At 41.2% G+C, this 121,896-nt stretch overlaps 2 protein-coding genes across 6 annotated transcripts; one reads left to right on the top strand and one right to left on the bottom strand.

Annotated features, from left to right (window-relative positions):
• The first annotated feature begins 10,483 nt into the window (after positions 1-10,483).
• On the top strand, positions 10,484-91,561 carry LOC115046209 (membrane-associated guanylate kinase, WW and PDZ domain-containing protein 1-like). Of its 5 annotated transcripts, none has more exons than XM_029506434.1 (23): positions 10,484-11,210; positions 36,863-36,979; positions 57,321-57,440; positions 59,680-59,868; positions 61,062-61,284; positions 61,924-62,006; positions 62,568-62,603; positions 64,350-64,407; positions 64,610-64,704; positions 65,815-65,937; positions 66,459-66,644; positions 66,880-67,491; positions 74,039-74,070; positions 76,932-77,187; positions 79,538-79,629; positions 80,385-80,580; positions 80,772-81,074; positions 83,889-84,092; positions 85,467-85,554; positions 85,675-85,735; positions 86,729-86,872; positions 87,237-87,375; positions 88,933-91,561. In XM_029506434.1, the coding sequence occupies exons 1-23, from the start codon at positions 10,913-10,915 to the stop codon at positions 90,024-90,026; spliced, it is 4,749 nt and encodes a 1,582-aa protein (XP_029362294.1). In that variant the 5' UTR covers positions 10,484-10,912; the 3' UTR covers positions 90,027-91,561. The 5 variants fall into 5 exon arrangements, with proteins under 5 accessions (XP_029362294.1, XP_029362292.1, XP_029362293.1 ...); XM_029506432.1 differs by having other exon boundaries at positions 64,610-64,722; positions 74,039-74,073; XM_029506433.1 differs by having other exon boundaries at positions 62,565-62,603; positions 74,039-74,073.
• Positions 91,562-95,060: 3,499 nt separating this feature from the next.
• LOC115045775 (rhodopsin) lies at positions 95,061-96,125 on the bottom strand. Its single transcript, XM_029505651.1, has one exon. It carries the CDS (start codon positions 96,123-96,125, stop codon positions 95,061-95,063), a length of 1,065 nt encoding a protein of 354 aa, XP_029361511.1.
• Between the last annotated feature and the right edge of the window lie 25,771 nt (positions 96,126-121,896).

The raw sequence follows: 121,896 nt of genomic DNA, 5'->3' as shown, positions 1-121,896 counted from the left end.
AGAGACCCGTGCGTCACTCCTGCCTGGCCTCCCACTTCTCCAGTAAGTCCACTGAACTGGTGAGCATGGGAAATGTAGAGCTGTCGCCTGAAAAATGACTCCTGTTTGTATTTTTTTTTTTGCGTAATTCATATTCCCTTAGAGGCCTGTGCATAAAGTTGGGTACTAGTTCATCTCCTGTACAGAAATCCTCAGACGTCTTCAAGGTCTCGGGTTCAGAGAAAAAAACGAAGTAAAACTTTGTCTGCAAAAATTGCGATCGTTGACAAAGACACAACCGGCTGTACCTTAAATGGTATTCTGCTGACTGACGCACATCAGAGGAAGAATTCACATGAGAGGATCTTGTAGTGTTGTGAACCATCTATCATGATAAGAGAGATATGAAGCAGAGCAGTGAGTATTTGCTGGAAATGACACTTAAGGGAAGTTATCACTCAAACAAACAACTCTGACTCCCAAAGCCTCAACACATCCAAAATTCCAATCAATGGTACTAAATGCTAAACATTTGTATGTTTGCGGCTCAATCCCTGTTTAAGTATTTATTCAAAGTAGTTGTATCATCCTTTTGCGATACACAAAAATCAGAGGGCAATAACTTGGTTTCTGTAATTTAAAGCTCGGCTTCATTTTGAAGACATTATTGGAGTCAATAAACATCAAATTAGAAAGGGAGAGACTTACGTTGCATCTGGAGACAATATGTTTGAAAACATGTGGGGCTTTCTTCAAACTAAGAGGTCAGAAATGTAGAATTTGAATCCAAGAGGTAGATAAAAGGAAAAGCTGTGTGTTCTAAAGTATGACATTCATTACCAATGAGCACTGGGAGTTTTATTTTTGTTGATTTATCCTGTTTCACACGTGTTCGTAGACTATTTGAGATTAAACCTACTGTATAACATCTGACCAGCAGAGAGCAGCATCACACTTAAAAATGGTCCAGAACAAAACATGCATCAAGACAATTGAGTGTGTGTATGTGTGCCCACCTAGCCTTGTATATTTTGAGGAACATACATATATCTATTATAGCTGCATTAAAAAAAAAAAAACAAAAAACAAAAAGGCCACAGCCACTTTATACTACTATGCTGTGGATGAATCCCCCACACTGTCAGTATGGTGCTCCTGATGAAAAATAAGATTATTATTTTTTTAATCTATAAACTGTGTGCAGAAAATAGGGTAGTGAATTGCAGAAAATCTCAAATCTTTTCCTGGTGACTCAGACTTATGACTCCTCCTCCAAGTGATATTACACAAAGTGGCAAGTATATGTGCAATCTGCATCTTATCTTTGAGAGATAACATTCAAAAATATCTGGTTTGTGTCCTATAAAAATGAAATGTGGTTCCCAGTTCGAGCTCCACGAGAAACCATGGCAACTGTGCTTGTTTTCCTGCTCAGTGTTTGCAGCACAACAAAGTGTGCCAATCCATCACCTGGACCTATGAATATTTAATAGCAGCTGCATGGAACATGGAAATGAACAAGTGGATCTCCTTATTACTTTTAAGTAGCTCTGATTGGTATTGATTTCCTTCATTCATCTTGTGGACAAGCCACTTCATTTCTTATTCATTTATACTATTCACTGTTGCAGTCACTAGGTAGCCTACTCTACAAGTACAGCTGATGCAAAAATACATTAACGCAAACAGGGATACCGTAAATAGACTGATGGCTCTGGCTCATCCTGCAAAGACGTGTCACATCAAGGTGGTAAAGATTGGCATACCGTGAGTCCTGTAAATTAAAAATCAAGATTAAGAATGAATCATAACTGTAAAACTGACCTCATCTTCTGAGCAGTCACTGTCCAGATCAGAATCGATCCTGTAATGCCAAAGAAAGAATTTGGGGTCAGGAGGACATATTTATTTATATTTAGTATTTCTTTTTATGTACATGACATATGATTTTCTGACGTACAGATGCTAATAATACAAGATTAGCAGGATGCTATTTCTTTATGACTAAACTCACAGCAGTCCATTTCCTCTGCCCCCTCCAATGAAAAGAGAATAACAGCATCTGTAAAAACCATTACAAAAAACAAAAAAAAAACAGTCATTACTCAATCAGTCACTTGGTCTGTACAAATTATTAATTCCGTATGAACCATAGCATTGTAATATTGTAACACTGGAATGAGGTGATGAAAGCTTTGGGGTTTCCTGTGGCTGTTTAAATTGGCTGAAAGCACAAAAGGAGACAAACTACATCTCTGTCACTGACTAAACTGACTGTGAAGGAAAGTCTCCTTTTACTCCACCATTGACTTTCTCTTAAAGGGCTTGAAGACATCACTGCATGCAGTGATTCATAATGTTTACAGCAAAACCTCCAATTTGCCATTGGCCAGTCCTGGCCCATTTTAGTAAAGACTCAGGTGTTTGCTGATTAGACTTGTTTTATCAAACTCTAAATGAAGGCTAAAAAACATCTTTGCTGAAGGACCATTTAAATAGAGAGGACCTTTAATTAGTTATTATACACTATCTAACTAACCTCAAACACATTTTTTACACCAATTAAACTTTTTTAATGGTATTGCTATTTTGAATGTAATGCTATTGATGAAACAGGTAGCACAAATCAAGCGATCTGATTGGCTAATAGTTGTTGCATACTGAGCACAATCTGCAGCCGTGACGTCAAAATACTTTTCACAGACACCTATCACTCCGCGAAGGCAGAGTGACGTTTACCAAGTGAAAGAAGAAACAAACACGCTAGCTGGCGGGGCTCTAACATTACAGAAACCTACACTTAAAAAAAAACCCACAACGGAAACAACTACCCAAGAGCATTTGCTAAAACATCTATATCGGTGAGAAACTAATCGTAGTGTGTCATTTAGCTTGTTGAAAAGTCATCATTTTCATAATGAAGCAATAGCTCAGGCCGAACAACGGCCCTTATCTGTGGTATAATGCCGCTGTAGTCGTGTGGTCTTTATACCGATATATATGTAGGAACTATGTAGAGCCTAATTAAGACTAATTATGATGTAACACAACTGACACTGAGTAAAAGCCCAAATCTACTCTTACACAAAGTGTGTTTGTTGTGCCTCCGTCATGACAGATAAAAAAAATCAGTCCTAGACCGCCAAAGCGAGCTAGCTTGAGCTAAAATCGCAGGCGTGTTAGCAAAACTATTAACAGCTGAATTAGTCCACATTTCTAACATTGGCTCGCACATCAAACTCCCCACAGGTAGGTAGGCGATTTTATTCATTTATTTATTGTGGAACAGCTCAGTTTTTTTTTTATGAAGTGATTGCCTACACTTTATGGTCGTCTGCAGAAGGACTTCGCAGAGTTGCAGGACGATCTTTAACCGAGACTCGCCTTCATCAAGAAAGATGTGAAAGAGTCTGCTGGTGGCGCATGCGCAGAGAGATGTCACTCTCAAAGAAAAAGTCCCGTAAAACGCCTCACTTTGGAAGAACAACAAGACGGGTTATATTTCAACATTTTTTGGAACCCTTTTAATTAATATTATCGATGATATATAGATATAGATATAAATCAAATACACTCAAATCAAAGTGGCAGCCTCCAGATTACCTTATGAGCCACCCGAAAGAAATAAAATGTAAACGATACAATAAATTGGTCTGTTTCCAAAAAATTCTTTGTGTTAACAAAGTTAACAAATTGGGGTTAGTAAATGTAAATGTTTATATTGTGTGAGCAAATTCTTTTTTAGTGTAGCATTGCATTAATTTGTTTAATCTAACCCCAGCCCCAACAACCAACGATGGCTTATTTGCCAGAAGCTTTATGGAGCATTCAGTGGTTTAACATTGAGTTACATGGTAAATCGAACTCCATGAACAGCATTGTCTCTTCATTCTATAGTATTTGATTCCCCAAAAGTTGAATAACTATCCACAAATTTTCCAAATTTTCTGATTTTCAAAATAAGATTGGAAGAGCCATAGCTCGTTTTTCTGTCTTCCCACCTTGAAATAAATACATTTTACACACTATTCACTAATCAAATAATGTTTATAATGGGTGTCAGTGAATATCAATCTGTCCACTCTATTAAATCTTTCAGAAGTTCTCTCTCTCTCACTGGGGTTACCTCAGACACATGTCAGGGTTGTTTTCAAAGGATATCCTCATTAAAGAAAAAAGGGCCTCCTCCTCTAATTGCCTTGCTTCGTGACTTCCCTGACAATAAGCTTCCACATCCTCACACCCACTAAACATCCTCTGTGTGGTGGTTTCAATAATGGGCTGATTCACCTCTGAAGGCAAACAATAGAAATGTCTTCTTTTATTAGTGCAGTTGTTGTGATCCCTAATGTCTGTAACACCTTAACTATTTTTTTATGTTATAAGCAATTTAATGTTTTGCGCATTTACCAGCAACTACCGGAAGAATGCTTTTGTATTTCCCAAAGTCTGAATAAGGTCAGGCAGCACCAGTAGTTCTGAGAGGCTGTGGTGATTTCTACACACTGGACTACAATATGACAACACTTTTGACATCCTGAAATTTTCGTTTATCATTTGGAAAATATCCTGAAATTCCCTTTATAGGTGAGAATATTAATGCCACTTTCTTAGCCCAAAATTTGAAGCATTGATTTAGTATAGACAGAGATAGACAGCTTACATTTTTAATGTCTCTTATAAAAGAAGTTACATTTAATTGGGGTCCTTAACATACATTTCTGTAATATATTTAAATAGGGTCTGTGTGTATATATAACTGTATCATCTTTCACTCCTCATCAGTCTAAATGATGGCCCAAAGGCAGAAATGTCCTTTATTTGTCCTCCACGTACAATTTAATAGATACAAAATGAAACATGGAAAATCTGTGAGTGTGGTTAATTTGACATACTACTCATTAAAATGCATTTCGAAGAGGGACTGAATGTGTCTGCAAGAATGTAGATAACGTTACCAGATCTCAAGAAATTGGGGAAATTTGTTGCACACTTGAATTTTGTACATATTAGTATTTAGACACTGAGCTACTTTCATTGTCAAGCAGGGCTTCACTGAGTGAGTCGTAAAAACAGATGTCATAGAACATCATGAATGTGTAGCCTTTTCTCTCCTTACATCTCACTGCTGAGTCCATGCAGGATCTGATGTTGCCCGTTTGCTTTCTTGTCTTGTAATTTCCTGCCCTCTTGTGGTGACATTAGCCCACTGTCTCTGGAAGCTTGTTTACCTATCAGCCGTATCATCCATAGTTCTATTTATTTCCTCAGCCGTGGCCTTGGCCCTTTTTGCACTCCGCTGTCAACAAAGGCTGGGAGTCATCAAGCATGGGGGAGCTACAGCATTTTTAGAGCATTTGTGCAACTTCATTGATTACAATCCCAGGATTTTAGAAAGGTGGCAAACTAACTACAGACTACAGACTGTCTGTAAAAGTCAGTGAACACCACTGAATCCTTCTTCATGCAATAAGTAAATTGGACTGTCTGTGAGCCAATAATATACAGAGGTCAGGGAAAGTTATATTACTTTTTTGAGGACAAAACTTTAAACCAGCATGTAGTTAGTTTGTGATGTGAATCTCGTGGCTGCAAATACAATACATCTGGGGCAATGCCTTTGTATATTCTAATTCATCCAGGCCATAGTCATATCTGGCCAACAAACTGAATCGAAAAGCAACTGGACTTAGATTTGTCTAAGAAGACATTTCACTTCTTATCCAAGGGGCTTCATCAGTTCTCAACCCATTTGTCTGACAAGTCGTCTCACTAGTCATCAGACTAGTGAGACGACTTGTCACCCTGTCAGGACATCTTCGCTCCACTTTTCTCTTTCCTGTCTGAAGAAGTTTTGGGTTAATTTTCCTAAATTGACAGTAAACATACCAAATGTGAAAATGTATTACATCAGTGGGGATTTTGCACTGGAGCCATCTGGCAATTAATAAATACAAATATGGACTTGATCCTTTATTAATGTTAAGATTTTGATTAGTGGAGCTTTGAGTAAGTACTTCGTATCTTTGGTGTGCTCACATACAACATACGACATTTTCACAACAAACAACGCCCAGGACTGGGCAATTGTATGAATGCTCAACTTTGCCTGTTTGAATCCTCAAAGCTTTGCTTTCCAGGCTGAAATCAACACAGCCCCTCTCCCTCCATTGCTGCAATGTTCTCTGCGCCTGAATAATTCAATATTGCTCACTGTCTGCTCCTGTTGTGTGCTGCATGGTTAAGAATCAGTGAAGGGGAAGGCTAAATGCATGGGAACAGGCCTTGTTTTCTACGCCTGCAGCCAGGCGTACGCTTTATGTAAGGGGGGAGGTTGGGTGGCCAGTGTACAACATCCTCTGCATGAAAACTGCTGTCGCTTTGTCATCACGTGTCTGTCCCATCCTTGCTCTCACTCTCTATCTGCTACAGCCTTGCTAATGCTTTATTTTTTAATGAGCAGTCAGAAATCATCATTATAAGCAGTTCTCTGTGATGATATGTCTTTTTCTGTAATTGCGTTGTTGTTCTGAGGATGTTCTTGAGTCACTGCGTGCTGTATATGCCTTCGGCTCGTCCACACCCCCACACTCTTTAACAAGCAGGTGTTTTTGACATCATGATTACCATATTCGACTTCTAAAGGAGCACTTCATTCAACAGCTATGTTTTTCCGTCATACAATTTGGCTACAGTAAGATTTTTAATGAGTAAATCTTGTTTGTATCACACAATAGATGCAAATGTTTATTAAAATGTAACTGCAACTTGGTGCATCTCTTAAAGGTTTGTCTAAAAGGCAAGAATTGAACCCTCTATCCTGTGAGAGATCTGGAATAGGAGAATTTGCCTGGCAACTTTTGCATTATTTAGCAAAACGTTTTCTCACAATTCAACTACACAAGAACAGTGTGCTCTTCAGATGTTTCTCTGAATTACAAACAACCACTTAATTCATCTTTGTGATCATCTGCTTTGTTTTCTACAGCTGGAAGTTGTTTCTTGTTTGCCTCAGGTTGTCTAGCAATGAAGTGTGAACATTGCAAAGTCAGAGGAGGTACAGATTTTTTGCACGAGAAACAGATAAAAAAAAATCTCTCTAAACTGCACTTGACCAGCTGTTCAACTGTGTGGAACTAATCACTCACCAAAAGGTAACCAGAGGCATCGGCATGCCCAGTAAACACATTATAGGCCAGCTGGACGTTACACTAACGTTTGATTTAAGCTTGATTAAATACAAGCACAGTTCTTATAATCAATTTGATTAATTAGGTAAAGAATCATTGTTTAAAAGGGAATTCACTTTTTGATGATATTCACTATATTCATGGTTATCACTTAAAAAAAAAACAGACTTGGCTTTCCCAAACCAATACCACTGCAGTACAACTCAGGCAATGGAAGAGAATAATATTTTCTGTAATGCTCGATAAGATTATCTGCATTTCCGAGAAAAGGTTTCAATGTCATTCCACAATGTAATAATACAAATTTTGAAAGGTGGAACATAATTTTAATTTTAATATCACAACTATCTGAAAGTTGAGTGTAGTGAAGAAGTATAAATAGCTGCCTATAGAAATAGTTCAATACTTCATTAATTGGATTAGTGGGTGAGTTGATCTGTTCTGGGACACCTGAGTGAAGCCTTCGCTGTAAGTGGAGCAAGAAACAGGAAACTACAAAATTAAAACTATATATCACGATATATCATTAAATTAAGAAAAGCAATTAATAAATCATTGTGTGTAAGCAAACATTTTATTAAGTGCGTTTTGAGATTCATTGAAACTAACCCTTATCCCCTGCACCACGGCCTGACCACCACCACTGATCAATACAATATTTGACTTTGTAGTTAATATATAACCACGCTCACTTGATTCATGGCATTCCCAGGCTTTGAAAAACCAATTACTGTCACTTACAAAAATAACATGGTTACCCAATAATGGAGGCTTTGTATTCTCTGAAAGCCTCACCTTTATGTGCCACTCGAAACCAAGCTTTTCTCCTTTGTCTTGACAATTAGGTGAATAATGTTTGCTGTCTATTCTTTTCTATTCTTTTTGTCCAGAAAGTTGTAAGTCATACGGATCAACAAAAAAATGTACCTTCAATCTCAATTGCTCATCCCTTCTGACAATTATCATACTTGGTTTGCATGTCTGATACTGCTGGTCATGCAAATATAGTGTAAACTACCATCTCTGCCTAATCTCTGCTTATTATCATTGCATTCAACACATCATGCCTGCTGGAGTTCATGTATAGTCTGTAATTATGTTGGAGGGTAAAGCACAGTGGGGAAAGTATAATATAATATAATATTAATTGTTTTTTTCCTGGAATTCCTGTTTTGGCTTTTTTTTTTATTGTCTGTGTGTGTGTGTGTGTGTGTGTGTATGTTGTCGATTGCTGTCTGTGTTGATAAATGATTGATTGTGTTGTGGGGTAACTTTATTGTGGTCTTATCTATATGATCATTTTTTTGAAATATTTTTTTCCCCTATCCGGAACAGCTCACATGTACACACATAACAAAGGTCCACTGTACATCCTGTGCAGGCATTTGTTCAGTGTTAATCTTGTTTTTTTTTTTTGTCCTGCTGGGGGAACTTGTGGGCTGTTTGTGATTTTACCAGTCACTTCAGTGATGGGCTGTGATTTTCATATCAAGTGTATAACATAAATCACCGTCAGTCATTTTCTCTCCTTCACATCCACTTCTCAAACAACGCTCACTTCACCAGTCAAAGTATGCCAGTGACCAGGCTGTGTTTCATGCTCAGAGGCCAGCAGCGATAACCGCTTCCCACTGAGAATATCACGTGACATGTGGAGAGTAAATGATAGTTTCATTTACGTTACATTCACCATGTTAGACTGCACAGTAAAAACAGAGAAAGGCAGCCTCATTCTTTAAGGTCGATGCTTTCTATATGACTCGGAGAAAGGGTGAAAGATGACACAGTTGAGTCAACATGAGCACTCTCAGCTCTCAATACTGAGACGAAACGGGATGGAAAGCTGCCTCTCATGCTCTGCTATCCAGGCCAGTGCCCTCACAGCCTGTGGTAGAGTGCCAGCTACTGTACTTTATCTGAACAGGCAGGAAACACAAAGAGCATGTTTTCCCCCTGCGTTGCCATGTGTTTTTCACCTGATCCCTCTTTGCTCTTTCCAAACTCTAGACCTCCCTTATATTTCCAGCATTGTAGATGATGATATTGGTGACCTTTGACAGGGACCACTTTTGTACTAGATTTTGTTTCCTTTTTACGGATATGAGTGGAAAATCTGTTTGTCCCATGAAGTGCAAACTTTTCAGGAAATAAAGCAGTGTTGTTTTTGACTAACTGTAAAGTTTGGTCACAGTAACTCTGACCTTTGCATAAATTGTCATCCGCATTAGTCGATAATTTGGTTGTCAAGGTTCTCATGAGATGATAATAAAATAAATAAAAAGAAAAAAGAAAATGTAATGGGGTTTTTTTGCTCTTTTTTTTATGCCTTTATCTAAGACGATAATTGGCAAAGAGGCCAGTACGACCTTTAGCACAGATTTTTCGGATAATATGAAAACATCTGAATAGCTCACTGTGTAACTGCACTGTGTACTTCAGGTTAGTTACTCCATAAAGTAATACGTCAAAATCTGGAAAACGAGACTTGAAAAAGCATGTCCACACCTTTTTTTTATTGCAGTCTACTGAAAATATAGTCTACATTTTTGGTCATCATAAACCTTTAGCTGAAATTGTGGCTTAGTTGATTTCCTTGCAACACTTGAGTCATTTTGGATTTATGGTGTGAAGTGTTCACTTCAGAACAGTCTCTTTTTTACATGATGTCTCCTCCTCCCCCCTCGTCATCTCTGCTTTTTTGGTGCGCATTGCAACACTTTTCCGTCATGATATAGACTACACATCCAACAAATGGTTCAAATATTTCCTTCAGTTCGTTCAGTGAATTTTATCCACCAGTTTCATCAAATGAAATAGCAGCATGCGTTCAGTCTATGGTACTGCCTGGTATTTACCTCATGGTGTGGCTGCTTTGACTGTATGTGCGTTTATGTTCTCATTCAAAATACACCAAATACTTTTAATAATGAAGTGTATTACTTTTGAATTAGTGTAAAACATCCATGTAGAAATACAAATAAAGTAACTGGATGCAGTTGAGTTAGAGACGCCTCAGAAATCACCTGCTGTGTGAAAACCACAAGAAACCTGCAGCTGAGTGCTTCTATTATTTATGAATAAAGAAGTGCTCCAGGCCTGAGCAGCGGGGGGATTAGATGTGGGATCCAATCTTTAATCCGTGAGGAAACCCGCGCAGGCCGGCCGGCCGGCGGGGCGGGGCGGGGCGGAGCTTTGGGACCCGGTAGGTGTGGACAGGGGCAGGGTTTTCCCTCCAGGAGGGGCAGCAGGACGCATGCGCCCCGCTCCCACCGTGTCCCCGTCCAGGGCGCAGGAGCTGATGGGAAAGACTGTCGGGTTACCTGCTTAAAGGCGCCGCCGGCTGTGTGTGACCGGCCCAACTTGCTCACGGGCTGCGGGGACCGGAACACACTCCTGCTCTTGGAAACATTGAATAAAGGAGGGAACGAGCCGAGAGCGGATGAGAGAGACGTAGAAGATTATTGAGGAGGAGTGTTTGGATGTATCAGAGAGCGGATTAGGTCCCACAGCGAGGAGCCACTCTGTCAAAGATGCGGAAACAACAACAATCTGGATTTTGATCCATCCGGATCTTCGGACGCGTCCGGGGCAGCATGTCTTGGCTCAGGAGGAGGATGAAAATATTCCCATCAAGAGAGGAGCCCTGAAGTTCACTGACTGCTGGGACTATCACCGTGCTATGCATTGGCTCGTTTCTACACCATTACCGCGGGGCTGACGGGTTTGGTCGGACCGGAGCCATCATGTCAAAAGTCATCCAAAAGAAGAACCACTGGATTACCAAAGTGAGCGAGTGCGCGCTTGTGCGGGACGCGTGCGGGGATCTGAACGTGGAGCTACGCGGCGGGGCGGAAAACGGAGAGTTTCCCTACATCGGCCAACTTCGTGAGGATGCTGTGGTTTACCAGGACGGCAAACCGAGCCCGGGGGAGCTGCTCCTGGAGGTGGAGGGGCTGGCTGTGTCCGGGCTACCCCTTTATGACATCCTAACTTTGATAAAGTGCTGCAAAGATCCCGTCAAGACGAAAACTGTGCGTCAAGGTAAGAAGCGAATGAGAGGCCACCAGCGTGCGTGCGTCCATGTGTGTTTGTACCTTCTCCTTTCTCTCATTTGCACCTACCAAAGAGTTAAAGGGTCCCCGTGGACGTTTTCTTATGATTGTCAGGTGGCACAGTGTCAAAATAATCACAATAATAAAAAAAAGAACACACAAGAATTTGTGTGATTGTATGAAGTAGCTGCTGCTGCTGCTCCAGCTCAGATTCTCCTCACAGCAGCCCGGAGTTTTCACAGAGTTTGACATGAAGCTGTCCTGACAGTCCTCCTCCTGCGCTTGTTTGTCTAACACTGCTAAGGCCACTCAGGCTCTGACCTGCAGGGTCAGGCAAGAGGCCGCTGCTGCACAGCTTCATCCTGAGCCCACACCTCCAAGCCAAGTTCCTCTTCTCAAACTGTTTAATGGAACAGCAATCATGAGTCGATTAGTCAGCTGTCAGGGAAAAAGAAGGTGAAAAAGTGTTTGATTTGTTATAAAGTTTCTCTGCGTTTCATCCTGAGATATCTAGCATCTTGAACCAGTGACCAACTTTCTTCTGACAGTAAAAGAATTTGCTGGTTATGAAGAAAGTCTTCAATTGATTCCCAATGTTTGATTCTTTACTTTCACATTTGAAGATTAAAAACAGCCTCTTAGTTTAAGCTGATTATTTTCTCAGCTGGTCGTCGCCCACCTGCGGTTCAAATCCCTGTTTCTTACTAATGATTTTCATCTTCCTTTATTCTGTTGGTATTTTTTTTTTTTTTACTTTAATGATAAATTCTTTGCCCTATGAAATGAGAGAAAAAAAAAAAAAAAAAAAAAAAAACAAACACACACCCCAGATTAATTAATGCCAAGAAACAGTTTGTCATGATCCAATGGGTTGTTCTTCGATGTCCTGTTTATAGAAAACCCGATCACTTGAGAAGATAATACCACAGCATTTATCACAGTTTTTGCATCCAAAAACAAGTGTTGAAAAAAATATTTATTACCTAACTAATCATTCCCACTCTAATCAGTTCTGTAAATGAATGTAGTTTTTTTATTTTAAACCAAAAAGGGTGAGGGTTCAATAACCGCTGACGGGCAGATGGGGCTATTACTGGAAATGCTCCCCGTGTGTTGGATCAGCTTGACCCATTGCCCACAGTCTGCTGCATCTGCATCTGTCTGAGAAAAGGCCAGAGGGAGCAGGACACAGTCACAGATTCAAACTTTTCTCTTCTCGTCTCTAGTGTATTCTGCATGGCTTCATCCCAGCCAGCTGGATGTTCTGCGCTCCGTGTGTGAATATTAAAATACACCGTCATATATTTATTTGTGTATTTCCTGTCACGTGTTTGTTTCATTGCTCACTCACACAATTACACAACATTTGACAGCGTCCACCTCTCTCCAGGGAAATCATTAACAGTGTTATATAACCGCAGTTTAGTTTCAGTCTAACATTGGTGCCTTTCTGGTGTACTGTATGTCCATTAATGGCTGTGCAATCAACGATTGACCTATGAAGCTGAAGTCTCGACCCCTGGGACAAGAGCTCAGCACTAACGCCGCGTTGCGTTTGCAGAACAGGCATTTGTTTGGCACAGTCAGATCAGGATTGCACCACAAGAGGCTTTTACAGTTCTGTAATTATTCTCAACTTTACAGAAACTGTCTGTTATGTACTTTTAAACTCTGCTGCGCTCTGACAGTATACATTACAGATATCCTCAGTCATGGCTTTGTCATTAGTTTCTTGCTTGAGTCAGCAGAATGTAAACAAAGGACAATATGCTTCAGCTATCTGAGGAGCTCACAAGACCTCCATTGTGTCTCGCAGTTTGGTGGACTTCCATGAAGAACTGGCCTGTGTAGGTGATCCAAGCTGTCCCAGACTGTACGACTGGCTGGCGGGACAGATTGGATCTCCTTGTTCTAAATAGCTCCAGGTCTTATTACAGGAGCCCACATCACCTTAGCACTCTGTGTGGAAACTCTATCAGGCAGGTTGCTGCTGTGGCGTACTGCAGTGCCCACAGGTGTGTTTCTCCCACTGAGGAATGCAGAAAGAAAAACCACCTGAATGGGGTCGAAGCATTCCTCTGAACAAAGTGGAATATTACACCCCTGTGAGTTTGACTCTTTTTTTTTTTTTTCTTTTTTTTTTCTCTTAATCTCAGCAAACACTTCAGATTGGAATGGATGAAAGCGGTTTATTTATACAACAGATGTATAGTAGAAATATTTCTATGTTATACGTACAGCATGTTTGTGTTTTAATCCCATACAAGCCAGTGGATGTTTATATATATTAAGTCATACACTGTGTATCTTTAGTTATGCTCTGTATTATTGTGATGTTTTTTTTTTTTTTTTTTAATTTTCATTTCATCGACAGTATGCTGCTTTAGTTGCAGTCCCTTCCTGTTTGACTTTGTTATTCAGGAAAAACATGCATATACAAATATACAGCCTTTGTTTTAATGAACAGAGTAGATAATCTTAAGAAAGTCTGCACTAATTTTGCGTTATTTTGCGGCAGCTGTGGTGCAGGAATTAGAGCAGGTTGTCGGCTCATCGGGTTTTTGGTTTTATACCTTTTTGTACAGCATCTTTGGGCAAGACGCTGAACCAAACTGCAGATGATGGCTGCTGTGGACAGGTGAATATGTTGTGTTGTAAAGTACTTCGATTGAAGTACTGTCTAATGAGGAGTAGCAGAGGAGTTTTGGAGGGTTTTAGAGTCCCTTAATTGCCTCCTTCAGGAGCGGCTGTTTGTATGCCTCACACAGTTCAGTGGCGTCACATGCATCTCAAACAGCAGAATAAATATCTTGATATAAAGGGGCAAAATTACAATGGCTGACTTCCTGTTGTTTTTTTTAGGACAATGCCATACACCTGTCCTTTTGACCTCATGCAACATCGCTGTTTAAAGCCTCTCTCTCTGTGACTCACATCAACTGTCTCAGGAATGCTTCACCTCTGGCAACATACTCACAAAGTACACATTAAGGACAAATACACGAAGTGACAGAGCAACATATTCGATCTTTTCATCTGATGGGCTGTGGTTACTTCATATTTAATAATGACAATCATGCTTTGTTTCCAGATTCCAGGGTTGGAGGATGACTAGGTTTATGGCCTGCTATGATATTGAGGTTAAAGTACAATGAGGTAATAATTTCAGACATATCGAGCTTTGATCCACCTGTGTGGCACTTATCTTGTCTGAACCCAGCCCCGAGGCGAAACGTTGTGTCATCGTTTATTAGTCTTGGCTGTAATTATTGTGCATGTGATAAGTGGTGCATCTGTGAAGGTTCAAAGGTCATACATTAAGTTTGGAAACACTTAGACTGACAGTTTATTTATTTATTTATTTTTTCACTCTTATAGTTATGCTGTAATTGATGATAGAAAAGGAAGAAACAGATTTGAGTAATGCTGTGTTTTGCTTACTTTGTTTTACAGCCTCATTCAGGACAGCCCTTACACCTTAGTTGTTCATCTTTGTGACTCAGTCTTCTTCAGCACTTAATGGGTTTAAAGGTTGACTCTGCTCTGATCACGGGTGTGTTTTGCCGGGCGTTTGCCTGAGCTCTGGGATAATGGCCTGGTGTGACAACCAGACTTTTATGACCAAAGTTAATTATTCTTTTTTTTTTTTCATTTCCAGTGCAGGCCAAGGTCAGTATAACTGTACCGATTTAGCGTAGACGTGAACAAGCAGTTCAAAGTGTCACATGACATTTTCGCTGTCATCCTTCAGAATAGGAAAGGGAAATAAAGATGAATATTGCTCTGGTCTTCAAACTCCCATAAGGATGCATTGTGCTTTTACGTTTAATCCAATTTGGGGATACTCCAAATGTACACTACGAATTTTGAAGCAGTGTAGGGAGAGAGAGAAAAAAAGAAAAATTCATGGCTTATTTTTTTCTATCTTAAACTGTTAAGTCTATATTGCGCTAATTAGTATTTTAAATTGTGTGCATGGCTGTGGACTGTGGTTAAGATGGCTAACCCCCATCGTAAGGATGTGAGGGCTTTGCCAGCACTCATCTCTTTGGTGATTTGCCTTTGTCAGTCTTCATTAAGTGTATCCGCCTGTATGAGAATATTCCTGGAAGGTTTGTTTTAGGCTTGTGACAGGAATCCTATGGCTCTGTCTCCTCCTCCTCTGCTCTGTACCCTTCACTTTCTCCTTTTCCTGCCTTAACTGCTTTATGAGCACTGTGCTTTGGGCGGCACAGAGGCCTCTCAGAGGTTTTGTATGTTATCTTTGCCCATCCTCATATCACCATAAAAAATGTAAATAGTTTTATACGTGGACATGGTTATTTAGTTTGGCCCTTACTGCTAACAATGGCAGTGTACCAGGGAAAAAGGACCCCCCCCCCCCACACACACCAAATACACAAGCAGCTTGGGCTGTTTAAGCTCGATCAAACGGCTGGTTAATTTAACCATTTTGCCTCAGGTATTGTAACAGTGAGGTTGGAATAGAGACAGAGTTACGTGGTTACAATTTCAGGTCAGTTAACTGTTAATTTAACTGCCATGCTTTTTTTTTTTTTTGCTTTTTTTCCTTTTTTTCCTGTTTGTACCAGGTCGCACATCGTGCTCTTTTTATAGTACTGTGTTTGGACGTAATGTGTAAACTCATGTTTATTTACTCTGTGATCACATAGTTTGATTCATTTCAAAAAGAAAGCTCTTTATAATGTGTTTTAGCTGGATCAAGTTCTTTTTAAAGTCATATTTTATTTCTTTATAAGACCATTATATATACATATACTATGTATATATAACGGGCTTAATGATATGTCGAGTATTATGACAAATATGATTAACTCTATCCTTAAACCCTTAAATGAGATTCAAAGATGGAAGCAAACCCAGAGCTAAAGGGGACGATTCCCTCTTCATTACGTTTATAGTCTGGACAATCAGGAAGAGGACTTCTCTTCCTCTTCCAGGCGCTCTTCTAAATGAATAAAAATTGGATGTTTCGTGTATATGTATTTGGCTAGAGACTCACATAAGTAGAAGTGACCGTTTTATTAAGAAAGTAATTCTGATGTGTTTCGGTACCTTCAGAGTGTTGTTAAGTTATGAACCTTTCATCAGCCCATCATTTAAGAAGAGCTTAAATTTCACTGACCTCAGCTTGAGAGGAATGCTCCAGCTGATAAAGGAGACTGAAGTCACTGCCCGTACAGTAGGTTCAGGACACTGCTCCGCTGCATGTCAGCGGGCAACATGGAGAGCCCTCAGGGTTTTTACGGTCCTGGTTGTTTGGATCTTGTGGGGTTGACACGCACCATTTTTCACAGAACCTTAACGGACATGTTTACCATGAAGCTCCGGTAGCACGCCACTGCCGAGACGTCACTTCCCGTTTATAATGCTGAAAAGACAGCGAAGCACAAAACTGCCCTGTGTTTCGTTCCGTATTGTTCTTGTTGCAACGCAATTGTACGAGTGCATAAATATTTGAAATTGTGGTTGTTATGTTACAGTTGAAAAATGCTGATGAACACCTTGCTAACCACCACATAGGTTGTGATTATAATCTGAACCCATCACTGACATGGGCCGATATTTGAAATCCAAAACGAGACGTGACACAGTCACATTTATAAATGGTGCTCTTGCCTTCAGTTTGGGTAACTTTGGCCTCCATCAAGCAGGATTTATGGGCTGTTGACATGCATGTGCCCCGGGCCCCATTGTGTCACCATCAATCCATGAGCATATAACACCCAACACAGCCTGTACTTTGAACTAACATGGAAGTTGTCTACTTGCCATCTTCCTGCTCACAAGCCTGGAAATGTCCACCTTTATGAGCTAATAAGGGCCGTGTGTGAGACTGGACGTTTCATTTCAACACAGGCTGCAGCCCTCTGGCCCTTCAGGTCATGTTTCCTATGGCACATTTTATCTTGGTCATCAATATACTTAAGTATTTTTGAATCCCTTATATAAGTCCTAGTATATTCACGTATATTGCTTATGCTAGAAAAATACTCCAATAAAAGTGTTTGAACACATCTTAAGCAATTCATCGGGCTGACAGATGGCCTCTGTGTTTGAGCATTAAGCTGTTTAAAAAAAACAAAAACAAATTTGAATGAAATGTTAACAGAAAAAACTTGGGACAATGCTTCCCATTTTGATGTTTCCGCATCTGTATATGCTTGTGTCAAAGACGAATGTGCACTGAAGTATTGGAGATGCTGCCGCTGGGTGAAAAGCCATTTTCTGTCGGTGGGCTGTTCGAAATGTAAGCTGACAGGTTAAATGCAGCGCTGTAGCAGAGGTGCAGTTCCCTTTTACATTGCACAGAGCTGTTCAGCATGAAAGCGGTTTTTAGTTTTGATCCTCTTCTCCTCCCAGCGTGCTTGACAGCTTCCTCCTTTTACTACAAGAATATGATGGTCTCAATCAGGTGATCCCGGAAAGCAAAGAAAACACTGTGATACCGCTTTAAGAGCTCATCATGGGCTTCTTGCACTCAGCCACTCTCTCTGCTGCTCTAATACGCACGTGCACTGACCCGCAAACTCATACATACTCCTACTAAGTTGATCAACCACATACAAACACACTCAGCTCACTGCAAGGGATTCTCATATAGTGGCGATAAATTGACATTTAAGCTGCACTCCTCCTAGAATCACACATCTGGAAAGGATTATGCACCATTACAGGCTCCTTTTTTTTTTTTTTTTTTTGTACACATCATAGCTCTACTTTTAGTCTGTCTCTCTGGTTTTGTTGTGGTTGCTCGGCTCAGTAATTACACTTTCCTTCAGATGCAAATAACATATAGTGTGAGAAACGTTCTCATTTTACCAAAGCTTCTCTGTCATCAAGATAGTTTTCACAATCTGGAGAAGGATCAGAAAAATGTCTAGCCTTTAAAATAATCAAGGTTTAATTGCAAAATAAAATGCTGCTGTGGTTGTGACATTATTTTTATTACATGAATATCGGTCTGTTGTTTGCAGGTTTGCAGATGATCCTCAGAGGATTTCTTGTGCCGCTGATCTCTCTGTCCTTTCCCTCCTCCTAGTCAGTCAATCTCCAGAGATTCAGGTTGCTCATAAGCTCTTGAGAGCGTGACCCGACCCTTCTCGGTTTACCCAGTGTGTAAAACTCTTTATGCGCTATCATCTGATATCCTGACACTAATGTTCACACTGCGGTTTAATCTGAAATATGTTATCCTACAACTCAGCTTCAGATAGCCAGTAATCTTTTTTTAAGGAAGTACAGAAGCCAAATAACTGCTAGAGAATAGCTAAATGTAGTTTAGAAGAAACCGTATCCATAACTTGACACTTGTGGTACTGCAGGGATAGCTACAGCAGTATTGTATTGTGAGGAATGTGCTTTCAATTGGCATGGTGCTACCACTACATCAGTGACTGGATGGATGACCTCCTCCCACTGTATGGAATTTAAGCCATGTTCTCCTGGATATGGCCATCTTGAACTGGTGTTGTCATTTGGATCAGGGGTATCCTTGTCAAAGTCACTAAGTCTTGGTTCTCGTAGTGAATTGTTGGAATTGTTGGATCTCTGTAAAGAGTTTTAGCATGCTAAATGAATTTAACTGACTTGTCCATCAGCATCCCACCCGTACATTGGCCCATGTCAGTCATGGCATCACACCAGCAAGTAAACAAGCAACCCTTTTTTTTTTTTTTGTTTGTTTGGCTTAATTACCATCCTCCAACACAGAAACCGCCAACCTGTCGTTTATAATCGACCGGTAGATCTTCTGTACTTTCCAAGAAGATCTTGAAAATAAAAGGCAAACAGAATATCCAATCACCTTTTGCCTGAATGATGCTGCGAACAATTTGTCAGCCTCTCCTTTACTCCTGACTGATTCAACCGAACAACGAAGAGTTAGATATAACCAGAATAAAAGAAATACGTTTTTGTTGTTTTGTTTTTGATGTTTACAAGCAAAATAATCAAGATTTTTTTTTTATCTGCTTGTCAATTTAATATTTCTGTTGGAAGTATAATCAATAATTTGTGTATAAATATAAACTTGTCCACTGTCCATAGATTTGATTTCCGTTGGACTCTAAAAGCTGATTCCGATTCATTCTTGAATCGACATGTTTTTGTTTAGTTTTTTTAGATTGAAGCAATATTATTGAAATATGGAAGCAGCTTTTGTCAGGAACATGGAAATAAGCAATCAGTGTTTACTGTTGGTCCGTGTTTATTGTAGTGGAAATTCCACTGTTTACTCCAAACAACGCACCATTGTTTCCTTAAAATGCATCGATTCCAGTGTTGCAGAGAGGATGTTTCCTGGGAAAGTTGGATGCCATCTGAAGGTGTACAGTACAGAAAATGCCAAAGCTTTTAATAACCCGTTGTGTGCTGGATCACAGTTATCTGATAATGGGCTACATGCTTGTGGTCCTAATGAGCCCTTGAGCAATGCTTCATGATTTATATGTATTGCAAGGAAGTCACCGGCTAATTTCCATGGGAATAACTAAATGTGAGATTTTAGGTGTAAAAATAAATTTGCTCTTTGTGAAGTTTCAAGGTATCGGTTGTTAAAGTTCAGCATTTAAATAGTTCAAGTCTTAACATATACTATACATATAATATACATAACATATGTTTGGATAAAAACATCATATAAAGGTTTTCCTTTTTTTGGGGTGGGGGTCATCATTTAGTCTTTAGCTGATGTGATTTAGAGACACGTAATACTAACAGAAGGGCTCCTCTTCTTGATATTTCGCCTAATCCCAAACAAACACAGAAACTAGAGCCAGCAAGCACAGGTAGCTTTTGATCTTTGAGCTCCAGAAGAATCTGGGTAGTTTTCCCACAATCTTGTTCCCAGATTGAAAAGGTTAAAAAGTTAAATCACACCAGAGAGCTGACAACTTGAAACAGGTGGAGAAACTCCAATGTTCCAATAACTTTACGGGCTGTGCTTTTTTTTTTTTTGTTTGTTTTTTGTTTTTTTTTTTTGTGCGTCTGAGGGCGTATGAGATGTGTCGCCGTATTAACGCAGTCTCATACGTTCTCGAACATATATCTCCTGCTTGCGGCAGGTGGAAGGATGTTGTATCTAAATCAAAGTAGCTCTGCAGTAACCGGCTCTCTCCATCTGATATTCTCATTACTGTCAAGAAGCTTGAAGACTTCTCTGGTTGCGGTGGCTTAAGTTAGTCACAGTAGCAAAGAAAAATTCCAACAATGACGGTGATTAGTGTCGTAAAGGATGTCTCTCCCTGTTAACCTGCAGCCTCTTCAAAGGGCGCAAATGAAACCATCGGAATGAGAGAAAAGCTTCTTTTGTTGAGCTAATTGACAACACTGTCGTTGAAGTGTAACAGGGGTGTAACAAATAACTGCTTTGAACAGGAGAATCTTATTTGTTGGCACACAAGCCCTGGATTGGTCTGAATGTAGCATGAACCGGCCGAGGACACCATTACAAAGTTATGAATCAGTTTCACGTTTACGTTTGCGGGGGGGAAGACAAAAAGCCCGACGCGAGTCACAATGCACCAATAAAGACTACTTGCAGTTTTCCACTTTCTTAGATTGCTGAATAATGAATAGTAAGCAATTATTTAATGGAAAGCGTTGAATGTAATGTAACGTAGGTAAAGTGTGAATGTCAGATGTGGTGCTGCGACCTTGTTACTGTGTGTGTGTTGTTGTGATACATGCTGGGAACTGCAAACAGAATTGCCCATCGCAGGGTAAATAAAGTTTTCTAATCCAATCCAATCTAATCAAATCAAATCAAATCAAGGGATGTCTCGAAATTTTGTTATAATGTTCTACCTCAGTAGCTCATTGTTCCCTGATCTGAGCCTACACAGACCTCTTCTGAGCTTTGGCTCTTATTTGTGCCAGCAGAGAAATCAAATTGCATGTTTTAATTGTCAAAGGGACTTCACAAAGTTCTTAAAATGCAGTTTATTACACTAATAAACATACCATGTTTCTGAATTCACAAAAAAAATAATAAACAAAAAGTTCTCTGGTCTTTGATGAATCTCTTTGATGGTAACCAATGCCACATTTATGGTATTGACTTGCATCAATTCATAATGTAACATGATTATATCGTATTATGTCAAATCCCACTGAATCAAAACAAATTGTTCCATTTAAAAAGGAGAGCACTTTCCCTGAATCGTATTGTACCCCATGTTCTTAGGTATGTATTGGACCGTCTCTTCGTGTTTTTTGGAGAGATGCACGCCCGTAAGGGATAATCCACATATGCAGTAACTTGAAAATGTGATCGATGGGCCGCATGCAACCAGATGTGTAAGCAGCTGCAACTCATTTGCATAACACAGACGAGACAAGTCTGTGGTGACCGATGCTACAGCCTGATCAATCCTTCCTTATTTCAAATTTAAATTCCACAAACTACAAATTGTCTTTTCTGAAATCAGGAGGCGTGCCGCTCTATAAAAAACCATACACCTAATTGTACATACAGTAAAATTGCTCAGTTGAAAAATGTTGACTTCGTAAGAAAATAACTAACTTGGTTTGTTCTTGACTTACTGACAAACTGTGCTGGTACACCATCACGCAGAAGAATTTTAGTTTATAAAAAAAATGACATTTTGTCCATAAATTTATGAAGTCATGTAGCTACTTTCCTTTATATTCTCTAAACCAAGCTGCATTTGTTCTATCTCAACACTCAGTTTACGATGCAATAAAAATAGGAAGAAAGACAAAAGTGATTAATCAGTTGAGGCAGTTAAGTGATTTGTCATTTCACCTCCACATGTTATTTACAGTTTTAATAAAACGAGATCCATGGTCAAAATCCAAACTGCACGGGGCAAAAATAGCCTGCTTTTTATTCTCTATTTTGAAAACGCTGAACTCTGAATTTCCTACAAAGCAGCTCAACCCTGAATTAACTCTGATTCACTGAGTTTTCCTTTTACAAGGTGAGAAAAACTCATCATGACAACTGAAAATTAATGAACGCCTTGTCCTGTAACTAATTAGACCTCTGCTACGATCCTTTCCCAGACATATCCCATAACTTATTCAATATCGCTGCCACCTAGCTCCAACAAAGTCACGTCTGACTTTCTGGTTGTAACCAGCGTGTAAACCTACCACGTGGCTCTTCTTAAAAACCAACATTTCCCTTCAGTCTTCTGGCCTACTTTTACATACACATCTACCACAATCTGACACATGCCTCAGCCTATCAAGTCACTGGCTGTTTTTCTTCCAGCTGTGGCTCTGAATCACTGAGTAAATTTAGACTCTTTGACAAAGTGAGATAATGATGGAAACATTTTCTTCAGCCAATGGTGTCAGCTAAATTTACTTTCAACTCTTAAGTTGTGTGACTTACTCTCCGTCTTATCTTGTGCTGTGCTGCCTTCTGTAAACTTGGCCTGAAACTGACTCAAATCTCATTCAACTCTCAAAGGGAAAACAATATTTTATTCTCTGATGATTTTCTTTGTTCTCAATATAGAGCTTCAGTGTGAGTTTATATATGGTAGCGAAGACTGTTTAATCAGTAAACCGTCACTGCAAAGTGCATTATTCTAATCGAAATGTCTTCAGATAACTGTTTTTTTTTTTTAATGATGAGACATATTTTTAAAACACTCATGAAGAAGATGATAAAAGGTAAATATGTGTTTCGGCTGGTCCTAGAAGATGAAAGAAACGTGCACGATATCATCCAACTCTGAGAAACTTATTTAAGGTTGCTTGCATTAATGTCTGAGGCTGTTTGCAAGCTTCTGTCTGTCCAATGGGAGGGAGTGACCTTAGGATGCAGCTGTTCATCAGAAGTTGGCAGCATCTTGCTGTGCTGAGTAGTGAGGCATGGGGGAGTGGAGAGGAGAAATACTTGGTGCCGAGAAGGTCAGGGAGGGTTAGATAGAGGTCGGGACTGCCTATAATCAGAAACTGCATGGCAGGGTAACTCACTGAGAAAACCTAAAGAAAATGTTGTGTTGATATTGATAATTTGATGGGTTTTTTTTTTTTTTTTTAGCCCACAAACAACAAACTGCATTTTACAGCATCTCCAACCATTTTGGAAAGATTATTTCCAGCAGAGGTGGAACGATGACGCAGAGCATTAAGTTGTCAGCACCCAGTGATGCATTTTCAGCCAGGGAGCACTCAGACTCCCTCAGACTCAAATCGCTGTGTTCAACGAAACTGTGTTCGGCAACTGCTTGTCTTTGATTTGAGATGCCGTATATAACGCCTGCAATGCACCTTGGCAAGCCAACTCTCAAATATTGACTTTGCGCTCTTGGCCTGACTTTACAAAAAAGTTCAACTTTTTAAATGAAGTTTAAAAATTCTGGAAGTACATCAGATGTAATATTCAATGTTATGAATTTAATAACCTTTCCTGTAACGTAGCTCAGTGGACCCCGGGGTTCAAGCCGCAATAAATGGGGAGGCTTGTGGCAGGAGGGGCATCCGGTGTAAAAACTGCAGCCAAATCAACCATGAAAATCACGGGACTGATTTGCTGTGGTGAGCCTGAACAGGGAAAAGCAGGGAAAAAACACAACAAAACAAAACACACAACAATTTAATAACCTTTTAAAAATTGGTTAATTAACATACAATCGAAAAGGAGAGGTTCTCAATAAAAAACCCCACTTAAACTCAAAATCTACTTACTTGGCTTTTCCCAGAGTTTTTGGCCACACCCAGTGGTCTTCAACAGTTCAAGGTTTGCCTATTTCTGATAGAGAGTGAAAAAGGCGTATTCATAAATACATGAGTACTACATTTATTCAAATTTTAATTACTGTAAAGAAATTATTCTATTTTATTATTCTATTAAAAAATAAAACTCGTATTATATTATTTTTCCACAAACAGTTGCTTCCCAGGAGGAGGCATATCATATGACAAATACATAAATAATACATCCAGGATGTTCACAGCTTTATTTTTGCAACCACAGTTTGCTTTAAATTATGGATTAGCTGTAAATAATCTTAAAATGTGACCTGTTTTGTCTGATCAGTAGTCCAAAAATTCAGAAATCATATGAGCGAAATGTTGACCTTTAACCAGCTGGCATCCAAAAAGCTTGCTGTATTATGTTGCTCTAGAGGCTCGTCAGTGTTTTCACGTTCAAGTAAGAAAACTTCCCCATCACCAAAATTAACCTGCAATACTTATTTATCAGGAAATGCTTCTGAAAATTACAAGGTCGATGCTATGTTTGGCTACAGTTAATACACATCCTTCCTTCTCGTAGACCTTGAACTCACTGGCTTGAATATCCCTGGCTAAGCACTGGAAATTGTCCAGTCCTATTGTCTCTCCAGCTCTGGTGGATTTCTTGTCAATTATATGAAGGACGCGGGAAGGAAGGAATTACTAATCGAGTTTCCCGATTCATTCATGACAATAGCCTTGAGGGGCCTGATGATACCACACACACCAGAGAAGGAGCTACTAAAGAAGATATACTGAATTAGAAAATGGCTTGAATCGGCCCAGATGATTATTTTTGTTAGGTTATTGGATTGGACTATACAGTATTTGGATGATATCTCACATCCTGATCTATGACTGCCTGTTCCGGATGACAAAAGACCCTCATTATAAGAAAGAATAGAGGACAAGGGCTTGGCATGTTATTTTACGTCGAGCACAATGAATGAGTACCTCAATAAAACACTCACAGCAGCTGCAATTAAGCACCACACAGTCGGATCTGCAGTGAGTGGGAGTCAGCGCTTGATCTCATTTTAATGATCTCAACATATTAATACGAACTGGTATTACGTAAGCATGTCATATTCAGACAACTGTTTGCCTGATTGTATTTATTTTTAAACTCAACACACTTCTGTCCATCCTCATATTCATCAAACAGTCAATAGGAATGGTCCCTCGTGTCTTTTCATATTTCAAAGGTAAAGCTTGTGTCTCTGGATCCCTTAAAGCAGGATTTTGTTCAAGCAGACGAAGGAACTGTTAAAGCGAGAGGTGTGGCGCGGTTTAGCATTGACCGAATTATAATAGATATGTGAAATCAATGTTTTAAAATCTCTTTTAAATTTAGATTAGGGCGACAAAAAACGCACAGTTTTCTTTATGAATTGAGAGCGCAACTGAAGTAAATGTTTGTCAATCTGATATTCGATGCCAGCGGATGTTTTTCCTGATTGAAAGTGCAAAATTGATGCAAGGAGCTGATAAAAATATCTGAACACTATTGGCTCAATCGGCAGCTCAACCTATTCATATGAATGATAATGTAGAAACAGGATGAGGGGCGTTAACTAAAATAAAATCCTGGGTTTGGTCTCTGCTCTGCAAACTGCGTTCACGAGCAAGTGGACCAACACGCTGTGTTTCAGGCGGTCTAAAACCGATCCACAGCAAAGTTCAGCTCACCGTGGGAGATAATAATGGATGATCATTTTCATCATCGAGTTTTTTTCCAAAACACAATGATATGTTTAGTTCGTTGTTCTCACGTTTTAGTAGCTAAAGTGCAATATTAGAAGAAACTTTAAAAAAAATAAAAAAAAAAATCTTTTTACGAGTCCATAATTACATTTATTTTGTCAAAAAAATATGAAATCGTTTTGGATGATACACACACATAGCACAGTGGCACAATGAAGATGAGGCAGAAAATTTCCGGTGAGGTTGAAATCTGTTCATTTGCACATTTTTGCTGATGCACAGCTCTGAACAAAGTTTGCTTTGCGGATCATATATTATATTGTGACCCATGGAGCTGCGTGGTAGATCTGCCTGACAAATCGATTGAATTGCCATAGTTTCTCTGTCCTTCTGTTGTCTCTTAAGTATGTAAAAAAAAAAAAAAAAAAAAAAAAAAAAAAAAAAAACAGGAAATAACTTGTGCATGGGCACTGAGGATTGTTAGGTTTGAGGAAGCAGGACCGATACACACCTATGAAGGTTGGTAGCATGATAACAACACAGCCGGCGACGGAGCTCTAAGGCCTGCCTTTAATCTTATTTCAGCTGTTGATCCCCAGCTGTCGGTCTGCGGGGGGGGTTATCTCTCAGACAGCTCTGATCAAGACTGAGGTTGAGTTGCACTGCTGTGAAAGTATCACGCTTGCGTTTTTGCTTTTGTTTTGATTTTTGCAGCTAACCATATTAGTTGAATCGTTCAACAGGCGTGCACAATTACCTTTGTTGAAATGCTGCTTGTTCTCTTCTTGCAGCAGCATCCCGTTAGTAACTAACTGAAAAGATTCCCAGCACAGCTGATTTTGAGAAAGGGGTTGTTTATTGTAATTAATATTAGCAGCGAAATCAGATATATAGGCCACAGGACGTCCCGTCTCCTGCTCTCCACCAGCTCTGCTGCTTTATTTTTTGTGCCACATCAACTGCATAAGAAGCCCCTTCAATTACAGCTCTCAAGGTACAAATTAGTGGTTATTTCATCCAATGGAAAGGCTTCTCCTTCTCCACTCTTTCATCCAGATGCATACAAACTATAATTCGAGCCTAATGTGGTAATTTCTCCTCTTGTGCTTTGTTGTGGCTTTCGTCATATCAGCTGAATGGTGATGACATGCTCGCCTCCATGGTGGGAGATGTTTCAGTCTACTACACCATTCAAGGGAGGAAGGGAAGAAGAGAGTAAGGACGGGGTACGTGTATCTCCGCTCCGTCTCATTGCCTGTGGTCATCGGCTCCTGTGAAAGAGGGGACTTTAATGACAGAGGGAGTCTTTGTGTGTAACTGCCAGGCAGGCAATGACATTTAACAGAATCAGCCAGTTAGAACTGATGGCATGCTCATATGCCGACTACAGCTTGATGCTTTCTATCAGCGATGTGCCCGCTCAGCCTTTGCTGTTTTAACACGTGTTGCCCATGGCGGGGGAAAAAAGATACAATAGACACATTAAATAGCAGCTTTTGTGTGCATTTTCGGCAAACATTTCTTTAAAACAGGATCCAGGAGATAAAAATAGAAATCCTGCAAGCTGGAGTATGTCAAGTTTTGTGTTCTTGTATTTGACAGGAACAGCAGTCAATGTTTAGTCTGTGTTGAAATGTTTTTGGGCGCAGGCAGATTGGCGGTATTGAGCCAACATCATTCAAGGCTGACTGACCGCCCTCCCAACTCTATTACCTTTTCTTTGAGTCCTCACACAGTCGTCGCTACCTTTGTTCCACTTCTTCCTCTTTCCTGCGTGGCTCACTTTTTCTTCCTTCATCCTTTGGCCTACTCAGCTCGTAACACAGAGCAGCGAGAGCGGTAGGCCTCGGTTCCTTTGGTTATATTTAGCAATGAACAGATGCAGTGCACTGGAGCGGAACGTACCGCCTATGCTTGCCTCTGTGTTTGTGTGCGTGTGTGTCTTTGTTTGTGACTCTTCCTTCAAACCAGTCTCCCCCATCATGCACTGCTGACTCTGACTCAGCAGCACGGCACTGGAGAACTGGGTCAGAATATAAACCATCCATAAATTTCTGTATGTTGAGGGTCTTGATTGTTTGGAATGACCAAAGAAAAGTCCTCCTTTTGAAAAATCCCTGTAACGTAATGTCTACATGTTAATAATCTCAAAAGGTCACTTCATTGACAAGTCAGTTGAAGTTAATGCCTCAATTGATCATAAATTAATAGTCTACTGACATTTTACAGCATATTAGTTGAGAAAAGAACAGGCAGATTAATCAATAATGAGACTAAGAGCCAGTACAAACCTTAAGGGTCGTTTCAGTGTAAATGCATGCTGCGGTCTTTTGAATGTGTCGCACATGGCAACAGCAGCGCTATCATCAGACTTAACAATCAAATAATCAACATAAAGAAAACTGCACTGGACTGCACTGGCTTTTTTTTTTTTTTATTGCAAATCGAAGACAACATTGTGTATCTTAAATAGCATGTGCTGGTTGCAGCTTCTCCGATGTGGGAATTTGCAGCTTCTTCTTGGTCATATGCAGCGCTGAACTATGATATAAGAGTGTTTTGCAGTGTAAGATAGTCATTCAGGGCTTCTGTCTACTCCCTGGGATCTCTGAGAGAGGGTTTAAAGTGGGAATGCCATGAAGCAGCTCTGGGTGTGGCTGGTTACGGCGGTAATTATAGAAAAAGACGACAGAGGACCAGTCCAGAGCTTTATGGTGGACCGCTCTGTGAATGTTGTTTTTTCCTCTCCACCCCTGCCGCTCCTGATTGCAGGGCTCATGGCAGGCAGCAATAAGACGGCTGCTGTTAAGTGATGGACATGCTCAGGGAAGCCTAAACATGCTCCCCTCATATCTGTTGCTGCTGTGACTGGCCATGCATGTGTGCCTGGTTGACATGAGAACAAACCGAGTGAGTCCCATGTTTAACGTCATTATTATCACTTCCTCTGTATCAGCTGTAATGAAGGCTCTCAGCCAGGATAATGGCTGGAGATTGCAGCTACTTTCTCACACCAAGAGAGCCAAGAGGAGCCCATCACTGAGAGCAGAAGCAGCTTTAGATTAGTTTTGTGCGTTGCACCCCTCCCGATGTTCACCTCTCTCAGACAGCCCCTCCTTATAATGCTGGATAATGTAGAGTTAAATGCTCTCATCTGTAACTGGAGAGTCCAGTGTTGACTGACGGGATGTCCTGAGACCCACAGGAAGCTGCTGAAACAATGGAATTTACTGTTTAAGAAGCAGCATTTCCAGTTCCTACTCTGGGGCCATTATTTGGAATGAGCCAGAGGAAATACAGTATTATTTGTCCTCTGGAGGAAATGCCATCTCTTTGTGTTTGGTTTGAGCTCTGTGTTATTGGCCTCTGATGGCATGGAAGGTAAAAGACACTATGAAACAGGGGTTAATGGGGCAATTCAAAAATTCAGAAGATGGCTCACAAGAAGCTAGAGCGTGATTTCGTGTCAGTTTTTGTGCTCTGATGCCCCTTTCTGTGCTTCGGCGCCACACCAGACGGGGGTGGGGGATGCAGAAATAATGGTGCCTTCTTAATCAAGATGTGATGACAGACAGGCGGCAAAATCCTCATCTGACTGCTGCTTCACAACAGTTTTGTCCCACAGTTTGTTAAGTATAGATGGATAGATTGTCTGCTACCCAAATTATAGATTTTCCAAGAAATACTTTTGGGAACAATACGCGATCATTTAGTGAGTGGAGGAAATAAATATAATTCTTGAGTTTGTCCATTCAATATGCCAGAAACCGAGAAGCTAACTGCGTTAGTTCATCATGAAGGCTAGAATAGGGGGAAAGCCAGCAGCTTAGCTAAGCATTCAGACAAATAATAGGAGGAAACTGTTGGTTTGTTTTGACAATGAGTCGTTATTTGGGGCTTTTGAGAGCTGGACAATTTTTTTTTATTTTTATTTTTTATTTTTTTTGGCCCGGACAAGTAACTTTTTCTAGTCAAGAAATGGACCACAGCAAAAGTTTTAGGATCTCTCTTTTTGTTCTGGTTAGACAAATTAGATCAATACTGTGCATTGTTTACTTGTACATACATAAGCATACATAATTTGTTTTGTCAGGTCAGCCGTTTCTCCCCATATTCAGTCTTAACGGATGGTATAGCATGGTGTATTCTAAGATAAGATAGTTAGCGCTTGGTTTCATATATAACCTTCTCCTTAACCTATAGCCCCTGCCTTGAAAAGCATCTTGTCTTAGGCCATTATCCTCTCTGTCATCACTACGTGTGGTGTTTCATTAGGAATACCAAAGTGTGTGCGTGTGCTTATGTCTTCCAGTTACTGCATAGTTTTGCTCCTCTACCCGAAGTAAGATCAATCTGGCTATCATTTCACTTTTAATCTGCAGTGGGAATCCACAGGGCCCTCTAAGGTTTCACTAGAGCCCGCACATGTCAGCGCTTTAATTGTTATATTTAATCTCTTTAAAAAATCATCCCTTATTAATCCTAATATTTAGCTAATCTTCTATCACATTTGTTTCAGACTTTGCTGAAACCTTGAAAATATAGTCATCTCCCTGTTGCCTATGCAGAGAAAAGATTCTGCCAAGGGAGAAGCAAGAAGATCAGTCACAACACAAATGTCAGAGCATTAAGACCAACGGTAGGCCAAAGGACTTCACAGGACAACAGCTTTCACAAGTTGGAATACTTGGAATATGCCTTTTTGATTGTTTCGTTTGGTGTACTACAGGAAGAATACAGGAATCTGACCTCAAAGTCCTTCATCTGGTTGAAGGACTAGCTCTCCACTCCAATTCAGCATCCACACAGACAAGTTTACAACGCCTTTTCTCCAAAAAACTGGGAGGAGTTGCTTGTTTAAAATGTTTTTTATTGAAAATAGTGAGGAAAATTTCCAATTTTTACCCTCTGTGTAACCAAGCTCATAATATGTATTGTGTGTAGCATTCTTCCAGAGAGCAGCTATAATTTGGGGATTTTTCTCTCTGCCGTGGCCAAAATGAACCTACATGTGTGGTCTGTGACTTGAAAGAAAGCACTTGTGTGGGTATTATACTAAACCCCTCAGACATATTTGTCACAGCTTAGTGCACATTGTTTGTGTCTACCATCAAAGTGATGTTGCCTGCCATAAAGTTTAAGATGCATTGCAGACACCTTTCAGCAGTGGAGGAATTATTAATAATCTGAAAAAAAAAAAAAAAATAGAATTCTCCCTTTTAGAGTGTTAACAACATCCTATTATTTTCATTACTCATGCTTTTGTTTTGTTCAACCTTAAAAATTTCAGCCACTCCAGCTGTAAGATAATTTATCGGAGTACAAAGTATAACATTGCATGAAATGGAAACTAAAAACAATAGCTGACTGAATGTTCTTTATTCATAGGTGTGTTCATTTCCGCCACGGTGACAGTGGAAAGAACATTTCCCCTCCCTCCTCACCCCGAGGATAGGTATTCCGGATCTAACTCCGGCTGCACCACTGGGGGGCAGCAGCCCATAATGACCATGCCTACCTCGTGTCATTTGCTGCGGTTGCTATGGTAACAGCTCTGCATAGAGCAGACTCATTGGTAGTGAGACTGAGAAACACAGAGGGCAGTGTTGAGCCAGAGGGCGGCAGATGAATCTCAATTAGCAGGAGAACAGAGACTCGCACACAACAAATACACAGTCCATACCCGACAAGCTGTGGATTTCGTTGGTCTGCACATACAGCGCATGATCAACAACACCAGTCACAAAATGCTGATGAAACAATAACCATCTAGTCTGTTTATTTCCCCCGCTATTGACTGACAGGCAGCAGTAGTGCCTGATGGTGATGACAGCTGGTATGCAGCGCTACAGGGCGCCGCTACTTGGCGCAGTCTTCCAGTGATGTCTAAAACTGCCACAACCGTATGTTTTTGCTCCATTGGCTGTCAGGCCAGCATGTTGTAACTGTTTCTGAATTTATCTCCAAATCTGAAACTGTTCACCATGCTGCCAAATTTTAAAATGATCCAAACCTTATCCACGGGCTCGTAATGCAACGTTACTGATCATAAGCAAAATGTGCAATGCAGATGTGTTGCATATCTGCTCTTTTCATGCCCACATGAATATAAATGAAAATGGGTGAATCACCATCTCCTAAGATGTTTGAGAACGTACCCCCACTCTCCTCCCAGTCCCAAAATGAGACAGGGATGCATAACTAGATTTAAGGTTATGTAATGCTGACTGGAGGCATAGAGGATGTTTATAATCCACTCTTATTTGGGTTAAACCCATCTCTCTCTCTTTCTCTCTCTCTATCTATCTATTTGTAAGAAGACAGGAGCCTCACGTCCACACACATCTCCACTCTGCCTCATGTAGGGCTGAGAAGCACCGATCTCTGTCACACAGTCTTCTAATGGTCGGCTCTACAGCAGCCCAGAAACCGCTCTGATCATGCTAATGTCTTTGCTGCCTCAGGTTTTCCCTGATAGAAACATTTCATTGTTAGAAGAATCAAGGATATTTTCTCTCCGAGCTCTCCAATGATCCATCTTATCCTCCAGAGACAGACTGATGTCACTTCGTTTCACTGACAGAGAGAATAGCGTAACTTTGAATAACTTTTTGATGCAGCCGGGTAATGAACATATCAAACAGTGTCTGGAGATCATTAAAGGGAAAACGTCTACTACAATTTCATTATGAGATCAACATTATAATTTGTCCATTTGGTTCATGACAAAATCAAAACCAGAAATGTGTTTTGCGCCGCAAATGCATAAACTATTTCTGAATCAGATTTTTACCATATAGCTTTTTTTTTTTTTTTTTTTTTTTTTAGAACAATGACATTGAAAGAAGCCAAATATAAAAAAGAAAAACTTTTTTATGTCATGAGCTTTCGGTCCTGGACTGGAACCTCGTGCCAACTGGGAATGACCCAACAGTTTATGTATAGGGTGAGAGGGGTCAATCTTAATCTTCCTGGCTCACCTGGAAGTGTGCAGGTCTTGGAGGGATGGCAGACTGCAGCCAATCACCTTCTCAGCAGAGCAAATGATTCCCTGCTGTCTGCTCTTGTCCTTGGCAGTGGCAGCAATGAGCCAGGTGGTGATGGACTCAATGAATGCGGTGTAGAGGTGCATCGTCATGGTGTCTCTTGGCTGAACCTCTTTATCTGACACAGGAAGCTCATCCTTAGCCCGGCTTTCTTGATGAATCCGCTTGAGTGACAGTGGCACCCAGGAAGCAGACACACTCAAATGTGTCCAAATGGGAGTCACGCAGGGTGACTTACTGGGCTCCTCTTAAGGTCTACTACTCCATCTCCATCTACTTTAGAATGGTGCTATGTTTTCACCAGATCATCAGACAACCTGTAAGCATGACGCTTCCTCCCCCAATGGGCCCCATGAGGGGGGGTGTCATCCGCAGATTTCAGGACCTTAGATTGATGGCTAGAATTGCACCTGATGGTTAAGAAGGAGAGGAGCAGAAATAACAGGATGCCTCAGCTGTGATCCACCTGCACCAGCCATGTTCAGCAAGGAAAGCTTATCCTGTAGCAGAGCCATGCTGGACACGCTGAAGGCAGAGCAGAGTCTATAGACCTGAAGAGGTTTAGGCTTAAGGTTATCCCTACCTAGCAACTGTTTTTATGGATTTTTTTTTTGGAACTACCATGGTATATGTATGTATTATTTATTTCTTTTTAAATAAAATGTTTTTTTTTATATATATATATATATCCACACTTTGTGGTACTTGCAACCACAAGTTGCTTTATTGTCAGAAAAAAATTCAAGCGTTAATTGAAGGACTTGTTAATGTTAATATGCTCATGATGCGATTGATGTCTGTCTGCTCTGGGGTGTACTCTCACTGTCACAGTAGCTCAGTAGCACAGTTGCTCTCCATGTATTCAAAGAAAATATGCGCCTGGTGAAAATTGTAAATCTGAAAATACCCGTTGTCCAGACTATGTTTGAAAAAGACACAGCTGTGGATTATCAGATACTGTATAAGAATGGCCAGCACATTCCCAGCAACAATAGCCTGTATCTTACCGAATGCAAAGATCTCCATTCTCTGTGCATGGTGAATTGAACAATCCACCATGCTTATTGTTTGAAAATCTGTGGAAAACCATAGAGCTGTTTTCTACCAGGAGATATCTCCTGTTTTCTCTTTATTTAGACCCAGTTTTTGTTACGTGCTGCAGAGAAACCCCACCAAATGTGACAAGGAAAAAACACTATTGTTTTACCCCTAAGAGGCTAAGATTTCATTAAAGAAATGCTAGTAAAAGTAACGTTTCTACTAAATTGAAAATACCACTTTACATTTTCTGTTGGCTCTCTTTTTCTGTAGTGAAAATCTATCAGACTGTGACATACCTAAATGCATCACATCAAATCACGAATTTGCTCTGACTGGAACGGGAATTTATTTTATCAAGCTATATAAATATCAGTATATACATATATATATATATATATGTATTGTGTGTAGCATCTGCTTATTTGTTTAGGGAAACAGTGTGATACAAAATCCAGGGAGAAGCAAAGTAAACAGTGTATGAACTGTACACACAGACACATACAGCCACAGCGGTGTGATTGTAATCTCTGATCCACCAGACTTTAATCCTCATAAATATTGGATGGATGATGACTTTCTTTCTGATTGGCCAGGACACCTGGGCAGCCCACCCTTTGCTAGCTCCAAATACCCTCAGGAGGGGGTTGTTCCTGACAACAGTCCTCATCTCAGGCGAAGAACTGGCACGGCAATAAAGGCAAACACTAATGTCCAATCATATTTTATTTCTGAGTAGGTACTGTTTATATAAATCAACCATCACAGACTTGGAAAATGAAAAGCGGAACATATACCAATTGAACATGTGTGGTTAAAAAAAACAAACAAACAAACAAACAAACAAAAACAAGAGTGTGTGTGTGTGTTGTGTGCTGTTGTATCTGTTTTCCCTTTTACAGTCTGACTGCTGCTTGCCTAGCAGGGACTGTAATGATGGTCGTCAGCACTGGCTGGTTGCTAGGTAACAATTACCTGACTGTGCTTTGCTTGCACAGAATTACATAGAGAGTGTGTGTGTGTGTGTGTGTGCGTGCGTGTGTTTGCGTTTGTGTAGAGGAGCGGAAAAATACAGAAAAGGAGTACCAACTAGCGTCTCCACTTCTGGCAAGAAAATACTCGGATTCGTGATAACGATAATATTAGCTCACCTGAGCACTGTGTTTCAAATTTCTGAGTGACAAATGTATCAATGGGACTAATTCTGAATAGATAGTTTCTCTGGATTTATGTTGAGACCAGTTGGTTTAAATGTCATGTGTCATTGTAGTTCTGGATGACGATATGACCAAAGGGCCACACCCTGAAACATTTTTACTTCCTCAGCTGCTACTCTGGTCTATCTGCGTTTCCTAGTCCCTTAGTAGCACTTCCTGCCCCTGTCCTGCCTTACTCATTAAGATTTGTACGCTAAAATCTCAACTCTAACCTTTAAGAAACGTGATTTCTTCATTTATCAAATTAGTTCATTTATTTCCTCTCTGAGTTACATGAGATGATTCATCCCACTCTTATGTCTCCACAGTAAATCTGAAACCAAAGCTAGCGACTGGATAATTTATCTTAACAAACATAGTCGCAACCTAGAAATTAGTTCATCTTAACTTGAATATTCGCAGCCAAGAAATAGTGCTGCATACAAATAGTTGGAACCCTCAGACAGAACCAGGACAGCTGGTTTTGAAGTTCACTGATTTCTGACAACTTATCAAAGCTTGCGATACATTATTATATTATATTATTTTACACACATTAAGATCGAATCAAAGATAAAAGGCATTGCCCCTCTTTCCTCTGCTTCTGAAATGTCAAAGCAGAACATGGGCCACTTCTAAAGAGTATAGTTGAAGTCTGCGTTATTCATTTCCCCTTCATCCTCCACCTCCTGATCTAAAAAAGCTGCTGAAGGAGGTGTGGGTGGAGGCCTGTATCACAGAGCTGGGCCCACTTTTAAACAAATCTGAACAATGAACAATTTGATCAAATCCCACCTGAAACTGTATCCTAACAAGGTGATCTTTTATTTGTCTAGCTTTACAATACATCGGAGCACAGGCGATAAAGATGCTCAACCTGCCCTTTTACTTTTAATAGGACCATCCCATAATTCCAATAAACACACTGTCCCTGTCATTATGGAGCACAGAGCCAGGAGAGCTTCTGCTGTGGCCTGGGGGGGGCAACAGGAGGCCATGGCACCTCCTCTAACAAGTGCTTGCCAGCTCTCCCAGACATGGATGATATATTTGGAGATCATTAAATGGTCCTAAATGAGACCCTGGCGTGAGAGCAAGCTCTGACCATCTGGCCCCTTTGTGAGTGCCTGAGCTCTCTTCAAATTCAGCCAGCAGCATCAGTACCTCTGATTGGGCAGATTCAGAGTAGGCCTGGGCGTTTTAGCCAATCAGACTCTTTTTATCAATTACCCAAACCAGCCTCAGTCTCCATATTTCTCTCTAAATGTACCAGCCTGGTACAGTACATATGCGTTTCTCCCCTCTCACAGGGTTTGATTTATTTCTTTGGAATTGGCATGTCACAAAATAGATGCATTTTTTTGAAATTAGATCCTGTGAGTGTTCTTTGTGTTTCATGTTTCAGATGGTGCTGTTTAGTAATGCTGGGCCACTGGTTCTAAAGATGGCCGTGCCACTCTATCAGGCTCTGAGTTCATTCCTGAATTTTGTCCAGACTGAAAAGTATCAAAAACGATTCATTGGCTTGCCATGAAACTTTGTGGAGAGGAGGTTTTTATTTTGAGGCCCCCCGAGTGGCAATTCTTTTAGCTTTGCTGACTCACTAATTTATCCCCTAGGCTGACCAACAGGCTGATGTTTCTGACTCTTAGTGAAATTAAGCTGACGTGTAGCCTCTAGCGTGGCTGGAGACTTGTTAGTAGTCAGACAGCTGCAGTATTTTTGAGTGTTGCCAATCACCAGTGTTTCCTGCATATCATTAGTTCTCGCTTGCCAGTAAATTAGCATTCGAACCACTACTATGAATGGAGCTGCTAGTATTGCTGACTTTTTTTTTTTTTTTTGTTGTTTGTTTGTTTTGTTTTTTTTTTAAACATTGAGATTTGTTTACCTGAGCTGCCTCTGTCTGTCTTCTGTTCCAGGTCACAAGCTCAACAAGGACCTGAGGCATTACCTGAGCTTGAGGTTTCAAAAATCTTCACCCGACCACGAGCTGCAGAAGACGATCCGAGCCAATCTGTATCGTCATGCTGTGCCTTGTGAGTAAAGATATTGTGATAGTGTTAGGCTGGATGCTGAAATGAGGACATCAGGCTTAAGAGTGCTGTCTTCAACTCTCTTTAGCATCATTTCCTCATCTTTGCCACGATGACCCACTTCTTTTTGGCTTCTTTCTTATTTTTTTCATCTCCTTTGAATCTCATTCTTACCTTTCACTCACTCGTAAATTATTCTGTTACACTTTATGTCCATCTCATTATGTCACCATCTCTGACTCTGACAAATGAGAAACAGAAACAAACATGCATTTTCCAAGCTGTCTCGCTGGTGTTTGTTATGTATCACTGCTCATTAAAGCTGCTCATGCCTTGACCGCACCAAAGCAATGTTATTGCAGCTGTCTCCCATAGCTGTGAAACATACGAAAAGACTGGCCAAGCACCCAACACAGTGCCAGACTCAACAGCTGGACTTGGTTACATCACAAATAGTTTGATGTGGGCTTTGGTGACACAGTCCAGCACTTTTTAGTTCATTTTCCTACTGTACTCATGTGATGTTTGTGGCCTTTTTTTTTTTTTTTCGTCTTTCTTTCTTAAACCTTTTGTGAGTTGTGATGACCAGATAGCTTGAGGCTTTGTGCGCTTTATCAAAACAGCAAAGTGGATCTACTGAGGAAGTGACAAGGGAGCAAAGGAAAGAGAATATGTGTGTCTGTGTGTGTGTCCATGCGTGTCTTTTGTGTGTCTGTGTGTGCATCTCCCCAAGGAATTGTTTTGATTATCACACATATGCATAGACATGATTTAATCAGCCAAGAAAGGGATCATCGTTCCCATTAAACACCACCTCCCCGTGTGTGGTTGCGTGCCTGCATGTGGTGGTTTGCATGTGTTTGCGTTGCAGTGCTCCTTAATAAAATGTGGCACTTTGACTAGATCGGCGTATAATATACCCCCCGTCTCTTTTTTTTCTCTGTTGTTCTTTGCTTTTTCATTCTCTGCCTCTCAGTCTCTGGCTGCCTGTCTTGCACTCAGCCATGTGACCGGTAAATCCGCTTCTGTGAGCCTCCCCCGGTGCCCTGCCTGGGATTATGATGTTCTGATATATTGAAAATAGATTCCCGCCTGATTATGTGATGAACATGTTGGGCTCTCGCAGACATCACAGGAGGATGAGGAGACCTCTGTGTGCAGAGGATAGACAGTAATGATATTAAAGTTGAACATTGACAAAAAAATTTAAAATAAAAAAAAATAAAAAAAATTATATATGGAGGTATCTACGGGCTTCTGATGATGATGATATCAAAATAATAAAGGAATTAATGGATATTTTCAAACCCCTTTGGGTCAAAAAATGTATTAAAATAATTGAAATACCTTTCAGATGCCAGAAACCTTGGAAAAGGGATGTTGAATTAGACATTATTGTCTGAAAGATAAAGTCGCATCCCTTTGAGTCGTCTTTAACTGAAACAGAATAATCCTTGAGCCAGCACGCATCTGTTGCTCAGTAATTGCTGGAAAAGGATAAACAGAAGTAGAAGATATTTGAAGACATCATCATCTGCAGACAGGTGTAAGTCATTAGATTGTAAATATGAAGACTTCAGTCTGCTTCAAATGATTTTTTGTACAGCAGGAATCAAAGTAGGACCATAAACATTTAGAGATCACAGAGACAAAGAACAATGTCCAGCTCCAGAAGTTTTACTCCAGTTTTCTTTCCGTTCATCTCAACAGAAACGCATCTCATTATTTTCAGATCTTTTCTGCTTCACTGTGCTTTGCTGTGGCTGCAATGAAGTGCAATGATTTTGAGTAATTCGCTGACAAGAAAGTAATGACAAACATCCTTGTGTGCAGGAAAAGCCGTAATAGAGCTACATTAGCTCTTGGTCATAAGCAAAAACTCAACTGTTAATGGTACGGGATTTCAAAAAAACAAAGCACGGCAGAAATGTTTGAGCCTCGTGAAATACCTGAACACAGCTGAAATGGAGACAAAACAAAAAGGTTCACAGAGTAATTTTCACTTTCTTTGCTGCATAAAGCAAGACAATGTGTGACACAGAACTCATCCTTGCAGGAAGAACTTCCCCAAATTATTCATTAGTTGAAACTATTTCTTATTTCTGGTTGGAATCTCGAGGGGGGGGGGGGGGGGGGGGAGGCTCCGATGTGTCTTGATAAGCTCATTAAATGGTGGCATAATGGACTCTGCACACACCGTGGTTGCAGTGATAAATCATTAAAAGTTATTCAAATTTTCTTATTTTCAACAAATCTTAACACAACAACAATGTTAATTAATCTCTCAGCACTTTACACGCAGTGTTCATGTCACTGAGTCTTTCAAAGGATTTAAATGTCACCAGTATCCAAGAATATAATTTAACCTGTTTCAGTAACCTGAGTCATTTTCTAAAACAGCACTTCAACTTTACTCAAACATGAGTCAGCAGTGAATCTGTTGAGAACTTTTTTTTTTCTTTTTTTTTTTTCCCTTCTTCTTCTTTTTCCAGAGTGAAGTTGACGCAAAAATGAGTGTTTACAGAAGCAGGAAGGTATATGTGGGACTGACTTAAAATAAACTACAGTGCCCACATTCATGGAGATGAAAGAACATGTCATTCAGCGATGTGCTTTTCCTAGGACATGGATATATATCCATCCTTGGCTCGGATAAAACATTAAGACAAATTCTTGGTTTTGGGCTTCGACCACAATAAAATACATCATGACTGACATTGTGTGACGCTTAATAGTCACTTTTACACAATGTTACCTATATGATGGGTGAATGATTTGATTGCGTTCTTTGCCCAATATTTTCTCTAGTAATGACTTTAAAAAGAAAACTGCATGGGCCTCAGCGCAGGTCAGTCTGACCCTGAAATGTTTATACGGTTTAACCCTCCTCTCCTTTTTCTTGCCGACCTACTATCGCTGACGCCTCTTTTCATTGTGTCTCTCCCTCTCACACACATGCAAATATTTTCTTGGCATGACATGGCAGAATGACAAAAGCAGGCAAATAGAAGCCACACTTCTCAACCCTCTGTTTCCTTTGTCTATGCGTCTCTTGTGTCTCCTCCCCCTCCCCTGAGCACATGTGTTTCCCTCTGTCCTCATGTTTGACTCGAACAGGTGCCTGTTCCTCCACCACTGGCTGAGGTGGGATTTTTTTTTTTTTTTTTTTTTTTCTTCTTTCGGGCATGTGTGTGAATGTGTGAATGCTTAAGCCCCCTCCTCTTCCAATCAGCCCACCCTACTCCCTTCTCCTTCGTAGCTCTGCTTCTACAGATGGCCATTGTTATCATGTGCGGCAAATGTCACAGTTGATAGAGAAGTCGCTCTCTCGTGGGATTCATTTCTCTCTCACATCTACAGCTGCTGCTTTGGGATGAGGGTTATCTCTGCGTTATCCCAGCGTTTGAGCCACAGAGCGGACCAATCCTCCCTCCCCCCACCTGATCTCCCCCTCCTGTGCCCTCTCCTTCTCCCTCTCCCTCTCCCCTCGTTCTCTCCTCACTTCAAATCCTCCAGTGAGTGTCAGCGTCCCTGTGGCTTGGCAGTGGCTGCTGCCTTCCTCTGTCTCTCTCTGTCACACTCTAGCTGCTCTCACTGTCTCCCTGCCGCTGCTGCTCTCAACCTCCATCTCCTCTTGCTCTTTCTCTCTCTCTCTCTCTCTCCCTCTCTCCGACTCCCTCCCCTTCTCACTGTCCTTCACTCCCTTGCTTCCTTGTTTTCCACTCCACTGCCGATCTCGGGGAAATCATTGTTGGAGACAAATTTCTCTGTTTGCCGCTCACACAAAGAAAGGGATTACAGCTTGATTTGCTGACTCCAGGCTTGCTCTGCATCCAGGCAAGTGGCAGCTCCTTATTCTGTCCTCATTCTCTCCTTTTTTTTTATCCACTCTCTCTGCCATCCGCCATCCAAAGCCTGTGATGTATGCATGGCAGTGTGTGTGTGTATGTGTGTGTTTGTGTGTGTGGTTGATGCTGTGTATATAGGCTAAGGGAATCAGGGAAGGTGGGGGTAGGGGTGGGAATTATGTGAGGGAAATAGGGGGGCAGGCACACACGGATCAGGCACGTCCAACCCAGAGGGACAGATGGCCAGTAGCCCTGGTGCTTTTTCCTCTTTGGTTTTCTAATTCACCCTGCAGGCTTTGTGTAAGGCCCACTAGTATACAGACCTTCTTCTCAAGAAGCAAGAGATGGCTGCCTTCAGTTAGGAGAGGAAGAGGGGTATCTATGTGTTAGGAGCACACAGGCTGTGGGAGAGGAGAGGAGAGGGGAGGAAGAAGGGGATGGGGTGTGGGAGAATGGGGAGGTTGCTGTAGAGGCAGGGCAGGTTTTTAAGAGGGGGTTAGGGTAGATATGAGAGGAGAAGAAGCGAGGAGCTGAGAAGGGAACGAGGGTGGGTGGAGCGGGCCGGGTGAGGCTGTTATGGGGAGGGGTGGTGGGGGGGGGGGTGGGGGGGTCATCAGCCTCGAATGCATGGAGGTCAGGTCCAGATGCTGCTCAAACAAAAGGGCCTCTCTGGGGGAACGGCAGGGGGAAGTGTGGCACTCGCCATTGTGTGTGTCGCTGCATTGCAGGGTGCTGCCAGGGAGCCTCATGCTAATGATGGCCATTCATTCTTGTAACGGATGAGTGGGCCCCAGCTTCTGTTTGCCTCCTTTTCAGATGCACATGGTTCAGATTTTGTTCATGTGACCAAATATCGGCTACGTTAACACACGATTTGTTCAGGAGACAAGAAGGAATGGGAAAACGACGGCCTCAGAGCTAATTGAGGAAGCTGGGCAAATATGGGTTTTTGCATAGTAATGATATACGAAGACAGGTGATGACCGTGTGTGTGTGTGTGAGAGAGAGAGAGAGAGAGAGAGAGAGACACAAATTTGCATTTAGTGCATGTTTTGATGTATTCAGGTGCTTCAGCCAGCATCATTTGTCATTAGTAAAATGAAACACATACTATATACAGGCCTTCCTGCTGTTATCATCAGCGCCATTGGCAGCTGGGTGAAAGGTGATGTCTGATGCCATTTTTGTTATTGACAATCCCCTTCTGGCCCTACTCAAAGGCATCTTGTTGTACCTTAGAAGAAACCAATACAACAACACAACCACTGTGTCTGTTTCTGCACCTGCAGTTTAGAACAAGCTGTACCCTGAGCCCATTCTTACATTAACTTAATCAGTCCCAATGAGCAGCCACTGTGATCATGAATGTCAAGTGTAGCTCGTCATAATGTTCTTGTTATTCAAGCTACTTATTCAGGTTACTTTGTTCATGCCCAAATTTGTGTAAGACACCGGGCCTTTGATCTTGTGAATACTCAAGTTATGATGTTAGGATTGTTGACATGATCCGCCCCGATTCACTTTTGCCTCTTTAAAGTAATCTTTGGGCAATGAGCTTCTGTCTTGTCCCACAGCTGCAGAGATTTTTCGTGTGAGTCTTTCTGTGTGGTTATTGGTGAGTGCTTAGACCACAGTGATGATTGTCCAAACTGACCGCCCTGTTTCCCCACATGGAACAAAAAGGGAGCTCAGCATTGTTGATGAATTTTCTTGTCACTGTTTTCAAGTGACAATTATATTTGAATGAGCTACAGTGTCTAAGTTTGTTGTTGTCAGTGGATTTAGATAATGGTAGTCCTTTTTTTTTTTTTTTTTTTAGGTCAGAGAAATGAAGTGCAGTAATTCCCTGACTGAACAATGGCTCTCTGTTATGATCACAAAGTCTCGTACAAGAGAGATCTGTGTGTGAGCGTCTTGTGATGATTTGGACATGGCTCCGCTGTGGTAGCCAGCTAGCATACATTACTGGAGTTCCTGCGCAAGCCTCGATGCCTCTAAGCGTTGAGTGTGATGACGCCGGATTAAGAATCAGATATGCTTTGACTTTTCTACTGATATCTGAGTCCACATGATGCTTTACTGTTCTGTATTGTCATGGTTAGATAATCTTTGCGCAAGCTCCTCCCGTCTAAGGTTGTCAGAATCGTTACAAATACTCAATTCACTAGAATTAGTGTGTGCACTATATTTGAAGTTGGAGCAGAGTAGCTTCACTTAGTCTAAGGTTTACTTTATTTTCGTATTTAGTGTAAATGCATAAGGGTGGTACTGATGTGCTCTATTGATCTCCAACAAAGTGTTTAATGTGAAATCTGAAAGAGGCCCCTCAAGAAGAAAAATTCAGCCATTTAATCTGCAGAATGACGAGTTATCAGATATAGATCGAGCTTTATTATATTTTACTGATAAGTGAGCATTTGAAAGGGAAACGCAAGCAAGTTTGAACCCAAATCGTTGCTGATCTAGCTTTGTCTAAATCCAACCAAACATGCCCAACCTGTTCCTTCAACTCTTCCTGACGAACAAATGCTAACTCACATTGTTATTGCTAACTAAAGTGGCCTGCCATCTGCTAGCAAAGGTGAACAGGATCACTACATTAGGGTAGAAAATATGGTATGACAAATTCTTGTTGATTCATTTCAGGACTCCATTCAAGCCACTTCATTCATTTGTTTCTAATGAGGACGTGTGGCTGAAATTGGAGTATCTGACTCCAAACTGAAAGCTGCAGTGCTCTCCCTTGAGGGCAGCTCCCGGTTTTTTGTGGTCAAGTTTCCAGGGCAGGAGTCCGTGTCCATGCAGGTATAGGCCTGCGCTGCCAGGTACAAGCTTCCCATTGGTCTGTCAGTGAGCTTTTAATCTTCCGCATTTCTAACCAAATCCAGGCCCACTTTTCTACTCCGCTCAAAGCACAACAACCAAATCTGTATCTGTATTAATCCCAGACAAAGAACAATGGTCGTGAATTGTCATATTTACACCTTTTATTTTTATTTTTTTTACCTTTTACACTAGATTATTTAGTATTTCTCGCCTATCTCCGTGTACATCTTGAATACTTAACCACGTTCTTGTCCTGCTTGCCCTCATACGTAGTTATTCAACCCAGCGTTGACCCCTGAAGAGGTTTTCTCAGCTACAAGAGCTGAACGAAGCTAACTGTTTATCAGGAGGGACCATGTGTTAGGTAATGTCAAGAGTATATTTATGGCTAAGATAGCAAGGGGCATTGAAGAAGAGAAAGACAGAGGAAAGAGAGAGAGGGAGGGAGGGAGGGAGGCAGGCAGTGGGCGGGAGCATGTGGGGGATGTGGGGCTGCAGCCATTGGCCTCAGACAGGAACTGTAGTGTGAATAGCTCACATTGGCTTAGCCCCTAAGCTGGGCTGGACCTCTAATTTGCTCTGCTTGTGAAGCTTTGAAGAAAAATAGCAGCTGCCTGCTAGCTGCCTGCCTGAATGAGCTCGAAATCTGTGAGGTTGCACTCACTCACTCACTCAGTCACTCACAGACAACTGGATGATCCATGGAGGGTTTGGATGGAAGAGGGAGACTGGAATTCAGCCTGCTTGGATTTATCCCTCTGAATATTTCTGTGGAATAACAGTGGGGAGAGGAAAGCGGCAGCGGCAGCGGCGGCGGCGGCGGCGGCGTCAGTAGTGGTGCTGGTGTAGAGGTAATTCTGTGACATTTGCTTCATCTCCTGGGAGTGATGCCTTGGCTTCCGGGATTAGATGGCGAGAGATGTGGGTGGGGAGAACAGGCGAATACAGACAGAGGCAGGTGGATTTTCTGTTTCAGAGAGTCTGTGGGAATCAGTGCTGGTGCAGATCCGTTGTATGAAATTGATGAGCTGTGATGTTTAGTGCCGTTTGTCTCTGATGATGGCGGTTCTGTGTGCATATGTGCACACAGATCACTAATCTAAACACTAATCTGTTGACACTCGCCTGCTATTAGAAGACATTATTATCTGTTTTTCTCCATTGGCTAATGCTGCCACATCTTCTCCCTAATCTTTTTCTTTCCCCTTTCCCTTCATTCTTACTTCTTTGAGTCACCCATCCTCATGCACCGGCTCTCTCCTCTCTGCTCCTTTTCTCTTTATTACACCTGGCTCCCTCCAAAAAACAACGCTTTCTAAGAAGTGAAAGACAAACAAAACCCTGACCATCTTTTGTGTACATTTACAAGATTTCCAGCTAATGATGCTTCAGATAGTGTGTGCCTGCCTATTCATTCTCAGCCCCCCCCCCCAAACAACCCTCCCCATTCTTCTCCCCCATATTGAAAGGGGAGAGGTGGGGAGGGAGCTGGGAGAACAGCAGGAGAATAGCGGCTGGGACTCAGCTGTGAGGAGTGTTGTGGCGCGAGCTGAAAGAATGGCCTGTTGTGTTGGGCAGCAGCAGTATTGTGAGTCCAGCCTCTCTCTCCCTCTGTGTCCTCTGTCCCGCTCCTCTTTAATGGGTAACTCCATCATCCCTTTATTCAAACAAACACAGCGAGGAACTGGCTCTTCATATTAAAGGGAAAAAAAAGAATACACTAACACTGAGGCTTTTGATCATGAGCGCTACCCTTTTTTTTAAATAAATGCTGGGTTGTTTTATATATATATATATATATATATATATATATATATATATATATATGTATATGTAACAGTTTTAAATGTTAACAGAAATAAAGCTGATGCAAAGAGTGGATTGATTAACTGATTAATTGATTAATTTGAACTATTTGAATTGTTTCAATTTCAATTACATTTCCTTTCAAGCAAAAACACCAAGCTTCATCTTATTCATTCAGTCATTGGGTTTGGTACTTTTTTTTTTTTTACCCTGAAAAGAATATTTTTGTTCTCTGAACTGAACTGTTGTAAGCATTTTTGAGAACATCCCTGCATATTAAGAAAATTGAATCAGTTTGATATGGTAAAATCAAAAAAATATGTCGATGACACTCGGGTGGCAAAAAGAAAATATACAGTAGGAATGCTTGTCAAAAAATCTTCTCTGCTTTATAATGAGTTTTTATTGCTGTTGTGTTGATGTGTGCATGGTTTTCCATGAGTTTGACTGTGGGCGGCGAGAGGAAGGAATGAAGCCCTTTTGGTGACGCTTCTCCAACCTCATCCTAGTTAATTGAACCTACAACAGCATGGCATGCTTTTAGCAGCACCTTGGCCTCTGATACGATCTGGAGTGGGACTGCTATTTGCTTAATCATTAATCTGAGGGCCTCTGTTACATTGATTCTCACTCTGTTCCCCTTCATAAATCATTATAGGCCAGCAATCCCTTTAATGGGGGATGGAAGTGCTGATTGAACATAGCCGCGGCACTCAGGATGTAATACTCACCTTGCTCTACGGGTCAGATCATCAGGACTGAAGACACTCGTCCAGTACCTGTCCACATCAGCAGTATTTCATTTCTAGCCAATAAAGCATGAAGATGGAGTGACACATAAAAAATATGTTTAACCACTGTCTAGACCAAATACTGTGTGCGTATTTGTCCTATTAGCAGCGTCAAAAGAGTTGCCTCACTGTCACTGTAATGGATGCGGTTGGTCATCTGCTCATAGTTTGTGGTTGAGACACTCCCATCATCTGACCAGTGTATTAAGGGACTACTTGTGTAGATGAGGCCTTAAAGTGCTGCCTCAATCAATGCTGCTCCAGTAATTGGCTTAGAGGCCCAGGAGAGTTCCCTGCTAACTCCCTCTGTGACTGTTTGCTTTCCCTGCCCCTCCTCTCCTCCGTCTGCTCTGAGATATGTACGTAATTTCTCCTCACGTCATCGCCCAGCCTCTGTTTTCATAACACACACTTCTCTGGCCACACGGTGCATGTGTTTATCCTGGAAACATGTCTCAATTTATGCTCTGGCTGCGGCTGTCAAAGCTGCCGAGCAGAGAGTTGCTAGCGTTAGCTGAAGTGTCGTTCGTTTGTCAACGAGAAAGCATAAAGTTTAATGTGACATGATCCGTCACTGTTACTTAATTAATTATACTATTGAAGCATTCAAATGTATTTGTTGAGAAAACGATGACCTTGCTCTCTTTATAATCCCACTATCAGGCCCATCTCATTCAGGTCAGTTAGAAGTTGCTCCGCTCTTGTGTGTGTGAGCGACCCGCCCTCCTGTCACGCTTACACTCATAACCAGCAGGGGTTAAAAACAGCAGATGTTTGCCAGATCTGGTGTGCCTGTGCCTCTGTGTGTGTCTACGAGTGTGTGTATGTCTGTGTTAGACAATGAGTGGAAGCACCTCAGACCATCAACAGCAGGAAGGCGTTTGAGGGTATCAAATGTCACCAGAGTGCCGTCAGCCACACGGTCTATTGTGTCTATGCATGAGGATGTTTTCTCACCTGGAGTTGTGTGTGTGTGTGTGTGCGTTTGTAGTTGTAGGGACAGAAGTGTGTGGGACAGTTGTGGAACAGTTTTTTTTTTTTTATGCAGAAACAGTTTTTAAGGAGATGTTCATAAGCATCTTATCACTGACTGTGACGATCTGAACTGATCTGGGGTCATGTGAGTGTAGACGGAACTGAGTTCAAGTTGTGTTGGCCTCAGGTATCGTGAACCAAATTAAACCAGAGGTCAGAACAGGACATCAACAGAGAGACTGTTGAGTGTGGAGAAGCAGATATTACCATTAGCTTTATAAATATTAGCCTTATTTCACTTTTCTGTCTGTTCATTGGCACAACACACACAAAAAAACAACAACAACAACAACAACAACAACAGCAGCAGCGGAGAGGCTTATTGCATGGCTCCCCTGGAAAAGAAAAGATCCACTTCTAACAACACTTTATTTCCACTTGGCAGCTTCTGCAAAACATGAGCTCTTCGAACTATTTAAAATGATATGAGCATGGTTTCATTTTCAGCTTGTGAATCATGTTCCAAATTGCAAATAATAGTAATCCAGTGCCGTTAAGTGACTATGTAATGTCAGAAGGCAATCCACTGGGTGTACTAATACTGAAATGAAGTCTGCAGACATCTGTCTGTGTGACTCAGGGTTTTGTTTTTTTTTTTTTGTTTTGGGTTTTTTTTTTTTTTTAGCTGGGTATTAATAATAAACATAAAGTTCAAGTTAGGATTAATGTTTGTCCCGTTGCTGCTTTACCTGCAAAGTAGTTACTTATATGTGAAAAATATGTGGAAAAAAAACAACAACTTGCCACATCCCATAGATGAAGTAAATACACTGGACTGTTAATTTGTACCTTTTTGAGCTGATAATCAATGCCACTTATGTTAATATAAAACCTGTATAGTAGACTGGGAGTCTGCAGCCATGCTAGCTGACCTGGACCTCGGTCTCAGTGACGCTATCTAAGGGGCAACACACATTTGCAAACACACACAGACTATGGTAATATGTCTGTGTTTATCTGGATTAATGTTTGCCATTTTAGCGTGTTAGTATGCTAACATAACCTTATTGTCAAGAATGAATTAGATCTGAGGCTGATGGCTTAGTCATCACCTAGGAGGCTGCTTAACCCCAAACCAAACTATGGCAACAACTTAAATTTTGACACAATGGTGGAACTTTAGAAAAATCCAAGGATCATCAAGATTATCACACATGACAGAAACATGTCTCTACTCGTGAAACCATGAAGTCAGAGACCCAACCATCCAGCCTTCCCATGATTTTATCCTCAGAGTTAGCAAAGGTGAAAATCACCAGTATAAATACAGTGTGGTTTCAACTTTGGACTTTTGAATGTATTTCATATTTCCACTCATGTTTGGTACACGATGTTACACGTGACCGACTCAGGACGCTTTTAGACAATGCAAACATTCACTCGGCCACATGAATGAAATATTTAGTCAGCCTCCAAATAACAGCTTCCATCTTTGTATAGACTCGCACAGCTAGCAGAAATGTCTGCAGTGCAGCTCTATTTCATGTAAAAAATATGTGTCTTTCTTTTTATGGCATACAGTAGAGTACAGTGTTTAGCATTTCCAGCCAAGTAAAACCACATTTATATTTTTTCCTTGACCTTAGTGGCATACTTATTTGAGTGTCTGTATTTGTGAGGATAGAATAGCAAATAATATGGAGCAATATAAGAAGGAAAATATGAGTTTAAGGCTGCCAAAACAGTGAAAGATGAGACTTGTGCATTGTAAAAGATTCAGTAGCCAGATGGCCTTGGACTCTGCTTCTCTATGAGGCTCGATAATAAAATACCTCTGAATGTTTGCCACTAATATTCTAGCTCATTCACAGTGTGAAGTGTCTTCTATATCATGAATATTCTGACGGCTTTGAGATGGTTTGTATTCACTGTACATGTTCTTTATGCAACTGTTAGTGATTTCACCCCAAATTGAAACCAAGGAGTCTATACACATCAATCATTATCTGTGTTCATCGTCATCGTGTAGTTAAGAGACGCCCTCCAGTCGTAGTTGTTGCACAGAGATAAAGGCCAACATCAGCCTTATCAGTATGTTTTGCTGCTCTTTGTGGCACATCACTTAGAGATGATGCTGCTACACTGCAATTCAAGTTGGTCTCTTCCTGTGATATTTATCTTCCTCCAACCCCTTTGGTATTCTCCACGACAGCCTGACCATGGCAGAGCTGAAAAGGGCGGCTCTTCCAAATAACAGATTGCAGATTACCAGTTCGTATTTTCATCATCATCATCCTGATTCACATGCACAGAAAACTTACTGTAAGGTGATTTAAAAAAAACAAACAAAAAAAACAACTTTCGGACAGCTTGGATGCTCCTTCAGTTTATGAGGCATGTTCAGAAGCAGTGACTGAGTGAGTGGCCCAGTATTAAGAGACAGGATGATGTGGGTCATAGCTCAAACAGGCCACTTCAGGGATGCATGTCCAATGCTCTGGAGCTTTTTGTGAACTGCCAGTGAGGACAGAAACTGGCTTCTACAACCTGCTATTTATAGCGCACACTCCATATATGTGTTTACACTCTCCTTCCCCTCTCTATCTGTACTTCAGATCGTGAGTCTGAGGCTGTGCCAGACTGGATGCTCACACCAGCAACCGTTTGCGGTTCACTGTAAATTTCATGCCATATGCACACTGTAGCTAAATGTGGAACAGACTACAGCGGGTGAAAAGTAAGCCGAGTGATTGCATTTGCATGCATTATTTTTATTAATAATTAATCCCAAACTTCTTTTTTTTATATGAATCTCTTAATTCTTACTTCAGTGTCTTGAACGGTCCATATAATTTGCTTGGACTGAGTGTTTTGAAATGACTAGTTATGGCTGGTCTACACTCAAGATGTTTAATAATTATCTAAAAAGATTACAGCTGCAGTGATAAGTGATTTAATTGGTATACTGATAAATAGAAAATAAATCTGCCACAATTTTGCATCGATAAATCCATAGCAAGCGGAACTGTCCCAAGCTTCTCAAATGGGAAACTTAGTTGCATTTCTTCATTATACATTTAAATAAAATCTCATGCTTGTTTGTTTGTTTTGATGTGTTAGATATTGTAACAGTGAAGTGATTTTTTTTTTTTTTTTTTTTTTTTGGTGAATCGTGAATGCAAATAAAGTTTAGCTACAGCCCAAAACAGATAAAAACAAACAGACAGTCACATTTATCGTCACATCGCAGACACAGCTTTGGGTAATTCAGTGGTACAGTGACAGACAATGTTGATGATGTGACGGAGGCGAGGACAGGCTTGCCTCGACTCCTTTATCCTTTTAGCGGTGCTTAGATCAATTCCTCTCTCTCTGTCGCACACACATGTACGCCCACATTCAGCTTCCTCCCTGAGAAAAAGATCAAGATGCTACTCGCTCTATAACATGATGCCCAGACAAGACGAAAGTGGAGATGTGAGGAGAACTAGGATGAGGAGTGCATGCTATGAAACAAAAAAGCCCACACACACAAAAAAAAAAAAAAAAAACCCACTACTGTGCGCAGGTGTGTGTCTGTATTTGGCTTCTCCCGTGGTGTCAGATGGCAAGAGGTGATAATGAGGAATAAAGAGTGAGCTGTTTGGTGTGCCAGGGATTTCGCGTGCCCATTAGTTGATTGTTTTTTGTGTTGTGTGTCATGTGTTTGTCCCACTTTCATCTTCTTTCACTTTCTCTGTTTTTCTTACCGAGTCATTTTCCACCACTTGGTAGATGCCCACTGCCACAACAGCGTTGAGCATCCTCCCCTCGTGCCCCATTTGGGTGCAGACTAGATCTGCCACACTGCTGAGTGACGTGACTGTTGTGTGTTTTTAAACTCCCAAAGTAGCACATAAATATCCGTGCTTTGCTTGATACCTTATCATGCTCTGTGACTACCGCTGTGTCCACCCACTGCAACCTATCAATATTTTCAGAAACAGGGAGACGAAAATAGAGAAACTTTCCTTGTGGAGGGAAATGAAGACGAAAACAGAGGAGGAGGTATAAGCTTAATGGTGAGAATCAGAGCATGGGCAGCAGGAAAAAGGACAATGGTGGGAGGCACACAAGCTGCTTATAAACTATGCTCGGCGTATAGTAATATAAAATGTATTCACGGCACAATAAAAGGTAAAAGGCGACAAAGATGAGCTGGAGGCATAATGCTGTCTTTTTATCTTTCCTTTGGAAAGCCATATTATGGATGCATTCCAGCTGACTAGTAACATTGCCCCCGACAGCCTAATGCAACTAGAGGGATTAAAGGCAGATTTGATTTTTAGCAGAATCTCTAACAGTAGAAATATATGTCACGGTATATAATGGCACAATGATACACACTACAGTACAGTACAATAAAAAGTCAAACTGCTTTAATGATTATTATTTACCATTCTGTTTGGTAAACACATCACGTGGCATAATGTCTAGTTTAAATCACAGCAGCACTGTTATTTTCTGTTATATTCCTTCGCCATCCTGGCAGTGTGGTACTGGGCGTCACAGAGTCCATCTGTAGGTCAGTAACTCCGCCATCCATCCATCTACTAGATGGATTGACGTGGAATCTTCAAACGCAGGGCCTAAGAATGAATTTCAATAGTTTTTACGAATCTTTAACTTTCCAGCCACCACTATCATCACCATTAGCAACTGCTTGAATGCTAACATAGTACGTGAACGTGCCGAGATGGTGACTTTAGCTTTTCTGTGTCTGAAACGTCTCATGAAGTTGCAAGTGTAGCTGTAGATATGTATGCTGTAGCTTCACTAAAAGGATCTCAATTTGTGCAAAGGTTGAAGAATGCCTTTGAAAGAGCCAGTTATTGTGATGATTTTCTTTTCCTGCGCTGTGAGGCCTAAAGAGCCTCAAATGCACTCCCAGGTGAATGTAGTTCACTTCTTGTTTGTGTACAACTGGCAATACTAAAAATGCAAAACACAGACCGAAAAAATTCTGTAAAATACCTCTCTCAAGGTTTTTACCAAATGCAAATATTTTGCTGTTAAAAGACAACTGCACCCTCATATCAGCTCTCTCAGATTTATGAAAAAGGAGCTGCTGTTTGGATTTTAGTATCCTCTTTTAGATGTGAATGAAGCCTTTCTGGTAGTAACCACCTGTCAGAAAGACAAAGACTTAAGCCCATCACTGTTATATAATTATATATATTATATTATTTTTTGATACCTGTAGTTTGCTTTCTTTGCTTTGTTTTGTTGTTTTATTTTCTCTGACTGAAATGACAGAATACATATCAAATCAAAAAAGGCGACGCTTCAGAGTCTGGCAAAGAAATAGACACTTTGGTATATATTCATTTCTTACATCCAATAAAAAAAATTTGAATTAAAACAATTCAGTTCTGAGCCACTATTAGGAAAATGGATTGGCCTCCTTGTGCAGCGTCTTTTCTGCAATATAACTCCAATATAGCAACATCCAGGCAAATGTTAGTGCTGAATTAAAATGTCATCAGTAAAACCACTGACAAATTTGTCTCTTCTCCTTTTTTGAATAATCATACCCACTGACACTATCAAACTTGAAATGCAGTGTGCAGAAGGGACTCCTCTGGAGCATATCTGATGCCTGTGGAAACAGGCCCTGGCCTGTCACATTCAATTTTTTTGAAGGTGAAACAGAAGCAGACAGAAGAACACAGGCATCTTAATTCCACCACATTTAAAAAATGATAATAATAATTAAAAAAAAAAGAAAAGAAAAATGCTGATGTTAAGTCCGTCAAAAAAATATTTCAGTTACGATTTTTAGGGTTATTTGGAGATATTGGGATCTTAAAGTGAACAGGAAAAGCTATGCGGGAACTAGTTACATGACAAGTTCTCTGGCAGTGACAGAAAGATGCTATTCTTAAATAGTGGTTTGTGTTTTTGTAATGAATTACATGTATCTGTAGCCGTCACTGTCATCATTCCCACCCTGTGCACCCTCTTTTTGAAAGCTCATACCTTGAAAACAAGGATTACTCTCTGCTGGAGTTGGTGGCATTTTAAATTTGATCAAATTTACTTGTGTTTCGTTTTTCCATTCATGCATGCACAGGCCGATTTCTCACCGTGAAACAATGAGCCCATTGATTCCTGCCAGTGGAGGTTAGTTAATCAGAGCCAAGTTATCGCCCAGTCATTTGTCTGGGCAGAGAAAATAGACACTATACAAACTGGCAGCATGTGACATCACTGTCTTGTACAATGAGAGTATTTAGACTCTATGTGTTGAGCTATCTTCTGGTTTATTTAATAAGGTTATAGTCCCTCTCAATGATTTGTTCGCTTCATCAATTGGACCATTATTGATTAAACAGCCGAAAATGCAAGAATGTAGTAGAATAAGAAGTCAAATCGTCGCCGTTGTTCCACTGTGTCTCCAGTATCCACAGTGGAAGGACTGTGTCATACAGGGCAGTGTGTGATAGTAATATTTGTGTTTCCTTGAAAGGCCACAGTGTTCATACAAAAATATTTCTGAAGATTTGTGGAGTCCCAGCTCGTTGTCTTGTTGTCTCGTTGATCCTGAAACACAAACTGAACTTGTTGGGCTTTCTTGTTTGTGTATAAAACTCCAATGGCAATCGTGTCATTGTTCATGCGGCACGAATGATGTCATATATTTTATATTTGAAAATATTATGTTTTTTATATTTTATTCTTGTCTCTCCCTCTTGTCCCTCTTATTTTGTATTTTCACTTTCATCTTCTTGTGTACATATTTCCTTGTATATATGTTTCCCATGTAAAAACGCTCACATGGTTAGACTGAAGTCTGAAGACTGTTTGTCTGCCCAAACTTGGCCATTAAAGACGAGTCTGATTCTGACTCTGCATCTTATACTGCACTGAAAATGTTGCCCTTATATTATGCAAGAAACGACAGAGAAGGAAAGTGCAAACAGAAGACCAAGTTGCGTAACCCAGAAGCTCAGACTGTCAGGTTTTTTTTTTAAAAATGACGTTGTGCCGCTCATGAGGGTTAAAAGAAAAAAATATTTATCAAAGTTGTTTTATACTTAGATGTTCTGATGACGTAACTGAGGCTGAATAATGCAGTATTCAGTCTTCAATACTCAGTAATATGGGAACACTAGAATTAGTCATCCTCTGGTAGACCCAGTCTGGAATAACAGCTCTATTCCCTTCTCCGTAAAAGGCATCTTTAGAACACAGCAGCCTCTGAAACATCTCCCACCCGCTGACCACCCAGTCCTATGACTCAAACTCCCAGACAGCTTCACTTTCATCTTATTTCAGTCCACTGGGCTGCATACAAACCACCACTTTGCTTTTCTGCCAGTTATTTTTCTTACACTCCATGTGAGGCTCTCGCTTTGTTGCTCACAAAATGAGCACAATGTCTTGTCAGCTAAATTGCCTCCTTATCAATTTGTCTAGAGTATCATTTTTAAAATGGCAGCGAGGGGAAGTGATGAAGAGGATCAGTGTTGCCTGTGCAGGGAAGTGAAGGTGCAGGACTGTGAAGGCTTTCTTAGTATTATCAGGTGTTTGTGGGCTGGACGTGCCCGGAGGGATGGAGAGCGCTTGCATATTCGTGAAGAGCAGGTAAACACTGCAAACATGGAAGAATGGGCTGTCTGTCAAAAACAGATAGAGCACAGTGATGATGTTAAAGTATTTGAAGTGAGATAAACTTTGCTTCTTTTATGTGCTAGGTCTCAACGAGTACTGAATCAGTTGAGGTGTCATTTTGTGCAGATAGAGGGTAGTGAATTTGAGCCTCCCCCCCCCAGTACCACAATAAGGTTGACATTTACGATTTTGTGTTAAATATCTCAGATGCAACTTTTGTATGGGGCGCCATGAAATTGAGTCCAGCCATTAATTTTTCCTCCCTGAATCACATTATCTGCCTGTCTCTCCTGGAAGGCATTCATATAGAGGTCACCACAGGTCCACAGAGTGGCACTGGGTCCAAATATTACTGTCTAATCAGGTCAGTGTTGGGCAGTTCATCTCTGTTTCCATATGTGCAATAAGCAAGTGGATCCAAATGGATCAGCTCTGATCACGGCGGTTAAATATGGAGGGGTGGGGGGGGGTAAGAACTTCACAAATCACCAGAGCAGAGAAACTGGGACACATAAGCAAATCAATATATTTTAGTTTCTATAACTTCACATATGCTGTTACAGTGTAGTTATGAATTCACTGGCCATAGTGCCAGTTCACAAAAGAACTTGTCTCAGTGCACTTTCCAAGTAGAACAGGCCTAGACCTGTTTGATGAAATTATTTACAGAGACCCGGCAATTACCACCAAGGGCAAGTGCTTGGCAACAACAGCAAGGAAGAGGCAGAGACCTCAAACAGAACCAGACTAAGCCATCTGCCTGTACTGGTCGGGCTGTGATAGAAGGATTGAGACAGCTCTGGTAATAACAACAACAAGAGTGTTAATGGAAGCTATGATGCTCCAGCATATATCAGTACAGTGATCAATAGTGATAATACTAATAACACATTTTATTTATAGTCTTGGTTTATATTATTAATTATTAGTGAAGGGGGAAAAGAGTAAGAGCTCTCCTTCCATTGTGGCTTCTTACGAACTGTGCTGCTGCTCCTGCTGGTGTTGGTCCTCTCACTCCGTCAGACCCGATCCAAATTGTAGTAGCTCTGAACGGATTTTAATTGGTCTCGTGTTTATTTTTCATCCAGTCCTGATTGTGTTCAGGTTTCCCCTTAGATTTGAGCTTATTTTTTTTTTGAAGAGGACTTCATGTGCATTGGGGTTTGCAAAGTTTTTCCACAGATCTGACATCTAAATGGTTATGCACCAGATGTCAGATCGTTGCTTTCACAAAGTTACAAAGTAGTTGAACACAAGACTCCTGACGAAAGCAGTTCTCACAGCTTTAGTCTTGCTATGAGATAGTTATAAGATGTGTTGTGCGCTGTAGAGCGGTTCACATTGCTGCCTGTGCTGTAGTTAAGTCTACCTTGCTTAAAAAGAGCATGTGAGTTCATTCCATTCATATGCATGTGAGTACATATACGCTGTTCACAGATGGGCTACAACTTCCGGCAACCATCTGGCCTGTCATCTCATCCCGTCTCCTGTGAAAAGTGCCACACAATAGCTCTTCTCTCTATTGTCTGGTGTCGGCTTCCTCCTACAAAGTGCTCTCACTACAAAGTAAAACACCGCAGACCACTAATCATTAACTCCAAAGGGAGATCAGGCTCAGGGCAGTAATGCCAGCAAGGAAAATAATAATGATGGTTTACCTTTAAAGAGATTTTGAAACCAAAGTGTTGCTACAGACCTCTAATATGCAATTCTTTCAGAATTGTGTCTCATACATTGTGTTTCATGTCTTCTCGGGTTTCACAACATGGATAAGTCCTGGTTTATGTTGTCTCTGACTGAAAAGCTTTTATTATACTATCGTTAAACCTAACAATACCCAAGAATGCAGTAAGTGTAGCTATACAGCATTGCAGTCGTAACAGCAACAATGCATTTTTAATACCAGCTTAAGTAATACGACTATAATAATTTTATGTCAATGGAATTCCAGGCTCGCTATGAAGAAGTGGACGGATTAATAACTGGTACTGGTGTATTCCCTAAAGGTGACCTTTTATTTTATCTTTTGACTCAGCAGGTAGTAGTTTCCCATGAGGCAGGGGAGCGAGCTCGAGATGTGAGCCTCCATTTAATTTCCTGACACGATATTCTGAGCCACTCACAACTCACTGTACTTCCAATAGCTGAGTTACACTTGCACTCTCTTGATTTCAGATCTCGCTCATTTCCTTCTGTCGAAAGCTTTCCCATGAACGCTCTCTATCTGAAAAGAGTGGACTGAACGCTGCGATGTCGGTTGCATTTTAACGCAAATGACAGCCTTTCAGTGAGGTAGCTGTGAGAGGCGATTATTGAGTGACTTGTCATGCGGGCAAAAGAAAGACTGCAAATAATCCGATTTCCTCTTCAGTCCACCCTGGCTTGAATTTTAAGAAGTTAACAGCAGCCACGTAAACATTATTTGTTTATGTGTTTTTTCCTCAGGTACAACCCGGGCCCCTCGAGACGGCGAGGTCCCTGGGGTGGATTACAACTTCCTATCCGTGGAGGAGTTCCTAGAACTTGAAGAGAGCGGCACACTACTGGAAATCGGAACATATGAAGGTGAGGATGAAGAAGATAATGATCGTAGCTGACATTCCATGCGATTCCTGAGGACGCGGTTGTTCAGATTCACCACAGAGAGGAAAGGCCTAGCAGCAATCAACATTTCATTTTTTCCTCCGTGTGGGCAGCCCGTGTGAGCGTCCACACAGTTGATTCTGATTAGACTGATGGAGGGAGATGCATCCAGGAGACAGCAGGTCACTCCACATCTGCCTCTCTCCCTCTGATGAGGACAATGTCATGCAGCACTAAGACTCAGGAATGACCAGTGGTGGACAGTGACAAAGTAAATGTACAGTTTTTGAGGATTTGTACTTTACTTGAGAGATTTATTTTTTTTGGAAACTTTGTGCTTTTGACGCCACTAAATTTCTACGAAATACTTACATTTGCGTTAGAGAAGGCCATAAACTCCGTTCATGCGCATCTCTTGTGTTCAAGTGGTGTGGTCATCGCTGTACCTTGCGCATGCCCCACTCAGTTAGGGCGTTGAGCTCGCAGATAACATTCAAGCAGGAGAGAAAAAGGTGGCTTCTGCAGGCAATGGAGACAAAGCTACTCCTGCTCTCCCTGATCATCCCTAGCCATACCTGGACTCTATGCCTGAACTCACCGACCTAAAGAGTGATTCGTATTGTTTTAAGTTTGGATTTGGCATGTCGGCTCCCTTTCCCAGCTGTGTCCAACCTGTCTCCAAAGCTAAACGCAGTTCCCGCCTGTGAAAGGCTTTTTAGAGCAGCTGGGTGCAGCTTCACTCCAAGACGGGGAAGAAATACCTCACAGAACTTTGCAAACCAGCTTCTTCCAAAGCTGAACAAAAACTTCTTCCAGTTTGAGCAGTAGACTAGGAGGAGAGGAGAGAGATGCAGAGGAAGTATTTTGAATCCTTAAATATTTTTTAAAGCAAGTGCTCCTGTACTTTTACTCAAGTCATGGTTTAACTTAGCGCCTTTCACTTTTATTGGAGTGACATTTGACCAGGAGGATCTGCGCTTCGACTCAAGTACTGGAGCTGTGTACTTTGTCCGCCAATGGAAATGACACAAACCTATGTGTCAACATGTACTTATGTGTGGCTGGGTGTATGTTTATGCATTGTGTCTTTGTGAGGATGTATGTTGTGCAAGGCTAAGTCAGATTTGTCTGCGTGTGCGATTGTGGCATGGGGCTGGTAGAGAGTGCTGCGACATTAATCTGCTTGGCACAGGTTCTGCCGTGTGTTGGCACGGTTCACTCTTTCATGCAGACAATGTCAAATACCTGCCCACAGGAGCCTGTGGCCATCCAGACGGCCAGGGGAAGAGCGGGTTAGTGATTTATGAATACATTTAGTTTGGATGTATGAATAACACTATATAAACAGATCTCATCATTTCATCATTCAAGTTGTTTCGTTACGTTTGTATCTTTTCACATATAAATAAGCTAGCTCACGGTATGTAGCTGCCAGAAGAAATAGGGGAGGTGAAATCATTCAGGGATGTTAAAAAATTGGTTGACATCTTGGGAAATGCATTTGTAAAGTGTACACAATAAATATGTAGATATAACCAGTGAGATCAGCCTGCCACCTACTTCTAAAGCTAAATAATAAAGATGCTACAGCTAGGCCTTCCAGCTGTTGGATGTATCTAGATGTAATGTTGGTGTCAATTCAGTCTGTGCACCAGCAAGATTGCGCTCACTCATATATGGGAGAGATATCAATTTTCTCATGCAACGCATCATCGAACATCACATCCAAACATTGGAGACCTCCATTCCTCTCAAATCCCCAGAAAAAATTCACGGACATACATAATTGGTACAATGCCAGAAAAAACTTGATTGGTACATTCTTTGTTTGCACCGCTGACAGTTGTGTTTTGTTTTTTTAGCTTTTTATAAAGCTGCTAAAACAAGCTGGTTATTGTGCACTGGTCAATTTTTTTTTTTTTTTTTTTTTTTTTTGCTTTGTGCTTTCAGCGTCCAGACAACACAGGCCTAAAACACAAAACAGAACCGTTTTGCTTTCTCACCAGCAGCTGGATGCCACGATTTGTAGTCACACTGTGATCCAGCTTTATGTCCTTTCCTCTCAGTGTAAGATTAGGAGGTTTCACAGATCCTCTGCCTGCCATCTCTCTGTCCCCCACTCTGCCTGTTTTTATCCCTTTTCTCTCTCACTCTCAGTTTCTCCTTCTCCCTCCTTCTGCTTCTCTCTCTCAAGCATGCTAATGTCCCTCTTGTTGCCTAGGTAACTATTATGGGACCCCCAAGCCGCCAAGGCAGCCCATCATTGGGACAGTGATTCTCAGTGATGCAGGCTCCAGGCAGTCCACCCCAAAGCGCACCAAGTCCTACAATGACATGCAAAACGCCCGAGTAGTGCCTGCTGACGACGATGATGACGACCAGGCCAGGGAAATGAACAACAGTTTCACAGGTGAGGCTCTCTGTCTGCGAAACTTCATGTGTCTGCAGCTTTATTCGTCTCAGCGTGTCTCATCCTCACCATCTGTGCCGTGCTTGTTCTTCAGTGGATGCTACTTCAGGAGGGTCTGTCGTTACATGTGTGTCCAAGATTAAGGATGCGAGAGGGAGAGATACTGAGTGTATGTTTGCGATCCTCTCCTCTGTTGTACGGTGTCTGCCTATTACGCCGCGTCAACATTTCGATGTTGATTCCTGTTTCTGGGAGCCTCCAAACACTGACATCTGCCTGTGAGGAGGGGCATTGTGGGGGAAGAAGCAGATTACTGGCTATACATACACACGAGATTAATAATTTTTCTCTTTACGGCACATCCTGCACAACCTTCACAACTTGTGCCTGTATTTTTTTTTTATTTTATTTTTTTTAGCTTTGGCTGTACACATTTTTGCCAAACCCACATTTATATTTCTGACAAGTCTTCATTCCTGCCTAAGGTGACAGTTTTATTTGCATGCCAGGTTTTCTCAACACATCTTCATAGAAATGTCATCAGCATGTTAAATTATTTGCACATTATGAATAAAAGAAGAAAACAGGTGACAATATGACACTTTGATGCCAAATCTACCCATTTTCTCTCTCCTTTGAGCCCTTTCCTGTTCTGTGTGATAGATGGTGTTTTTTTTTCTGCGGTGAATCTATGCTCTCTCTGTGTCTCCCTGCCAGGCAGCCAAAGTGTTGAATTAGCATTTGATCAACCCTGAAAGGCCCACGGAAGTGGTGGAGGACGCTGGGCCAGAACTGGATAGCGCGTGGGGATGGGGGTTGGGGTAGCTAGCTTTAGAAGAAAGAGGCTTATAGGTGGAGATGTAAAAGAAGGTGGGGGTCAAAAAGAGTTTGGGAAAAACTGTTGCTGAAAGAATTTAAATGTTCCTGGGGCCTTTTCAGTACACTACACTTTGACTGGGCAGCAGTCAAATTTAGGAAGGATGAAAGGAGAAGGGAGGGGGTTTAGCTTTGTTTAAGTTGCATGTCTGCTTTTTCATACTTTCCTTACTTGTATGAGACATAAACTGTGTTGTTTTGTTTTGTTTTTTTTTTTGTTTTGTTTTTCTTTTTTTGTTGTTGGTCCGTGTTGTGCTTCGTGTCTTACCCAGGATCCTTAGTGCGTAGTCTCTTCCCCTCTCCTTTGTTGTGCACAGGTAATCCTAACGACCAGGACGAGAGCCGTGGCGGCATCCTCCGGCCATACCCCACACGTGACAGCGCTCCATCCTGTGGTCTGAACAATGCGGTCACCTCTACCGCAGAAAGTGGGCAGCAGACCCTCGCCGAACCGCAGGTCTCTCCGGAAGACCCGCTGGGACCTCTGCCTGAAAACTGGGAGATGGCCTACACCGAGAACGGAGAGCTTTACTTCATAGAGTATGTGTCGAAGACCCACAACCCGTAGTGCTTTAATCTGTTGCACACGCAGCCTGAGCACTTCCCATATACGCATATGTCACCGCAGCTCATGCAGTAGTTGGTATTTTCTGTATTTTACCTGCACTATTATCCCTTTTGTCCGTCCAGTGGCTTGTCTTCCCCCATGATTTGGTTTTTAGGCCTCCCCAGCTCAGCCTGCCCAACCCCCTGGGTGCCACTGCTTTCCTGTTAATCCCTGCATGTCCGATCTCTAAAGGAGATCACATCCTGATCACCTGACTACCTCCACCTCTCTGTCCCCTCTGCAGCACGGCAAAGGCACACCACCAGGACATGGCTATGCATTTTCAGAGCTTGTATGTTCATTTCTGCTATCACTATATTACAGTATGAATTACAGTATGTAATTCTTAATTAATAATGGAAGAATAAGTCAGGTCCTCTGTTGATTTCCTGCTTGTGTCGCTGTTATTCTCATTTCTCTTTGCAGCCAACGCCCTCTGTCCTCTGTAAACTTGCTGATGCAGTTTACTTTCTGATTCTTATTGATGCATTCACGTGCCCCTGCGATGCTGTTATTTGCCCGTTTGACAGCCTGCGTTAAATTATTCTATTGCTTTATTTGTGTTCTCACAGTCACAACACAAAGACCACATCCTGGCTGGATCCTCGGTGTAGAGACAAAGCCTCCAGGCCCCTGGAAGAGTGTGATGACGATGGTAAGCTGCTACACATTGTTTACACCTCCATACTGAGGTCCAAGACATTGAGCCTGTCTTGTATATTATGTGGTGATATAATTTAACTTCTCAGTAGCACATTTAAAGAGGTTTCTCCACAGTTTTGATCGTTATATTGTTAGATTTATAAATTTGGCATGTGTCCTGCAGTGGCCATAATTGTTGCTTTTGTTTTCTGCCACTATTGCTGTCAGAACAATTACACATAATTCTCAAATACGTCGGATTATTGGTGATATTTTCCACAAGACGGTCGATAAATTCGGATTTCAGAACACTGACTGCAAAACTGCACCATCAAGTGGTGAAATTGAAAGTTACAAACTGCACTATTGTTTGCTCAGTTGTTTATTTTAGATTTTGTTTATATATTAAGTAATAGCAGTTCTGAAACTAAGGGGTTTCTGTTTTCCTATTTTGCCTTTCTCTGGACATTCTTTATTTGTTCTTAATCCCTCCATCCCGAACCACTCTGCTATCCATCTCTTTTCTATTCTTCATTTTGTTTTCTTTGTTCATCTTGCTTTCACCTTGGAGAAGAAGGGATACATACGGAGGACCTGGAGACTGATTTAGGTAAAACCTTACATTTTTTTTGGGTCAACTAAGGTCATTTTGAGGTACTTCGTTGAATTAAATGGCAAAGTTATGGCCTATGTATTTTCTGAAATAGATAAACTTGTACGTTGAAAGTCAAGGAATTACTGTTACAAATATGGTGATACTATTTCTTTTTCTCGTACTGTTTGGGACAGACATGGTGCTGATTTAGGTAAGAGAAAGCAAGCAATTTTTGACCACCAATGGCAATGTTGAGCAGGGTTATCACGTTCATATTGTGAGATGTTACAGCTCGTGATAGATGTTTATGACAGCTTCAGAAAGCAGTGGGAATCTTCACGGTTGATGGTTGTAATGAGTTTTAACAACCCTATAACTGAAGAGGGAGAGTCCAAACTGGTGTAAAGAGTCTAACAGTGCCATTAAGACAAAAGGAAATAGTCCAGAGGAAGATTCAGTATGTTTCTTGGGACACACCTTATGTGTTTCTTTACAGTGTCCACCACTGTGTGACTTTGATGTATAGATAAATAAAACCATCTGATGTAAGCCTGACTTCTAACTGTCTAATATCAAAAGTGGCAACATTTTTGGCAGTTGGTTTTATGACTTTTTTGTCCTTCACTTTAAATTTTCCTCACATTTCCAACATTTATGCTGTGTACCGTATACTGTGCGACTAGCAGGAGTTGCTCAACCGGATGTACAAAAACACATCTGGAATATATTACGCGAAGGTATTCCTGAGTACCTTGGCCAAAAGATGAACTTGGAGTCACTTCACAAACTAGCAAATGGCTCAGATGCTGATTCCTCGTCCCATATGCACGGCAGAACAACAACCTGTAATGGAATGAGAGCTCATTCTCGAAGCAGGCTTTGAATGTCTGGCTGAAAGCCTTTATTACTGCTGGCTGCTCAGAGGCAGACGGTCTGTTATTATTGATTGTGAAATCCAGTCTCCTATAAAAGTGTTTACTGGACTTGGGAGAAGCCCACAGTAACACAAGGCAGTAATGTGCTTGTCCGATATAAAATATGGTGAGGTGGAGAACTGAGATGCCAACATCTGAATGGGGATGCGTTAGTTTTAATTGGACTCATCTTGGAAGTGTGTGTATGGCTGTGCGAACGTAATACTGTTGAAATAATCAGCAAAATAATGACATGTATTTTTCAAATTCAAACTTCCACACTGGTCTTCTGTTGGCCTATACTCTTTAAACATTTTCAAAGCGGGGCTACTGTGAGATGTTACTGTCTTTATAAGCAGAGTAAATGTAATGTAACAGCAGCGGGAGCTTGATTCAGGTCATAGTTTCCTTTACTGTATATAAATAAATACAGTTAGGCATGTCTGGCATATCCACTGGATTTGTAAACGTGTTGATATCTGGCCCTGCTGGATCCCTCTGTGCCCGATGAAGAGCCAGTTTGGGCTTGAAACATTGTACTTTTAGTAATGTAATAAAACAGACATTTTAATAGAAGAATTTAAAAATGTTGCAGGCAGAAATTATCGCTACAATTCAGGAAATATATGATGGCAGAAAAATCGGTTCATCCCATTTGTTAAGTGGCAGAAACAGGAGTTTAATCCATTTGGATGGGAGAATTCAATCAACAAAATGCTGTCCTCAAAAGACATGCAATCTCATAGAAAAACTGAAGGAGTGATGTCAGAAACAAATGTTCTTCGATTCAGCTGTGTCTTGGACAAAGTTGAGTTTCTGCATTTAATGCTGCCTTTTTGGATTTCAGAGTTGCCACCAGGGTGGGAAAGAATAGACGACCCAGTGTACGGCGTGTATTATGTGGAGTAAGTTATTCACTGTGTTGATTCACAGAAACACAGCGTTTAAAAGAAAAAAAAAAAAAAATCCTTCCTCCTTCAGGCCTCATCTGTTTGGCCGAACAGACTGAGCAGTGATATTGATAAAGAGCATGTTCTTCTGCAGTTCCGTGTCCTATTTTGCTAATTAATCTTTACCGCCATTGCTTTGTTTCTCTGTGTGTCTCAGTCATATAAACAGGAAGACACAGTATGAGAACCCAGTGGTGGAGGCGCGGCGTAGGAAAATATTGGAGCAGCAGCAGCAGCCGCAGCCTCCAGAAGGTGAGCGGTATATTCGAGGTTCGTTTCCTGCCCTAGCACGGCACCATTTCTTTCTTTCTTCATGTCTGTGAGTGTCGTGTCCTTCTGGTTTGTCCAGTGCTCTCCTGGGTTTGGGCCAGACTGCTTTTCTCTGACTTCAGTTACATTTCCATTCTTAAGACATGATAGAAAAAATATGCAACTCACTAAATACAAATTGTGATTCTCATATAGACTTCAGTTTTCAGAAAATAAAGCTGGCCCAAATTCTGGTGTTGTCTTTGGTGATTAGATTTTAATTTATGTGATTTTGAAATCATAAGTGCTATATATCATTTGTATTTGATCATTTAAGTTGCTTTACCATGAAACGATGAGAAAGAGACGTATCCATGTGAGGCTGGGAGATACAGGGGAGATGCAACGTGAGAGATAAAAAGAACGAACACACACACACACACACACACACAACTTGTGTACCCATTCTTGGAGTTATTACTAATGAATCCATTTCAAATTACAAAAAAATGAACCGGCTCTTTCTCCCTATTGAACATGTATAATTCACACATGCATCGTCACTACAGATTTCTTTATCAAAGTAATCCAGTCACAGTTTTCGGTACATAAGTGGCTGCATTGTAAACAGGAATGATAGCTAGTCAGTTCAAGCTGCCAAATATGACAAATATGGAGACATTGAGACAATAAAAACAGAGTCCAAGTTGTAGCCCACAGCTAACTCCCTCCGTGGCAGGGCATCCTCTAGAGCACACTAGTCATGGGAACCGTAGTTCCAGAGCTTTGATCTGTAAATCCAAAAGAAAAACAAGAGTGCCAAAATCTGCTTAAATGAACTTTTTTCATGTTGCACTTTCAAAGATATGATAAAGGAGAAATTGACACGCAAAAAGTCACACTAATAGAAGGTGATGTAAATAAAGATTTAATAAAAAGAGAGGTAACAAAAATTAATATGATGACAAGTCAGTAACAGTGTGTGCTTGAAGCTCTGTGTTTGTATCTGTGCTGCTGTTACGTGTCCGTACGTGTGCATGTGTGTGGCATGTAAATACACTTTCGTATTTTGTGTGTGTGTGGTTTAACAAGAGTGTGATCACATATATACAGAGTGGATAGAGGAGCACTCCTCAGCAGCGGCTCCTTTGGCAAACTATGCTCCAAACCACCTGGAGACCTACAGGGACCCGCAGCTGCCACCAACTCTACCTCCCGGCCCTGCAGGAGTCAAACGTAAATCTTGTTTACCTTTCATTACTGCTGCTTCCTTTTCTTTTATCTTGTGCTCCCGACAAACAGCCTGAGATACACCCGGTAGCTTAGATGAATAATGTTAATGCTCGCTACGCTTTCACTGGAAAAAATGATAGCTACTGTAGGTACTTTCTGATTTTTTTTAATAGAACACCAAGGATCTCAGATATTACCGCATGTGGAACTGACATGAACTGAACTGAACTGAGGAGATGCATTCAGAACAAAAACGCTGTGAAACTTATTTTAAATTTTTCTAGTTGTTCACACTTCAGCAAACACTTTGAATGACCAGACTGATCAATCAGCTGTGCTTCTGCTGTGACCTTCAACATTTAACGAATTAGTTGCTATATGCTAATATACAAGTACTCCTAAATCCCAATATCCTGATCTGGGAGCCAAAATGACCAACATGAATTTTGAATGACATATATGAGGATGAAACTCATATTATAGCATACCTATGATGTTTTTTTTCCTCCCGTGATGCCCTGCAGGAGGGAAGCCTTTCTTCACAAGAAACCCTGCAGAGCTGAAAGGAACCTTCATCAACACAAAGCTGAAGAAGAGTCGCCGTGGCTTCGGCTTCACTGTGGTTGGAGGTGACGAACCAGATGAGTTCTTGCAGATCAAAAGTTTGGTGCTGGATGGACCTGCAGCGGTTGATGGCAAGATGGAAACAGGTGCAGTACACAAGCGTCGCCAACAAGGGGCACTGTTTTCTTTTAATAGCACAGTGTTGTGTGAGCACAAAGCAGCCAAACATTTTCTCAGAAATTCCACCATTGCACAACTGGGCTGGTGCCAAATAACAACAGTGTACCAGATATTCTACTTGATAGTTACACTTAAAGCCTTAAATTGCTGTTAATTGTCTAAACAGCTGCTTTACTAACAGAGTTATTTCTCTCGGTGCAGGTGATGTGATAGTCAGCGTGAATGACACCATCGTATTGGGCTACACACATGCTCAGGTGGTTAAGATCTTCCAGTCCATCCCCATCGGCTCCATGGTAGACCTGGCTTTATGCCGTGGCTACCCGCTGCCCTTTGACCCCGACGACCCCAACACCAGTCTGGTGACCTCAGTGGCAATCCTGGACAAAGAGCCTATCATTGTCAACGGACAGGAGACATTTGACTCACCTTCCAACCAGGCTGGACCCCTAAATGGCATGAGGGAGCCTCGGCCGCACAGCCCCTCTGCTGAAGTGGCGTCCAACGGCTCACACGGCTACTCCAGTGATGTGGTCACCCTGGCGTCATCCATAGCAACTCAGCCTGAGCTGATCACCATCCACATGGAGAAGGGAGACAAAGGATTTGGATTCACCATCGCCGACAGCCTGACGGGAGGAGGGCAGAGGGTCAAGCAGATAGTGGACTATCCACGCTGCCGTGGCTTAAAGGAGGGGGACATTCTGATGGAGGTCAACAAGCGAAATGTTCAAAATATGAGCCACAACCAGGTGGTGGATCTGTTGAGCAAATGTCCCAGAGGCAGCGAGGTCACCATGCTCGTGCAAAGAGGTGCGTATGGCATCTTTCTGTGTTCACGTATCGGTCAGCAGGGGAGTATAAATAGGTGTAGGAACTGAGTTTGATATGAAAAGATGTGTGATTAAGTACACAAAAAGATTCACTGTTATCTGCTGAACTGACAACAGCTTGAACGGTTGGCACTGAAAATGTGACATAACGAGAGAGCCACAGAGAAAAGTTAGGAAGAGAGTGGGCGGCAGGTTGAAAATTCTCGGACTGGATGGGATGAAGGTAAAGAGACGATGGGCTGAGTTAGCGTGGCAAAGGATGAGCAGATGAGTGTAGGAAGGAGTGGGCGGCTGGATAAAGAGGCGAGATGGATGAGACGGGAGAGGAGGAGGAGCACACTGGGTCAGTGACTGTATACGTTGTGCATACAGATGCTGCTGAGTTGGACCCCAGAGACCTTGTCAGGCTTCACGTTTGCTCTGCGACACGTTGCCTAGATGGTAATTTTGGTATTTGGAAGGCGTGGCCATTCATTATCTCCTCAGGATGTGTTGCAATTTTAAACCGCTGTACCTGGGATGAATAGAGGAGAGGAGATTCAGGAGGAGGAGGAGTCCACAGAGACAGAAAATCACTCAATGTTTCATTGATTCTCATTAGAATATTGAGCGTTCAGTTGAACGTATCCTGCTGTTTTTATGTGTGCTATTGTACTCACATGTTGTCAATGCTGATTTCTAATGGCGAATGCTGCAATTCCTTCTCACCGCATCGTGCCATTCATCTTAGTACACTTTCAGCCCGGTATGACCCAAGAATAAATGGCTTTCTCATTGAACTGTCAAAACGAAACAAATTGTCTGCCAGAGAGTAGATTATCCGGGCAGACACTGAATGAGTCCCTCATTTGTGTCCAGTCCTTATTGTTGTTAAATTGCTGTCCCTATCAGCTGACCCAGAACTCTTTCAGCGGCAGGTTGGAATATGCAACCTACATCAATTATGCCCTCTAATGAGTTGACCTTGTGCACTTGTACTGGAATAACACCGCTGTGTTGTGTTAAATGTCAGCATCATTATGGGCCCGTGTGTGTGACTACTAGTGTATATGAGAAAGAAAGTGTTAGGGATGCAGGGAAGTATTCCTGTTACCAGAGCCCAGAGAGAGCAGGAGGAAAAAAAGCTGAAGAAATAAAGGGAAGGAAAAGTGGGAAGTCATGGCGGATTGACAACATGTACCTCTTTTGGCTTTGCCATTATTGAGTGACCAGGTGGTGAGACACGCTGACCAGATTCTTGCCATTGGGGGACTGTCACGGCACGTCAACAGAACAAAGCAAGCAAACAAAGACATTTATGAAAAATAGTTGCCCAAAAATTGTTTTTAAAAAAGTTAAGTATGGAGGAAAAAAATGTGAACTCACCACCCGAAGCGGGCTTATTTCAAAGAAGAAAACTGTGCAGAGCTGCAGTTTCAGCACACAGAACCTACACATTTCTTGTCTCCATTGCGGCACTACAAATTGGCAATTCTTTACACCAACCTACAAAGAGTATAATGTACCATGTACCATGTGGGTTTATTATTATTTCTCTGTGCACTGACATGCAATAGACATCATTGTAGTTGTAGAGTTTATAGGTAGCTTTGGGCAATCAACGGAAAATGTTCCAATTATTTCGAAGCGCTCAACTCTTCTTTGTCATCGTAAGTGAAATGAAAACCTTGTATCGGATTATTGGTTCACCAAAATGAGGAATAATGCAACTTGGGATTTCTATTTCACTTAATTTTTCTGACTAAACCTGTCATATATACATTCAAAACAAAAGATTATTCAGCTGTAAAAGCACTCGCAAGGAGCGCCTGCACCCATAATAACCGTTCTTATGACGGAGGTTTGTGCTTGGCTTTCTGTCGAAGAATAATGCAGTGACCTTTCAAGTGATCGCTAGCAGCTGGAGCATCGTCATTCACAACAACAATTATGGGAGCAAAGAGGTAGAGGTAGGGCAGATAAGAAGACAGCAGAAGATGAGAAAGAGGAAGAGTGGGGATCATGTTTTGAAAAAGTAGAAGTAGAGGATTAGAGGGAAAAGTGCGAGATTTGCTGAACAGCACTGGAAGTTCAGCTAGGGGAGCATAAATGAGGGGATGGGTTTAGAGAAAAACTGGCGGATGAGAGTAGGAGGAGGAGGAGGAAGAGGAACAAAGTGGACTGCAGCTGGAGGAGAAGACGCCATAATCTGTTCATCTGTGACTCATTGATCTGCGCTGTCTGATTCTGAGTCAGCAGGGTCCATTATTATAAAGCACAAGGTCAAACAGAAAGCATCACAGTAATTTCCCACAGTGATTGTTTTATTCTAACTTTGTATACAAGTATTAGCAGGAAATGGAGTTGCCTCCATGCAAATAAATGCTAACATTATAGATATACCCTTACACCCTTCAAGATGTCATTGCCCCCGAAAAGAATCTTACATCATTTAAATTTAACTCTAAGTGTTTTTTTTTTTTTGTTTGTTTGTTTGTTTGTTTGGGGTTTTTCAGCTTGAGTTGGCTGTATTTTCAGACATCATGACAACATGACAAAAATGTCTCTTATAAAACTACACCGTTTGTTCTTGTCACCCAGGAGGCAGCATTACTCTGAACTGAACAGTGTCAGAGTGCCATACTTTGCCTGTGCTTAATCTCAGAGAAATCCGCCAGCTCAGAAGTTTCGCAAGGAAAAGAAATTCAAATGTGTTCTGTCACATTTTCATTTTCGGAAAGTAGATTGTGCTGTTACCTTCATGCTATGAGAGGAGTTGGTCTGAACACAGCCATATTTTGGCTTTTGGATTGCCCAATGAATGGGCTTTCTAATTTAAATTCTGTGGTTGTCAAAAACCTAGAATAGGTTGTTGTGGTAATGAAAGAAATAGCTGCTAAAGGGCTGTGACAGAGAAAGAAGTTAGCACAAGCCAAATTTTTAGACCCAGAAGCAACGTGTTCTGTAATTGTAATATATATAGTTCTTGAATGCACTGCTATTCGATGTACTTAACCATTTACTTATATATGCACAAATCCTATAGGTGCCGTGTTTTGGAATATACACTTCTTTTAGTAAGTCATTATCAACCACCATTTAGAGTGTACCAGCAAGCATTCATATGTCAGTATCAACATGCTAAAAACAAACAAAAAAAAAAAAGGATTATTAACACTTTCTCATCTAAGACTAGAAAGTTGTTCCGTTATTTTCCATGAAATTTTAAAGAAAACATCTGGCACCGTCTCACACACAGGATCCTCTCTTGTAAAGGAGGCCAGGACAACTATGACTCCCATCTTGTCTTCCCATCGTTGTTGCCATGACAATCGTGCACAGCACTCATGTCCCCTGAGAAATGAAGAGAAAGAGGAGAGCAATTGAAATGAAAAGATGGAAGGAAGGGAAATAAAATGCAGAGGAAATGAAGGTAGAGGAATGAAATGTGATGATAACAAATGATGAAGAAGCTCAATTCAGAGCAGACGGAGAGATGAAGACACACGGATAATGGAACAATCTTAATAGTAGAGCAAGGACAAATCTTGAGTCAACAAATGGCACAATGCTAATGTTGTTCACGCTAACAATTTATATTAAAACACGGAGGAATGCGTTTGTATGTGTGGGATTTTTGTACACACACCAAGGCCACACTTTCAACAATACATTTGAACATTTGGCCATTCAATACACCGGACAATTAACTGTGTCCTTTTTTCCTGCAATTTATTGAAACCTGCACTCCGGTACGGCTGCTCACCACTGAGAATGTTCGTATGTTCAATTTGATCCATTCAATGGTGCACATGGAAAGGAAAATAGAGACATGGGTCTTTACCAGTGCCTCTTTCCCAAAACACAAATAATACAAACCAATTGGAAGGAACGGCCCTCTGCTCATTTTGCTGACTGATAATAGGATCTTGGTATCTTAGAGGCTGCGTATGTGCTTATGCTCTCTGTCTTTGGTGTTATTCGGTAATTTCCACATTAGCATACTGCTTTGTGATTGTGCTGGTTATTAAGGGCATACTTCTCTCTCTACTGTAAAAGAAGTAGACGGCGCAGCCTCCTCCACACTAATGCTCAGAGTCAGGTTAGTTCACCTCAAAATGACAGCAATCTATTTTTTGCTTGCTTCCCCCTTATTTGAATGATAATGGGCACAGTCTTAGTTAGTCTGGCAAAGGGTTGGCTCAGAAATAATCAAATATGGCCTTTTAAGCATTCTTAGTGATCAATTTGGTCTTTTATATTGGAGCAACGTTCTGTTGAGCCGAGCTTTACAGTCATTCCTCAGCCTGAGCAGAGTAAAAAAAAAATAAAAAATCTCAGGATTATGTCCCTGCTTCATAACATAAAAGCTGGATTTATTTGCGTGTGTATATGAATGAAATTGCACATTCTTTCATACCTGCTTTGCTGACATTACATATGTATGGCACGCATGCATATATGGATGCTTCTGCAGAGTTGCATGTCTGCAGGAACATGCAATTCCCATATTTCATTCACCGAACATCCGTCGCTCATAAATGTTACATTAAGCTGGATGCAATCAGCTCTGAGGTCCACGTACACATCGGCATCACAATGCCAGAGTAAGTTAAGCAGATTTGAAGACTGCTTCATGAACGAAGATGCAATCACACCACCCAGCTTGTAAATCAGCTGTTCTTGCTGACACAAGCTATAGTGGGTTAATGTAGCGATGGGGTCAAACTGCATGAGTTTCTCGAATCTTAATTCCCCTTCAGTTCCACGCTCAGATTTATTAACCATATGGTTTTAGTTAAATTCAATTTCTATGTGCTTAATGCTAATTATGCTGACCTTGTTGCCAGTTTGAAGAATTTCAGAGGTTGTTTCAAAGTGAAACGTTTCTGTTGGCCTTCCGCGCTGCGTAATTTAGGGTTCCAGGGTCATGTGACCTATTGTTGTAATGGGAAATGCTTATTATTGACATCTGACCTTCTGATGTGTGTCCTTCTTGGGTCAAAAACACACATACACACACAAACATGCATTTGCACGCCAGCACCTGAGATGTTTCACTTGCTCCACTAACTGGCACCCTGTAATCTGAGAGAGAGAGAGAGAGAGAGAGAGAGAGAGTGAGAGAAAGAGAACAGAGAGGATAAATTATGAATCATGTAGAGATAGGGGCTTTGCAGCAATAGAGAGTTTTAACATTTAATGATTTTTTTGCCAATGCAGCAAAAAGAACCTAAGATGGATGCTTGCTTGCATGTTGTTGCACGTGCTAATGTTGCTGGAACCTTCCTTTAATACCTACAGTTGGTTTTTTCCCTATGCATGCTGGGTAGGAAATCATGTTTTGTTTTGTTTTTTTTTTCATGTGTCTCAAGAAATGAATGTAGCAATGAAGTCAAATGAGGTTGAGATGGATTCAAGGATTGGAATTACTGGTCTGTTGCTGCAGTTCATTCCTCATATTTAACAAATTACACAGTTGCCAGTGTATACACAACCACTTGATTGCTTTGGCAACAGCAACTCTTTGTCCCAAGACTGCCTCATGCATGTATTTTTCGGTTTCTGTTTCAACATATGTTTCTGTAAGTGGCAGGATAAAGAGCCTTAGGAAGGGAAAGGAAATTACTTGGAAAGCTCTCTCCTCTGTGGCAGTAAATAATCAAGTTAAATCTGAATAAACGGCTTGGCATCAATATTATACGTTTTGAAATAGAGAAGCCTACAAAATGAAGGAATTCCTGGGTTGTGATGAATGCGGGAAACAAAATTTTAATTGGGAAAATTGATAATTCCCTACACTAGTATGCTGTGTGTCTTCTCCCCTGACAACTGGCCCCAAGTATTAATATTTCATTAGCACAAATGAGATTGATCTTCTTCGGTGACTCTCTACAGTCTGAACTGGTATATACGAGAGAAAGATAGAGGTAGAGCAAGTTATGGAGTGTGGAAGAAGATGAGAGGGAGGGAGCAAGAAAAAAAAGGCAGTGATAGAACTCGATGTAACCCTTGAGCAAAGCGGAGGAGAGGAGAAGAGAGGAAAGTGCTCTGTAGATGCTCTGAAGATGTGCATAGTAAGGCAGGAGCTCAGGCTCTCCTTTGATATGATGCTCAGGCTGTTGAGCGTCTTCTCACTGGGTCATAGTTGAGATCGTGCAAGCGATGTGGAGTTGGAGACAGCTGGGGAGCAGATTGTTGGGGGGACCTGTAGCTCAGACCAGCAATTTAGGGGGCTGCTGCAGCATCAGCCAGTCCATTTAATGCAAACACATCAGGTGCTCCTCTTCTAATCGCGGGTGAAAGCGTCGAGTGGAGCGGGATACAGCACAGGGGGAGGAGATCACTTAGATTAGCGAGCAGCCGAGTGCAGTGGTTGCTCAGAGAGAAAAAGGAGGAGTAGAGAGCTGGGCCAGTTTCGTGCTCTGCTCTGCAACAGGAACCAAAGGTCCATCCGTTTGTCCGAGGGAGTTTCGGATCAAAGGTGACACGGGAAGAGCAACACGGGTTATTAATGCTCTCTCTGTCTCTCTGCCGATGTTTTGCAGGAGTGGTACCAGCCAAGAGGAGTCCGAAGCTGGTGGTGAGTACTATGATCTTCTTTTGTGCGTGCGCATGTTCGCTCTATTGAGTGGAAGGAGTGCTATTTAAAGAACAAAACAGACAGAGATGAAACGTCTAACTCTTGCTCTACTGTTCTACATCCAGAGCTTCAGACATTTTCATCTTTTCTCCTGCTGCCACCATTCCTCTTCACTTCTTTCACAGTCTGCCACTGAGACTTTTGCTCTGATTGTTGTCGTTTTTCCTTTTCTTGCCCGTGTTGCAGTTTCTTTGTTTTAAATTCTCCGTCTCTTTCTCCCCGCATCCCCCCACTAATGCCATGCTGCCGTCCTGTGACTGACTGAGCGTAGCCTAGGCAGAACAGTGTAACAGTGGCCAGCTGCTGGAGAGGGCAGACAGCCACATCTGACAGATAATGGGAGTGGGAGTCATGAAGCAAAAATTAGAGAAAGGGATGAGGATGGGAGAGTTAAGACCACTGTAGAGACGATTTAGAGGCAGCAGTTAGTCACCATGATAGCCCACAGATACAGAGGACGCACTGAGGCTAACGGATAGGGAGGCACACTAATGACAGAGGGAGCTGGAAGCAAAGAAAATGGAGATTGGGAAAGCTTAAGAAGGTATTGCAACAGATTGCAATGTGACTGGTCGCTGTGACGGTTAGGAGAGGATGGCAAAAGAGAGAAAGAGGCAGAAAAGACCAGCTCTGCGGGCAGCGTGGGGGGTCTCTCAGTTGGAGTGATTCAAGAATTTTAAGAGCAAATGCCTCCTCGTTTTTACGGCTCGTCTCAACTGATAAAAAAGAAAATCAATAGAGGCTCAGAAGAGATGCCAGTGCAGCTTTAAATTGCTGTCACCCTATTTCACCCTCAGAGAGCCGGCAAGTTATAGTAGAAGGATTTTTCCTCTGGACAGCCTCCTCCAAGGTCAGCGATGAGTTCAGCACTTGAGTTGAAAAAAATTTGTCCTGTGTCTCGTGATCTAAAAGCCCTCCCCTCAGATGGATGGATGGATATTAGGATTAGGATTAGTTTGAAATGTTATCTGTCAGAAAAGGTGTCACCTATTGAGGTCACGTGATGCGGTGGATGGAGGAGGGCTGAGCGCTCTTCGGGGGTTGGGTGGGAATAATAGTGGTCCTGCCTTGACTGTCACTTTGGATTAGCTCTCCGTCGAGTAAAAGCCAGTTTTTCATGTCAGTGAAATGTCACGCCGCATGCGACTCCGTGTCAACCTAGAACAACCATTTTGCCTCCAGTTCAGAATCTAAAGAGATGCTCTGAGTAAACTCCCATATGCAAGAGAGACCGTGCTGTCTCAACCCATTAAGCAAGTCTCCAGTGATCAAATTCTGCATGGCTCTTGTCCTCATTAAGAAGAATTACTGGAATATTTGACCCTCCATCTCAGTGAATGTGATGAGTGAGATTTCATACACTGGTTTATTGTACATATCAGATAGAAAATGATTTGGTTTTTAGATGTGCCCTGACTGTCAGTAATTCCATTTTCATGGAAATCCCATTTTTCACAAAAGGTTTTCATGCATCTCCAGGAAATAATGTGACAATATGTGTATTAAGTTGGTAAGAATCTAAAGATTACATAAAATCCAATCAGAGCAGCGGGGAAATAAAAACCCATAAGAATATTTTGGTATTTTATATATAATCCATGTGGGATCAAAAACAGCACTATATTAGAACAATGAGGGTGTTTTGGCTCAGACGCCAGGAACACAACAATGATTCACTGACACCAGTTCAACTGGTCGTCGAAGTTAGAGGCAGAACTTTTACAAGTCATCACAATGGTAGTTCTTTTGTCTTTCATTGCAACGAGGTAAATACAAGAAACATCACGATTTGGGCCGTCACCTTTTATCAAAAGCTCAAACCACCAGTTCAAATATTCAAGCTGATGTATTAGCAGCAGTGAGGAACTATGTTCTTCGCTGTCGATGGCAAAATTTACAGAGCTGAGGAAACTATGACATTCTGGAACAGTAACAGCCCTACAAGCTGAACAGAAATAAACGTTTGCAGACATTTGATCATTTCGTATTTTGCCAACAAGCTGTGATGTTGATGATGACGTTTTTTGTTGCTGTCGTCTTGTGTCAAAATCTGCTGGTAAATGGTATTTCTCGCTGTGCCACCTTCAGTGTGTCGGGTTAAAGGTGTGTGCTGCTGTGGCTTGGTGTAGCAGAGATAACAACACCCTGTACACCTGTACCTCCATGAGACTAACGTCAGTCAAATGTTCACATTTTGTCTGAACCAAATGAATATTTTCAGCATTAAAACACCTTTCTGTTCAATTCAACAGTTAAACAATCAGCTCGTCGTTTTTAAGCTGTTTCACCGAACTGAGTATAAATCCAATATTTCTATCTTACCAATCAGGATTCTTCTTTGCTGGTGAGATTTGACCGTTTCGTTTTTACACATTTCTGCGTCAAGTGAGTCCGATCTTGATTGTGTTTCCATGCGCTGGACCTTGTGCAACAGGCAACAGTTTATTGGATTCATAAAGGCGAGATCTTTATTCATGAAAATCCCTTCACATTGCAAACTGTCTTTGTCAGGCAACCATGGAAACCAAGTAATTTCTCCTCACACTCTAGCAGACGTTTTCATGAGAAATGTTCTACTGCAATGTTTAAAAAAGATGACCTTGGTTGCTTCTTTCTTTTTGTCCTCCATCAACACTTTCCTCACTCATCTCCTTTCCACTCTATCTCGCCCTTATCACTGACTCACTTATCGCTCTCACTTCTTTCTCTCCTCTGTCTACTTTCTACTTCCATTTTCTGTTTACATCCACCCCCATCCTTCACGCACATATACATGCCTCTGATTTCTGTCCACCCAGCACCAGTTAGAGAGGAAAGACAGCCAGAGCAGCTCCCAGCACAGTGTGTGCAGCCATCGCAGCACCCACACAGATTCTCCCAGCCACCCACCCTCTGCTATGCCCAGTGAGGCCGTGGCTCCCACTCCTGCTGCCCCCACCCAGCCTCTGCCAGGCCTGCCCCCTCAGGATCCCGCAGATGGCACCCTCACCCTTCAGAAGAAGCCGGATCCCTTTAAAATCTGGGCTCAGTCCAGGAGCATGTATGAGAGCCGACGTGAGTAAAATTCATTTTACTCATTCGCTTTCATTACTTCATTCGTTTTATTTTAAAAGTTTGAAGCTTTCGCTGACTTAAGAATTTAAGAGCATTTAGCCTTGTGCCCGCATGAATGTATTCTCTTCTTTCTTCTGCATTCATGGCAAGTATTTTGCACTATTTGAAAATCCAACTTAGCATTTAAACATTGAGGTCATGTTTTGCTATGTAACTGCTAAGTACATTTTTTTATATTACTTTTTTATTTTGTTTGGAGTCCCATCCACTACTCCGATTGAATAGCCAGGCCCTTTTGGTGAATTGAAATTGCTCTGATTAAGGGAAATTTAAAAGTTCCCAATTAGGGGAGATGTGACAGAGTTCAGTGTGATGACCACAGGGCAAATTGCATCTGTTGATGGGTTACTTATATATATATATATATATATATATATATATTTTTTTTTTTTTTACATTTGCTTTTTTTACGTTTTTTACGTTTGCTAAATAAATGCATGCTTACTAAGACATGATTTATCCAACGACAAAAGGTGCCTGTATGAGGAACGTGTGCCTGAAAAGCACACAAGTACTTGTTGATGATGTGGTCTGTGTATGTGCATGCTCAGTCTGAAGTTCTTACCAACCTGAAAGGAACACATAAGTACAGAATACAGAACCGCATGTACTGTATGTTGTTGTATGCTTTACTGGGCATCGTCCAGCATGCAGGGGCAAGAAGCGCTTCACCTTTTAAACCACTTGGCTTTGCTCAAAACCGACCAGTTATTATGGGCAGCCTGTCTGGGACAACTATTTAAAATACTAAAACTTGAACACAAAAATGGAGGCAGCCTCTCTGTTAAATTCCTCAGTATCGTCTGCAGTCATGGCCTATTCTTTCATTATTTATAGGGAACCACAGTGAGGGTGTCAAACCACTTTCTTTCCCAAGAGGGGGTAAGATGGATCATCTGGTTGAATTTCGTCTTCCAGACTTCCTGCGCTCACACTGGTGGCAATAATTAAAAGGCGACTAGACGACTATATGCTGTGAAATACAATTCTGTGCTCCTGCAGATTTTTGGGGGATGGAATGGATGTAATCTCTGCTATGTTAGCTTGTTGGGCGCTTGTGGTTGTTGCAGGCTAGTGCAGCATGTCGTGCTCACGCCATGTGTTGCCGTGTTGGTTAATAATCATGGCTGCCTGTAAAATCTAGGACTGCTGCTGATTAAATATTAACTGGGCCCGTAGAGAGCTGCTTTAAGCTGCTGCTGATTGGTATATCTGTGTGATAACCCCTGAAGGAGCTGCATCCCCTTTCTGTGTCGGGGGGGGGGGGACACACACACAATGAAACAAGAGAGGGAGAGGGAGACAAAGAATGACAGAGGCCCAGATTCTCTGACTGTATCTTCATATGTATTCATGCACATGCTGCCACGTGCGCTCTTGAATTTGTGAGAAGTTGCATCCATGCATCCACTGAGCAGCACTGAAAGAACAATACAGCAGTACAATGTGACTGAAAGGGGAGCTTTTCGGAGTTCCGCCTCTTCCAACGCTTCATGTCACCTATCTGTTGATGCGGCACACAGCTGCTCTTCTAACTGTTGGTTTACTTTGATCAGTACTCTATAAACGCGGGTCAACGGTGGGTTAATTACAAGCCTAGCCACAGCAGTTTAATTCACAACTGAGCCAGTTATCGGGGGAGCAGGGGAGCTGGAGCTAATGGGTTCACTACTAGCCTTGCGTGGCAGCCGCACAGACAGCAGGCATCGCAGGAAGAAATGGTCCGTGCCTCCTGTGCAGACGGGCCCTGTGGGCTGCACAGACTGACACCAAATTGCCTGTGTCCTCCTCCACAGTCTGCTCCGTCCATGGCGAGTTGCAAATGCGTGGCAAGTTATGCGTGTGCAACTGTAAGCTGGAGAAAGATGCCACAAAGTCATGCGTGTGAGAGAGGCACAGTTATAAATTGAGGCTAATAATAGAGATCAACATTTCAGATTGCATGTCTGCGAGTATGACAAGGTCACAGCATGAGACTTATTCAGCCTAGTTTGCCGTCTCCACATGAGAACAAGGATCCAACCCGCTTTGAACAAGGCGTAGCCGGAGCAGGAGACATGACAGCTGTTGATCTTCCCTGATCTCGGTCTGGCACTTGATAGGAAAGGAAAACCTATCTGCAATAAAAACGACTAGACATGGACTCCTTGTAATTAGACAAAACAGGTGTTCATTTGTTGATTACAGAACAAAACCTAAGCAGTCGGCCTACAAAGACACCAATATGTCAGGGGTGACTCTGTGTTTCATCTCCATGTCGTCTTCTCACTGTTCCACTTGTGTGTTTCAGTGCCAGATTGCCAGGAGCAGGACATTTTCCTGTGGCGGAAGGATACCGGCTTCGGCTTTCGCATCCTGGGAGGAAATGAACCTGGGGAGCCGGTAAGCATCAATCCACCTTTGGATCTCACCGATAGTTTACTGAGACAGCTGATAAAGTACGAGATTAAAGTGTGCATGCAAAATTATACCTCATACATACCGTTGATTTCAGCAAGCTCTGTCCTATTTTTTTGCAACGTATTCATTTAGTTTCCTTTTTTTTTCTCGCTTCTCTGTGTGATGAAAGTCTTAAACCAGAGTAGCACAAAGTCCTAACACGTGACTCTCACTCTGACTGGAATTGTTGTTCTCTGGAGGATCATATAAACAGCTTGTTAAGCACGGCAAAAGCCTTACCCGCCAATCCCTCTGGTAGTCTGCCATATATTTGTCCTATAAGGGGGGAGTGAGAGTGGGAGTGGACAGCAGATATTGAGGAACAGAGGGAAATAAAAGGCAGCAGGCTTCAGGTCTACCCCACAGGAGTTAGCACTTGTAGATGGATTCTTGTTTCTGTCAGAGCTGTGTGTACACGCCTACACAATGCCTGAAGCACACAAACTTCTATAAGGTCTCAGTAGGCCACACTGGCCCTTTTGGTTTCCCTGAATGTCAGCAGCAAATACCATAAAATTATGCGCTCTGCAACTCTGCTATGTTTAACTGTCCGTTTTTATTTCGAAACAGACAGAGTCATAATTATCCATCGTATCACAACAATAAAACTATTGTGTTCAGATTATAATGCCCAAAGTTACAGAATTTGACAAAAGCATTGTCACAAAAACCCCTTCAACACTGTGTGCCTTCTCCAGATCTACATCGGGCACATTGTGAAGTACGGGGCCGCGGATGAGGATGGACGCCTGCGGTCGGGCGATGAGCTCATCTGTGTGGACGGCACGGCAGTGGTGGGCAAGTCTCACCAGCTGGTGGTGCAGCTGATGCAGCAGGCTGCCAAACAGGGCCACGTCAACCTCACTGTACGACGCAAGACCGCTGGATATGGTGGTGATTGCAGTTTCACATAAAACTTGTGCATGTGCTTTCATACGTGGGTCACATGTGGTCACATGTTATGCCAACTTCCTTTTCTGTGAACAGAGGCAGGCGAAGGTTCCCGATATGAACACGTGAACTAAAAGCTGTAGAAACACACTGTGATAGTAGTCTAACCAGTCTTTACTATTCATCCTCTCCAGTGTCAAAAGGAGAAGGCGAGGTTCCTCCGTCACCGGCCTCGTCCCACCACAGCAGCACCCAGGCACCGAGCCTGACCGAGGGCAAGCGGACCCCCCAGGGGAGTCAGAACTCGCTCAACACCGTCAGCTCAGGCAGTGGCTCCACCAGCGGCATAGGCAGCGGTGGGGGAGGCGGCAGCGGAAGCGCGGTGGTGCCTGCCTCCCTGCAGCCGTACGACGTGGAGATCCAGCGCGGGGAGAATGAGGGCTTCGGCTTCGTCATTGTGTCGTCTGTTTCCAGGCCTGATGCCGGCACCACCTTTGGTAAGTGAGGCAGTCTGAGCTGGAGCTAGTTAAGATTGGCAGGCACTTCTATCCACTTTGACATGGGAATTAGTTTTGTTTACTACGGCCTGACTATGTTTGACTTCAAAGGATTCAATTCAATCGATTTAGATTTTAATCTGACTCAGCAGTTTGGTTGTTTGGGCATTTGCAATCTATATTAGCGCATGTTCCTAAAATTGTGTGTTTTCATTATTTTTCTCCACAATCAATCAATAATCACTCCCATGAGCAGCATGAAGAAATTAAGTCTTAATTGGAGCAATATTTTGGTCTCAGAGCGCAATTCCTCAAAGGTTGTCACGTCACAAATGATAACACTTTTAAATTTAAAACATGCAGCTGCGTAGACTCTGCAAGGTTCAGCATGTGAGACTTTGCACAACTTTTTAATACAATTTAACATTTGTTTCAAAACTATGCTGTCCTAAGTATCAGTGTATGATGGAGAGCAAAGAATAATTTGTTATTATATCACACATGGGTGAAAAACTAACTGAATAAGTTTGAATAAGTGCCGTATACTACACTGTAGTACTTCCTGTACTTTCTGTCACTGTAGTCCTTTCAGTACTAAACAGCACTAAAAAGGATTGAGCGTCTTTTGCACAGTATTACTTTTGGACATTTATAGTTTATCTGCATATAACGTCTCATAACAGACAATAAAATACAAAAACATTTTACAGTCCCCAATACAACATAAAGTAGGCAAGAGGGAAAAAAGTTTGACTTTTGTAAATGAAATTTAGGCGTTTTACCGCTTTAATTTCGTTCTTAAATAATGCAATTAAGTTGAACAGTTTTTTAAAGATTTTTCAAGGCTTACACAGGCCCAAAACAATTTGATCTCGAAAGGCCTTGGTGAGTGTATTAAAACAGCACTAGTCTCCAAAGCGTATCCCCAGACTCAAGACACACGTCCACCAAGTTCATCAATGCACCACTGAGAGAAACGACTTATGCCACCTCTTGGCAGAATTACGGTGTTTTTTGCAGTCACCCCTCATTTGATTTCCTCCACTTTATGAATAGCAGTTGAGTGGTGTTTGACAGGAGTGCACTTAATGCCAAAGAGGTCACAAACCCGCTGTCATGAGCTTAGGGATAGAGAAATCGCCTCATGTGCTGAGCGCAACTCTTCTCTCCTGGGATGAGGCCCGAAACAGCATTATCCCAACACCATCAACACAGATTCATTCATGCCTCAGAGCTGCCCCCAACAATTCTTTCAGCATGTAATTGGAGTCTACTCACCACAGTCCATCACTGTCTATACCATTTACGCATTACGGCGAAACAGCAGAATTGCGTGTATTAAAACTGCTCAGGCAATGATGAGGAGCTGTAGATGTTGTCCTAGAATAAATTTGGTATTAACCTCGTAGTGATGAATTTCTAACACCAATGTCATTTCAAGGTGCCTTGTATAGTTAGCCATTATGATGATGTACTGGGCTGTGTCACAGGCAAAACACAAGAATGGATGAAATGTTAGCCACACTGACTGCCCAGAGAAGATTTCATTGATCGTATTGGCTAATGGTGTTGTTCTGCAAAAATGCGATGCACGACTTAATGTATTATTTATAGTGACACCAGCGACAGTGCCAGCCAAGAGCCATGTCTAAACGTCTCCTAATCTTTTGAGGTTCTCATTTTTGCTTTTGCACACAAGCACTGCGTTGCTCCTTCACTGTTACTCTTGGGAGGGTGAGATGAATGGACTTTGAGCTTTCATGTGCTGATCTAAGCTTATGCTGTAGCATCTCGCACTTACTCCCCCTATAAATTCCAACCAATGTGTGACACGACCTGAAATATGACAGAGAAATTTGTATCTTAAAAAAAAAAATGCATGGAAGTAGGGATTCATGCTGGGGTACTACATGGTTTTTAGCTGATTCCATCTCCCATACACCAGGCATACATACACCATTTTGCTCTAGTCCAGCCGGGCCCATCCCCCTGTCATCTCCTCCTTTGACACGGGGGTGGGTGTTGTGCTTAGCAGATTAGGTATTAAATCCTGGACACTTGCCACACTGTGGAATGTTCCATATCTCATTATTTATACTGAGTGACAGGATACAACTACATTTTTCAATCAAGAGAGAGGCAGAGTAGCTGTAAAGTAAGGTGATATAACAAATATGGATGTGCAAACAAATATATAAAAACTGGATGCAAGGGGAGGGACAAGGAGGAGCAGAGATAAAGGGTGTTAGATGGAGGAAGGGTGAGGTGGACTGGAGATCCCTTGGGTGTGTTCATGGCTTCTGTGTAAACAAGATGTACAGTATTGACTACTGTCACTCAGGCGGAGATTGTATTTCTTGCAGTGTTTGCATTGATCAGTGATTCGCCCCATATGTAAGCTACAGGAGGCGCATACCACAGCGGAGTGTTACACTATTCAAATCCTGCCCAGGTTCTTTGCTGGCCAAGATCCTACAGTTCACACTCGGTCATTGTCTTATGAGCCGACTTTATATTCCCAAAGAGCCCATGATTTTAAGTTTGACATTACACTGAATGTAATAATCCTGCATCTATACTGACTGTTAATCTAGGCTGTACACACAGCTCATTGGCTTTCTGTGGATGAACTGATCTGGATAAATGACCTTTTTTATCTTTTCTTCTTCTTCCCTGTTTTCTTTCTGTCCTTACCTTTTTTTTTGTTTTCCTTTTTGAACATAAATCAACAAAACAATCAAACAAATCATCACCACACTCTACTTCTAACATATAACATTTGCACACAAACAAACATGTACGTGAACACAAAAGCTGGAAATGCTTGTGTGGCCATGCCCCACAAAATTGGGCGCATCATTGAGGGCAGCCCGGCGGACCGCTGCGGGAAGCTGAAAGTAGGGGATCGAATATTGGCTGTCAACGGCTGCTCCATCACCAACAAGTCACACTCGGACATCGTCAACCTGATCAAGGAAGCCGGGAACACAGTCTCACTCAGGATCATCCCCGGTGATGGTAAGGCTTTTGGCTTGCAGCCTCACGTGACTGTTTCATAATACAGCATGATGTGACTTATTCATGGATGTGGTAGGAAGGAAAGGGCACTCCTGCTCTTCACAGGCCAGAGCACTTTCCATCAGGGTGTGAACCTTGGTATCTCAAGAAGTGACTCACTGAGTGGGAGTGAAGTGGATTTGCCCCCAGAAACAGCCATCACACACCCCTAATTCTTCTCTCTTCACATTGTAACATGTACTTCAGTTTTATGTATGAATTTACTGTTAACATGAAATGAAAAAGGTACTCAATAGCAGTTTTTTTTTTTTTGACTCAGCCATCCATCCATCTATCCATCAGCTATCCTGTTTATCCTTCATCAGGGCATACAGCCAATCCCAGCTGGCATTGGACAGAAGACAAGGGAAACCAGTCTATCACAGGGCTTTTCCGTGCCACGTTAAAATAAAGTTACAACACACACAAGCGCACGCAAGATTTTTTTTTTTTTTTTTTTTTTTTTTTTTATAGTCCCATTTAGCATTTTTAATTCCTCACAGTTTGTGTGACCCAAAGCTGGACGTTAGGGAGAAAACTTACATAAAGTACTATAACAAGGGTGTTACTTACTGCCGCCGGTCAACCACTGAAAGCACTGAGCTGAGATATGCAGTATCCTCCAAAGAGAAAGAAACTAAAGTTAATTAAGGCACTAGGTGAGAGCAATGGAAAGAATCTCTTTCTCTCTCACACTCAAATCGTCATTCTTGTGCTAGCTCGACACAAGGTCTCCCAGTAGTAAACGTGTCATGGCCTTTGAAAACTGGGATTTATTTGTCCATCTTAATCTCATTCCAGATACAACTAATGATGTTTGTGCTTGTAGCAATCTGTTCACTACAGAATGATAAAGTGGATGTGAGGAGGTCATATGTTTTCTAGTAAGAAGAAGAATCCTGGTAAAAGCTTCAGACTGAATCAGGCTGATGTACTGATGTTGGTGCTAAATGTCAGAGGATACTAATGTATGCAGCGCTCTTGATGGTGTTTATGCAATTAAAGAAAGGGCTTAACAACTGTTTTTTTTTTTTTTGTTTTGTTCTGCTTTGTGTTTTTTGTTGTCGTCGTTTCTTCGTTGTTGTTGTTTTTTTTTTTTTTAGTGTAGTGAGGCCAGTGTAGTTCATGAGCAAATGGCAAATGACAACTTCACAAGCAGTTAGCATCAGGTCGAAGACAGGACCCCGTGGGAGGTTCGGGGGACTCCTCTGGACAGTAACATTTTGTTCTCCAGTGTGTCTTTTAAAAACGGCTACAGGCGAATGCATTTAACAAAACCACTGTTGTTCTTTATTTTATCTTTCCTTCCTTTTTTTTTTTTTTTTATCCCTCCAGAATCTTCCAATGCTTCTCTGCTAACCAATGCTGAGAAGATAGCTACCATCACCACCACACACACACCTCAGCAGTCCACAGAGTCTCGGTAGGTGATGATGCGTGTTTCTTTTTTAATAACACACAAACTCAACTGTACACTCGAAAATGTGCATTGGGGAATCAGCGTGTCTTAAAATGTGTTTCTCTCTTCTTCTATTTTTTAAAGGAATAATTCAAAGTCAAAAGGAGCTCCTCCTGCTCCACCCACACAAACCCAGACAGCACAGGTAAAAAAAAAAAAAAAAAAAGTTATGTCTTCACTGCACATCTCATAATCATCTGGGTTACCCAGCAGTTATCAGTCACGGCGAGTAACACCCAGCAATAAACTAGCAACAAACTGTCGAAAAATTCTCATCACAGGAGAAAGAAAGGTCTTTTTCCTCAGAGATTCCAAAGAATGGTTGACATGTTCAAGCCATTTCTTCAGGAAGACTTCCATTGTGACAGAAATAATTGGTGTAGTGTCAAAAGATAACTAGAGACCAAAGTTTATGACCAGTCATAGTATAGAGTGACTGTGAAAGTTGGTCATAGTTGTTGGAGACAGATATTCAGCCAACTGAGCTGTAATTCTGATAGTGTACTGACACCTAAACATCCGCTTTGCATTACGGAAACATCTGCATACGTAACAAAGCACAACGAAACAGACAAGAACGGTATGATGGAGGAGGCATACCGGATTCCTTCCTGAACGTTATGTGTTTCCACATAGGCAGATAGATGTCTGACATGTTAATCACTGTATTCATGGATGTGTTTAAGTCATGGTGGGTCAACTGTATTCCCTATACTTGTCTATTTTTGACTAAAGTTTCCGCAGTATCAATAAGATCTGCTATCCAAGTGAGAGAGAGAGCGTAGCATCTTTTTGAAAAGGCTCGGGGCCTGTAAGAACTAGAGAAAATGATTTTGGGAGAGACCATACTTCTCGTTGGGAGGGAACTTTTGATGAGTGTAGTAAGTTTTGGGCAGCCCTTGTGCTGCCCTTGCTTAGCGATCTGTATCCTGCTCACAGGCTCACACAGCATTAATTATTCATGCATTCTTTGATATTGTACTGCCATTGACATTTTGTGAGTTTTTGTGGGACATGGCTTGATTAGTCCTGACGTGTGGATTCACCTTTCGACTCCCGTGTGCACCATGGATTAGTCACTCCTCCTCTCTGGTCCCTTTCTATGACTTTCTCTTTATCGCCTTTTTCTATCTCATAGGATGCTGAGTTCTACTCTGTGGACCTTGAGCGTGACAGTAAAGGTTTTGGCTTCAGCCTGAGGGGAGGACGGGAGTACAACATGGACCTGTATGTTCTGAGACTTGCAGAGGATGGGGCTGCTGTCAGAAATGGAAAGATGAGGGTATGAACGTATTAAAGATGGAATGAAGAAACATTTTCTCTGCTGAATCTCTTCAGATCCTGACTGCTCTACAAAGCAAAGCAAAGCAAACACATTTCTGCTAAATCTTAACTATATAGAGCAAAAGCTAGCCTGAGCTAATGCTAAACGTCTATTCAGTTTGCTGTTGCCATATAAGAATGATCTAACACCTTGCTTTTTCAATTTGTTATGAAATAAAAAGAAATAGGGTAATAGTTCAGTCCGGTTATTGAGCTGAGTGATATTAGTGTTTAGTAATTATTAACAAATGCTTAATACTCTGCCTTAGCGAGTCGTTGGCACAACATTGATGGGCGATCCGTATGTGGCCTCTCTTCTGTAGGTGGGAGATGAAATCCTGGAGATAAACGGAGAGAGCACAAAGAACATGAAGCATTCACGTGCCATTGAACTGATCAAGAACGGCGGTCGGAGGGCGCGGTTGGTCCTCAAGCGGGGAGATGGATCTGTACCTGAATATGGTAGGTAAACATGCTGCCAATGTTTTTCTCCCACTTCTGTAAATAAGAAGCTAATGCCAGGATTGAAATCTTGTTACCGATACAGCTGTACACACTGCACACCAGAATTAGGCTTCTTATCTGTTTAGTGCACCACTGGGGGACATATAGACATTTTATAACTGGGCATCATGTATGTTATTACAGTAAATTGGAAACATTTAACACTTTCTGATCCAATAATTGAATTGAATTGAATTGAATTGAATTCTGGTTTCAGCCCAAGATGATTGACACAAAAGCTTGTTGAATTTGAACAAGACCATATTGAAGTAATATTCCCTCCCGAGAGCTTTATGTTCTGCAGAGAGATTTTTCTGCTCACAGTCTGAGTGATGTTTTTGTAATTTTCAGCATGCTTTTCTGGTTTATCTAGGGTTTAATTTTCTGCCACTTTTCCGTCTCTTAGATATTTTTTTTTTATATATATATATAAAGTGCAATGTTTTTATATTTTCACAACACCTTCTTCTCTCTATCAAGATGCAGCGTAAAACAGCCTCTTGTCTGTTTTATTTGTCTTCTCCTCTCTATTCCTGCTTCTTTCTCTCGTATTGTCTCTTGTTGCTGGGCTCTTCCTCCTCTCTCCAGCGATGATGGCTCCTCATCTCGCTGTTGGTACAATGAGGAATGACAAGATGGGAGAGCCCTGTTTCTACCTAATGGGCCAAAATCAGACCACGGTTTGTAGCCAAAAGTCTGTCCCAATCCAGTTTCTATGTCATCTTTTTTTCTTTTTTTTTTTTTTTTTTTTTCCTTTTCGATTTTACCCACACTTCCTTCCAGCTCATCCCTACCTGCATCCCGCTTTGTGTGTCTGCGCGTGGCTGTGGCTGTTGAGTGTCGTTGCTTTGTGCCTTGCCATGCCTGAGTTTAACTGACTTGTTTAATCTTTTTATCTGTATGTGAACAAGTCCTGCCCTCTCCACCAGCACCAGAACAGATATTTTTCAAATGGGACTAATATAATACCACTGCTCATCACATGCTACCATCGCAACTTGTCTCTAATTTGACAGGCCTACAGCCAAACCACCTTTTTTATTTTCTTATTTATTTATTTTTGTTTGTTCCTGCCAATGATGGACACTGAGTAGTTCTATATTTTGTTTTGAATGATGTCCTAGGTGCCTGCTGTGTCACTGATAACCCCTGCCCTACACTTGCCAATGTGTCGCACCGCTGTTGTTGCTGACATCACCTTGTGATCACCTGCAGCCCCGTAGAGAATTCGAGTTGAAGTGATTTATCTCTTCAATAAAATTTCTGTGTATAGATGTTAAAAATATGTTTCTGGGAATATATACAGAAAATTAAAGAGTACACGTATGCATGATTTCCATAAATCTCTGCATTGACCTGCTGTCATGTCAATGCAAGTGCTCACGTGAACCAACAAGGAAAGTCATGTCTGCTGAACGCAATAAATATCACGTCATCGCTGTTTACCTCAACCGCATTGCATGCTTTTTTTAAGTGTTTCTAATCAACAGCCTTCTCCTTTCTCTTCTCCTGCAGACGGCAGCAGTGACAGGTACCCTCCCACACCCGGGGCACAAAACACTCCGGAAGTGAAAACGCTGCCACCTAACAGCCGATATCACACCTCATTGGAGTCCAGTTATCCACCAGACCTTCACAAACCATCACGCCAGGAGGAGGCTGCGCGTGGCCGAGACAGGAACAGGGCTGGGTCAGATCAGATGGACTACCAAGGCCGGCAATTTAACCCCCACCATCATCACACCTGGAATAACAATCACAGTCAAAGTACCCCAAGACAGCAGTCTCCAGACAACAGTGTCAGCAGTAGCAGTAGCAACAAGAAGAGCCGAGGCCGCAAAGTCAAGAAGTCAGAGTCGGAGAGCGGCATCTCTAAACTCCTAAAGACTCTGAGGAAAGACAGCTCGGGGAAGAAGGCTGCAGCTGCTGACAAAGTGAGGGGACGAGAGCTCTCAAGCAGCAGTTCCACTTTGGACGGGAGGTTTCGACTGCAGCGCCACGGCTCCCTTGACCGCTCACCAACCCGAAAGCGCACCTCATCTCCTGATCACCGACGGGCCAAGTCAATGGACCGCAGGGCAGAGCGAGCACATCGGGACCGTACACCTGAGAGGGAGTACGATGATGGAGGGTTCCTCGCAGCCACTCCTGAACGCAAGTTCTATGAGCGGAGGCTCCTCAAGGACTCACAGATGCCTGGGCGAGTCAGGGAGGCCACAACCCCTGAACACACCAACAACAACGGGGAGTCCATGTCTCTTTCCAGAGGCCGTACGTATGATAGAGCCACAAAGAATGGAAATCTTATTAGAGACTCTTCCTCAGAGAGGAGGGAGGAGACATATCGGATGAACAGGCCACCGGAGAGACGGTACCGAGCGGAGCGGGACTCTTCCCCCGACAGCACCTACAGCCAGGACGAGCTGAACTACGCAGCAGCACCGAGACTGAAGGACTATTACAGCATGATGAAGAACAACGCTGCACACAACAATGCTGCCTACAACAACACAGGCCATAACAATAAGACAGTAGGTCGCAGCCCAAACCAGCTCCCTGAGCCCAAAAGAAGGCTGTACAAAGAAAGCCCCAAAGACCTCAGCATCTAGAGCAGAGCAGAGATCCCCCTCGCCACTCTCTCCTCTATCTGTACAAACTACAGTATGTACCATACACTGGAATTGGACTTCTGAGGATATTAACTCTCGTGCTTTATTTGGTCAACTGGTGTACTGATTTGAGTTGATTGACGACAACTTGTGATCCCATCCAGAGATTGATAAAAGAGCAGGAGTACAATCCTTCTATCAGTTCATACTGGTGGTTTTGTCATTGTTATAGTTATTTTGAACATAATAGAGGTTGTTGTACTATAGTAAAGGTATTGTATGTGCCTGCATATGAAATCAGTGATATTGCTTTTTGTAGGCATTGCTGAATCTAAATATTTGTTCCCTCAGAGGTATGAAACATGCTTCCAGTTGTGGTAACTTCTAACTAAATACTAAGCTTGTTTTCAACTTGTTTTTCGATGTCTTTTCCATCCCTGAATTGCTTTACTGAACAAACTATAGCACAAGACACTGATGGTTCACAATCACGTTGGACTTAAGGCAAAAATCGAAATCTAAGATCTGACGGGAAAACTAGAGTGATAATTATATAAATAATATATAATGTTTTTGCTCGCTATTTATTTTTAATTTGGCGTATATCTTGAGCAAAGCTACATTGAACCTTTAAGGACAACGGTAGAAGTGCACACTGTACCTGGGAAAGCATGCTGTACTCTTGATTGTGTTGCTTCGATGAAATGTTTGGCAGCTCACCACCCTTTGCCAAAATACACCCACACACCTCTGAAATTAAAGAAAATGAATCAGAAAATTGGCCACGGTGTCATTAGTTTCTCCCTGTGATTAGAAAACGACTTAAACACTGCAGCCCAGTGTTCCTTTTCATGTGCTGATGTGGTGGGAAAGGAACATCATTTACGTTCACTCCAGTTGACAATATTGGGAGCTCTCTTATGTGTTGCCCCTCTACAATTTAATATTTAAAATGAATCTGCTCTTTCCCACGACACCAGCCCCTGAAGGTGCCATGAAATCAGATTTTTTTCAGATATGCAACAAAAGTTAAAGAAAAAAAACTGATAAATAAAATAAAATAAAAAAAGCTTCAAAAAATCTAACGTTAATTATCCCTGTGCAAGATGCATGCGTAAATTTAAAGTGTAGTTTATTCACTTTATCTGATAGGTCTGAGTGAGAGTAAACAATAAGGAAGATGCACTGTAATGCCACAGTAATCATTATAGCCCTGTCCTCATGTTGATAATTAGCGCACCGACCACCTCCTGGGTCTGAACAGAGAGCTGATGTGATTTGTCGTGTTGGTAACATACAGAGAGTCCTGGAACAGGAGACGACCAATCTGCCATGCTGAGCCATGCTGTCATGCCACTGGAGTCTGACTGCTGCTTTAAAATGTGTTTTGTGTGTATTCTCTGTTTTATGTTTCATTAAAGAACTAAAAATATATTGGACAAACCACAACAAGATGCATTGTTTGATCACTGTTGTTGCCATGGTACTGTATTTAACAAAAAAAAAAAAAAAAAGCCAAAAAAAAAAAAAAAAAAGGAATACATTTAAGAAGTTAACCTGTTGGCCATCACCTGTAAAGATTTTTTTTTTTTTTTTTTGCCCCCCCAATGTAACTATTAGGAACCTGTCAAGGAATAAAATGTTGCCTTTTTCTTGTACAAAAGAGAAATTTATGAAAAACCTCAGCAGTGAGGAATGTGATATTGTGTTTATATCTCTGAAATGGACCTGATGATTTATGAGAAATATGTTGATTTACTCTGGATCAGGTATGTAAAGACATTTTAAAATGAAAGACTGTATTTGGTCAATCAGAAACTGTTTGATGGTTTGAATCTCTCTCGATGGTTAGCCTGCCTTTGTATTATAAAGCACTTGTATGCAGTCTGTGTTCTTCAAGCATTATTTCTTGCAATGTGCTCTGGACATAATGCTGTCTCTGTGTTGATAAAAGCAGTACATGTATATGGGCCAATGTTTTTTATAAAACTATGCATATATAAATACTACATTGTTCATAGCTTTATTTGACCCATGAAGCTATACATAACATTAGTCTAAGTACAGGTAGATGTGGACTTATCCAGCTTCTTTCCTTGAGATGGATTACAATGTATATGTAGCTATCAAAAGAAGTCTGTGAATGCTATTTTTATTATCAAATAAAGTTTTCCATACAAATTCAAAAGGAGTTCATATTTCTGCACTGCCTTTTTTCAGTCTCAGGAGGGGCTTTTGGCCGTTCATTCTTTGTTATGAAATCACTCTGATGGGTCAATCATGGTTAAGACATGTTTTAATATTAAACTTTAGAGCCTTCATTGACAAGACGTGCTGTCAGCTCTACTACCTTGTCTAGTTTAAAAGGATATTTCACCTCAAGCGCGACGTCCTCCCTTCACCTGATGTCTTTTAAAGTACTGCAATGACAGCAGTGCCATTGATGTTCCTTGTCATTTCTAATGGAACAATGTTATAATGATACAGTAAAAATTTTTAAATCAACGCGCCCGCTATAGATCTGACCTTTAGTGAAAAGACAAGTGTTGAGTAACTGTTTGATTGTGATGTCTTTCTTTTTTTAGAAATGATGTAATCAGACAGGCAAAGTAAGAAATAATATGTAAATGCTGGCATTTCCAAACAGTCGAATAAAAAAAAAAAAAAAAAAAAATGAACGAAAGAGAAACATATATTTACAAAATAACAAATTCAGCCACAAGAAACACAAATTTCCAAATCACACACACAAGAGTTTGTGTCACTATGCATCAGTTTGTGTGTGGCCATGTGACTGCATGGCTACATCTGATCGGTGAAACACAGTCATGTGGTAGGTAAATCTCTCTGGCAAAAATACAGCTAATGCATAGACTAAATGGTTAAAAAAAAAAAAAGTACCAAGTAACAAGTCAAGTGTAGCCCAATGTTGTGTTGTAAGAGTCGTGTTTCTTCCTCACAAATCTACTTAAATAAAAATAAAAATTATGAGACAGTAAAACTACTCTCAGAAGTGATTCAAAAAGTTACTCAAGTAAATGCAACCTGTCACGACCCACCTCTGGCTACAGCTGCACATGAAGGTCATTATGGGAGAGATGTTCAGGCATTTACCTTTCCCCTTGTTTGGTATTAAGCACTTTTGAGAACCAAGGAGGAGGAAAGCATGCGAGTACTTTTTGTCTCTTCCTTACTGGTACACGACATCATCATATCTTTCACAGAGTCCAGCCTGAGAGGATTTGGCGTTCTCTGTCCATCAGTTCGGTGCACCCGAACAGGTTGGTATGACAGAGCTGACATATATAGACAAGCAACCCTTCCTGCTCACATTCACAGCCACAGGCAATTGAAAATCACCATTTTAACTCTCCTGCATGTCTCGGGTACGTGGGAGGAAATGCCAGTATCCACAGGGAAAGTACTAGAAGAACATCTAACCTCTGCACAGCACAGGCCAGCAGCTCACGCGGCCGCCTTCTTCTGATGATGCTGCTGCTGACCATTGCACAATCATGCCGCCCCCTCAGCATCAACCGAAAATAATGACACTAGAAACCTGAATTAACTTCAAACTGGTATAAACTCAACCGATGTGGCCAATCTGCCATGATGGAACACGACTGCTCCTTTTAATATTGAAACCTGTTAAGGAATAAAATGTCACCCTTTTCATGTACGACGATACAGCAACCTCAGCAGTGATGTATGTAGTTGTTGTCTTAATAATAATAGTAACAATAATAATAACATTGTACCTGTAAAATGAATCTGATGATTTACAGGAAATGTGATGACCTACCTCATCATCTCCAGTAACTTTCCTCTTTCAGGAATGTTGGTACCATACTCCTTTTTGTGTTTAAAAGGAGTTATTAATTCCCCTTCTTGGGTATTACTTTGATGGTTTATGAAGCCTTGTAGGTTTGTAGAAAATATATAGATCATATAATGTAGTAAACTGTGTTAAAGGACATTTTAACATTAAACAGTATTTGCTAGCAATCATAACTTCTCTTAAGTAAATACATTTTATTTGATCAAATCTGTGCTTTGCAATATTGTCATACATTACTGTGTTCCCATTGCTAGTTGTCTTCAGGAGTTTTGTCAGTAATTCTTACAACTAATTTATAGTTTATAGTAAACCATTTTTAAGGTTTATATCCTATCGATTATACATTCTTCTTAACGCAGGACACAATGTTTCCATCACACAAATCTTTAGATCAAGGTGTCTCTTAGTAATGCAGATTTGTGTTATCCAATAAGCCTTTCTCTGCGTTAACCTTTAACTAATGTGATTAATATTCGTCATGAGATAAAGAGTGTTGTGTCATGGGTATATTTGTCCCAGATTAATAATGTCATAATCTCACTTCTAGGCCAAACTCTCCAAGGTGACCTCTGATTGAAATGAGATTATGGTAACAATTCAGATAGTGATATGAAAGAAATTCTAACACTGCTCCAAATAAGTTTTTTTGTACCATTCTAAGTAATGTATCATCAAATTCTGCAGCAAAGGAGCACCAATAGTCACCACAGCAATATGTCAGAAGTAGAAATTCACCCAAGACATAAATGCGTTCTGAACAGGTCATTCATATTTATTCATTTGATTAAATAAACTACAGTCATATGAACTTTGCTCCCAAATTGTAAGTAAAACATAAACAGGATGACTCATTTGCAAAGTGCGTTTTATTTTACGTTGCCTTGGTTACATGCCTCTACATTCAAAAATAAGCCAATATCATTTAGGATCCAACTGTAAAAGATTACATATTTCCCCTTTCCACTCAGGAAAATAAAATAAATCTCACTGAGTGTTAAGTTGGATATTCTGTACATACAGGAACAACTCTGTAATGGGCTGACCTTTCCCGCAACTGTCTTTAAGTTGAACCAACTTGTTTGGTAAAAATACAAAAAGGAAGTTATTTTTGTAGATATTAGCCTTCAGTCGTTTCCCGGGGGAGCAGAAGTCTTCTTCTTGGGTTGTGGATCATGAAGCCTTCGTTGATGGCCTGTTTATGCAGGAGACACAGAGCTGGAGGAGACAGAGGAGGCTTCGGTCTTGGAGGCAGTACTGGATGCTCCCTCCTCCTCCTCGAAGGGATTCTTCCCACAGCACAAGGTGGTGATCATGCAGTGGCGGAACTGCTTGTTCATGCAGATGTAGATCATTGGGTTGTAGATGGAGGAACTCTTGGCAAAGAAGGCGGGGATGGTCATGAAGACTGGTCCGAATTCAGAGCCCTGATGTGTGAAAATCCACCAGGCAACACCTGCATAGGGACACCAGCATACCAGGAAGGCGATGACCATGATAATGACCATGCGGGTGACTTCCCTCTCAGCCCTCTGGGTGGTCTCAGACTCCTGCTGGGCAGCAGCAGCCTCCTTGACAGCACAGAGCAGGCGGCCGTAGCAGAAAAACACAACAGTCAGTGGAATGCAGAAGTGGCATAAGAACATGTAGATGACGAAGGACTCGTTGTTGAAACCCTCTGCGCGTGTATAGTAGTCAACTCCACATGAGCACTGCATGCCTTCAGGGATGTAACGGGACCAGCCAACCAGAGGGGGAACGGCGCAAGCAGAGGCCATGAACCAGGTGAAGCCCAAGCCCATGATTGCGTGATTCTCCCCGAAGCGGAAGTTGCTGATGGGCTTGCAAACAACCACCCACCTCTCGATAGCCAGAACAACAAGAGACCAGAGGGCAATCTCACCACCGAGGGTAGCAAAGAATCCTTCCAGATTGCAGCCAAGACGGCCGAGAACAAAGTAGCCATGCATAGAGGTGTACATCGTCGTGGTGAATCCTCCAAAAACCATGAAGAGGTTAGCCACTGCAAGGTTCAGCAGGATGTAGTTTAGTGGGGTCCGCAGCTTCTTGTGTTCGATGGTAACGTAGAGAGTGAGGAAGTTGATGGGGAAGCCAAGAAGGATGAGCAGGAACATGTAGGCGCCCAGGGCAGCATAAGCTGCTGGGCTGACAAGGTAGTACTGAGGGTATTCATAAGGACTCCGGACAATGCCGGTAGTGTTTACCATAGGGACATAGAAAAATGGTCCCTCGGTGCCGTTCATGGTTGCGGTTTGGGGTTGCGATCAGCCCTTTGGTGGTGTTTCTTCTGGCTGTTCAGGAGAGTGATGGAGGGACCTTGCTACAAATGGATTCAGGTGGCCACAGTCTGGCTTTTAAAAAGGCACACCTTGGATTATCACTTTCCAAATCCGTCAGCACAAAGTGATTTAGGCCACAGTTAATATCTAATCCAGCCACCACTGCAAACATAACTGACCACTCATCAAGATATTAAGGTTACATCTGCTTACCTGCTCATCAAGGTATCCAGTGACTATTTACTATAAAATATGATAACACAGTAGCCCATTTAAATATTTCTGTACACATGGAGTTTCGTTTTTGTGTGTGTGAACCACCAATTACGAATTCAATTTCTGTTGTGTGCAATATAAATTAATTTATTCAGCCATTTATTATGTGCAATAACAATTTCATCTCTGGTATATTAATCACTAATATTTCTCATCTAAATAATGTCAGTCAGTTATTATTTTTATTTTAATTATACCGTTTATGTATTATGGTTATTTGTTGTACTACTTATTACTTACTTGTACATATTCCTCTTTTTATTCTGCTTTTCTATTCGCAGTCCACTTGCTGGTGGAACAATGCAAATTTCCTCATTGTGGGACAAATAAAGAAATATCTTATTTTATCCTGAACACTTCAGATTTTTCAAATTTGAAAAAAAACAAAAACAAAAAACTTATCACTGATCTATTTCAATACAAGCATTAGTAATGAATTTCATGAATAAAATTGTGCTGTAACTTTTTGATGGCTTGGTGTTGCATTAAAATGAATTAATTGCATGACATATAACTCCAGTCTCTTTCTCTAACAATGAATGCCATCAAGTCTAACTCTTATTTCAGAGCTAAGTAAATATTTAAGTTATCAGATGTAATCCTATTCCGAAGACAATTTGGAAATGGGCAAAGAGGTAGGCGTTTTATATCAATCACTGCACCCAGTACAGATCCAGGTACAGGACTGGATCGTCCTGGCCAGTGTAACAGCAGTAGATAACAGGTTTTTGAAATGTCTGAGTCTCAGTAATGCGTGAAAGTGTTTGATTTTCTGGCCTATGCTGAATGTAGAGCAGGCGCAGAGGTGTTGCTGAGTGGTGGACCATCTTAGCTGCTGGTAAGGAGATCAGCGCTTTCCTAATGGGGGTTGTATTAAAGAGATTTGGGGCTTATGGACGTGTTACTCTGTGAGGCCTGTAATGGATGTTAATGATGCAGAGGGCCATTCTCGCCCGGGGAGGATGTCGATGCCCTTTCCCATTTATTTATTTATTCATTCATTCATTCATTCAAGTTATTATATTTTTACTTCACAGAGGGATAGCACGTCAGAGCGATGCAACTTTACGAACTGACAAGACTTGAATCTGTCACAGCTTAAATATTTCTGCTTCGCATACATCGAGCTGAACTGTTTTTCCTTTTAAATGTTATTACTGAACACTGGGGAATCATTATCAACTTTTGGTCAAGCATGACAAGATATTAAAAGATGGAAAAATGGGATTGATGAATATCGTTCTTGGCAAATATTTAGATTAGCCTTTGAAAAAGGGACAGACTTTCCTAATTACGGCCATTATGAAGAAGTAACTTTTTGTCTGAACAGTTGAAAACTCAAGAGAAAGTGATTGTCCCTGTGTGTGAATTTCCTTTATCTATTAATGATTTTAAATCTGATCTCATGAAGTGCATTGTACCCATGGATGTAGGGACTTCTTCCATTTAATACTTCTCAATTTCCAACAGCATGATTAAAGTTGAGAGCTCCCGTTATTTCCTTGGCCTACCGAATTTCTTTAGAATCCTTTCATACATTTGAATAAGTGACAAAAACAAATTGAACAAAAGAATCAGAGTCTGCACTGAAGGGATGAATAATGCAAACATGATGTGAATACATACAATTGTCACTTTCAGTGCTAAAGTTGTACAAAAGACAGATCTCTTGGACGGAACGTTTTTTTTTTCTGCTTTCTGGGTAAACTCTGCTCTCTGGTGGAGAGTAAATGGCACTGAATATGACTGAAATATAAGCCTTATGTTTGCATCTCTCCCTGAGAATAAATACGTCATCAAAACTCAAGTCAAGCAATCTGGTGTATAAAATCCAAAATCTGAGTCAAGGATGAGGAAATTTAGGATTGGTTCATCAAAACATAAAATCAACTTTGCTCTAATCAAAGATCTGCTGTTTTTCTTTCTCAAACAGTGGAGTCCAGAAGTTTTATCTGTTTCACTGACCAAAATGGTGTTTTTTCAAGAGTGCTATTGTTTGTTAACTGAAGCCTCCATCAGTTAATAAGTTTAGAAATAAAATGATACTGTGCACAGACCTACTCACTGAAGTACCTCCTCATGGTGCAAGGTAAGTTAAACTGAAACCCCCAAAGTACAAAATATGAGTTAAAAATAAGACCGACTGGAGTCAGTGAGACAAGAGTTGATTCATCCGCATGCTCTCAAGGATTTACAGCTCCAGCAGATCAGGACAGAGCTGTTGCTGAGTTGCAAAGCCTCCTTATGGACATGTAGATATATTGCTGCCCTCCACAGGAAGCCAAAGTAAGTACACTTTTGCACAAATCCATGGAAAAATGTTCCAATTTTTCACAGCATCTGTGCCCATTTCTTTCAAGGTGGATCTGAAAAACTCAGATTCTATCAGTTTCCTTTTCAACTATGGTCAATCTGTTGTATAGCTTACAAATACAATTATTCTATAGTTCAACATCACAGGTGCCAGTAAAAAGAAGAATCACATTACCACCGTTTTTGGATATATTATGACTGCGATATGAGTCATGAGTTCAGTTTTGCATTTCATTGTCCTCATTTCTTAAAAATATGATCTGTAGTCTGGGACATTCTTCTAGCCCCCAAACTTATTTTAGTCAGCCAACTCGGTTTTTTTTTTGCAACAGCAAATACATGTTACATGTTTATTGATCAGTTTGGCTGCAGCTGCTTCATTTCAGAACACCATGATTGCTCCTGGTCCATCGCCAGCTAGCAACAACTAAGGGCGAACCCGTCCTGGGTTCTGGATAGTCTGTTGTTGTGCAGCTGTACTTTATTCCGTATAAACAGAGCTGCAAAGAACTTAAAAGACAACTTTAAAGGAGGTATTGCACTTTTTATACTTGAAGCTTTGGTAATCTTTGGTCCAAGTCATTTGTCATGTTGAGGAATTGTGTAAAATTAGTGAGCTTTACATTCATAATTTGGCTGTCTGGCTGATTCCCACTGAACTCCCTTGATAAGATAACCAAATAAGAGTGCACAATATTATGGTGTCTAAAAAGTATCCACGTTGAGTTGGGAGATATGCCAAAAAGTGGTTACTAATAGATAATCCTGTACACCAAGATTTTGCCTTGTTCTTATGAATATGTACGTACGACCTTCTCTCCTAAGAAAAAAAGCATAAACCCGGAAGAGAGATGAGAACTGTGACTGTCTCGAGGTGGACATGTTGCTGCCTCAGATTTAATATAACTAACAGCTACTGTATTGGTTTGACTGGATTTCTAATGATTTTCTAATGATTTAGTGGTAAAATGTGGGATCTGTGTGTTTCCACTGTCAGACTGTCACTGCTGGACACTCAGACAAAGTAATGTGTCTCACTTGTTTGTAACAAACAGGTTTTACAATAAAAACTTGTTCAAACACAGCCAAACTAGCTGCCCTTTTTCTTTTTTTTTTCTTTTCAATACCATGATGACAACAGTTTTTAGAGGACAAACGTGTGGGCAGTGTGTGATGCTCACTCACTCTACCCACAGGAACTCTCTTGCCGAGTGACCGGTAGAGAGGAGGGAACACTGTGACCAGGACATGGCACATTCCACACCACCAGCCCCCACATGCATCTCACATTCAGGGTTATACATTATCGGGCCACTAAGAGCAAAAATAACATCAGCTGGTGTCAAAAATGTCAAGTTTCATTTAGAGTTTCAATGTTCGAATGAATTAAAACTCTCTCTTAAGATGAATTCGAACGAATCCTCAATTGTTATGTAATTTGGACCTAACTATGCCTGTCTGGCAACAAAAAAAATATCAAATCTTATTTGAGATTCTGGAAACATCTTTGGCAATTAAGAATAAATTGTTACAAAGACTTTAATCTAATGATCAAAATACCTTCCAGCAAATTAATTAACTTAACACTTAAGTTGAATCTTTCAATTTTAATGTACCTGTTGCCCCACAAGGATTTTTTTTTTTTTTTGATTGATGACATTGCTAATGTTTAGATTAACAAATCATATTTTGTCAAAATAAACTTACTCAAGTAGCTGGTGATTGATAATTGGGGACAAATCATTTCAGCTATCTGTCGCTGCACAAACAACAACATGGGTTGCCTCCCATGTTTAGCTCCAGTCACATGAAAAATGAAGATGCCAGCGACAGACAATTTCCTTTGCCTGCACCCTAAATGAGAACATGGCTGTAATTTAATCAAACTTCATTAAAAAAAAAAAAAAAAAAAAAAAAAAAAAAAAGGCAGCTGAGAAGAAGTCCCTGATGCTGAACTTGCTCTCATGTTCACCAGCAGTGGGAGCTGTTAACCTTCAGCTTGACACAAAATCATTCACATGCTGCATTATTATTGATTCGACAGAAATCAACTGAGGCAACATTCACGTTTGGTTGCTGGTAGTTAGCATCACTTCATCAATTCGATAATAGCTTTATGTCACCCTTTGGCGTCTACCCCCTCGTGCTGTTTGCAAGTAACAGCGTTCAGTCGTCATGCAGATTAAAATGCAGAGATGAGGTTGGAGGTGTTGAAGCTTCATTCTCTGATGACCAGCAGGTAATCAGATCAGAGCACAGTGGCACCATCCCCATCCATCTAAAATCATCATGTGTCAGAGTCTGCTTTGTCAGGAGGCTGAAATGGATTTGTGGTTGTACTGATAACTGATCTGATCTGATCTGTATATATCGTGATCCCTGGTGTGCAATCAAATGTACAGCAGTTGAAATCTGCAAGTCCCGAATACATTTTCTTTTATAAAATACCTATTTGTATCGCAACAAATGAAAAAGAAACAGCCTCTGCAGCATGGCGCTGATGCAGATTCCCTCTGGTTAGTCAGGGGTGTAAACAGCAAGTGTCCGTTTTCTTGCTATCCTCCGATTCGCAGTGATCTTGCCTCTCTTCCTGACTGTCCCTTTATGGTATCTCTAAGTTTTCTCTCTCTCTCTCTCTCATACACACACACACGCACAAACACACACTTCTGTCCGTGGTGACGTTTCTGTGACTCTGTCTTACGGCCCATTGTTCATGTTTGACAACGGCAAAGAAATTAACAGGCTTTGGCATGATTCATCATCTTTCAATCGACTGGTTGCTAAGGTGATGAATCCACAGTGTGTGTGCAGGGTGCTGAAATCCTGTGGAATGAGTGGAGAGTGATGTCTTCAGTTTGATACACACACACACACACACACACACACACACAAATTCTTGGACTAAACTGTCAGGCTGAGCTTGAGTCTCGCATCTTCTGGGTGGATGTTCTAGGGGTTTGGAGTAAGAAGCTCCAGATGCTGGTGGCTAAACCTCTCACTGTGCACACAAATGTCATCCTCATTAGCAAACACTTCAAGGCTCACACATACGCACACACACACACACACACACACACACACACACACACACACACACACACACTTCTACACAACACCTCCCACGCTCTCATCTGCACATGATCACACAAAAACCGCTTCAAAGCCACACATTCGTCAGCCTTTCTCTTAACTCTCTTTATCATAACTCTTTGTTCATATGCTAAACAGCCAAGCCTATTTTGGGTTGGTAAACTAGAGCATTGTGTATGTACGGACAAGTTATTTTTTCATTTGATTTAGGTGCTCTGTGCAAGCAACCACTTTCCATCCTGAATAATGTATGAAGCACGCGTACACTGACAGCCAAAGAGACCTAAATCCAGTTGCCATGATTACCAGACTAATGACAGACTAGCGGTGAAGGATGTGCCAAAGTCATCCAAGCTGGCAAAAACTGGCCCAAAACTACTAAGTGGGCCTGCCTCTAAGCCCAGATCATCACAAGAGCACCCCTCTGAGCCAAACTTGACATCCAAATATAAATATCCAAAAATATGATGGATCCAGCTCTCACTTGGTTCTCCACTGCTCCATGCAGCTGACGGGTTCACTGCTCCAACACGCTGTCCCAGTTCAATAGAAAGTATAGCCCAGCTGTTAGTGGATTTTTAGGGCTGATACCAATGACTGCTCAGAGTAATAATATATCAGTGATGTGACAGTCTTTTTTTTTTATCCCTTACACATTTTTCCTGGGGATCTCCGCAAAGATGAAAGCATCAAGATAATGTATATATAGATATACACATTTCAACAAACTATTTATTGCTTCACTGATTCTGTGGCTGTAATCCTCCAAATGCAGGAGGCATCCTGTTTACTTATCACTGGAAAAGGCATCTTCAGCTGTTGGTCAATAAAACTAGGCACTTGAGAATGTCACTTGAAACTTTTTGTTTCTTATTTATTTATCTATTTATTTTTTTAAGACTTTTGTGTTTCACAAACAATGGATAACAATGATTGGAAAGCATGCGCTTCTTTCTTTATCAGTTCCGGGCATGACATTTATAAGTTGTAAACACACTTGTCAATGTTTTTGTGGGGAACTTTCTTATGCGTGTTGCAAAAAAAAACAAAAACAAAAAAACAAACCCTCGAATAAACTGCAGCTAATCAGAAACTAAGCCAGCAGACTCACCTGAAATGTTTACGTAACACTTATCATTATTAATGTCAACAGTACCGAGCACCTTCCAAATCACCTTTTACTCCTAGAAGACTCAACATAACGGCAGATGCCTCGACCGCTGCTGTCAGCCTCTAACCCTCTGTGCATCAAATTACAAGATGCACAAAAACAGTTGGACACGTTATTGTTTAACACCCTCCATGCATGAATGACACTTCACTCAGGCACATTGTTTATGCAAAATCATGGTCTTGAGCAACTGACAAGAGTCTCATAGCTTGAACCCACAGATGCATCACACTGTAGACGATGATAGTATTCATTACCTGCCATTATGTACTGGCAACACAACAGTGGGCCAAACTATTCCGTCTTCTCTTATTGAAGGTGGTTTGTCATACTGTCATTCTGTGGCCTGGAGCCGAGTAACACAAAGCACGATGATGCTGTCACGGGCTAAAGGTCAAAGACGTATAAACATCATGACCGTTGAAACTACGCCCGCGCTCACACGTGTAGATTAGGCAATTTGTTTTGAATTACGATTCGATGATAAAAACAATTATCGATGCAACTACATCGATGGGACTATGAAACTAGCTGTGGCTGCAATCTGGCATGTTTACATATCAGTGTTCATCAACATGCACTCTCCCTTTTTTTCAAATAAAATCTTTTTTTTTTCTTTTTTTTTACCTTTATATATTTTTTCTCATTCTGTGGCTATGTGCTTGTTTTCCAAAATACAGTTAATTTTTCTAATGATCCATCATAAAAAATAAAAAAAATAAAACTATGAATTTGCTTCCATTATCTTTTATAAATAAAAACACCTGTAAGATTTGTTCAAACAGAAGGTTTCCAAAGAACCAACAAGATGCTCTTGTCCTGTTCCTTTTTCATTTTGACACCAAAATGTTTCCAAATGCCAGGAGGAGTTGATCAGATTGTATTCATCGCTCATCTAGCCCTTCATCTGGTAGCCTAGTTAACAATGTAACACAACACACGTTTGTGAATATTTCATCATCCAATTGGCGCAGCCGTAAGGCCCATCATACAAAGTTGTTATCGGGATGAATTGAGTTTAAATGATTGATTTTTCTGCTTTGAGAAATAATGTTTCAAGAGAGAATCGAGATACATTCAAGAATCTGTTCTTTTCGTAATCCCTACTGTGAATGGATTATATTTAAATTCCCCAGGTACGATACGGTTAATTGGAGACTCAAAATTACCCATAGTATGTACTTTTAGTAGGTACCCTGCCCTCGCCCAATGTCAGCTGGGCTCCAGGTCACCCCCAGATAATAAATAGATGTTACATGACTGAAGCAGCATGCTGATGCCACTGAATTAGTTACTGAAGTTATCTTCAGTTCAAAATAAGAAAAATAAAAATTGGATTTGTGTATGACTGTCAATCCAATTTTCCACAATAGATTCATTTTGGGGAACCAACACGCTTGGAACTTCTGGGGGCATTAATCACTGCGCTCATAATGTGGTGGAAAGTGGGCGAAGATGAAAACATTTAACCAGGATATGCATCAGTAGAGCTGCCTTCCTAAATTTGTCGAGCGTGTCTCTAATTTAGAGAATGGGGAGATAGAATTTCAAACATGTCAGAGAATTAACACAATCTCCTATTATGGCTTTCATTTCCTTAATGAAAGGGAGGGGCTTCTGCAGACTCAGTCACAGATCTGCAAGTGATGGATTGGGCTCTTGAGGGATGTGACTGGGAATACACTACAAAGACTTTACACCCCATCTGCTTGTTAACCTGATTTGGCTCGTTTGGAGAAGACGTGCCTAGTATTACCTTGGATTATGAATTAAATGTTTTAAATAAGTATTCTCATTTAGGTACATGTGAAAATTAGGCATATCGCTGTTCAAAATGCCAGGGGTAACAGTAAGAAATCATCTCACTCTCTCTCCTTGTGAAGAGATTTTGTGCTTTGCTATTTCACCACAACGGAGGACTCCAGCATGTCTCTCAAGGCTAGAAAGTCTTCTGGCTGTTTGAGGAGCCTAAGGTATAGACCAAGAGTTGATTGAAGTCTGCTAGTTAGCCAGAGTTCCCTGCTGAAGCAGCAGAAGCAGAAGACCTTGGGTATGTTTTTTGAATTACATGGCAAAGACGTACTTGTCTGATGGTGAATTCACTCAGGGACAGAGGAAACCATGTGCATTTGTCCACATGGGCAGCTAATAGCGGTGAGGAAGAGAATCAGTGCATAAAACTCAAAAACCCTCTTGTTCACTTTTAAAAAGGATAGTTAAGGTGAAATATTTCAGCAGCAGACAAAATAATGATTCAATGACTTTCAAAGGAGAGTAACTGTCACACACCTGGACACACAAAAAGAAGAGCTGAGCAGCTGAGCTATGCTCTACTTATGATGATCGTTAAAATGAAGGCGGTTGGCTCTTTCAAAGCAGCAGGACAAGAAAAACGGAAACATAAATGTCAATAGTAGTCTCAGGAAGCTTGTTCCAGTGGAGAAGCATCTGGGAGTTTCAGTTAGCTCAGTTGGAAACCTAGATGCAATTTTTATAAAGCCCATAAGGGTCACCTTGAATTGATGAAGCGCTGCCACTGGAGCACCTCATCGTTTCTATCATTACAGCAAGAAAAAAACATGGCCATGGGGCGTAAAGGGGCATCAGTAAAGAAAGGAAATCTATGAGGTTAGTCATGTCACTCACTCTCTACATTCCTGTCAGTGTGTGTGCTGTTGATTAATTGGATAAGACATTTAGTAAGTAGCAAAATAAACTGCCTTGGCTCAGTCCATTTATCAACTTCATTATATTTTCTCTTTAAAATGTCCTTTTAAGCATTCATTACTGCTTCTGTGTCTGGTTATGTGATGGGCTTCTACCAGCTACTGCCACGGCTGCACACAGCTGCTGCTGCTCACACCACCTCTGGGCCAACCTCCTGTCCAGTGTTTTAGTTTTCTTACTTATCATACATTCGCTGGCCTTTCTTGCCTTATGCATAATATATATGTATGTCCTCTCCCAGTGTTACATGTCTGCTGAGTTCTCTGCATTTCCTGCTGCTTGTATGCTGAGTAGTCTCAGAAACAAATATAAGGCCATTTGCAGCTATAAATGGTCCAGTCTTCTTTGATGCAAACGGCTCTGAATTATTCATTCTGACTGCGTGCTGACAGCAGAAACCACCAAATAGAAAACTCAAACATGACAGACCAACAATGAAAACATGAGAGTTATGTTTGCATTTTGTCAATCAGTATGTTGTTGGGACAAAAATCTAAGAGGAGAAAATGCATTAGCCACATTACCACATCACCACCAAAAATACACACACACACACACACACACACACACACACACACACACACACACACTTGGACTAAAATGTGAGGCTGAGCTTGAGTCTCACATCTTTCATATTTAATAGCAGTGCAGAACACCTCACATGCATGGAGCCTCATAAAAGCATTTACTGTTTACATGTGAGCTTCTGCTTCCTTGTTAGTGCATGTACGTGAAATAAAACACCATCTCCCATGTGTTTTTGAAAAAGTGGTACAGTATCTTGTGGTGTGTGTCATAAGCATCACTGTTAGAAAGGTTTCAGCCTGCTATTTTTAGAAACAGGATGCATAAAATAAAGAACTTCGCACAAAACTGTGCGTCTTCTGCCTCAGCCTGTACAGTCACTTAATGACACAACCAATATTAGATAATTCCTCTTAAACGATGTTGCCAAAAATATTCAAGGTCCATCACTAATCCCTACAAGGCTTCACATAGAATTGAATAATCCAAATGCTATCGTTATCATCCGATGCTTGGTTACGTAAGTGTCGGTACTTGCATACACAGAGTGGTTAAGTACTGCTGTCCTTCACCCTTGCTCTCAGCTCTTGTGATTCTGCTGCTGCTGCACAGCTTAATCTCTGTACTTTCAGATCTGTTTGTTGCTTGTCAAGGAAACTGCTGGCACAACACCTCCCCAAATCTCTGAGCTCATCCAGGAGACAGAGCTGCTCACTGTCTACTAACATGGCAGTGTCTTGCAGATCAGGGCCAAACTGTGCACTCATGTCTGCTGAGCTCAGGGTCTTACTGAGGAGCCGTCTGCCCAGTTTAATATTCCAGACACCCACCATATGAGCTCTTACCAGTACCACAGTGCTCATTCATGTCCTGTTCTGGCCCTTTACTGGCTTTCATTAGGGGTTGAACAACCAACAGTGGTTTTATGTACCACGAATAGAAGTCTTACTGTTGGTTTTATTTAATCAAATATGTAACTAACACAAAGCAACCAATTTTTACTGCATATTGCAGCATGAAAGTGTTGCAGAAGCACCATGATAAATGGTGAAACACAAGAGCGTCCTTGTGTTCCTTCTGTTTTTTTAACTAGATAACATGGCTCCCTACCTTGCCCTTCCATTTAAATTAAATGTAATCATGGCTGCAGCTTTAAACCAAAAGACAACAATGTATCTCAGTGTCAGATTAATGTCATGTTGGTCCCAGTCCACATCTTAAATCTGGAAATGTAATTTCTACATAATGTTTGAATACAACAATCTGTTGTTAGCCCTAACATTAGAGCTGGGCGATATGTTATGGATAAAATCTACCATAAGGGTGTCAGTTATTTTATAATCAATAGACAAGATGCTATATATCAGATTAGAAAAATCTCTTAATCATGTTAAGAGTTTGATTCAGTATAAAGGAAAAGCTGTAGTTAGGAATAGTTAAGGTGGCTGTGGAGGTGGAGTATTGAACATATTGTATCTTACTGGGCAGAACTACATCAATAGACAGAAAAAGGGGCGTCCAGCAAAGGGACAAAATATGGATATCCCATGAAGAAAGATGGTCAAAGGGTTATTAAAGATGGAGGGAATAAAGCTTTTTCAGGGTACCGCAAATCGTAACAATGAAGATAGAGGACAGCAAGAGGAGAAGAGAAAGACATGTAAAAGCACAGCATGATGAGAAGAGGTACATTAAATGTGATGTTTACAGTCATTACATGTAATAATTCATTGAGTCAAGTAGGTGAAATAGGTGTTTGTATGCTAAGGAATTGGTTTGTGTAAAGTTTTGGAAGTGGAAAAATATTATTTTATCTCACTCTATATATATATAGATATGGTAATGTGGGATGTTTAATCAGACTTCACATGTGGGGAAGGTTATAAAAAGGCTTAATGAAATAGAATAATAATGAAGCAAAATCCAATTGTGGAGTTTTAACTTGTGATATGAGTCATCTTAGGAAAATATGGCTTTCCCTTTCAGATATCCACTCATGTCACAGCCAGTGCTGTCAATGCCTTAACCAGGAGTTTTTATACTCGATTCTAAATGTGCTTCCTTTAATTATTTATACCTTTAATGTCCCACTACCTCCCCATACAGCCATCTCTTTCTTTATACTCGGTGACTTTGAAATCACTATCTGCTCAACTGACACATCTGACAGTATAAACTTTTTTATAATGCATAATGGAGTATTGAGTCCTGTTCCTTAATCTTAGCATAAAAAAGTATCTTCTTCTTTCCATCCACTGATTACTGCATTTTATTTTTAGTCTTTCAGAAGCCCTTCATGGCCAATGACTTTGACGCCGCTCTTTGATAATCTTCGATTGGTTTTGGTCCTTTCGTCAATTGAAAGCCCCTTTTAAAGTTTACAGGGTTTTGGGTTTTTTTTTTTTTTTCCAGGTTATTCCAGTCAATATTCCAATAATAACATGCTCATTACAGAAGACTAGTCAAAATGAAAGGACAGTTCTCAAACCATTCAATGGATACCTTAGAAGAGGATTTGAGAATATGTGGTTAATCCTGCCTGTATGGACCACAGCTCTCAACATCCTTCTCAAAGGACTGTTACAGCTACAGCATACTTGGCAGGGAATACGACTGAGCTTGTCCCTGTCAAAAGTATTGTATGACCCTTCTGCCCCACATCTAACAATGTTTGAGTGACCTGCACCCCGCCGCTTTAAGAGGTAACACTAAAGCTGTTAATCCATGACAATCATGGAGAAATGCTTTAGAGCGGACAGAAATAGAAATGCAAATGATAACTTTCATAACTCCTCATCTAGAAATCATTATCCTGATCTATTTACCTTCTACTGCTACATCTTTTCATGTAGTTCAGCGGAGAGAGCATATATAACTTTCTTTATTTCATTTTGTGGTTGTCAAAATATGGATGCGCTAGATTTCCATTTGTCTCCTGTTTAAAAGTTGAAAATGATTTGTACAAAACGTACGAGCATCTTCCATTGTGTTAAGGACACGTCATTCACTGAGCGTTTAAATGCATTAAGGTTGTCTGTTTCTCTTCTTCTTATGATTCAATATCTTGCCATGGGTGGGTTGGAGGGTTTGGAGTTGCAGTCTCTACACACAGGCTGAATATGAGATTCAATCAGAAGTGATTTACTGCCCTCACAGAACAAGCAAATGGCTGTATGATAAAATCAGCAATCTGATCCCCAGATGAGATTTTCTCCTTTATTGTACTTTGTAGCTCAGAGGATTTATTCAGCATTACATAGCAGCTTATAGTTATAGTTATGCTAGTGTGGTTTGGCATTTTGTTGGGTTAATTTGTGCATTTATAGTTTAAAGTCTTTGCAGAGTTGTTTTTATTCGATCTTGGCGGACTTATGGACAGAAATAAGCCAGGCAGGCTACATTTAATAGCTTCCTTGTAATGGTGGCATTGTGAAAATGGTAAGTGAAAAGTGGGATTAGAGGACAGACTGCATGCTGCTAATGTGGGTACTGCTTCATCTATTGAATGTATTGTCATTAAGTGTGTCATCTAATTGCATCTTGTCCAAGTGAATGTGACAGATTTGAGAGGTTTCTCCTCAGGGCTCAACTATGTTGATGTATTGCTATGGGGATAAAGGCAAAAAGAGTTATGCTCTCAGACTACATCATGTATTATTGTTTTCAGTGGAGGTTAAGGATCAAAGCGGTTAGAGAGACTCTTTTGAACTGCAGCTGATGGAAAGCAACGCAGTCTGAAACAAGAATAGCTTTGGAAAACAGGCACATTGCCTATCATTGCTGTGCTTTGGATTTTATCTTCCTTTGAGTACAAGAACTTTACATGGTTGTTTCTTTTTTAATGAAAAAGCCTGTCTCAAAAAAAACAAAACAACAACAGATATTGTCAATGCAGCAATAATAAGAACTCAGCAGTGCACAGTGTGAGCTTTATGTTCATTGCTTTGTATGTATATTACAGTATCCTTCCAGTTGTGTAACTATTTTCATCCAGGATGCTCTCCAGCAGAGTTGCGTCCATTTGGATGCCTGCGTTTGTGCAGAGCGTGTTTAAACCCTGCGAAGTTTTTCATTTTGAGGGGAAATAAAGAGACAGCTCAGGCCGGAGGGAGTTGTGGTGAAGAACGATAAGATATAAAGATGTCTGCTGGTTGACATAATCTTCTCTCTGACGACTAACATGAAGTCTCTCTCAAGGAGGGCTGCTCATTAGTCAGGGACATGAAAAGGAACAGGCGGACATGGGAATATGTGGAGATGGATTTGAATAGATTGCAAATGGATGAAAGAAAGGCACAGAATTATGTTTTTATGGAGCATAGGTGTGTTTCAGCATTGCCTTTAGATTATTTTTTTTTTAGCCTTTAAGTTTTTTGTTGTGCATCCAGGATTTTAGCACAAACAGGCATCTAATTCAACCTAAATCTTTCTTTTCAAGTCTACGTTGTGATCCAAATGCTTTTTCTGGCCCATGAAAGTGGATTAACTTAGCTACGTGACTCTCCTCCTTCTGTATTGTGCGCGTGCAGTTATGCATTGAGCCACAAGGGAATCAATGGTTCATCTCTCCTGAAAGCTCTTAGTGGTCTTAAGCATGAATAGCTATAACTGAGTGTTAACCCCTTAGGCTCCATCATCCAGACAAGTGCCTCAATTGCCTCAAATTGAAGCCACACTTTATCTGATGCATATTCTTTTACTTGAAACACAAAAACATCTAAAAATGCTACTTCTAAAAGGCTATGCCTTAATTCTTCAAAACTTCTAAAGATCAAATGACATTAAAAAGACAGGAACTGTGCAACATTTAACACTGAATAGTCACATCCCTGTAGTTTGACTCTGACTAGAAAGCTTCAAACTCATTTCACCACATTCCATACACTCATATGAACCTTGTCTAATAAATAGATGAAAAGAATAGAATTAGAAAGATTGTTTCATTGAAAAACAGCTGTGGCTGGATCTCGAAAAGTATGAAATCTAATCAAACAGAATTATTATATTTCAGTAAAGACGTTGCTATTTTCACAGAGAGAAATACAGATCTCGGAGTGCAAAAGCTGCTGTGGTAATTGGAAATGGGACATTGGGACATAATCACTCCATCAAAGTAGTGGTATGCTTTGTTAACATTCACACTTTGGTGACATGAAACAGCATTACCTGGAAAGGGTGATGTTTTGTTTAGATGGAGAAGGTCATCTATAAAAAGGTGGACGCGTCAAACTGAATACAGTGTCTCAGGCTACACTGCAATCCAATGTGTTTTCACCCACAGGAAATGTGCATTTTTCTATTTTATTTATTTCCTGTGTATGTTGAGTGTTCTGGGAAGATGCTGGCAGTTCCTTCACCTTTTGAACAGTTGTGTGAATTGTTTCTGGTCTCAGCTGAATAGTGGCAGTTACAGTCTGGGAATATTTGTGAATGTTTCTTATTGCTGCGTGAATGCAACAGCAACAACAGTCATTCTTCCTTTTCCTCTATTTTCTTTGCTTTTTAACTGGGTGACTACAGTAAATTACTAATGAGTCAGAAGCTGATGTCATTTTTATAACACAGTCTTTGAATTGCATTACAATTGCAGCTCCGCTTTGCTTGAATCGTATTGAATGTACCAATTCATTATATATTTTATACATAACATATATTTTCTGTCATTTTCAAGTTAACAAAAATTACTTGAACGTTAGTGGTCACATTGGAGAGATGATAAAAAAGTTTGATATCCTGATATTCAAGTGCCTCTAGAACAACAAAAAAAAAAAAAAACACAGAAAAATAATCCTCATAAACAATATGTAGGAATTAAATATACAATGATGTATTTAACATGAAGCAAATTTAGGTTCAGCTATGTGTAAAACTGTAACCTTCGTGCAGCTTTATAGAGGCCTGTCACAGAGATAACACAGATTAATATAACAGCGCTGCAATGCATCAGTCTAGCTAGTTTCAGTGCAACAAATCATGTTGCTTGCTAAATAAGTGTTAGAGTGTTTCTTTCAGCACAGCCATATATTTGTTTAGATGTCAAGTCTTCTTGTTGCCTTGGCAGTGTGAGAGTGCTGCTTATCAGGCTGTAAAAACTGCTTGTGTGATCAAATCAAAGGGCATCTACGGTGACACAGAAAATAATCGAGGCAACACATCACTGTCATTCTCATTATCTCCCGTCTTTATTGACCTCATCGCCTCAGTAACACTGCTCGCCCCAAAACAATTAGTCAATAAAAAGGGCAAGTCATTTTCTCACACTGGAGCTTAATCATACCTGTGGCTGAAGCTACTGAATGCAGTACATACGAGACATTGAGACATTATTATTACATTATTCAATTTCGCCAATTAATATACTATCAACAACCCAAAATGAAAATGAAATAAATAAATAAAATAAACTTTTTTCTTTTTTTTTTTTTACATTTTTGTTAATTTATTAAAATCTCACACTTTTCAGTAAACTGCCATCTTCAGGCCTCTCTACAGATGCTTGGGTTTTGATTTGGGTATAGACTTGTCCTGAAGATGCTCCAGCCTTGTCTTGACTATATTCTTTGGGTTACTGTCGCGCTGAAATGTGGACAGTCAACCCAATCTCAGGTCCCTTGAACTCTAGCACAGGTTTTCTTTAAATTTAGTTTGGCAAACTCCAATCAGATTATTGTTTCGATATACCCTGCATTTAGCCGCTCCACAACCAAGGCTGATGGAATCCTGCTGAGGACTTCAGAAGCTTTATAGGAGGTCATTTTCCAAAGCCAAGGCCTTCTTGGCCAGTTGCACAGTTTGTGTCGACAGCCAGCTACAGCCAGTTACATTCATTTTACAGCCACAGGGCTCCTGTGTAAATAAAAGTGTCTCTTTATTAAAAAAATAAATAAATAAAAAATTGTGCAGTTAAACATGGGTTCCTCATTTTGCAAACCTTGCGCACTGTGAAGCTCATGTCAAGCTTGGTCTTCCCGGGCATTCAGTAAATAGGGCCCCATAAAATCTGCGATCAGGGAATCACGGAATCAGACATTAAAAACAGAATTCATTATAAACACGGAATAACAGAACTGGATGTGAACTTGAGTTTTTCCATCTGTATGACTGAAGCCATATCAGCCAGCCACCACTGAAAGCGGGAGGGGGGGGGGGGGGTTGGGTTGTCAACTTCCACTCCAGTAGAATGAGCCTTTTTGCAACAATCCTCCCCAGCATCAGGGACTGCCACAACGCTGCAGGTAGGCCTGCTGTAGTCTGTGACCATCCGAAGATGACAAGTTCAGCCTCTGGAGGAAAGTGTCTTTTATAGGCCTTGGAAAACCAGCTAAATATTTTGTTCCAGAGTCCAGTCAGCAAGGGGCAGAACCAGAAGGTGTGAGACAGCGTGCCCTCCGACACTCCACACCTGTCACACAGCGGTGACACAGAGGGAGCAGTCTTGTGCAGTTTGAGTTTGCAGTAACGAAGACGGTGGACAACTTTGAATTGGATCAGCTGATGTCTGCTGTTAACAGAGCGGGATTGTATCATAGCTAAGCACCAGTCCCATGTAGCTGCAGGCAGCTCAATTCCCAGCTTCCTTCCCTCACTCCGTCAGTGATAGCCCCTTGACCATCATACAAGCGCACAAAACTAGAAATGAGATGCCTGGAGTCAGGGGGTCTACTCAAGATATCAAAAAACAAATGCTCTTTGGGAGGAGTTTTGAAATCAGGGATTTTGGATCGAACAAGTAGCGAAAGTGGAACGAGTGTGGCAACATAAATCTCGCCTGCAATTATTTACAAGAAGCAAAACATCCATCCACATACAAGTGCTCTATAGAAGCCAGACCCCTCTCTCTCCAGGCATGGAAAACCTTGTCCAATGCTAACGGCAGGAAGGAATGGTTGAAGCAGATAGGTGTATGTACAGAAGTGGCTGGCAGGCCCAAGGCTTTTCCCACCTGGTTTAAAATTCTAACAGTTTTTAACAATAAAACTTTGACTCCTCAGAACAGCTGGTTTCTCTATTTTACAGAACAGCAAGGCAGACAAGGAGGATCTGACTACAGAGTTGGTCTCCGTGTTCAGCCAGGAGGGGGCGTCAGGGGCCAAATTGCCTGGAGATTCTTGCTGTCGAATCATCAATGCCCTGATGTTAACAGCCCAGTAATAATGTGTAAATATAGGTAGACTAGCCCTCCCCTCAATTTGGCCTTTTGTAAATGAGCCTTTGAGATCCTGTGGTTCTTATAGTTCCAAATGTATGACAAAATGATGGAATGTAATTCTTTAAAAAAAAAAAGCTGACGTGAGGAAAATAGGAAGGTTCTGACAAAGGTAAAAAAAAACCCGGGAAGAGAAACCATTTTAAATGAGTTAATACGGCCAATCATAGACAGAGGCAAGATCTTCCAGGCCTCTATATTTCCCATAAGCTTAGCCACAAATTCTGAGAAATTTAGTTGGAATATGAGTCTGGGATCCTTGGGTATTGGCAGCCCAAGGTAGGTAAAGTGATCTTTAACCAACCTAAAAGGGATGCCTTCTAAGAAACCTGGTGTGTAGGTGTTGGAAAGGGGCATAAATTCACTCTTTGCTCAGTTAATCATATACCCAGACAGCTTTCCAAAAGAGGTAATCAGTTCTAGCAAAAGGGGAACAGATTTTTCTGCCTGGTTTAGGCCTAATATGACATCATCCGCATACAGACTAATGAGCATTTCGGTACTTCTACTTCTAAACCCACAATCTCCGGACAGGCTCTTATTGCCAAGGTGAGGGGCTTTAGCGTGACAACGAAGAGGGTGGGCGAGATTGGGCAATCCTGCTGTACCAAGCGACATAAAGGAAACCGTGCAGACCTATTACCATTAGTTAGAATTGGGCACATTGGGTCAGCGTTTATCAGTTTTACCCAGGATATAAACGAGTCACGAAACCCGAATCTGCACAGGAATTCCATTATATATGGCCATTCAACCTGGTCAAAGGCCTTGTGTGCATCTAGAGATAAGATTGCTGCTGCACTGGTTTCCACACGATCAATATACACAATATTATGAAGGCGTCTGAGATTGGAGAAAGAAAATCTACCCGGGATGAACCCTGTCTGGTCAGGGTGGATTATGGACAACAAAAACTTATCTTGCCTGATGGGAAGGACTTAATGGCAGAGATTATTTCTTCCAGGTTAAAATCTGAGTCTAAGTCTTTCCTGGCTGCATCACTAAGTTTAGGTGTTTCAAGAGAGTCGAAAAAGCTGACCAGGTCAGAGTGGGTGGCATCACATTTAGAAGAGTACAACTCACCGTAGAACTCTCTGAAACAATTAATTATCTCTACAGGGTCAGTCAGCAGGGTGCCTGCCTTAGATTTGATCTTGTGGGATCATCCTAGAAGCCTGCACGCCCCTGTGCTGCCGCGACAAGAGCCCCATGGGCCCCAATTCAAAATGTTTTGGCCTCAGTTTCTGAAGAAGAGTGTTCACTTGGCACCCCTGAATACAATTATTCTCATATTTAAGCTTAACTATCTTATTGTAGTCTTCAGATGAATTTGAGGTTTGGTATGTTGCTTCATAGGTGGGAAGAATATTCCTGATTTCTAACAAGCGCTTCTCTCTTTCTTTTTTAAGGGCAGCTTCATCGGAAATTATATCCCCACGAAGAAGGACCTTAAGAGTTTCCCAAAGAATGGAATCTGAAACCTCACCATTGTCATTGATTTCTATAAAGGTTTTCAGTTTGGTAGTAATAGTTTCCACAAAGTTACTGTCGGAGAGTAATAGGGGGTTAAAGCACCAGGAGTAGTTTTGCTTAGGAAGAGAGAGGTTTAAGGACATCGACAGTGGACTATGATCTGAGATTAGTATACTATGGTATTTAGTATAAGGGACAGAGGGGATTAAATGTGAGTCAATCAAGAAATAGTCTATCCTGCTGTAAGATTTGTGGGAATGCGAATAAAACGAGTAGTCCCTGTCCGTAGGATGTTGAATTCTCCACATATCTACTACATTCCTGGACTTGGCCAAATTGTTTGGTACTTGCACTGACATAATAATTGGAGGTCGACGTGACAACATTCTGTCTAAGTAAGTATCGAAATAACAATTCAAATCACCTCTAATTATTATATTAGAAACGGTTTCATCTGGTAACAAATCAAAGACTTAAAAAAAAAAAAACAGGATCATCCACATTCGGACCATAAATATTTATAAATGTCAATGGAAATGAATTAATGGTCCCAGAAACCATAATGTACCTGCCATTAGGATCTGTTTTGAGGGAGGTGAGTTGGAACAGAATATTTTTCTTGAAGAGAATAGCCACACCAAGGGCATGAGAGGAAAATGACGACAGATAGACCTGAGATATCCAGCTGCACCTCAATTTGCGTTGCTCAGTTGGTCTGATATGAGTCTCTTGCAGGAATATCACATCTGCAGATAAAGATTTAAGGTGTCGGAGAACCCTGGAAAAAGGAAGCTGCTGGGTAATACGTAGTCAATACTAAATACACTACTGCTATCTCCCCTCCCCGTGACATAATAATGTATGACAGCCATAACAAAACAGCAACCACTGTATAGTATCACAAAAATCAGAACAAGAAATATTACTAACTCCAGCACCCCAGGGTGAGAGGACATGGCATCAGTGTAATGACACATTTAAGTAAACAATGTTCATAGATAAGTCCAGTGCCACGAGCAGCTAATCAGCTGCTTTGGGCTCACTCCCCTCCGCGTTGATTACTGCTCCCCGGGGACCACGCTGCCTCATCCGGGTCTGTGAAGATCGTGGGAGCCTCACCGTCCCGGGAGTAAACGTGTAGCCTGGCCAGGTACCGTAAGGTGTGTATCATGCCTCTGTCACGCAGAGCCTGCTTCACATCTTGAAAGGCACAGCACTGGGTCATCACTTCGCTGGTATAATCCACAAAAATCAACACCGTACTTCCTTTATACTCCAGCGGCTGTTGTCTGACATGGCGGAAGATGCGTACCTTATCCTGAAAGTGAAGGCAGTGATGTGCCTGGTCAACTTCAAGTGGGAGTGGGAAATGTTCCGCACCAAACAGTTCGGGGATTAGTTTGGAGACAAACTCGTGGGTTTTTCCCCTTCATTGTCCTCTTTAATTCCCATGATCTTTATGTCTCAGAGAGCGGGCCTTCAGATCTTGCACTTTATCACTAAGCTGAGAGTTGTGTTTCACCAGCTTTCACCAGTATTTTTCTTCAAGCGTTGCGTCAAGTTCAGTGGTAGCTTGCTCATGACTAGCCACACGAGCCTGTAGCTCTGGCTGTGAGGCCGCAAGTGCATGGTACTTTGTTTCAAAAGCATTGAAACACTTGTTGATACAGCGTAGGACTGATTCAGACATCTCCTTACACAGAGCCTTGCACATAATATGTCTTATCTGGTGGAGATCAGGGGAGTCATCAGTCCCAGTGATAACACTAGCACTAGCCTTTGGTGCGGTGGTTTGGCCATCGGTGTTCTTTCACTCAAGTTCTTATGGAAGTATATATATTCACTCACTCGGTTTTGTGAGCAGAAAGACACGATATTAAAGCATTATTCGAAGTCGTGGAGAGGAGCACAAGCGGAACACGTTTACATCCTCTGCATGCGCACTAGCGCCCCCCCGCCCCGAGAATTGTGATTCTTGTATGAAACGATTTTTTGGCACACCCCTAATTTTCGACATGTTTGGTACATGTACCGTTACTGCTGACAAAGGCCCAAATGTTGTGTTTTATCACAATGAACACACAAGCCACCCCTCGCTTATTCTCAGTTACTCCTCTTCAGAAAGATGCCTTCAGGTTTGGGGCCTGACACTGGCCAGTGATGGAGGAGATTAAAAAAAATGTCCATACGTCTTCTTCACCGTTCCCCAGAGGAAAGACATCCCTCAATAACTAATGTGGAGTATGGCAGGATGGTGCCCCCCAATCCCCCCCACTCAAAGCATTTAACATCAGCGTGTTGGTATCAGATGTGGACATTCTCAAGGGAGCTGAGGGTGAAAATCTAAAAGAAATACTGACTGAGAGAGAAAGAAGCCCCATCGAGATGACTACCTTGACAAAACATAAACCGGTCACAGTAACCTCTTGTGAATTTGGTTTTTGCTTTTTTTGTCTATTTTTCTATTTGCCTGTCTGGCTGTCACCTTTGTGGCCATTTTTGTTTGCTATGAGAAGCTCTTTGCTTCTTTTCATGACTGATGAATAACTTTCTTTTGGCACACAACGCTGAAAACCTTTAACATCATGTGATCTTATTCTTTCCCTTGGAAACTGGGTATAATGAATTCAGAGATTGAACTGATAAGACTCTTGCCACAGCGATGTAGAGGAGGTCACCAGGTGAATTGGTTTTGATTGTGCTATTGTAGATGCACAATGCCCAATAATGAATACATGATTGTGAATAAAGCTGTAAATGAAAAATTATCAAGGTTGGCTGTTTCAGTGCAGTGACCGTGAGATTTCAAGTTTGTTTAATTTTTTTTTCTATTAATGTATAAAATTCATAAATATAAACTGTTTCTAACTTCTTTCTTTCCACCAAAAGATGTTACATTTTATGTCAAAGATCTGAAAGAAACTTCTCTATTAATATTAAGCAGTTTCATGGATGAGTAATGTCCTTACATCCTGGCTGATATTTTCAAGTCTCGGTTGTAAATGTCAAACACTGACTTATGTGGTTGTCATGCCATCTATCATTGTCATTCGGATATAGCTAGTTCTACACGGTCCTGTGCCGTGTAAAAAGGATAAGAAAATCCTCACTGCTTTACATTTGACCTTGAGGCAAACAACTGCCTGCATTGAGGCCTAACACCTGGTAACCGGGCCTTCACCCATGGGGCCTGGCCAGGTGTAACCAAAAAATGGCGACATGGGTGCATCCTCCCATGGGCCCACCATCCACCGGAGGAACTGGTGGTCCAGTGCTTTGGGCAGCCAAAGGCGGTAGCTTTGGCATTGTGATCTGAATGGTGCTCATTTGTTTGACTTCTGTGCCAGTCAGGGTAAGTACCTGGGTGTTCACCTGAACAATAAACTAGACTGGACTAGCGGTGACTGGATAACACCCATGTGCTTTACAAGAAAGGCCAGAGCAGACTCTACCTGCTATGGAAACTCACGTCCTTTGGAGTGCAGATAGCGCTCCTGAGGACCTTCTTTGACTCTGTTGTGGCATCAGCCATCTTCTCTGGGGTGGTCTGCTGGAGCAGCAGCATCTCTACAGCTGACAGGAAGAGACTCGATAAACTGATACAGAAGGCCAGCTCTGACTTGGGTTGCCCCCTTGAGTCAGTGCAGGTGGTGGGAGACAGGAGGATGATAGAAAAGCTATCATCAATGATGGACAATGCCTCCCACCCCATGCCGGACACCATCAGTGCACTGTGCAGCTCACAGACTGCTTCACCCCAAGTGTGTGAAGGAGAGATATCGTAGGTCCTTCCTTCCTGCTGCTGTCAGACTGTTTAATGACCCAGACTGACCCCCCCAGTAGACTACACATACACGCACACAAAGAATAATACTGTGCAATACATAACGTACAATAACACCTGGGCAATATTTTTCTAACTTCCCAGGTGCAACTGCTGCTATGGGCAAGACTACTTGTTATTTGAATGCAATTGTTAAATATATTGTTAACTGAAAGTTATCTTTTTATCTTTCATTATACCGTACTCTTCGACCAGCCTGCTCCATCCAAAGACCACAATTTACATTATTCACAATTGTGGCTCTGATTTTATCAGGGACTCCTATTTTTTGTCTTCTTCCTCTGTTGCGTCCTCCTCTCACTTAGACCTATTCTTCCCCCTCCATGAACACGTAGCTGCTATTCAGGTACCTCCATGGCCAAGAATTATTGTTCTGTGAGAAAGCTGAATTTACTTCAAAACTTGATTGTTATTCCTAGTCCATTAATCTCACCTAATAGGTCTTTTACCAGTTTAGCGGAGATCACAAATCATCACTGTCATCGATATTTTCAGAATATACTGTTTACCTTTTACATATTTTGATCAATTAATATATAAGTATGCCTGTGAGAGCTCAAATGATGAAAGAATGTTTAGAAGTTATGAGTTTCATTGGAAGTCAAAAGTTTTGCTCAGTGAAACACAGCCAAATGGCTTTTATGCAGATTTGCAGACAGCTGTACTGAAACATGCAATTTGCTTGAATGAACGTGAAATTCCAATTTAATCTGTTGTTAACAACAAACTAATTGCTCAGAGATTTGAGCATAATGTTTGGAAAAATGTTTTTACTTTGGAAGATTTGAGCCAAAGCAAATGAGAAAAGCATTAAGTTATTATGAAGAAGATATTTCCACTAAATTCAAGCAACTGTTGGTTTGATTCTGCTCTCTATTGGCTTGTTTTCCGTGATCAACTGTTTGGTTTACTTGTGATATTAAAAAAACCAAACAAATAAACGAAATCAACAGAATCAAGTTCATTTGATTATAAACACATTTAAGGTGTTTTTTTACTCACTTTTTGTCGCTCCTGTGACGTCACCTGTTTCTCCTCCAGCGTCCGTTAGAACTGCATTCAAACTTTAGTTGAAAACGCCAGGTGGTGACTTATACGAGTCGACAGTTTTCTTATTGAGGCGTTGCAAAGAGAAACCGAGGCAGCTCACTGACAGGAAGACGGTGCCATTTGCGGAGGATGTCCGCAGTCGTCCGCCATGTTGGAGGAACTGGAAAGTGAGCCGGCTGGAGGCCATGGAGGAAGGAGGGAGGGCCGACCCAGTCCGTCCCTCCCCCCTGCTGAGCGGCTGTCACGACTTTGAACCCGTGTCAGTTTGGTCATGAAAAAGTAATGATGACTAAAGATAAATAAAATGTTACTGACATTTTGAGCAACGGACAAAAAAAAACAAACAAACATATGATGAGTTGGAAAGAGAGCCAATCAGAACTTTTTTTGTTTGTTTGTTTTTTCATTTTCGTCAGCCAATTAGAGAGAATCGCTTAGTGACGAATTGGGGGCGGGGCTTCAAACACTTCGCCAATGCGAAAGTCAACAGAGTCTTAAAATAAACAAATAGTAAAAACAAGTCTTAAGAGATGAACAGATGTCTGATTTTAACTTTAAATTTTTGTACTCGATTTTAACATATGCCTAAATAAATGCTTGTTTCAAGTGATCATACTTAAAATCGTGTTCAAAAAAATCACCTTTTGAACTTAATACTATTACATTTTAAAAGAGAGAAAGGTCTTAAATAGTGCATTGGAACTAAAATAAACTTTTGACATTTTAGTCAACTAAATCTACCATAGATTTTGTCATACTGATACTGTGGGTGTATTTTGTCAACGAAAACTAGATGAAAATGAGAGCATTTCATGACTAAAACTAAAAAGCAAGTTCATCAAAAGAAATACTAGACTAAAAATAAAAATAAATGAAAATTGCCTGTCAAAATTAACACTAGAACTTCTAATCAGATTTTTTTTAACATTTATTTATTTTTTTATTTTATTTATTTATTTATTTTTGGCGATGATGGTGCCACTGCAACTATTCACCCCCTGTGAAAGAAATAATTTGTGGACTTGTTGCGGCCCTTGGCTAATTAATTTAGCCTAAA

The sequence above is a fragment of the Echeneis naucrates genome, chromosome 7 (assembly GCF_900963305.1).
Source record: "Echeneis naucrates chromosome 7, fEcheNa1.1, whole genome shotgun sequence".
Classification (NCBI taxonomy): Eukaryota; Metazoa; Chordata; class Actinopteri; order Carangiformes; family Echeneidae; genus Echeneis; species Echeneis naucrates.
The sequence above is the reverse complement of the archived record's forward strand: the minus strand, read 5'-3'. Positions and strand labels throughout refer to the sequence as shown.

Bases quoted from the DNA above. Each gene is read 5' to 3' on its own strand.
- LOC115046209 (XM_029506431.1), top strand. From the start codon at position 10,913: ATGTCAAAAGTCATCCAAAAGAAGAACCACTGGATTACCAAAGTGAGC. The intron at 36,980-57,320 runs GTGAGTAAAGAT...TTTTTTCCTCAG, and splicing joins GTATCGTCATGCTGTGCCTT to GTACAACCCGGGCCCCTCGA. The intron at 64,408-64,609 runs GTAAGTTATTCA...TGTGTGTCTCAG, and splicing joins TACGGCGTGTATTATGTGGA to TCATATAAACAGGAAGACAC.
- LOC115045775 (XM_029505651.1), bottom strand. From the start codon at position 96,125: ATGAACGGCACCGAGGGACCATTTTTCTATGTCCCTATGGTAAACACT.